This window comes from Dama dama, chromosome 15 (assembly GCF_033118175.1).
Source record: "Dama dama isolate Ldn47 chromosome 15, ASM3311817v1, whole genome shotgun sequence".
Lineage (NCBI taxonomy): Eukaryota > Metazoa > Chordata > Mammalia > Artiodactyla > Cervidae > Dama > Dama dama.
The window spans coordinates 82,732,287-82,840,720 of NC_083695.1; the positions used below are offsets into that span (position 1 = coordinate 82,732,287).

General features: G+C 48.4%; 2 protein-coding genes across 2 annotated transcripts; both read right to left on the reverse strand.

Annotated features, from left to right (window-relative positions):
• Positions 1–21,864: 21,864 nt before the first annotated feature.
• SPMIP5 (sperm microtubule inner protein 5) lies at positions 21,865–27,881 on the reverse strand. Its single transcript, XM_061163174.1, has 5 exons — positions 27,827–27,881; positions 24,574–24,792; positions 22,744–22,930; positions 22,129–22,229; positions 21,865–22,010 (listed from the first exon to the last, which is right to left on the reverse strand). Exons 1-5 carry the CDS (start codon positions 27,879–27,881, stop codon positions 21,865–21,867), a joined length of 708 nt encoding a protein of 235 aa, XP_061019157.1.
• A 3,152-nt stretch (positions 27,882–31,033) lies between these two features.
• HSPA12A (heat shock protein family A (Hsp70) member 12A) lies at positions 31,034–106,847 on the reverse strand. Its single transcript, XM_061162739.1, has 12 exons — positions 106,748–106,847; positions 65,118–65,203; positions 63,527–63,654; positions 60,237–60,423; positions 58,009–58,113; positions 50,469–50,585; positions 42,546–42,717; positions 38,889–38,975; positions 38,217–38,321; positions 37,261–37,519; positions 36,501–36,604; positions 31,034–35,269 (listed from the first exon to the last, which is right to left on the reverse strand). The coding sequence occupies exons 1-12, from the start codon at positions 106,788–106,790 to the stop codon at positions 34,632–34,634; spliced, it is 2,031 nt and encodes a 676-aa protein (XP_061018722.1). The 5' UTR covers positions 106,791–106,847; the 3' UTR covers positions 31,034–34,631.
• Between the last annotated feature and the right edge of the window lie 1,587 nt (positions 106,848–108,434).

Below are 108,434 nucleotides of genomic sequence, written 5' to 3' on the forward strand. Positions count from 1 at the left end.
CCAGAAGATGGTGAAGGACAGGGAAGCCTGGTGTGCTGCAGTTCAAGGGATCACTAAGAGTCAGACACGCTGGAGCAACTGAACAACAAGTGACCTACTAATTTTTTCAGAAAAATTAAATTATCTGAAAAAGTATAAGTTCTAAACATACAAGGTACTCATTCTTCTAGCTTTGATTTACTTCTTAGACGTTTTCATCTTTTTGGCCATCCAATGTTTTGTAAACTTCTTGGCATTTTGTTTTTCTTCTGGGATCCCCAAGCATTATTCAAAAACAAGGCTGCAGCCTTTTTTTTTTTTTTACCATTAACCTCTAGTTGCTAAGAGATGGGAACTTGTTTATAGTAGTTCTATTGGTTCCAGGATCATAGAAACAATTCTGTATGAAGGTTTTGCCTGCTTCTTGCCTTGAATCTCTCAAATCTTGGTCTTTTAGCCTTTTAGCCAAGTAGCTTTTATTCCGGACAACAGTCTGTAGTCTTTGTATTTGCTTTCTTAGTCATTTCCCTTTTCAAACAAATGGAAGCATACAATACACACTTTTCTCACCTTGCTTTTCTCACTAACAGTAAATTTGGATATTATTCTCTCATGGTCCAGAAAGAGTTTCTTCATTCTTTGTGTGGCCTCACAGAGTCTATCGAGGGATGTATGTGGTGTGGTTGTCCTTGCTGATGGACACACAAAATTTTCCTATTAGGAATATTCATGCAATGATCCTTTTATGATATTCTAACATGATATAAACTTGTCCAAGAAATGTTTAGGATGTTTATTTTGATCAGTGTTGCCAAATTGCATTCCAATTTACACGCTGACCAACAACATGATAGGCTAAACTGTATGAAATTGTTGCTCTTGGGAGCCAAAAAAGTCAAATATTGATAATTCCATATGGTTTGTTCTAACACGAGAGGGTTTTGCACCTTCACCAGCTTGGTAAATTGTCAAGCCTTTTGTCTATTAGGTGCCTGAAAGTGCTTTTCCCTATGTTGCAATTTGTGTTTTTTTGTGATAAATGAAAAGTGAATATTTTTTCAGTGTTTAGTGGCCTTCTTTGTTTTTCTGTGAATTGTCCAAATTGTGTGTTGATTTTAAGCTTTTTTAAACATAATATTTACTGTTAAGAGTTCTATAATACTAAGAAATTGGAGGACTTCGCTGGCCATCCGGTGTTAAGACTGCGCTTCCAATGCAGGGGTGAGAATTAATCCCCTGGTTGGGGAACTAAGATCCCAGATGCCATGGGGCAGGGCCAAAATAAAAGAAAATTGGAATGTTCTGTCGCAGGAAGATACTTCACCCAACTTATCCCTCTCCCTGGGAGAAAACCAGAAAGTCAGTGGGAGGGCCTAGAGCAGCCACTCACAGGGCCTGTGACTGCAGCCTGGCCGCAGGTCCTACAAAGTTTCTGCAGATGCTGTAACCCCGGGCTGCTCAGAGGACTCACCCACCCGACCTCACACCTGGTCAGGGTCAGGTTTCAGCTTTCCTTCCTGGCTGGCTAGGGCCTCGGCCTGCGTGGTCTTCATCCAAGGCCAGTGAGCGGATAGGGAGTCTGTGCCCAGAACTTAGGGGGCCCAGGACCACCACGGGCAGAGCTGCCAGGACCTCAGCAGAGTGTGGGCCTTCTGTCTTGGCCTCCTGACCACGCTCGGCCTCCCAAAGGCCCCCAGCTGACCTGATCACTCAGTGCTGGGGCCCCAGTGACTAAATAGGCTGGTGGGAGGAAGAGAGAGGCATTTTCAAGGCCTGAGGATGGCAGAGGAGGGCACACTTATTGGGCAGAGTGGGTGTAGTCACCACTCAGTTCTGAGAATGCAGAAATGGCTCCTTTAGCAATTTTGTGTCGCAGGGATTGGGGATTGAAGAGAACGGCTGGTGATTCAGCCCCTGAGATTCCAAGAATGAGGCCAGAAGGAGCCTGCCCCTCCCTTTATAAGAATGCCTCTCATTTGCAGCAGAACTAAAGGGTCTGAGTTCAGCACCTTGGGGGTTTTCTTTCATTCTCCTTTTTTCTTTGTATTTTCAAAAATGTTTTTTCTTGAAGCCCTATACAGCATGTATGCTCTCAGCCTGATGCTGTGAAATAGGTCCTTGTCTGAGATCTTCTAGACTTCCTAGATCTCAATAAAACTACAAATTAAAGAACACAGGTTCTCAGCCTTGGCTACGGAGCAGCATCTCTCAGAGAGATTTAAAAAAAAAAACAAAAAAAAAAACCTCACATTCAGGACACACCCTAGACTAAGTAGAATTTCTGAGTTGAGGCCCAGCATCGGCAGTTTGTAAAACTCCTGGGAGACGCACAGCTAAGCCTGAGAAATGCCATGTGTGTTTCCTTCTAAAAGTTTGTAAGGACCCTTTCCCATCTTTCCTCTTTTAAGTGATACAGGACTTAAATGCCCAGCTCTGAAGGAAGGGTGAGTTGGCCTTGGGTTCCCAGCTCTCTTTCTGCCTGTATCACCTGGGCTGGCTCCTTCCCTTCTCAACCTCAACACACCAGAGAATAACAGTACCCCCTCTCCCCCACACAGGGTGGCTGTGACGATTAAATAAGACAGTTCAGTGCCCAGCACATGACAAACAACCAATAAAGGAAGCAGTAAGGGCAGGCAGCCCTGAGCTATTCTGTAAGAGTAACAGAGATGCCAAAGATCAGGACTGAAGACAAGCATAGCCTCAGAGAAGGTATTTGAAGTGGACTCAACAAGGGATTAGTATTCAGAATACACGAAGAAAAGACCAGCCACATAGAAAAGTGGACAAAATGACATAAGCAGGCAACACATAAAGAGATACCTGACTCACAAATGTTTGAGATTCATCTCCACTAGTCATTAGGGGGATACAAACGAATATTTTTTTTTAAGTACATTTAAGTGAAGTCGCTCAGTCGTGTCCGACTCTTTGCGACCACAGACCGCAGCCTACCAGCCTCCTCTGTCCATGGGATCTTCCAGGCAACAGTACTGGAGTGGGTTGCCATTTCCTTCTCTAGGGAATCTTTCCGACCCAGGGATCGAACCTAGGTCTCCCGCATTGTAGGCAGATGCTTTACCATCTGAGCCACCAGAGAAGTAATTTGCACCCATCCAATTACCCAAAATACAACTTCAGCAACAACAGAGAAGGAACTGGGGTCCACATATATCACCATGAGTACATCTCCCAAATGTTCTGTTGAAGAGAAAAGCAAGCATCAGGAAGATAGCATCTAGATACAGAACTTACCATTTATACACATTTCTGTTCACAAAGCTACTCACTGCAGATGTGGTTATTAGTGTTATTTAGTCGCTAAGTCATGCCTGACTCTTTGTAACCCCATGGATTGTAGTACACACTCCAGGTTCCTCTGTCCACTGTCTCCTGGAGTTTGCACAAATTCATGCCCGCTGAGTTGCTGATGCTATCTAACCATCTCATTCTCTGCCACAGATGTGGTCCAAAATATCAAAACAAGGCCATTTAAAATCTTTCTTTATTGGTGGTGTCATATTTTTAATTAACAAAGGGATTTGAAACATTATGACAAAGGCCTATCTTGGCTAATTCCAGGTGGTAATTACAATGGTGTTGGTCAATGCTATTTTTGGTAGTTTTCACTTTTTATCCAAATTTAAGAGAAAAAAAGGAGAGGGGAGTTAAAATAATTTGGAGTTCGGGACCTGTGACTGGTAGGAGGGGTCGCAGATGAATGGTTTCTAAGACCTCAAGATGGTCCCCATCTGCATTTGGACTTGAATCCTGATTTATCTGTCACTGTTCCCAAGACACAGAGCAAGAGCCTTTCTCCTCTTACTCCTGGGGACCTGTGTCTGTTGCACCAAAACTCTGCATCATCAGCTTCAGACAGTCTTGTCCTCAGTGTTCTGCTGTCACCCCTTGCCAGTGGCACTACTGATGAGGACCACATCCAGCACCCAGGCAGCACCCTGCTGGAGCCAGCCAAGACCACGCTTAAGTAAACAGCTTTATTTCTTAGCATTTACCAGTGCAGGCACAAACCTCGTAATTCTACAAAGATCTCCCTGAACCAGGATGTTAACAGCAACAAAGATGCAGCACAAAGCCCTCCATTAAGAACCAGCATCTTCATCCTGTCTTCTAAGCTTCACGTAGGGGGAAAACATGTGAATACTTTACAAAGCTCTTTTGCAGAATGGTCTGTTAAATGAACAACAAATTACATTTTCTTTGACTAGCTTTTAATGCTAATAGTGCCATTTATTCCTGACCTCCAGAAATATGAGATATTTTAAATGACAATGTAAAAAGAGTTCTTGTTTGAAAATGCAAGCTACTTTAGACTGTGCATTATTACTTGTAAGTATAGCATATGCCAGCATCACTCATTTCAGCATCCCATTTATATCTAACTGGTATATATTTCAGTTGACATTTATTGTTCTCCTGCATACGTGTCAAATTCCTTAATGATGACTCTGACAAAGGCAGAGACCTCGGTATATATAAATAACATTTGCTACCATATAATCAGTGTTATCTATTAGAATGCTATTTGTGACAAATCATGTTCCAAATAAAAATTGAATTGATTTTTCTGTTATTTTAATATTGTGCCGCTCGCAGCGAGCCTTTGATTGAATCTTAAACACTTTAATGCTCTGTTTTTGTTTGAGGCAGATCAGAAATGGAGTTTGCATGATTCACAAAGCTAAAACGATTTGTAAAACAACAAAATCAAATTTCAAAAAGCATCTTTATTTTCAAGCCAAGGGAATAAATTTGGTAAAGCTAACGTTGGAGGGTACACAGCCTAACGACAAAAGCCTCGCATGCATGGTTAATTTCTATGCATCCATTTTCATCTAAATTAGATTTTAACTTTAATGCAGGGTATGAAAAACCTCTACAGGTTTTTATTTCTACCTTTTCTCTCAAGCAACTACAAGCCTTCTCCTGACTAATCTGAGAGTGACATCACCCCCGTCCTCTCCCTCTAGGAAGTGAGTTTGAATTACATTGTGTTTTCTGGAGCACAAGGGGATCAATCTGTGATCCTCCTGAGGGATCTCTCTCTCAGAAGGGCACTTGCTTGACCCATCCTGCTTACTGAAGAAAGCACTTACAACTTGATCCTGACTAGCATCAACCCTTTGGGTTAAGTTCTGGTTTAGAGCAGGGGTCAGTGACTTGGGGCCATGGGCCACCTGGTTTTGTACAGCCCGCTGGCTATGAATGATTTTCACATTTAAAAATTTTTTTAATTCAAAAGAGTAATCTTTCCTGATACATGAAAATGATATGGGATTAACATTTCAGTGTCTATAAATAAAGTTTTATTGGAATACAGCCACACATACATTTACATATTGTCTATCTCGACTTTCCTGTGCAAACAGCAGAACTGAATAGTTGCAGCAGAGAACATATGGCCTAAAATATTGACTATCTGGCCCTTTACAAAAAATGTATTCAGCCCCCAGGTTTAAAAGGAAGGGCTGCAGTGATTTTTGTTCATTGAAAGGATGAGTACCCTCAGAGCAGGAGGCTGAGGTAGCATCAGAGAAAACACTACATTCATGGCCATAAACCTCATAGGAAGGTTTTTCAGACACTGGTTAATAGTAGTATTAGTCAGTCAGTCGTGTCTGACTCTTTGTGACCTCATGGACTATAGCCCACCAGGCTCCTCTGTCTATGGGATTCTTCAGGCAAGAATACTGGAGTGGGTTGCCATTTCCTTCTCCAAGACACTGGTTAAGAGGTCTTCAAAATGTTCAAATGTAGGTAAAAGGAGGAAAAGGACAACCAAGGGAAACAAAATGTTACAAGGTTGCAGATATGACAAATGTGCACACAAATCATAAAATTAGTCTGAAATGCTCTTAAACTAATTTAAGAGCACCTGCCAAAATTGGATTGAGCTTAAGCAAATAGGAGTGATTTGAGGTCAACTGAAGCTGGAGTATGGGAGTGTGGAGGGCAGCAGAGTGTGTCCAACGCAGACAAGAGAGACCTGGGAAAAAGCTGCCTTTGGTGTGACCTTCAGGGAAACACAAATGAGAAATAAGGCCTGAAGACCCTGGGGCTGGGTAACCAACTCCTCTAGGTCATGGAGTGCCTGATGCCTGTTCCCTATGCTAGTCAGGAAAGGGGGGACAAGCACATGCTTCTCAGTCTTTGGAGAATCCAGACAAGCCCAGTTTGAATCCAAATACTGACATGCAACTTTTACTGGGGATGGATCAGCTGCCTTTGAATGGCCACCGGCATTTTTTTCTGGGAAAAATGGCCCTGAGTGAATTGTTTAACCTCTGTGCACCTCAGTTTCCTCATCTGTTAAATGAAAGTATATATACTAAGTAGTATTAATTAAGAGCTTCCCTGGTGGCTCAACAGTAAAGAACCCACCTGCCAATGCTGCCAGTGCAGGAGATGCGGTTCAATCCCTGGGTCAGGAAGATCCCCTGGAGGAGGAAATGGCAACCCACTTAAGTATTCTTGCCTGGGAAATCCCATGGACAAGGTAGCCTGGCAGGCTACAGTCCATTGGGATAACAAAGAGTCTGACTGAGCGACTAAACAACGACAACAATACTAATTAAATAAGCTATTCCAGGTAAAGGACCAGAATCTGATGTGAGCAAGCATATTAATGGGGTGGCTGCTGCTGTTTTATTTTTGGCCAATCACATCTGTTCTGCCTGCCTCGAAGGGTTAGAATGCCTGGAAGAAAAGTACAGCAGTGAAAAGAGCGCTTCATTAGGGGCCAGGAACCCTAGGTTCTGAACCCTCTTCCACTGAGAACCCAGTATGTGGACTCATCATTTGCCCACCCTCAACCCATGTCAGCTCTAGCAATGTACCCCAAGTTCTCTTACCCCAAAGGTAAGGGATAATATTTACTGAGCATAGGTGGGCCAGGTTTATATACCTAATCTCTTCAAACTCATGAAATTGGGTTGGCTCTTCTGTTATCTTCTGTTTCTATCAAAATAGAAATCTGGGCTTCCCTGGTGGCTCAGCCGTAAAGAATCTGCCAGCCGATGCAGGAGACACACGTTTGCTCCCTGGTCCGGGAAGATCTCACATGCCACAAGGCAACTAAGCCCGTGGGCCACGACTATTGAACCTGTGCTCGAGAGCCTAGGGTTGGTAACTACTGAGCCCTCATGTCACAAACACTGAAGCCCAAGTTCTCAGCAACAAGAGAAGCCACTGCAATGAGAAGCCAGCACATTGCAAGTAGAGAATAACCTCCACTCACTGAAACTAGAGAATATTCCACACATCAATGAAGACCCAGTATGGCCAAAAAATAAATAAAATCATTAGTGTTTTTAGGTAGAAATATGAAGCTCAGAGATTAAGGAAAATATCCAGAGTTACACACCCAGGAAAAAAAATAAAACCAGAGTTGAGATCTGAACTCAAAGAGCCTCTGACTCCTGGCCACATGCTTTTCAGCCATGCTGGAACAAGGTTAAAGCCATAGCTGAGATCCTATTTAGAGCCACCAGTCATGGGACGGGGACAGGAAACCCAGGCATCCCCTCCCAACATCCAGACTACAGAGAAACAGTCAATTCTCCCACAGAAAGAGAGAGACGGGACCCCAAAGGAGCACTGTAACTGCCACAGAATTCAAATGAGCCCCACAAAAGGCCCTGTTATCATAAGAAAACATATGAACCCATACCCTCCATTTCTTTAGCATTTCCAGATCCAAGGGATTTTGTCTCATCAGGTAATAGAATTGTTTTTTGGCGGCAAGAGTGAGCTCATTACGGATGCAGTTTGTGCTAATAATGATAATTTGCTATGCAGTAAAATCACCTCTCCCTCCCCTGACAGATGACGTTCCAGAAATTATAGGTTAGGGAGAAACAGAAAGGATAAAGATTAAGGGAAAGAATTGCAATGCGGAACTGTTTCAACAAAAGGAGTTTGATTTGCATATTGAACTTGGTGATCCTAATCATGAAGTTGTAGAAGAATTAGAAAAATACTATTAGACAATCTTTTAATTGCCTTTGTTCAATTTTGTTATTTCTGCCATTGGGTTGTTGGTTTTTGTTTTTGTTTTACTGCTCAAGTCATTTTTAAAGGTCAGTGCCAAATGAATTAGCTAGTGACTTCAATATTGACACGATTTGGTCCTGTGAGTGAAATTAAGATGAGGGCTGTTGCACAAAGTGGTTTCGGTCCTGAAAGTGTTAGCTGCTCAGTCGTGTCTGACTCTTTGTGACCCCATGGACTGTAGCCCACCAGGCTCCTCTGTCCATAGGATTCTTCAGGCAAGAATACTGGAGTGGGTTGCCATGCCCTCCTCCAGGGGATCTTCCCGACCAAGAGATTAAAACCAAGTCTCCTGCATTGCAGGCAAATTACTTACCATCTGAGCCACCAGGGAAGCCCCAGACACCAGGTATGCCCCAGATTTCGGTCCTGGTATTTCTTAATTTTTAACAAAACATGGTCCACTGGAGAAGGGAATGACAAACCACTTCAGTATTCTTGCCTTGAGAACTCTATGAACTGTATGAAAAGGCAAAAAGACATGACACTGAAATGAACTCCCTAGGTCAGTAGGTGCCCAATGTGTTACTGGAGAAGAGTGGAGAAATAATTCCAGAAAGAATGAAGAGATGGAGCCAGAGCGAAAACAACGCCCAGTTGTGGATATGACTGGTGATGGAAGTAAAGTCCAATGCTATAAAGAGCAATATTGCATAGGAACCTGGAATGTTAGGTCCATGAATCAAGACAAATTGGAAGTAGTCAAACAGGAGATGGCAAGAGTGAACATTGACATTTTAGGAATCAGTGAACTAAAATGGACTGGAATGGGCGGATTTAATTCAGATGACCATTATATCTACTACCATGGGCAAGAATCCCTTAGAGGAAATGGAGTAGCCATCATTCATAGTCAACAAGAGAGTCCAAAATGCAGTTCTTGTGTGCAATCTCAAAAACAACAGAATGATCTCTGTTCATTTCCAAGGCAAAACATTCAATATCACAGTAATCCAAGTCTATGCCCCGACCAGTAATGCTGAAGAATCTGAAGTTGAAAGGTTCCCTGAAGACCTACAAGACCTTCTAGAACTAACACCCAAAAAAGATGTCCTTTTCATTATAGGGGCCTGGAATGCAAAGGTAGGAAGTCAAGAGATACCTGGAGTAACACAGAAGAACTATACAAAGAAGATCTTCATGACCCAGATAACCACAATGGTGTGATCACTCATCTAGAGCCAGACATCCTGGAATGTGAAGTCAAGTGGGCCTTAGGAAGCATCAATATAAACAAAGCTAGTAGAGGTGATGGAATTCCAGTTGAGCTATTTCAAATCCTAAAAGATGATGCTGTGAAAGTGCTGCACTCAATATGCCAGCAAATTTGGAAAACTCAGCATTGGCCACAGGACTGGAAAAGGTCAGTTTTCATTCCAATCCCAAAGAAAGGCAATGCCATAGAATGTTCAAACTACTGCACAATTGTACTCATCTCACATGCCAGCAAAGTAATGTTCAAAATTCTCCAAGCCAGGCATCAACAGTAGATGAACCATCAACTTTCGGATGTTCAAGCTGGATTTAGAAAAGGCAGAGGAACCAGACATCAAATTGCCGACATCTGTTGAGTCATGGAAAAAGCAAGAGAGTTCCAGAAAAACATCTACTTCTGCTTTATTGACTATGCCAAAGCCTTTGACTGTGTGGATCCATTACTTCTGCTTTATTGACTATGCCAAAGCCTTTGACTGTGTGGATCACAACAAACTGTGGAAAATTCTTCAAGAGATGGAATACCAGACTACCTGACCTGCCTCCTGAGAAATCTGTGTGCAGGTCAAGAAGTAACAGTTAGATCTTGACATGGAACAACAGACTGGTTCCAAATTGGGAAAGGAGTACGTCAAGGCTGCATATTGTCACCCTGCTTATTTAACTTATATGCAGAGTACATCATGAGAAATGCTAGATTGGAAGAAGCACAAGCTGGAGTCAAGATTGCCAGGAGAAATATCAATAACCACAGATACACAGATGACACCACCCTTAAGGCAGAAAGTGAAGAGGAACTAAAATGCCTCTTGATGAAATTGAAAGAGGAGAGTGAAAAAGCTGGCTTAAAACTCAACACTCGGTGGCACTCCTAAAATGGTGGAGGAATAGGATGGTGAGACCACTTTCTCTCCCACAAATTCATCAAAAGATCATATAAATTCTGAGCAACTTCCACAAAACAACTTCTGAACGCTGGTGGAGGACAGCAGGCACCCAGAAAGACAGCCCATTCTCTTTGAAAGGAGGTAGGACAAAATATAAAAGATAAAGAGACAAAAGAGTTAGGAACAGAGACCCATTCCAGGGAGGGAGTCGTGAAGGAGGAGAAGTTTCCAAACACCAGGAAACCCTCTCACCAGCAGGTCTGTGGGGAGTTGTGGAATCTCAGAGGGCAACATAACCGGGAAGGAAAACAAAACAAAATCCACAGAATACATGCCTTAACCACAACTCCCAGCGGAAAAATAGCCCAAATGCTCTTGTCTGCCACCAGCCAGTGGGGGAGGCGCGGGTTGCATGCTTAGGGTAAGGATCAGGCCTGAATGCCCTGAGGACAATCTGAAGGAGCTAAAGTGAGATAGCAACTCAAACTGTGGGACAGCCAGAGAGTGAGAGAAAAAAAAAAAAAAAAAGAGAGAGAGAGAACTCTCCTGTGAAAAGCTCTCACCTAAGGCACAGCCTGGCTGGCTCACAGAACAAAGGATTGAGCAAATACTAAAGGAGAGCTAGCTGGCTGTGGACAGGCCCATCCCCCCGCCAGAGGCAGAGAGGCAGGCGGGCGACAGCAGAGCTGGAAGGCGAGAGGCAATCTCGGCTCCAGGGATGGCATCCACTATCTAACTGTGAGCAGGCTCCCAGTTGCTAACCAAGTATTCCTGGGATCCTGGATGGTTGACTTCCACCAGGAGGGTTGCAGCCTGAGATCAGCTCCCCAGAGGAGACACATGGCACACCTGAGATGGCGCTCTTGCGGCGCGCCCAGGAAACCGAGCGACTGGGACCAAGGAGGTAAGATGCACCGCACACCCGGGATAGTGCGCTCACCAAGCACATGGTTGCTTGAGCTCCTTGAGCCTGGGGAGGGCTCAAAACGCAAGCCCAACTGAGGCTGGGCCTTTGTGGAGTACCTGAGGATCTGAACCTGAGCAGCTAGACCTGGGAGGTACACGCAACCCAGGGCCCACTTCGGACAGTTCCCCTGCAGAGCAACCTGGAGCCTGAGCAGTGTAGACCAGGAAAGCACAGGCACTGTGAGCTGGGGCAAACCCAGTGTGGTCCATACACTGCGAGCACTCCCCACACACGCCAGTGATATTTGTTTCCAGTGTTCCTTCCTCCCACAGCACAACTGAACAAGTGAGCCTAAATAAGTGACTGCCTTCACCCCCTTGTGTCAGGGTGGAAATTAGATACTGAAGAGACTTGTAAACAGAGGAAGCCAAAATAAACAAAGAAGAGGGAGCCGCTCTGGGAATTACAGGTGCAACAGATTAAAACCCTGTAGTTAGCATTGACTAAGCATCAGAAAGGGCCTATAGACCTTGAGAAGAAGTATAAGCTGGAACAAAGAACTATCTGAAACCGAACTGACCCCACATTGCCCTCAACAGCTCCAGAGAAATTCCTAGATATATTTTTACTATTATCATTCTTTAATTTTTTAAAAGTTCGTTATTACTCCTTTAATTTTCATTTTTATAGCCTACTATTACCTTGCAAAAAAAAAGACCCTATTTTTAAAGCAAATTTCACATATATATTTTCTATAGTTTTTGTGATTGATTTTGTCTTGTATTTTAAATATTGTAATTTTGAGAGTCTAACCTCTACTCTAGATTTTTAATCTTTGCTTTTTTGTATTTGTTATCAATTTTATGCCTTTAAGAATCTAATCTTCAGTACCCATTTTTGCTTAGGGGTGTGGTTACTGGCTTGATTGCTGTCTCCCCTTTTGACACTCCCTTTCCTCCCCCAGGTTACCTCTATCTCCTCCCTCCCCCTTCTCTGCTTAACTCTGAATTTCTTTGGGTGTGGAGAACACTTAGGGAACTGATTACTGGCTAGACTGGTCTCTCCCCTTTTGACTGTGCCTCTTCTCCTCCTCGTAACCTCTATCTGCTTTCTCTCTCTTCTCTATGTAACTCAATGAATCTCTCTGAGTGTTCCAGACTATGGAGAGCACATAGGGAATTGATTACTGGCTAGATTGTTCTCTCCCCTTTTGATTCCCCCTCTTCTCCTCCTGGTCACCTCCATCTCCCTCCTCCCTCTTCTCTTCTCCATGTAACTCTGCGAACCTCTCTGGGCGTCCCTCACTGTGGAGAATCTTTTCACCATTAACCTAGATGTTTTATCAGTGCTGTATGGATGGAGAAGTCTTGAGACTACTATAAGACTGAAAGCCAGAGGCAGGAGGCTTAAATCCAAAACTTCAGAACTCCAGAAAACTCCTGGCTCCAGGGAACATTAATTGACAAGAGCTCATCCAAAAGCCTCCATACCTACACTGAAACCAAGCTCCACCAAAAGAGCCAAGAAGTTCCAGAGCAAGACATACCACACTAATTCTCCAGCAACGCAGGAACATAGTCCTGAGCATTAAAATACAGGGTGCCCAAAGTCACACCAAACCCATAGACACCTCAAAACACTATTGGATACTTCATTGCACTCCAGAGAGAAGAGATCCAGCGCCACCCACCAGAACATAGACACAAGCTTCCCTAACCAGGAAACCTTGACAAGCCACTCATCCAACCCCACCCACAGGGAGCAACCTCCACAATAAAGAGGAACCACAAACTTCCAGCATACAGAAAAGCCACCCCAAACAGAACAATCTAAACAAAATGAAAAGGCAGAGAAATATTCAGCAGGTAAAGGAACATGATAAATGCCCACCAAACCAAACAAAAGAGGGGAAGATAGGGAGTCTACCTGAAAAAGAATTCAGAATAATGATAGTAAAGATGATCGAAAATCTTGAAAACAAAATGGAGTTACAGATAAATAGACTAGAGATGAGGATTGAGAAGACGCAAGAAATGTTTAACAAGGACCTAGAAGAAATGAAAAAGAGTCAATCAATAATGAATAATACAATAACTGAGATCAAAGGCACTCTGGGAACCAACAGTAGAATAACTGAGGCATAAGATAGGATAAGTGAGGTGGAAGATAGAATGGTGTAAATAAATGAAGCAGAGAGGAAAAAAGAAAAAATAATTAAAAGAAATGAGGACAACCTCAGAGACCTCTGGGACAATATTAAACACCACAACATTCAAATCGTAAGAGTCCCAGAAGAAGACAAAAAGAAAGCCATGAGAAAATACTTGAGGAGACAAATAATTGAAAACTTCCCTAAAATGGGGAAGGAAATAGCCACCCAAGTCCAAGAAACCCAGAGGGTCCCAAACAGGATAAACCCAAGGCAAAACATCCCAAGACACATATTAATCAAATTAATGAAGATCAAACACAAAGAGCAAATATTAAAAGCAGCAAGGGAAAAGCAACAAATAACACACAAGGGGATTCCCATAAGGATAACAGCTGACCTTTCAATAGAAACTCTTCAGGCCATAAGGGAATGGCAGGACATACTTAAAGTTATGAAAGAGAATAACCTACAACCCAGATTACTGTACCCAGCAAGGATCGCATTCAAATATGAAGGAGAAATCAATAGCTTTACAGACAAGCAAAAGCTGAGAGAATTCAGCACCACCAAACCAGCTCTTCAACAAATGTTAAAGGATCTTCTCTAGACAGGAAACACAGAAAAGATTTATAAACTCGAACCCAAAACAACAAAGTAAATGGCAATGGGATCATACTTGTCAATAATTACACTAAATGTAAGTGGGTTGAATGCCCCAACCGAAAGACAAAGACTGGCTGAATGGATACAAAAACAAGACTCCTATATATGCTGTCTACAAGAGACCCACCTCAAAACAAGGGACACATACAGACTGAAAGTGAAGTGCTGGGAAAAGATATTTCACGCAAATGGAGACCAAAAGAAAGCAGGAGTCGCAATATTCATATCAGATAAAATAGAATTTGAAATAAAAGCCATTAAAAGAGACAAAGAATGACACTACATAATGATCAAAGGATCAATCCAAGAAGAAGATATAACAAATCAATCAGAAATATATATGCACCCAATATAGAAGCACTGCAATATGTAAGGCAAATGCTGACAAGTACAAAAGGGGAAATTAACAGTAACACAATAATGGTGGGAGACTTTAACACCATACTCACACCTATGGATAGATCAACTAAAAAGAAAATTAGCAAGGAAACACAAACGTTAAATAATACAATGGACCAGTTAAACCTAATTGATATCTATAGGACATTTCACCCCAAAACAATCAATTTCACCTTTTTTTTAAAGTGCACACGGAACCTTCTCCAGGATAGATCACATTCTGAACCATTAATCTAGCCTTGGTAACTTCAAAAGAATTGAAATAATTTCAAGCATCTTTTATGATCACAATGCGGTAAGATTAGATATCAATACAGGAAAAAAAAACTATTAAAAATACAAACATATGGAGGCTAACCAACATGCTTCTGAATAACCAAAAAATCACAGAAGAAATCAAAAAAGAAATCAAAATATTCACAGAAATGAATGAAAATGAAAACACGACAACCCAAAACCTATGGGATTCAGTAAAAGCAGTGCCAAGGGGAAGGTTCACAGCAATACAAGCTTACCTCAAGAAACAAGAGAAAAATCAAATAAATAACCTAACTTTATACCTAAAGCAACTAGAAAAAGAAGAAATGAAGAACTCCAGGGTTAGTAGAAGGAAAGAAATCATAAAAATTAGGGCAGAAATAAATGAAAAAGAAACAAAGGAGACTATAGCAAAACTCAACAAAACTAAAAGCTGGATCTTTGAGAAGATAAATAAAATAGACAAGCCATTAGCCAGACTAATCAAGAAAAAAAGGAAGAAGAAGCAAATCAACAAAATAAGAAATGAAAATGGGGAAATCGCAACAGACAACACAGAAATACAAAGGATCATAAGATACTACTATCAGCAACTATATGCCAATAAAATGGACAACTTGGAAGAAATGGACAAATTCTTAGAAAAGTATAACCTTCCAAAATCAAGCCAGGAAGAAATAGAAAATCCTAACAGACCCATCACAAGCACGGAAATCAAAACTGTAATCAAAAATCTTCCAACAAACAAAAGCCCAGGACCAGATGGCTTCACAGGTGAATTCTATCAAAAATTTAGAGAAGAGCTAACACCTATCCTACACAAACTCTTCCAGAAAATTGCAGAGGAAGGTAAACTGCCAAACTCATTCTATGAGGCCACCATCACCCTAATACCAAACCAGACAAAGATGCCACAAAAAAAAAGAAAACTACAGGCCAATGTCACTGATGAACATAGATGAAAAAATCCTTTACAAAATTCTAGTAAACAGAATCCAACAACGTATTAAAAAGATCATACATCATTATGACCAAGTGGGCTTTATCCCAGGGATACAAGGATTCTTCAATACTCACAAATCAATCAATGTGATATACCACATTAACAAATTGAAAGATAAAACCATATGATTATCTCAATAGATGCAGAAAAAGCCTTTGACAAAATTCAACATCCATTTATGATAAAAACCCTCCAGAAAGCAGGCATATAAGGACCATACTCAACATACTAAAAGCCATATATGATAAACCCACAGCAAACATTATCCTCAATGGTGAAAACTTGAAAGCATTTCCCCTAAAGTCAGGAACAAGACAAGGGTGCCCACTCTCACCACTACTATTCAACATAGTTTTGGAAGTTTTAGCCACAGAAATCAGAAAAGAAAAAGAAATAAAAGGAATCTAGATTGGAAAAGAAGAAGTAAAACTCTCTGTTTGCAGATGACATGATCCTCTATAGAGAAAACCCTAAAGACACCACCAGAAGATCACTAGAGCTAATCAATGAATATAGTAAAGTTGCAGGATACAAAATTAACTCACAGAAATCCCTTGCATTTCTGTACACTAACAATGAGAAAACAGAAAGAAAAATTAAGGAAACAATTCCATTCACCATTGCAATGAAAAGAATAAAATACGTAGGAATAAATCTACCTAAAGAAACAAAAGACCTATATATAGAAAACTATAAAACACTGATGAAAGAAATCAAAGATGACACAAATAGATGGAGAAATATACCATGTTCATGGATTGGAAGAATCTATATAGTGAAAATAACTATACTACCTACAGCAATGTATAGATTCAATGCAATCCCTATCAAGCTACCAACAGTATTTTTCAGAGACCCAGAACAAATAATTTCACAAATTGTATGGAAATACAAAAAACCTCGAATAGCCAAAGCAATCTTGAGAAAGAAGAATGAAACTGGAGGAATCAACCTACCTGACTTCAGACTACACTACAAAGCTACAGTCATCAAGACAGGATGGTAGTGGCACAAAGACATAAATATAGATCAATGGAACAGAATAGAAAGCCCAGAGATAAATCCACATATCTATGGACACCTTATCTTTGACAAAGGAGGCAAGAATATAAAATGGAAAAAGACAACTTCTTTAACAAGTGGTGCTTGGAAGACTGGTCAACCACTTGTAAAAGAATGAAACTAGAACACTTTCTAACACCATACACAAAAATAAACTCAAAATGGATTAAAGATCTAAATGTAAGACCAGAAACTATAAAACTCCTAGAGGAGAACATAGGCAAAACACTCTCCGACATAAATCACAGCAAGATCCTCTATGACCCACCTCCCAGAATATTGGAAATAAAAGCAAAAATAAACAAATGGGACCTAATTAAACTTAAAAGCTTTTGCACAACAAAGGAAACTATAAGCAAGGTGAAAAGACAGCCTTCAGAATGGGAGAAAATAATAGCAAATGAAGCAACAGACAAAGGATTAATCTCAAAAATATACAAGCAATTCCTGCAGCTCAATTCCAGAAAAATAAATGACCCAATCAAAAAATGGGCTAAAGATCTAAACAGACATTTCTCCAAAGAAGACATACAGATGGCTAACAAACACATGAAAAGATGCTCAACATCACTCATTATCAGAAAAATGCAAATCAAACCACAATGAGGTACCATTACATGCTAGTCAGAATGGCTGCTATCCAAAAGTCTATAAGCAATAAATGCTGGAGAGGGTGTGGAGAAAAGGGAACCCTCTTACACTGTTGGTGGGAATGCAAACTAGTACAGCCACTATGGAGAACAGTGTGGAGATTCCTTAAAAAACTGGAAATAGAACTGCCATATGACCCAGCAATCCCACTCCTGGGCATATACACCGAGGAAACCAGATCTGAAAGAGACATGTGTACCCCAGTGTTCATTGCAGCACTGTTTATAATAGCCAGGACATGGAAGCAAGCTAGATGTCCATCAGCAGACAAATGGATAAGAAAGCTATGTACATACACACAATGGAATATTACTCAGCCATTAAAAAGAATACCTTTGAATCAGTTCTAATGAGATGGATGAAACTGGAGCCCATTATACAGAGTGAAGTAAGCCAGAAAGATAAACACCAATACAGTATACTAACGCATATATATGGAACGTAGAAAGATGGTAACGATAACCCTATATGCAAGACAGAAAAATAGACACAGATGCATAGAACAGACTTTTGGACTCTGTGGGAGAAGGCAAGGGTGGGATGATCTGAGAGAATAGCATTGAAACATGTATATCATCAAGTATGAAACAGATCGCCAGTCCAGGTTGGATGCATGAGACAAGTGCTCAGGGCTGGTGCACTGGGATGACCCAGAGGGATGGGATGGGGAGGGAGGTGGGAGGGGGGGTTCAGGATAGGGAACACATGTAAGTCCGTGGCTGATTCATGTCAGTGTATGGCAAAAACCACTACAATATTGTAAAGTAATTAGCCTCCAATTAAATTAATTAAAAAAAACTCAACTTTCAAAAAACTAAGATCATGGCATGCAATCCCATCACTTCATGGCAAATAGATGGGGAAACAATGGAAATAGTGAGAGACTATATTTCTGGGCTCCAAATAACTGCAGATGGTGACTGCAGCCATGAAATTAAGACGCTTGCTCCTTGTAAGGAAAACCATGACCAGCCTAGACAGCATATTAAAAAGCAGAGACATTACTTTGCTGACAAAGGTCCATCTAGTCAAAGTTATGGTTTTTCCAGTAGTCAGGTATGGATGTGAGAATTGGATCATAAAGAAAGTTGAGCACTGAAGAAATGGTGCTTTTGAACTGTGGTGTTGGAGAAGACTCTTGAGAGTCCCTTGGACTGCAAAGAGATCAAACCAGTCAATCCTAAAGGAAATCAGTGCTGAATATTCATTGGAAGCTGAAGCTGAAATTCCAATACTTTGGCCACCTGATGTAAAGAACTGACTCATTGTTAAAGACCCTAATGCTGGGAAAGATTTAAGGCAGGAGGAGAAGGGGGCGACAGAGGATGAGGTAGTTGGATGGCATCACCAACTCTATGGACATGAGTTTGAGCAAGTTCCAGGAGTTGGTGATGGACAGGGAAGCTTGGCATGCTGCGGTCCATGGGGTCACAAAGAGTTGGACACTATTGAGTGACTGAACTGAACTGAGCCCTTAATTTCATGGGCAGAGACTTCAAAACTTTGGGTCCAGAACAGACATCTGCAAACTCTGTAGGTTAGGGAGAGTGGAACAGGTAGAATTGCCTCCTGTGTTCTTCATTTCTGAGGGGCCGGTACGCATGCAGCAGCCTGGACCACCAGCCTGAAGCAGATGAGGGATGGATCTCCTTCCCAGGACTGTGGGATCACTCTCCCAGGGTGTTAAAAAGAAAAAAAAAAAAAGCTGGAAAAGCTCCCAACTATTCACTGAACTTGGCCCTAGCCCTTGAAAGATCATGCAGCTACTTTTTATTGAGTTGTGGCCTTTTTCCTTTAACCATGGAATCTCTAAAAGATTATTTATTAATCGCTTCAAAAGAGGATTTTACCAATTCAAATAGGGAAAACATTTTTTTAATGTGAAAACAATACCTGTTGGCTGTAGAAAATTGGGACAAACACAAGAAGGTAAAAAACACCAATAACACCATCAGCCAAATAATCACTGTTAGTATTATGGTTTAGCTCCCTTTGCCCCTCCGACCTCATTTTTAAACAGAAAAACAGAATTGTTGTGTGTGCGTATGTGTGTACTCATGGGTTTGTTGTTTGCTGCTTTTTGCACATACTATTACCATAAATATTTTTCCACAATAGCATTCTTCTATCACATTATCTTTTTAAATTAATGATTTATTTTTGGCTGTGCTATAGATCTTTGTGGCTCTCTCTAATTTTGATAAACAGGGGCTACTCTTCATTGCGAGGCACAGGCTTCTCATTATGATGGCTTCTCGTGTTGTGGAGCACAGGCTCTAGGGCATGCGGGCCTCAGTATTTGAAGCATGCAGGCTCAGGAGTTGTGGTGCATGGGCTTAGTTGCCCACAGCATGTGGAATCTTCCTGGACCAGGGACTGAACCTGTGTCTCCTGCATTGGCAGGTGGAGTCTTACCTATTGTACTACCAGGGAAGTCCCACATTATTTTTCACTAACAGGATGCATCGTAATGTCACGTCCTATTGGGTTTGGGGTGTTGTTTTGTATGACACTCATCTTTTACACACGTCTTCAGTTGTTCCCCAGGTAGGGTTCCTTTCCATTTCTGTGCCCTGCACCCTCTGGCTGTCTGGTGAACCTTGGACCTCTTCTCAGAACAATGTTTTTTTAATATATAAAGTATAATACATGAGAAATATAATTAGCAAACTAATTATATTGAAATTCTATCAAGAAACCTAAAAGAAAAAATTTGTGATAAGTGTTTGCTTATATGTACACTGAAGAACAATGTTAGAGAATAGATACAGTATCAGTAACAACTATAATTACAAGTACTGATCAACATTATTTCAAGCTGTTTGCAACAAATGTCATATGATGTGAAAAGATCTGGGATTTATATTGGGCCAAGGTGACAGGTACAGCTGTGGTTTGTTGCCTACATTCATCAACAAAGGAAATATTATATTTCACTTGGAGGCTAGTGAAAACAAAGGTGTAACTTTTTTCTCATTCCAGTTGTTTATTTCCTATCAGAGTCAAAGACATTACTGATTTCTACCCATGGAAACTTGGGGATCCGGAGAGCCCAGGTGAAAATTCCCACCTTGGGGGAAAACTCCCAAGAGTGGCTCAGTTCATCTTTTGCCCCAGCAGTTTTTTTTTTTTTAAGTCTTTATTGAATTTGTTGCAATATTGTTTCTGTGTTCTTATGTTTTGGTTTTCTGGCAATGAGGCATACAGGATCTTAGCTCCCCAGGCAGGGATTGAACCCACACTCCCTGTGCTGGAAGGCAAAGTCTTAATCGGGGAAGTTCCTGGCCTGGCAGGCAGTTTTGAATCTTTTGATATTAATAACAATGGCCTCATGACCCCAGGAACTGCTTTTGATTTCTTCTTTGTGCCAACGGCTTCAGAGTAAAGTCAGTGAGAGTGCCTGTCAGTGATAAAAATTCAGCCAGTATTAAGGGTTGAATTGTGTCTCTCCCTGACCCCTGGCTCCCACTCTCCCTCAAAAGGATATATTGAGGCCCTAATCACAGTACTTCAGAATGTGACTTGTTTGGAAATACAATGGTTGCAGGTGTAATTGTAATCAAGAAGAGGGCATACTGGAGAAGGGTAGCCCTTAGGCAGTATGACTGGTGTCCTCACTAGAAACAGCCATGTGAAGACACAGGGACACAGGGAAGTCACACGATGACAGAGACTGGAATTATGCACCAAAGATCACCCAGGATTAACAGCCCACCCAGGAGGTGTGCTCCCCAGGTAGCTCAGAGGTAAAGAATCCACCTACCAATGCAGGAGACGCAAGAGACTCGGGTTTGATCCCTGGGTCAGGAAGATCCCCTGGAGAAGGAAATGGTAACCCACTCCAGTATTCTTGCCTGATGAATCCCACGGACAGAGGAGCACGGTAGGCTACAGTCCTTAGGATTGCAAAGAGTTGCATACTATTGAGCACACATATGCGCGTGTGCATACGCATGTGCATGCACACGCACACACACACACCACCAGGAGGTGAGGAAAAGCAAGGAGTGATTCTCTCCCAAGGTTTCAGAGGGTGCATGACCCTGCTAACACCTTGAAAGTGGACTTCTGGCTTCCAGAACTATGAGACAATAAATTTCTGCTGTCTTATCCCACCCGGTTTGTGGTACCCATGCAGCAGTCTTAGGGAACCAGCACAATGGCTTTCCTGGCCTGGGGTTCTGAAACACTAGGGTTTGGGGGGGCATGGTTCTGTGCCCATGTTCGGGACTGCCACACCATGACCCGAGGTGACTGATGGGGACCGAATCATTAGAGGACTGGGCTAGAGCTTCAGCCACAATGTTACCACGCATACAGTGTTACCCTGGGGTCAGGAAGAGACGGTCCCACCCATCAGGGTCAATGGAACCTGCAGAAAATCCACAGAAAGCTTCAGAAGGCAGAGTGGTGTTTCCTCCTTATACTCACACGTTGATAAAAGGCCTTTATCAAGAATGACATATTATTGCCCAACGGTCAGGATGCAGGTGGCAGTGAACAGGATTCTTAGGAACTTTCCCCTGTGCCTGTTGGGTGTGTGAAGCACTCTCGTGTGAGGACGGGAAGCTTCTGATCCCCCGGTAACATCCGCCTCTCCTTAGGAAGCTCTCCACTCCTACCCTTCCATGTCCTTTCCTGCAGACAACGGCTCTAGATAAATCTTCCCGCCGCACCAAACACTTGGCCTCTGAGTACAGTCACACGTCATCAGGGGCCTGGGGTCCTCCATCAAGGCTCGGCTGAGGGTAGGACACCTCGCACCTGGAAGAGAAACCAGCCCCACGCATTGAGGCAGGTGGTCCAGCGAAGCAGAGGGGCTACTGTAAACATCTGGTCCCACTTTAAAAACAGCAGGCCAGGAAAGAAAGTCCCTCCTTACCTGGAATAGAGAAATCCGGATATTTTGGCAGCAGCCCTTCATGCAACAAAACTTTTCGAGGAGGAGTAGGAGGAGGTGGTGTGGACTTAACTCCATATATTCTAAAGTAAGAACAAAAGTCTTAGTTATTCCTTTTACTAATGATAAAAATAAGTATAATCTATGCAGGTCCCATACGAGCATGGTGTATTCATTTCTGATCCTGACGATTTACCCTCAAGGATCATCATCTCCATCTTACAGAATAGAAAACTGAGGCCGCAAGTGCCCCACTCCCAGCAGTGTCCTACCATCTCCTTTCCTCAGCAACCTTGAGCCTCAGGTTGCTGCCAAGACAGGGGGGCCCTGTTGGTTTTTACTGCCAGCCTCTCCCTGCAAACCAGCAAAGACCAGAAGCAGGGTTCCTGGAGCTTGTTGGGTGCAAGTGGGGGGCTGGGGGGCAGGACGTGGCTGCCTACTTGGAAGGTCCTGCAATTACAAACATGGCCATCTTGCAAAAACAAATCAGACACACACAAAAATCAATCCTAGCTTTGGGCTGGGGGCATCTGGAAACCCTGATGGGCTCTTCCCCTGGTTCTCGCTCTCTGCAGTTACCACCCAAGCCAGACTTACTCCTCATATGGTTTCAGATGTGCTTGTTTGGCCCGCTCCATGAGGTCCAGGAAGTCCTTGTAGCAGTTTCTGGCCATGACGGTGTACCGCGTGGCGCAGCCTAATTCAGTGACCCTGGCTCTTGGCAGGTAGCCTGCCCAGCCGGGGATGGGGGGCTCATGGAGAGGTTTCTTTATGTTCTTGCATTCTATAAAAAAGATGCCATGCTTCCTTGAGGGCTTTGAGAAGCCATCCAGTGGGCAGCACTCCCAAGCCAGCCAGCAGCCCAACAATCAGCCCTGGGGATAGCCCCAGGCTCCGAGACGTGATGAGGACAGCTACCACTGGTTGGTTTCTTCTGTGTGTCTGCATTTGGTGGGGCTTTACATAGGCCCTCCACTCTCTCTCATCTCATTGTCTTACAAACCCTAAGAAGTCGGTGCTATTACCACCAACACTTTCGTGGAGCAGGACACTGAGGCCTCAGAGAGGTGAAGAGAATCTTGGCCGAGGTCACATAGCAAGGAAGTGACAGGGCCAGGATTTAGACCCGCGTTTCTCTGATTCCCAAGTTATTGCTCTTAAACAGATCCCATTCTTTTCTGACTAACAACAACACCACCAAAGCTTTAGGCATTTGCTGCTGACCTACAAGAGAAGCATGTAGGTCAGGAAAAGGCACATCACACCTAGCTCTGGCTGCCTGGAGGGTTGACCTTCGGCAATCTCACATTTGTGAGATAAAAGATAACTGCCTGCCTCTGTCTCCTCCAGTTGCTGTAAGAATTGAATTAGACCAGAGAGTCCCAGAACCTCAAAGTTGGAAGGCACCCTAGGGAGACTCTAGTCCATCGTTCCCTGCCTTAGATGAAGGAACTGTACCCGGAGAGGGGAAGCTACCTGCCCTACATCACACAGCAAAGAGTCACAGAGCTGGGCTAAAGCCCAAACTCTTAGGCTGGTGCTTCTTATAATGGCTGGGAAATTTCTAAGGCATGGCAAACATGTGAGTTAGCACGTATTGAAAAGTCCCCAGATACAGTAATAATAATAAAGGTAATCAGTTCATTACTTTTCCTGTTGGATGTTAGACCTTAAAAACCAGCTAGGATAAATCACTGTTTTGATGATTAACATTATACAGTCATATCATCAGTTGTTTTTTTCACTGTTATTATGGTTGTTATTCAGTGCAAAAGCCCTTCCTGCCCAGCTAGCACCTGGAGGAGCTGGGTTCAAACCCCAGGTCTGACCTCAGACAAGGGACACTATGCTCAAGTGGGAATAATAGTATCGACTTCATACGGCTGTCATGGGTGGTTAATGAAATAACGGTGCCAGGCACAGAGAAAGCAACTAAAAAGTCATAACTACTGAGGCCACAGGGGCTTCCCAGGTGGCGCTAGTGGTAGAGAACCCGCCTGCCAATACAGGAGACAAAAGAGATGTGGATTCAATCCCTGGGTCAGGAAGATCCCCTGGAGGAGGGTGTGGTGATGCACTCCAGTATTTTTTGCCTGGAGAATCCCATGGACAGAGGAGCCTGGTGGGCTCCAGTCCACAGGGTCTCAGAGTCGGACACGACTGAAGTGACTTAGCACACATGCACCCTGAGACCACAGCTGCTCTTGGAACCTCCGTGATGACCACCCAGGGAGCTGAGTACCAACACCCCAGCTGTCTCCCTCTCCCCCTGGAAATGTTTCTTTCTCCTTCTAAGCAACTGAGCCTCTCCACTTTGCATAGACGCCTGGGGATCTGGAACGGTACTCTCGGCGGCCGCTCAGCAAGCCAGCCAGGCCTTGCGATGGGGCCCAGCGTGAAGGGGGGCCAGTGTCCAGAAGCCAGTACCCAGACTCAAGGGATGGAACTGCCTGTAATACTGGTGCAGTGTCCGCAGGACCGTCCCTTCCGAGCGGACAGGTTTCAGGTTTGCGGCAGCGGCCACAGAGCAGTGGAATTCCTCCAGCCGGTCTTTATACCGCTGTGTGTTCTCCTGGAAGATTTTCAGACAGTGGGCCATGTTGTCCTCGCTGGAGGTGCCCTGGCAGCTCAGGTAGGGCACGAAGCCTGCAAGAGTCGAGGAGGGAATCACAACCTTCAGCAAGAGATTCAGATCCTGCCCAAACCCCCCGAATCTCCGCCCAGCCCTGGCCATTTCTTCCTTGGCCGACAACACTGCATTTCCCCAAAGGCCATGAATACAAGCCGTGCTATTGTTTCCACTGCTGCTGGGTCCTCCCAAGGCCACAAAAAATGACCTTGGAGTGGGGAGGGAAGGCCCGTTTCCACAAAGGCGATGACAGTAATGTTCTTTGATAGCAAAGCCCCCGATGTCAGCCCGAATGGCAAATGGGGAAAGCATTTAATGGGCCAAAATGATCGTCTGAGGAGTAATTGAAATTATTCATCTTTTTAGAGAGAAAGCTTATTTTCCTTGACACTTTCCAAATGCAATTTGGGATCTTTCTTGTCGGACCATCAGAAAATTGCGGGCTTATTAAAAGCTGAGACCTATTACACAAAAAGGTAAATTCATTATCTGTGAGACCCACCCTGAGCACAATTTTTCAGCATTTCCTACAAAATAACATATAATCATTACAATTAGTATGGGTAAAACACAACTATTTATTTAAACTGGATGCTGAATCCTAAGTACCATAATGCTGTCATAATAAGGCCATTTTTAAAAAGAACAAAGAATGGAAAAAAAAAAAAACTGGTTAAGGCTTAGCTTTAAATTGCAAATAAATAAATAAATATATAAGTCTCATTATTGAAGCTCAACATTTTTGCTCTTATCCCCAGGTAAGAAAAGCTGGCCTCAGAGTTGAAGGCAGTAACCCTCACCCTCTGCACTGGCAAGAAATGTGCTCTGGAAGACTCGAATTATTAGACTGTTCTTGACAGTGCTGGAAGCCTTCCATCCACTATCCAGGCTCCCAGTTGGACTTAGGAGATTAAAAGATATGCTGGACAATTAAAAGATACATTAACAACATGGAGGAGACCCTAGACACCCAGGGATCTTATCACAGTGGTTCTTCTTCATCAGGGTCCACTTTGATCTGCATAGATTTTACCTGATTGTATATATGTATGCACACGTGTACACACACATACACACACACACACACACAGAAATACAAACAACCTTTATTGAGTCTTGCTAAGGGCCAAGATATTTCAAATGTATGCCAGCTCCTTTAGAGACAGATTTTATTTTCTTGGGCTTTAAAATCACTGTGGATGGTGACTGCAGCCATCAAATTGACACCTGCTTTTTTATAAAGAAAGCTATGACAAACCTAGACAGCATATAAAAAGCAGAGACATCACTTTGCTGACAAAGGTCCATATAGTCAAAGCTATGGCTTTTCCAGTAGTCATGTATGGATGTGAGAGTTGGACTATAAAGAAAGCTGAGTGCCAAAGAAGTGATGCTTTTGAGCTAGGGTGCTGGAGAAAACTCTTGAGAGTCCCTTGGACTGCAAGGAGATCAAACCAGTCACTCTTAAAGGAAATCAACCCTGAATATTGGTTGGAAGGACTGATGCTGAAGCTCCAGTACTTTGACCACCTGATTCGAAGAGCCAACTCTTTAGAAAACATCCTGATGCTGGGAAAGAGTGAACGCAAAAGGAGAAGGGAGCGACGGAGGATGAGACGGTTGGATAGCATCACCTACTCAATGGACATGAATTTGAGCCAACTCCAGGAGATAGTGAAGGACAGGGAAGCCTAGTGTACTGCAGTCCATGGGGTTGCAAAGAGTCAGACACCACTTAGCAACTGAACAACAACAAAGTTCCTTTAATCTTCACCATAATCTTATGAGGAATCTATCCCTACCCTGTATAGTGGGTTGAATCGATAGATCTACCCAAGTCTCACCCCCTGAAACCTGTGAAGGTGAACCTATCAGGAAATAGAATCTTTGCAGATGTAATTAAGGATTCGGAAATGAGATCATCTTAGATTTAGGATGGGCTCCCAAATCTAATGCCTAGTTTCCTTCTAAAAGAAAGGAGAGGGAGGTCTGAGAAACAAAGACACAGAGACACTGAGCAGATGGCCAAAAGAAAAGTCATGGGAAGATGGGGGCAGAGACTGGAGAGATGATGCCACAAAACAAGGAAAACCAGGGGCCATCAAAGAGTGCGGTCCTGCCCATACCTCATTTCAGACTCCTGGCCTCCAGAACTGTGAAACAATAAATGTCTGCTGTTTTACACAACAGCCCTAGGAAACGAATACAACCATTTTATAGAAATTTCTCCTTACCATACAGAGGTAAGTAAACTGCTTACAATCACATAGATAATGGCCAGGAAGAGATTGGAATCCCAGTTTATTAAAACCCAAAGCTTATTCTCTTAACCAACCAGTAGGACCAGGGTGAGGATGGGCAACCTTGGAATATTCTCCATAAATCTCCCCTCCCGAGAATACCTGTATGTGAGGGCTTCTGGGGAGCACTAGGTTCATCACCCACCATGATGTGATTTCGTAAATTCTCAGTAGCCCAGAAGGCTGAGAAGGAGAAGCCTTAGGATAGAGTGACTAGTTCTCCTGACTTGCCAAGGGCTGAGGGGTTTCCTGGGATGCAGGACTTTCAGTGCTAAAACTGTTACCATTCCCAACAAACCAGAGTAATTGGCCACCCTCCCTCCAGGGGACACAGGAAGACATGGGACCGTAAGGAGAGCCCTAGTGCTTGAGAACAGCACAACTTGGAAAGAGGAACAGAGCCTCAGTTTACCCACCTGTGTCTACGCAGGTCCAAATGCATGTACAAGACATGAGATAAGTGCTTCCTGGATACCAGGCCATGTCCTGGGAGATTTGAAAGTGAAAGTGAAAGTTGCTCAGTTGTGTCCGACTCTTTTGCGACCCCATGGAACAGTCCATGGAATTCTCCCTAGATTATATTTCTCCACTTATCAGAACCCAGTGATCTGCCATCTTCAACAGTGGAGCACTGTCAACAAGTCTTGTAAACGCTAAAGTGCCTGTACTGGTCCATTAAACCAGTCAGACATGGACAATGGGGCAAGGAAGAGGCAGAGATGGTCCCCCTGCCAGCCCCATCACCACTTACCACTGTAGCCTGGTGTGATCGGCATCTGTCTCATGAAGGTCTTGGAAGACTCCATGATTTTGCTCTCTGTTAATGAAGGGAAGAGGGAATGAAATCATCTCATCAGAAGTCCCTTCCCAGAGAACTCACTGCACATGTGCCAGAGCCCTTGGGAGTAAGACTAACCTTGCCAGGGAATTGGGACAGAGAGAAAGCACCGGCATTAGCCAAGGATGCCACTAGACATTCAATGTGCAGGACATAATGAAGAATTAGAGTAAGCTGAGGCTGGAAAGGATCAGAAGTCTCTAAAGTTGGCATGGAGTCCAAGCTGGGGTTGCGGGGGTGGCGGGGTGGGGTACCACACAGCATCAGTTTACATGGATGTTGTCTCCAGAGCCAGACCCCTTCCTCCTTCTGGGATGGCCTGTGCTTGCCTTAATACAGGCCAGGTCCTGCATCTGGCATCTACCCTGCCCAGCCAGTTCATCTCAAAAGTGATGCCTTTGTGGCCAGGACAAATGGCCTCAGGGGTAGAGGAGAGGTTCTCCATCACGGTACAATCAGCAGTGATGGGAATTTTAACAGTTCAGACATGCACTTGCTACCACACGGCTGAAGACAGGCCTGCATTCCTGTAATTTCCTTCTCCAGGGGATCTTCCCCAACCAGGGATGGAACCCTGGTCTCCAGTACTGCAGGCAGATTCTTTACCATCTGAGCCACTAAGGGAAGCTCTGTTAAATCCTCACCGCTGCCCTAAGGGTTAATTTCTATTTCAATCCCCATTTTACAGATGGTAAAATAAGGCACAGAGAGGTTAAGCAATTTGTTTGAAGATTTCTGCGTGCAAGGAGGTCAGACCGTCTAAACTCTGGGCGCAGGATTGGTGGTGGTTTAGCTGCGTATGGACGATAGCCTGCCAGGCTCCTCTGTCCATAGAATTTCCCAGGCAAGAATATGGGAGTGGGTTGCCATTTCCTGCTTCAGGGGCTCTTCCCGACCCAGGGATCCAACCCACGTTTCCAGCGTGCTGGGCGGATTCTTCACCGCTGAGCCACCTGGGAAGCCCGATGGGGACAGGAGTGCGCCTGGTTGGGGAGAGGGCGGCGATCTGCGCGGGTGGATGGTGGGCTGCTCACCACGCCCTGAGGCCTGCCTGGAGGAGGCCTGCAGGGAAGAGGCTGGGGAAGAGCTATGCTGGGGTGGGGCCGGACACCCCGCCGCCCCACTCTTGCCCCACTCCAGGGTCCTCACCTGGGCCGGCCTGGATCACGGCCCCACAGCCCTCCTGCCCACACCTGGCCTCCACCGGACCACCTGGCCAGCCCTCCCCCCGCCCCCCGCGGCCTTTGTGCGCTCACCCCACCCGCGGGATGAAGGGAGGAGAAAGGGGGCGGAGTCGCACCCCCAGCCTGCCCCTCCCCCTTCCTCAGCTTTCTGCCTCTCGACTGGAAGCCCCCCCAGGAGTCAGAGGAGACTCGCTCAGCGTCTGCTCTTGGGGTGAAATCCAGGGATTTTCCCAGCAAGATTTTGCCTCCGAAGCTGTTCTCTGTTCAGGGTACATGGTCTCCCGTAGGTGAGGCCTTTCTGGGTGTGGAAATTGGGTGGGGGTGTGCACTAAGGAATCCGGCTCAAAGCCAGCTTTTCTTATGTGGACACCAGAGAGCCTGGGCTCGGGGGAGAGGATTGGTGGGAACAGGCCCTGGCAAGGTTGGGGGGGGAGCAGCCTGGGAGGGACAGGGAGGCTCTGTCCAGGCGGCTTCCCTTGGGCTTCTCACACCCCTGCACCTGCAGCCTGGTGTCCCTTACTAGGAGAATCTCCAGGTGGACCAGGACAGTAAGCGTGAGAAGGGGACCAAGCACCCAGTGAAGGATGCTGGGCAGGCAGTACCATACTCCTTCTGACCATCCTCATTTTATGGGAGCTGAACTTTCACATGGGTCTGAACGCAAGATGCCCACTGTGTGACCCGGATCAGGGATTGCATGGCCTGAACAGACTGCCAGTTCCAGCTGTCCCCTCTACAGATGAGGAAACTGCATCCCGACGGCCTGATGGCCCTACTTCCACAATACACATTTCACTCCACCTCCCAGACTTCCCCACCTCTCCTCAGGGGCATTGAACTTCAGATGAAACTTCAGTGGAGCTACCCCCTTAGGAAGAACCCATACCGTGGTGCTGGGAAAGACTGAAGGCAGGAGGAGAAGGGGACGACAGAGAATGAGATGATTGGATGGCATCACTGACTCAATGGACATGAGTTTGAGTAAGCTCCTGGAGATGGTGAAGGACAGGGAAGCCTGGCGTGCTGCAGTCCATGGGGTCACAAAGAGTCGGGCACAACTTAGTGACTGAACAACAACAGCAGTGTCCTAGGGCTCACCTCTGACTCTCCAGAAGTTTTTAGAGCCACCTCTGGATGGAGGTTGACCCAGACTTAGAGTCTGGAAGAAACACAAAACCCTAGATTCAGCAGCCAGCTAGGTGTGCCTGCTGGGACACCAGAGGACAAGCCAAGTCATCCATCCTTGGCCTCTTGCTTTTCTTTTTACATGACTTTCATTTAGGTGCAGTGGAGTTGTGAGTGGTCACTGTGGCTTTTCTGCCTTCTTTCTGGTGGGGCTGCTTTCTTTGGCCTCAAGAGAAAGGGGGCCAATGGATGTTGATGAAGGCTTGGTTCCCAGTAAACAGAGGAGCCAGTCTTATTGGTGTGTGTGCTTAGTCGCTCAGCTGTATCCAGCTCTGAGGGACCCCATGGACTGTAGCCCACCATCTATGGGATCCCTAACTTGTCTGTCATTCAACATTTATTAATGCCTGCTGTGTACAAAGGAAATCCTTTGACAGTTCTTCTCAAAAACTTGAACCTCAGATAACATGCCAGGGACAACTGACTAATGGGTCAAGACAACAGACCTCTGCCCATGGAATTTTCCAGGCAAGAATACTGGAGTGTGTTTCTGTTTCCTCCTCCAGAGGATCTTCCCGACCCAGGGATCGAATGCATGTCTCCTGTGTCTCCTGCTTTGCAGGCAGATTCTTTACTCACTGAGGCATCAGGAAAGCCTGCCTTATTGGAGTGAAAGTTAAAAAAGCTTGTAACACCTAAGAAAGGACCTGAAAATTAATTTCCACCAGAGATGGGGTAGAGGGGAAGGTCAGTAATGTATCTATAATTCCATTTACAAATTTAGTGGGAAAAAAAAAAAGTCCAGGACATATGAGATCCAGAGTTTTGCTTTATTAGACATCTGTGAAGAAGTTTGCAGATACAATCAAATTGTGAACTGCTGCAAAGTTCTGTGTTTTAATTTATCCTTTAGTGAACAGACCCCAATGGCTGATATTTTAGAATACAGTTCCATATTCCAAGCAGATGAGAGATGTGATGTTATGGCCAACAACTTTATACTAGTCATCCACTTAAGCCATTTCCCAGCATAAATATGCAGTTTAATCACAGCTATTTCATCTCTACCATGTGTGATTCGATCTTCGACTAATAATGCATTTTGACTCCTGTTTATATTGGTGCATGCGATTCTTTGCCACCCTGGCAATTAACCAGACCTGGACTCTAAAAGCTAAACTTGATCTAAATAACATTCTAGGGGTAGGGCAGGCTCTGTAATCTGGACTCATCTTAGCCATCCGTCTGCAAAAGCACTTGTATGTCTCCTTTTTCCTATCATGTCTGTCTGTAACTTGTCTGTCATTCAACATTTATTAATGCCTGCTGTGTACAAAGGAGATCCTTTGACAGGTCTTCTTCTAAGAAACCTGAACCTCAGATAATATGCCAGGGACAACTGAATAATGGGTCAAGACAACAGGCCTTTTAGAAACTTTCTAAGATTAGAAAACGTGCCCCGAGTGTACCTATCCGGTGCTTTTACTCTAGAATATTTCTGGGCGTGGGGGGAGGAGAGGGGAGGGATGGATTTGAGGATTCTAAGTGTGATTATTAGGACTGCATCTCTGGGGACAGAAGAAAATCCAGTAAAATCATCACCCCCTCTCCATTATCTTTTTGCCAACATTGCAAATTTCAACCATTTCCTTGAAGAGAAATAGTGGACAAGGAGACATCCTTAACAGAAGGCGGGAAAGGCCTTACATTAGCTACAAAAAGGACTTGACTCTATTACTCACACTTAATCCAGTAGGAAGGCTGAATTTGTGTACTACCCGATTCCTTCCTTTGATTCTGGTGTCCTGAAAACATCACCAGTTTGCCCTCGGAGTGATTGCGTTGACCCGAAAGGAGAGGTTGACAACCCTGCAGGGCACATTTTTTGGCGGTTTCTCTGCACAGTCATGTGGCTTACAGAGCCAGACGGTTCAGCTCTCAAAGACAGGACAGGAGAATCAATACATTATTATGCTTCTTTAAATATAAACTGTGAACCTTTGGGAAGGATGTGCATGTGTAGAAAGCTCTGATGAAGCTGTCGACCCATCTGGTCTATTTCTTAGAGGACTCTGACCCTAGGCATCTCTGTCTATTGTTGAGTCTACACACACAGTCCATAGCTTAGCATCAGTACAAATTAAGCACGGTCAAGAAATGAAGCCATGGAAAATTAAAGGCAGCAATGTCATCAACAAAATTCAATGAGCATTTTCCCCTTTTTTCTTTTTTAACAAGAAAAGCACATTGTAGAAATCAAGATTCTGTACAATTTTCTAATATTATATGTACATAAAATTATATTATAACTCAATTGAAAAGTCTTGTTTGTAGAGTATGGCTGGCAACACCAAAGAATGACCCAGAACATTAAGCTTTTGAAGCAGAGCAGGCAGCAAGAGGACCCTAGAGCGCACACCTTTGTGCCTGGATGCGAAACCTGGCTCCTAAGGATGTGACTAGCATTCTCCAGTCCTTTGCTGTGTTTGTGTTTCACATTCTAGTAGGGAATTCTGCAGCAAGCGATGTGAAAAAGGAGACGCATTAAAATGAAATTGGAAATGCTGTTTAAAATCTGCATATGATAATGGGCTGTGATAATGGGTTTGTGAATCCGGACTTGCGTTCAAAGTTAGTGGCTCAACCATCTTCCCCTCTTTTATTATGCATGGCTCAACCATCTTCCCCTCTTTTATTATGCATGCCTTTGGTGATTTAAAACTGACTGAACTCCAGCAGGTGGAAAAGACAGCTTTGAACAGATCAGAAGGGCTGTGAGTCAGGTTCTGGATTCTTTTCCTGCAGTTGGCTCCTGAAAGTGGAAGTCTGGCTTTGCAAGTGGGGAAGGATGGGGAGCAGGCACACACACCAGTTGGTTCATCTGCCCCATTCTTCGGCTGCCTTTCTTCCAATCTCTTTCCTCCCAGGCCCTGCCTCCCCAAGCCAGGTGGAGCTCCAGCCCCACTCCCCAGAGGGCAAGGGGTGGGCTCCTGGCCCTTCACTTGTAGATCCTCTCCCTCAAGGAACCTAACCAGAGGCTTCAGTCTGTGCCCCAGCTTTCGAAAAGCCTAGTTGGGAATTTTCAGATTCCAGTTCAGCCACAGTCCCCTCTGGCATTTACTAAACAATGCAGATTCGGATTCCCTCTCAAGTTTATAAAAGGGAGAGGATCCAAGAACCTGTTTTTAAGAAGCCCCCACACGGTTCTTGCATGGGAGATGCGCAGATCTGCTTTGGGAAAAAAAAACAAAAAAACAAAACAGCTTCATTCATTCAGTACGGATCTCTGAATGCCTGTAGGTAAAATCTTCAGTTCAAGTTTAGAAATGGAAGATTTTAACGAAACATTTCGTAGAACAGATTCTCTGCCTGTGTATCACTAATGTAGTCTTTCCAAAATGTGGAATTAAATGGCCAAAAACTCTTAGGGAGATGAAGGCGAGCTGGGAGGAGGGAATTAGTTGAAAATACGTGTGCTAGTTGAGGAAAGGGGCTGTTCCAAAGCCTGTTCCCGTGTTCACACCCAGGCTTGGTGATGTGAACAAGGCAACCTGCGACTTCATTTTCTCACACAGAATCCTACCAAGGTTAACTTGAATTACTTATGAATTCAGAAATCAGGATTTGGCCTTTGGGGAGTTCTTTCCCAGCATATAAATAACCTGGGGTATGTCAGTAGCTTGATATCCATTTCCCTCGAAGCAAATTTTCACCTGCTGAAAATCTGAGGTGTCAGCGCTCCCACTCACAAATCCTAGCGGATTAGCTGAAGCTGCAGTTATTCTCCACTGAACCCATTTGGAAGTTAAATTATGAGAACCTAAAATTGTGCCCAGTGTAGGCAGGCTTCTCCCACCAGCTAAAAAAACCCTCCAAGCTCCCACTGAGTCACCACTTCCAATCACATGATGATGAAAAGGAATTAACTGCAGATGGATGGCATTTTATATGGACTGCCATCCAAAATATGTAAAAAGAAAAGTCTCCGAGAGATGAAGAGTCTCCTCTTGGCTCAAAGATCATATTTCAAATCTGGAAAGGTTGCGATAGGGCATCCTAAGTTCTACGGAAGGGAGATCTCTTTCAACCCCAGCCCAATCACTGCTGCAGAAATGTACTGATTCCCTTGTCAGGCGGGCGTTCCACCACTTTCACCTGTGAACACTAGCTGCTCTTCTAGGATGCTCAAACTTCCAATTCCCCAACCTCCATCTTCACTGCCGACAGTTTTTCTGACTCCAGTGTGCCCTCAGAAACATCCCCTAATTATGTCTAGCCCTGGCTGTTCCCCGCTGGAATTCAGATGGGTAATGGCAAGGGTCAAGGGCAGGGAAAGAACAGTCAGGGTTGAGGTCAGCAGATGCGGGTGAGCCGAGTCCACGGCGGGGACAGGCGGCGGGGAGGGTCGGTTAGTAATTTAAGAAGTCGATCCCAACCTTGACACTCTTGGAAGTGGCTATATCAACGGCCGTGGCCTTGATCTCGGTGTCCCCAAACTGCATGAGGGTCTGGATCTCCCTGCGGGCGGGCACGTTGGCACTGCTGGCCCCGGTGAGATCCAGGCGCAGCGTGCCGCACTTCTTCACCCCGGGGTCGGTGATGAAGCTCACGTCGTCCAGCTCGGAGCTGTAGATGTTGATGACGATGACCAGCTGGGAGGGCTTGGCCGGGGTGTAGCTGCGCTTCACCAGCTCGCCCAGGGCCACGGACTGGTCGGCGGAGATGAACTTGTCGAAGACGTCGGTGCACCAGCGGGTGCCGTCCTTCACCAGCAGCTTCTCGGGCGGGTGCTTGCCCTCCACGTAGCGGTTCAGCACGCCCACCCCGTAGGTGAGCGGGGACCGGCGCACCTTGATGACCGCGGGGTCCAGCCCGAAGAGGACGGCGCCCTTGAGGATGGTGAGGCCCACGTCCTGGGGGATAATGACGCGGCACTTGTCGCCGAAGGCAGCCTGCACCGCCTGCTGCAGGAGGGGCGCCTCGGCGAAGCCACCCACCAGGAAGAGGAACTTGACCGTGGACACCTCCGGCTTCTGAAACAGGTCCCCTGAAAGGGAAGAGGAAGGGACAAGCGACCTGTCACCAAAAGCCAAGGGGGACTGGGTGGCCTGAGGATGTGGGGAATGGACCAAATGGAGGACACTTTTGGTCTGAACTCAGAATACTTTCATAGAGCTAGTCCTTTAAGGAAAGGAGGTTTGATGGGCTTCCCTGGTGGTCTAGTGGTTAAGAATCCGCCTCTCAATGCAGCGGACACCAGTTTGATCCCTGGTCCAGGAAGATTCCACCTGCCGCAGGGCAACTAAGCCCATGTGCCACAACTACTAAAGCCTGAACACTCTAGAGCTGCCCGCACACTCTAGAGCTTGTGCTTGGTAACAAGAGAAGCCACTGCCTGAGAAATCTGTATGCGCGCTGCAGCTGGAGAGTAGCCCCCACTCGCTGCAACCAGAGAAGGGCCTTCAGGCAGCAACAAGACCCAGCACACCCAAAAATAAATATATATTATTTTTAATATATATTAATAAGAAAGGAGGTCTGTACATCAGTATGCTCAGTAATAAAAACTCAAGCTACTGCTAAGTAGAAACCCATTTTCACAGCGAGATGGTGATCAGTTTAAGTAGGTCTTTGTTAGGTGTAAGTGAATACCCCATCGCCCTCTCCAAACCTGCGGTTCTCTGAAGTGAGTCAAGGCAGGCTGTTAGAAATATTATTCTTTGGTTTTCATCAAATTCCCACCCCACCCCTGGGGGTTCTGATTGGCTAGGTACGGAGTGGGAAGTGGAGGCCCTGGATACTGGAAGAGGCCCTGGTGAGTCTACTGTGTCCCCAGGTGAGGGCCCTGGTGTGTGTGTGGGGTGGGGGGGTGGTGCTGGGGGTGGATAGACCTTTCTTTGGTTTACACAACCGTTCCTCCTTCCCAGCAGAGGTTATGGTTTCTAATTTATTCTGATAAACCAAGAATCATACATTCACTAAGGCCTGTCACTCGATGAGAATATTGCTTTAGAGGTCCCAGCTCCCTGACTTTTGAAGCCAAACAGAAAGCCCAGGTGAGGAGGGGCTCTGGGCTGCTCTGCAGTACCTGTGGCCCAGCAGCTGCCCTCATACATGCCCAGGTCCTGCCCACTCCTGCTGGGGCCCTGACCCATGGCGCCAAACTCTGGACCCCCTGCCATCCTGATTTCACATATACTGGTGGGTGATGCTGGAAACGCTAGTCCCCATTCTTGGCTCTGCCCCACGGAGTGGCCAAGCCCTGGCTGATCACTTACGGAGATGCTCAATGATGCTGTCGATAGTCGGCTTAAAAAGGGCATTCATGGCGTCTGGACTCATCCTCAGCATCCCTTGTGAGGACCACTTGACAAAATCCACACTGTGGGGCGGGCAGAGAGAGAGTGAGAGTGTAGAAAGGACACCCAAGTCACGGGCCCTGGCAGAACAGCTGTCACATCTGAGGGGGCAAGGGGGTCTGAAAGTCCAAAGACCCCTTAGTAATACCCTAAACCACCAGGATCTAGACCCTTAGGAGCTTAAAAGCTAAGGCACAACCTCTTCCATTTCTCTTTACTTTGGGCTCTGGCCAACCCTCTCCTGATACAGTGAAAGCCAAAGTCTCATGCAAAAGACAGGGTGACAATTCATTCAACAAATATTTACTGAGCACCTACTACCTATGCCTCAGGTTCTGTTGTGGACACTGGAGACAAAGCAGGAGCCAAACTTCCCTGCTTTCGTAAAGCTTAACTTTTTAGTGCATAATCATAGCTAACACATGGATAGCACTTTCTAGGTCCCAGGCATTGTGCTAAGTGCATACGAATTCATTTCACCCTCACAGCAATCCTTTGAGCTAAGTGGAATTATCATGCCCATGTTCCAGATGAAAAAACTAAGGACCAGAAAAGTTGAGTCACTTGCCCAAGGTCACACAGCAAGTGTGTAGGATTGGAAATCAGAGTCCACACCCCCTTCCTCCCTCCCATCAACATGTTCTACCCCTGTCCTGAGCCAAACGTGAGCCTGACTCACTTGCTCTTCCTCAAGGCATGCTCCACGCTGTGGCCCCGGAACTTCTTGTAGTAGTCAATGAAGGAGAAGGGCAGGGTGATGTTCAGTGGGTTAGTTCGGTCCGGGGCAGCCGCTCTTTTTCGAGACTCAAATGCAATCATTAAGTCAACCCAGGCTGCAGGACGCTTGATTTTAAATTGCTCAATAAAATCCTCTCCGAATATTTTACACAGAAGCTTTTCGAATTCATAGTCTACTCCTAAAGATCCATAGGGTCCACCTGGGTCAAGAACAAAATGGGAGACCACTCTGTTAAAAACAGAAACAGAATCCGAAGTCTGAGAAGCAGCCTACCCTGGGTTTTGCCAAAGACAGTAGCTCAAACATGGGCCCACTTAGCCAGCAGACCACAGCTGTGTGTTTTTACTTATTCTTTAAAACCCTTAGGTTCTTCTTATTCCACATGGGAAAACTTTCCTATAGAAATCACTGGTCAGCAATCAGTTTAAAATTATTTACATTTTAAATAAAATCAGTGCATTTAGCTAATTAGAAGCATCATGGCATTCCTGCCCAAGAAATCTAAGGACAGCGTCTGGAAAGCCAGCAGACCTCACCGAGTCCCTGTGATCTACTAATTACTCATCCTTCCCATGCCCATTAAGAGGACGAGCACGTTCTTTGGTTTTGCTGGTCTCATCCTGGGACCTCCCTGGAAAGCTTAGCCACAGCACCAAATCACAGGTGATGATCATGGCCAGGATCTGAAACAGGCTCACTTTAGGCCCAGACCCAAGTTATGGTGGTTTGTGTTTAAAGGTCATTTAATGGCATTTTGGTCTCTGGTCTCACACATCCATACTGCTCATAATCCCACATGCTCATGGCATTGAATCAGATGCTGAGAGAAATCAGAAATGAGCAAAACAGCTCAGGTATGAGAAAATCAGCCATTTCCCTCATTTTCTCAGGCTCACCTGTTGCTTTGTACAGTTCTTTCAGATGTCCCTCTGGTAGCCGTATCTGATGGACTGTCAGGTCTACGGTGCCACCGCCACTGTCCACCACCACATACTTGTCACCTGGTACAAAACAGCCATCCTTTATACAGACCGCTTGTCCACTGTGTCCTGGAACAATCTGGCAGGTGATGACGGTGTACCCAGCTAAGCTCCATCAACACCCATTAATACAATGGTTTTGCTTATTAGCAGCACAGCGAGTGATTCATGACTAAAGAGAATGAGATAATGTCTGCCCAGAAGTGCCGGTTAGCATGGACTGTGAACACAGATGAATGAATCTTTAGGACTAAAGCATTCATGTCACACGACAGTGCATACCTGGCACGTACAAGTCGCCAACTTCCTGCCAAGGTAAGAGCACCATCGAATGACCTGATGTTTAACACAAGGCTTACTCTGGAGCTGGTGAGTTCCAGCTCCTACTTTTCTTCTGAAGAGCCTATATGGTTTTAGAACGTGCAAAATTACAGCTCCAAAAAGAGCTCTCCCTGGGCAAGCAGGTCTGTAAGACCAACTGATTTGGAACATTTTCCAAAAGTGTAAAAGGAACAAATAGGAATGCATTTTTGGCAACACACACACACACAAAATCCAGCAGGGGCAAACGACATTCAAGGACACTACCTTCCTCCAGCTCGGACCAGATTTCTCCTATGACATTCTCCACCAGAAAAGTCCGACTCTGCCGATTACGTCGTATGTGTTCCTTAGCTAGTGGCCAACACAAAGAAAATAACAACGGGTGAGAAAGCATGAAAGAGCCACAGTCCCTGAAGTCAGTGGAGGTGAAAGAGCATGGGAGGTTTGGGAACAGAACATTCGGTGATCTTGATCAGAGTGATTACATAAATACAACATGGGGGATGACAAAGCCAGCTCTTCCACAGCAAGGAGCTATTGCCACCAGCCTCCATCTATTCATCTGCCTGGAGATAGCCAGTGCCCTGCTGAAAAGCTCACCGTGGTGAGATTCCCTTCCTCCAGGAACAGTTTCAGGGGAATGGAAATAAAATAGGTCAGTTTCCTGGCTCTGCTGCCCCAGGGAGGAAGCTATCTGCCAAATGGCCTGCTGTGCGCTTGGTTAAATAATTTCACATCAAGGAACTTGGTCTGATACATGGAATGCGGGGTATGTTTTCCTAACTGGATCTGGGATAAACCGGCCAGGAGCTCTTTCCAGACCCCGTTGAAGTCGATATGCTCTTCCGCCACAAGGTGGCGCGGCTGAACCGAGCTAAGCCGGCGCCGCCTTTTCCCTGCACAATGCGGGACAGCCTAAGGGTGGCTGGGGTACTTCGTGGCTGTGATGCCTGGCATGGGTATTTCATCTCCCGCTGGCTCCCGACAGCCCCGTGAGACGGACAGGGCCCAAATCAGCGTCCTGTGTTCAGACGAGGAATCCAGGTCAGGGAGGTCGAGGGACTTGCCGTTCCCACGACTCTGTCTTGCAGCCTGAAATGAAGCCTCAGACCGCGGACCCCCTGCCTTTGAGACTTAACAGTTTAGAGTGAAGTCTGAAAAAGCAGAATACGAATGTTAAAAGGAGGGAAAGATGCCGTGAGAGGGAGTCTGGGAAGCACCAGAGCACTGGCACGATGGGAATTGGGGCAAATCACTTAACCTCTCTCGGCTTCAGTTTCCTCATCCATAAAATGGGATGATACTCCTTGACTCAAGTTCCACACAGGCTGAGCAGGGACTGGCCCTCGGATTTGTTGTCAGCACCCACTGTGACAACAGGCACACAGTAGGTGATGAGGAAAGCAAAGCACCTAGTATGAGACAGGGAACCCAACAAACGACCCCTACCATGAACAGCTTAGAGCAATCCTGGTTTTACAGACAAAGGCTCAAAGGCCCCCCACCACATTTTTAGTCCCTCAGCCCTACAAATCCATCTGCTGCTTGTTATCCAATAAAGGACCCTTGACCCTCCAGCCTCCTTCAGCAAGGAGCACGGTGTTCACAAAAGAACATCTCCTCTGGGGATTAGAATGGCAAAAATCAACATCGGGCCAGCCTTAAGTTCCTCAGGCCATCCCTGATTAAAGAGCTCCGGCAGGCCTGGGAGGGGTCCCCGAACTCAGGGTGTCTCCCCTATTCCCAGCTCCAGATGAACTTACATTGAACACTTTGCAGTGGGTACTGACTTTCTAAAACAGTCTAGGTGGCTAAGAAAATGGCATGTGTAAAAAACGGCCAAGTGAGGCTAATAAAATGTGTTCTGAGCGCTCAAAAAAATCCTGTTTTTCAGGCACATATGCCCAAGATTGTGAAAAATGGAGCCTTTACTGACGTCCTTAAGTCTTTTTGGAGTCAAATAATACCAACAGGAAACCCTGCAGTGCTGGGGACAGAGTGCCAGCTCTGGTCTCCTCAGTGGTGGCCACTGGGCGTCCATCAGGGAGGGGCATCAGAGGGCAGAGAATGGTCGGGGGGGGGCGGCTCAGGCTTGATGCCATCCTGGGTACCCCCTGATTAAGCACTCTGCCAGGCCTTCCCACACAGCACTCTGTCCTTCTGGAAGGGAGGTTCTCACCAAAAAGCAAGGTTAAGATGGAACCCCTGCCTCACCGACCCTCCGAGGGGTGGTGGCCAACAACATGAGGATTTCAAAAACCAAAGACACCCCTCTGAGCACAGAAAACAACAGCAAATTCCACAAGGCACAGGACACTGACATGGGGCAGCGTGGGCATGACAGGATACGTTAAAGGAAAGAGAAACAAAAACTCTTGAGCTCTTGGGAAAGGCAAGCATTCTAACAGTTCCCTCATATGTGAATGTTGTACTTAAGAAGTGTCAAGGAGAGCGGTGTTGAATCAGCTAATCGTGGCATGAGCTGCTATCTATGAACAACTGAGTAAGAATCAGTATATGAAATAGAGAGCCCAGTCAGATATTCCTCTTTTTTCCAATTAAAACAATGATCCTGAGTATTTAAAACGTGAATGCATTGGGTTTAGTTAGCAGTGAGGCTAGCCTTGTGAGAAAAAGGCAAGTCGAGTCCCGAGACTTGGAGGGAAGCCTGTTTCTGTTCATTCTGGGTGAATCAGATCCGGGCGGCAAACACATGGCCCTGGCAGGCTGAGGGGGCAGCAGCCTGGTGACAAGTGAACTTCTTGCCACTGTCTCATGGCTCAGGTTCCCAGACTCCTCCATCCTAGGTTAAAAATTCAGAGCAGTGGCCACTGGGCCAGAGTCACCTAGTAAAGAGGAAGAGAGCCCTGTCTGGGCAGGAATGTGCACCCGCCAAGGGTGAGCCTGGGGCCCAGCACCCCAGGCAGTGCAGAAACAGGCTTCAAGCTGGGCAACAAGGAAAGCTCGGGACCAACAGGTGACAGTCCTCACTCATGTCATCCCTCTCCTCCTCCAGGACCTGGGCCTTCCGGGGCAGGATGGAGGTGGGCTGGAGTGATGGGGAGTGGTGGGGAGGAGAGTGTTTGCTCTTGAAGTCCTCACTTGGGCAGAGAGCTCAGAGCTGGGGTGCACAGTGCCACCCCCCACAGCTCCTAAGCACCCGTGTTCACCCACGTGGCTCTGACTGACCCAAGGTATCTGCAGACTCCATGGCCCTGAACAGATCTACAGAGCCCTGCATTCCAGGGCAAAGCAGTTCTGAGGAGCAAGCTTGTGAGCAACTTGCATATCAAGTTTTTTCATAAATTGTCACAGACTTTTTGGCCAACCCAATATTGGAGAGAAAAAGGCCCTTAAAACGCCCATCCTGGATCTCCCTGGACGGTGAGCTCCAGGGAGCTCATTTTAGGAAGGGCTCCCTTCCTAAATGAGCATCAACCCCTCAGGGCAAGTCCGCCCTTTTCACCTCTAGTCTCAGGTTTATAGTTAAGATTCACAATGAGCGCATCAAAGCGGCCCCAATGAATGAGTCAGCGATAAATCAACAGTCTTAATGGAGGCATTAATAACAGGCCAGTGGAATTAGATTAAGAATCAGTTAATAGGAAAGCTTTAAAAGCCTAGCAAAATGCATGGCCAAGAGCCACTCTTGGACTGCTCTCACGTTCTTGGAGAGAAGGGTCCTCCCCTTAGGCACTTGGGTGGGTGATGAACTAGGGGAACCACTGCTGAGTTTACAGGTTCCTTGGAGGGGCCAGGTCGGGGGGAGGGTTGCTGAGCTCAGAGGTACTTAAGTCCAGCCTCCTCCAGAAGCATCTTGAGGTCTCCTGACGGCACTGAGTGCCTTTGCAAACTCCAAGGCAGAGACACATGCAGGGGGCCGGAGGGGGACGGCAGGGAGGGGAGAGAGAGAGCAGGTACCCTGTGCAAACCCAGCTCCTACTGTGTCACTGGAGCTGTACCCGTTGACCGCGGCCTTGCTGCTCAGATCAGTCATCTGGTGCAGCCGCAGCTTCCGGCAGTAGATGGAGGCTGCCTCGGGCTCCAGGGCAATGATGAGCTGCTCCGAGTTCTCCGGGGAGGCCAGGCCTGCCTGGAAGACAGAAGGCAAGGCTGGGACCCGGGTTCCCTGGACGGGGCCCCTCCGAGGACACCCCCGGAAGGGGTGCTCACGCTCTGCTTGTCAGGGAAACTCCCTCCACAGGCCCCTGCAGAGCCTAAAATCGGGGGTGACTGGGTGCTGAACCCTAAGCCAGATATCCAAACATAACAGAGTGGGCAAAGGAGAGAAAGAAAGTGAAAGTGAAGTCGCTCAGTCATGTCCAACTCTTTACGACCCCATGGACTGCAGCCTGCCAGGCTCCCAGTCCATGGGATTTTCCAGGCAAGAGTACTGGAGTGGGCTGCCAATGTACAAGTATTCTTGGCAAGTGCCAGGCTCTGTGAGCCTCAAGGCCGCCTGCATGTTTGGCCCGCTTGGCCCACAGCTGAGAAGCCCAAAGGGGCAAAGGACCCAAAACTTAGAAAACCAACCCAGGATGGAAGTCCGATGGTGGTCTGTTTCTGGTTCCAGAACTAAATGGTAGGACCGACGCCTAGCAAACCCCAATGGTCAGTGGCCTGGGAAACAGAAAGGCCATCGCTGGGCCTCAGCTGTGTGAGACTCAATCTGCTATGTGGGCATCTGACCTGTTATCTCCAGAGCACCGAGGGGGCTCCAGAAGAAAGCCCCTCACCCCCGCCCTGGAATCCACAGAGTCCCCAGGTCTTAGATGCTGGGGAAAGCCCACTGGCAGTTATCCTGTGCAAAGCCCCTCTCTTGTTCACAGAAGAATGTGCTTCTGCCCCGTGATGCCTGGGTTGCTCCAGCCACAACCCCTCCAGACCTCTTGAAGGGCAGCCAGGGGGCTTCGGGAACACCCCTCTGAGGGTGCGCAGAGACACAGACTGGCTTGGCCTTGACCTGGAGCACGAGGTGTGGCTTGCTTGTTGAAGCTGCCCATGTGCACGGATGTCCTTGGTTGCCAACACAACGGGAAACTAAAAGTAGCTAGTTCCGGCACCGCTGTGTTTGCTGTCTTTGCTGCCATTTCCGAGGGAACCCGGGATGCTCCCCGAGTGCAACATCCACTTTGGAGAAGGCCCCCAGTTCTCCCCAGGCCCCAGGAGATACAGACTCATCTTGTCAGCCAGGGACAAAGGTCTGCCTAACATCACACTCATAAATGACTCAGGGGGAAGAGTCAGCCTAGGGTCATGAGCAGAAGGGGCTTTGGAGGGTCAATTAGGTGTGACCAACTGTCCTGGGTTTCCTGGGACACTGATCTCTCAGTGCCCAAACTGGGACAGTCTTAGGCTCCAGGGTAGCCAACAGAAGTGACAGAGCCAGCCCAGGCCTGACAGACTAGCTCTTGAACTGGTTCCGAGCTCTCCTGCTCTTAGTAACTCCAGTTACTGAAGTGGGGCCCAGTCCTCCATGCTTTGACAGAACTCCTGGGTGCCCCTAACACTCCCCTCCTGAACTGGTTTGAAGGTGTGATCTCCATTCATTTAGTCTGGGACAGGACTGCCTACACCTGCTGCCATCTGTTCTCCTGAATAACCGTATTATCCCAAATGAACCAATCAGTTAGGTCTCAATGAGATACCATCAGCTGGCAGGTGACAAAGTCTCTACTTTGCCAAAACTAAATGTCTGCCAAGGGCAGAACCCTTCTGGAAGACTGTCCTTTACAAAACCAGATGGAAGCGCACATGCCTTCACCCTCCACCAGAAACCTGCCTCCTTCCTGCCTCGTACCCTGGGTTGAGCCCAACCACACAAGCAGGATCTGTTGCCCATCGGCGGGGTCCCCAGGTCGAAGAGGCCAGGTCTGCCCTGAGCTTACACAGGTCAGTGGGTGCCTGACGCAGGGGTGTGACAAGATTCCGGTCCAAGGGATTAAAGTGCCCCCTACCCCAGCCTCACTTTCTCGCAGGATCTCATCAGACATCCTCAGTAGAAAGGCAGCCGAGGGTTAAAATGCCTGATGAAAGATGCCACAGGTTACCCACGGCAAGTGCCGCCAGGAACAGGGGAACCTCTGAACTTTTCTCCCCAGGATCCCAGAAGAAAAACTCCAGAGTGCCAGCAGGAGGAGCCCTGTCTACGGCACAGTGCTCGTGGCCTGGTTCTTCCATCCTTGTGGGTTTGAACGTAAAGCCAAGACCCTTCTAGACCAGGAGCTCACAGGCCCGGCTCCCACCACGTGGACTGAGGAAGAAGGAAAGATGAACAACAACACAACAGCAGGCCCCGGATATACAGGCCTCTCCTGCAAAGCTCAGGATGGGAGGAGGCTGGGGAGGGCAGAGCAGAGTGGTGCCCAGGGCTCGGTGTGAAGGAGGAAAAGGCACATTCCTGCTGCCGCGTCCCGTCCGCCGGCCAGGCGGTGCCCACATGGCTGGTGAGAACAGCTGGTTCCAGGGCCTCTATGGGGCAATGGGGACTGCAGGAGACAAAGGAGCAGAGAAGATAGACACCTTCATTCCTCTCCAGGCCTTCCGGGAAATTCTGAACAGGCTGACTTACATGTGAAATATCTCCATGGAAAATCACATCAAGTTCAGAGGAGTGAGGAGTCTTGAGTAGAATGACACAGTTCAAGGGTGTCCGAGGGTCCCTGGTGTGTAACTGAGACCACCTCCCACCGGGATGCTCCCACATCCTGAAGATGTGAAAGACAAGCAGACTGATCCGAATCTGCCCCCAAAGAGCTGGGGCTGCAACACTTGGGGGACCATTCATCTGTCCCTCCCCAGCTGGGCTGGGCTCAGCTCCACAGCAAAAGCTTTGACCCATTTCCGTGAGGAGTTCCCCACGGTACCCGAGTGAGGATGCAGATGGAAGCAGAGTGAAGAGGACCCCAAACCGGAGGTGGGGGAAAGGCAAGGTCAGTGGGGGGTAGGGGGCCGGCAGTGTCTGGGAGGCCCAGGACCAAGTAACCACACTCCTCTGCTTGAACCAGCCCCTGTCCCCACTCCCCAGTGAGATCGAGGGGCCATGTCCCCACCAGCAAATGCTCAGGGAGGCCACAGGCGAAAAGAGAGGCCAGAGAAGACAGCTGTCTCTACACAGATTCCATCTCCCCAGGAGGCTTCTCAGAGCTGCCAGGGAGACTCCGAGAAAAGGAAGAAATGCAGACATCTCCACCAGCCTCTTACAAGCCCAGATGTCCTTCTGAGCAGAAGGATGCCGTGCCCTGAAATGTAAGCTTTGTTTCTCTATAAAACACTCCCCGTCCTTCTCAGCAGAAGCCCCCTGGCCTGGCGGCTACAAGAGACCCCAGGGGTCTTTGCCTGGGATCGGGTCAGGGTCAACCAGGGCGGAACAGCTCGCTCTCCGCTTCTGGTAACTCTACCCCTGGAGCTGGTATCCCAAGGCCATGTTTCTGTTCGATGTGAGCTCTCCCTCTGCTCGGCCCCCGGCCCAGCACGTGGCATGTTCTGCCTCTCACCGTCAATCCATGCGGACCTGTCTAACCTCTCCTGCAAGAAGGGGTGTTTTCTAAGGGCAGCCGTCGGGTCTTCTTGCCCCGAAGCACACAGTAGGTGCTGAGAGGGTAGCTGCCAAATGAATGAATCACCCATCCCTCCAGTCAACCTTTCTGCAATCTTCGGGCCACCTCTCAAGAGAGTTTTGCAGGCATGATCTGAGGATTCTACAATCAGAAAGCCTCTGAACCAAGAGCAGGCTACTCCATCTGACTCTCCACATCTGGGCCAGCAACAGTTCCATCGTAGTATTAGTTTTCAGAGCTTGGCTTCCTGGTCACAAGCTCCACTTGGGAGGGGCAGCGGGGTAAGAAAACCACACTCCAGGGAGGCCAAGGACACGGCGGTTACCACCCCAACTTCTCTGCTCCTTGGCCCTGCAGTCAGCCAGGAAAATCCGCCAAGGGGCTGTGTCCACAGCTGCATAAAAGGGCCAGACTAGTTGAGTGCTTGGCATTGAGCTGCAAAGAGCTACAGCTGCTGGGCTTCTGAGTGTCACGGGGTTGGGTTTCTTTCTTTATGTGATTATCTTTCACTGCAGCTTGTTCAGAAAGGGAGGCAAATGCAAGTTCCGTGTTAGATGAGATCATCATGGGTATGGCAATATAATTTATTTAACAGGTTTCTGGAACCTATGAGAGCTACACATTTTAAGCAAAATTCATCTAGAAAGACACTAGACTACTTCCTATGCATGATTCACGCAGGACAGAGTGGCACTATCTCCTATTCTAGCTCTTTTCTGAGGGCCTCAGAAGAGGCATCAGCTGTTCTTTCTGCTGCCATCTTTCCAGTGAATGCTCTTAAAGGGTCTAAAGCTGCCCCAAGAAGGTGGATCATAAAAGATGGAGCTTTAACCCACTTCTTCAGCAATCACTTGACACAAGAGGGGTTTGGGGGTTTTACAGATGAAGCTGCCCCCACGTCAAGTGCTGGGCAGCCCTCACTGGCTGTGAATCACAGACCTGCAAGCTCAGGCCCCAGGCCCACCCCCTGCCGGCCTGCTTCTCCCCAGGCCTGTTTCTGTCTCTCTTTTCATCCAGGCCTCTTCCGCCTCCACCAGGCGGAGGGGAGGTTGACGTTCAGCCACGTCAGTGCCATGAACTTGGACCCAGGAGCCTGGAAGGAGGGGCTCCGTTTGCCACATGCAAGCAGGGTGGGCTGACCAGTTTCCCAGCTGCCCTGATGGAAAACCATCCTGCTCGCCCTGCCTGCGCATCTGCGTGAAGCCAGGCCGATGGGCCGCACTTCTGGTGGAAGGGCTGCTGGGAAGGCTCAGGTCTCAGAAGCTAGGTGAGCCAGGAGCTGTCCTTTTTGCTCAGGTTCTGTATTTGTCAGATTTCTTCAGAGAAACAGAACCAGCAGAATGTTTATATAGGTAGAAAGGGGTTTATTATAAGGAGTTGGCTCACAGGATTGTGGAGACTGACAAATCCTAAGACTTCAGTCGGCAAACTGGAGGCCCCGGAGGGCAGACAGTACAATTCCCTTGCCAGCAGGCTCAAGACCAAGGAAGAGTCCAGTTAGAGTCCAAAATCAGGGGAAGCAATGCCCCTTTGAAGTTTGAAGGCAGGCAGGCAGGAGGATTTCCCTCTTATTCTATCCAGGAAGGTTCAGCCTTTTGTTCTAAATCAGGCCTTCAACTGACTGGATGAGACCCACCCATTTTAGGGAGGGCAATCTGCTCTATTTAGTCAATCCATGTAAATGTTAATCTCATCCAGAAACACCCTCATGGCAATACTTGGAATGATATTTGACCAAATATCTGGGTACCCCTAGGCCCAGTCAAGCTGACACATAAGATTAACAGTCACCATTCTCACTCTGTATAATAAATGGGAGGTGAGGAAGGAAGAGATGGAGAGATGCTAACTTGGGAGAGTAGCAAACCCCATTCATTTTGTCCTGAAGACTCTTCCAGAAGATAGGCTGACGAGGGTGCCCCTAACATGCTACAGACCCCTTCCCAGAAGTACAAATGGCTTCAATGAGCCACTTGGATGTGAGCGATTTGAGAGCAGGGCCCCTGTTGCATGACCTGAGCACCTATTGCATCCTGAAACAGAAGGCTGCTAGCGCAGGCTTGTTTAATGAATAAATGAAAGTGTGAACAAAGAATGAATGAACAAATGGTCCCTGCTGTCTTCAAATCCATCCAGTGACTGTAAACTGAACACGAGTATCAAAAAGAGCCCCAAATTAAGCTGCACTAACAGGGCCCTAGACAAACGTTACCTGGTAAGGAGAGGACAGATCCATTGGCAGGGCATCTCCTGGCCTCAGGAAGCAAATCCCCTGACCCCTTCCACCCATGCTGGCCACCTGGGCCCTGCCCAGGAGTTGCTGGCCCTCCCACTGCCCGAGGTGCCAAAGCCCAGAGGACCACCCCCCCCAGCCTGGCATTCCCCCTTGGCCTCCTCAGTGTAAGGGGTCTCTCCCTACACTCCCCCACGACCCACCCAGAGAGGCAGCCCTTAAAGAGCCGGCCCAGGACTCCACAGCCCTGATGCATCTACCAGTCTCTGCACCTCTTTCTTTTTCAGGCTAAAAATAAGAACTGTCCCGATTCCAGGTCACATGTTTGCTGCTGAAGTCTTCCTGAGGGCTGGAAAATGAAAAAAGTCCAAACCATGAATCCTGAGGATCCTTCCTGGGAAAACTCAGGCCCCTGGACAGTGTCTCAGCAGACACCCGGGTCCCTGGGTCCCGTCTCTGGATCCTTGGACACTGCCTGAGGGCTGACACCTAGGAAGAGCTCCCTGATGCCCAGGGCTCCTGTGGGCAGTGAAACTGCACTTGGATCTCTTCCTCTTTAAAGAAGTTGTCTGTTTCTGGAACTTCCACCCGCTTTCCTCATCCCTATAAAAACAAATCTATTTTTGGCAGATGCATAGACTGAACCAGATTCTCACGATGAACAGAGGAAGGGGAGAGCAGAGGAGACAGGCTGGGGCTGTGGAGGGAAGGAGGAGAATGGGGGTGGGGCAAGGAGGGGACACTGTTCCTCCCTGAACTGGAGTAAAGCCCCAGGCATGCAGGACAATTGAAGGTGCCCAGGGCCATCTGAGGAGAAGGCAATGGCAACTCACTCCAGTGTTCTTGCCTGGAAAATCCCATGGACACAGGAGCCTGGTGGGCTGCAGTCCACGGGGTGGTGAAGAGTCGGACATGACTGAGCAACTTCACTTTCACTTTTCACTTTCATGCATTGGAGAAGGCAATGGCAACCCACTCCAGTGTTCTTGCCTGGAGAATCCCAGGGGCGGGGGAGCCTGGCGGGCTGTGTCTATGGGGTCGCACAGAGTCAGACACGACTGAAGCGACTTAGCAGCAGCAGCAGCAGCAGGGCCATCTGACTGGTGCTCAGTGTGTGTGTTAGTTGCTCAGTCGTGTCCGACTCTTTGCGACCCCAAGGAGTGTTGCCCACCAGGCTCCATCCATGTGATTTTCCAGGCAAGAATACTGGAGTGGGTTGCCATTTCCTTCTCCAGGGTTGGTGCTCAGGGTGGATTCAGTTGAGGTTTTTGAAAGGAAAGGTCCATCCTTTCCTTTGAGTCTGTGGTCACAGATCCAGCATTAGGGGTGTGTCTCCGGGGAAGGGCAGCTCACTCTGGGAGGCATGGCAGAGGACATCTATGACCTGGGTGATGTTCCTCAGCCTGCTCAGGTGGAAGGTTCTGGAAGCTGACTCCCAGGCCCCAGGGTGAGCTCTCACTTATTAACCCAGGGGACTAAGCACTGTCCTGGGATCATAAGAGCAGGTCAGTATGGCCAGCCACTCCGGCCATGAAGTCAGACGCTCACGGGAGCCCCTTTGTGGCAAAAGTTGTCTGCAAGTGCGAGGGGTGGAGGCCTTGAGGGTTTGTGGCCCCAGTGATGCCCTCCAGCACCCATGAAGGATGGGCTGGCCGTCGCCGCTGCTGGTGCTCCTGCTGCCCAGAGGACACCGCCCCCCCGCCCCACAGCCTGGCCTCCCCCTTGGCCTCCTCAGTGTAAGGGGCCTCTCCCCCCACCCTGCTTCCTACTCAGAGAGGCAGCCCTTGACCTCAGAGAGACAGGCCTGGACAACAAGACCTGGAAATGGATAAAGCCTGAAAGAAAACCGAGTGAGCCCCTCCCCTCGTCCATCAGACCCCTTAGCCTCCCCCGGGAGGAAGCTGAGGAATGAGAAGGCTCCTGACCTCCTGGCTGTGGGCGACCTCTCACTGCCTCCCGAGGAGGCCTGTGAATGCTGGGGGACAGCTGAGGGGGTGACAGCCACCACCGTGTGCATTTTGGGCCCCCACCCCCCCTCAGCCTTGCACTCACCTGGTAGGCAGCTTGTCTCATGAACTGCTTGGCCGGCTGCTTCCAGATGGCGGGCACTGTGATGACCCATCTGACATCAGAGTTCTCGAACTCCGAACCCGCCTGGTCGCTCAGCTCCTGAAGCCAAAAAAAGTGCAGCAGGTCAAGGGAACAGAACTGGGCTTCTTGCAGCTTCCCTGAAAATCCAAGTTTCTTGGCCACAAACTTTTGGGGCCTCTCTTCCGCAGCCCCCTGAACTTTAACCAGTGTCAGGAACAAGAGTTTGTTGTCTGAATTTTCAGCAAACAGGGAGCTGCCAGCTCCTTCATTCACTGGATGTGGCTGTAGGTGGAGGCGGGCAGATCTGAGGCCTTTGGTCACTTCCTAGTCCTGTGACTTAGGGCAAGTGACCACCTCTCAGGCCTCAGCTTCCTTATCTGCACAATGGGAATATATCATTGTTGGGAATATATCATATCATATCATTGTCGGGAGGATTGATCACTTTCTGAGAGCTCTACTTCCTGACAGCTTCCTCTGCCATGTCAGTCTTGTTAAGCTCCTTCCATACCTCACCTCCATGAACCCATTTGAGAATCCTGTCTGGAAGAGGTAGGCATGGCCCCTTTTCTATAGATGGCAAACTAAGGCCTAGATGTATTCAGTATCTCTATGATGACTGACCAGCTAGAAAGGAGCAGAGCCAAACTCTGCACCCAGACCCAGGTCTATCTTGACACTAAAGGCCAAGGAAGGTCTTAAAGAAATTGTTACTTTTGGTCTTGTATCAGAACGGTGCCTGGCCTACAGGAATCTTTAGCAACTGGTGGCATTTATTATTAGAGTTGTCACTCACTCACCTTACTGCAAGCCCAGCACATCAGGGGGGGTTTCCTAGCAGGATGGGAAGGGTATGAACAACATGACCTAGCAAGAATGGTGCTGCCCTTGACTTTCAGTTAATATAAAACCTATCTACACATGGAAACAGGCTCACAGACACAGAGATCAGACTCGTGGTTGACAAGGAGAAGAGGGAGAGGATGAGGGATGGACTGGGAGTTTAAGGTTGGTAGATGCAAACTATTACATTTAGAATGGATAAACGACAAGGTCCCGCTGTGCAGCACATGGGACGATATCCAGTCTCCTGGGATAAACCATCATGGAAAAGAATATATTTTTTAAATGTATATGTGTGTATAACTCCTCTGTACAGCAGAGACTGGCATAACATTGCAAATCAACTAGACTTAAAAAAATCAGTGAGACCCACCTGGATAAACAGGATGGGTGGAAGCATGAGAGGTCTCAACCAGGCCCATGAAGATAAAATATGTCTCTAGAAAAGTTCTCTGACTCAGTATTCCAACCGGTAAAAGGAGAAGAGTAACCCTAACCCATAGCATTACTGGCAAGAATAAATGAGAGGACATGGGGAACATCCAGCCCAGAGAAGACCACACTGATCAACACTCACTACACCTGCCCCTGCCCTCCTGCTGCCACAATCACCAGGCAAATCTGAAAACAAACCCGGTGGTGGTGGTTTAGTCGCCAAGTCATGTCCGACTCTTGAGACCTCATGGACTATAACCCTCCAGGCTCCTCTCTCCTGGGATTTCTCAAGCAAGAATGCTGGAGTGGGTTGCCATTTCCTTCTCCAGGGGATCTTCCTGACCCAGGGATGGAACCCGTGTCTCCACCTTGGCTGGCGGATTCTTCACCACTGAGCTACCTCAGAAATATATACACACATATATATGTATGTATGTATGTAGAGAGAGATATATATATACTTCTTCAAATTCTTTTCCATTATAGGTTATTATAAGACACTGAATACAATTCCCTGTGTTATATATAGGTCCTTGTTTTTTTTTCCATTTTATACATAGTAGTGTCTGTTAAGGGCTTCTCTGGTGGCCCAGCTGGTAAAGAATCTGCCTGCAAGGCAGGATACCTCAGTTCGATTCCTGGGATGAGCAGATCCCCTGGAGAAGGATTAGGGTACCCATTCCAGTATTCTTGGGCTTCCCTGGTGGCTGAGACAGTCAAGAATCCCTCTGCAATGCAGAAGACCTGGGTTCGATCCCTGGGTTGGGAAGATCCCCTGGAGGAGGGCATGGCAACCCACTCTGGTATTCTTGCCTGGAGAATCCCCATGGACAGAGGAGCCTGACAGGCTATAGTCCATGGGGTTGCAGAGTCAGACATGACTGAGCGACTAAGCATAGCACAGCACAGTGTCTATTAATCCCAAACTCCCAACCCCTTTCCCTTTTGGTAACCATAAGTATGTTTTCTATGTCTATGGATCTACTTCTGTTTTATACAGAAGTTCATTTGTATCATTTTTTTAGATTCTATACATATGTGATATATGTGATATATGATATTTGTCTCTGACTTACTTCACTTACATGATAATCTCTAGGTTCATCCATGTTGCTGCAAATGACATTATTTCATTCTTTTTAATGGCTGAGTAATATTCCATTGTATATATATGTACCACATCTTCTTTACCCATTCATCTAGTCAATGGACATTTAGGTTACTTACATGTCTTTGTTATTGTATAATAAATAATGCTCCTATGAACCTTGGGGTGCATGTATCTTTTAAAATTTGCATGTATATTTTCATCTTTTCTGGATATATGTCGAGGAGTGGGATTGCTGGTAAAACAGTCATTTTCTGTTTGTGTCTATGTTTGTGTTTATTTTTTTGATCATGTTTTATTTCCTTGAGGGCTTCCCTAGTGGCTCAGCTGGTAACAAATTCGCCTGCAGTGTGGGAGACCTGGGTTTGATCCCTGGGTTGGGAAGATTCCCCTAGAGAAGGGAACAGCTGCCCACTCCAGTATTATGGCCTGGAGAATTCCCTGGACTGTATAGCCCAAGGGGTTCCAAAGACTCAGACATGATTAGTGACTTTGACTTTCTAACAGGAGGTCAAGATGGCAATCTTAGACGCAAGGAGATCAAACCAGTCAATCCTGAAGGAAATCAGGCCTGAATATTCATTGGAAGGACTGATGCTGAAGCTGAAACTCCAATACTTTGGCAACCTGATATGAATAACTGACTCCTTGGAAAAGACCCTGATGCTGGGAAAGATTGAAGGCAGGAGAAAGGGACAACAGAGGATGAGATGGTTGGATGGCATCACTGACTCGATGGACATGAGTTTGAACAAGCTCCGGGAGTTGGTGATGGACAGGGAAACCTGGCGTGCTGCATTCCATGGGGTCACAAAGAGTCGGACATGACGGCGGGATTGAACTGAACTTATTTCTTTTTAGGTCTGCATTGGGCTGTAAAAGTAGGTGAGACTGTGATGGGTTGGGAGGGATGCTAAGGGTGCCGCCTATATTAACCATCCAGCCTATTTTAAACTCTTTAAACAGGAAAAGTCTCAAAGATGAATGATGGGCTTTCCTAGCCATATGGAAAATTGTCTGGTTGGGCTGTTTGCTCACCAGAGGGTGGAGACCAGCTTGGAAGGGAAGGAAGCTGGCATTGACTGGGCATTTCCCGTCATGGCACTTTCACCGACTGTCCCTCGTGAACAGGAGACCGCTCCAGGGATGTGGTTTCTGAGATAATCTACTCAAGCTTACTCAGGTCCAACATGCAGCAGTCCCCTGCTCTGAATCCACCTGCCCCTTGAACATCAGCCAGCCTCTTGTGAAGGACCCAGTTCCTATATCTCCTCAGACAGCTTTTCTTCACAACGTGTTCCCTGCTGGAAGAAAGTTCCTGCAGGCTCTGCCTGAGCCGACAGGTACACAACCACCCTCCACCCACCCATATTGTGCCCGATGACCTCTGCCCCCTCCCCCTCCTGCCTCCCCTGAAAGATGGACTTGGACTGCTCAGGCCTGTCCTCACATCAGGGTCAACGTGAAACACACTCCAAAGTCACGGACTTTCTCAAGTCCTACATTTTCCCTGAGTTCCTGTGGCTTCTCGTCTTAATCTGGAGACACCCTGCCCCCACCGGCCTCCTCTCATGCCTGCATCTTCCTCTGGACACTCAGTCAGTCCCTTTGGGATTCCTCTCTTCAGGCCCACAGAGGGTCGCCTCCTCCCCTGCTTTGAGGCCTTCTTGGACCCACGGCGGTTCCCTTTCACTGCAGCCATGAAATTAAATGACGCTTGCACCTTGGAAGAAAAGTTATGACCAACCTAGACAGCATATTAAAAAGCAGAGATGTTACTTTGTCAACAAAGGTCCGTCTAGTCAAAGCTATGGTTTTTCCAGTAGTCATGTATGGATGTGGGAGTTGGACCATAAAGAAAGCTGAGTGCCGAAGAACTGATGCTTTGAACTGTGGTGTTGGAGAAGACTCTTGAGGGTCCCTTGAACTGCAAGGAGATCCAACCAATCCATCCTAAAGGAAATCGGTCCTGAATATTCATTGGAAGGACTGATGCTGAAGCTGAAACTCCAGTATTTTGGTCACCTGATGAGAAGAACTGACTCATTGGAAAAGACCCTGATGCTGGGCAAGATTGAAGACGGGAGGAGAAGGGGATGACAGAGGATGAGATGGTTGGATGGCATCACCGACTCAACGGACATGAGTTTGAGTAAACTCCAGGAGTTGGCGATTGACAAGGAGGCCTGGCGTGCTGCAGTCCATGGGGTCTCAAACAGTCGGACACGTCTGACTGACTGAACCGAACTGGACCCACAGCGGCTCCTTTCCATGGGTCCCCACTGGCCTCCCTGCTCCTGCCTCTGGCTGGTCACCACCTGCTTCCTGAAGTGAACCCACCTCTGTCTCCCTCCCACTTACTTCCCCAGATTCCTCTCCCCACCTCCTTTCATAGAAAGAACCACTCCCTCCCTCCATCACATCCTGTTTATCTCCTTGGTTTTCACGTTCCTCAGATGAACCCACAGGTAGAGCGTCAGCCTCGCCCTCAGCCCTCGGACCTGCTTCAGGGTCTGAGAGAGCTGCCAACAGGTCACTCTTCTCCCTGTGCAGGCCTTGAGGACCACAGCGGTCTCCCCTCCTCTAACACTATCCTCGTGGCCACTCACTGCCCTGAGCAAAGTCCTGTGAGGGCTCCCCCCGACCCAGGAAGAATTCCTTCTCCTGGCATTTGAGACTGCACAATCTCATCCCCCGCTCACGGTTCCCACTCTCTCTGCAGCCTCGCCCTTCGCCTGCTCCAAACCGCCTGCTTCCCCCAGCAGTTGGCTGTTTTCCTTTCCCTGAGCTGCTCCTGGGCCGTTCCACCAGGTGAAACACCTGCCCTGCCAGCTGCTGCGATGTCAGAAGCCCCCAGACCCTCTCCTCTGGGGGGATTCCTCGCTGCTGCTCTTGGGTAGAATCTCTGCCTTCACTGAATCCCAACACCCACCCAGGGACTGCATACTCCATTGCACTGTTTCCACCCAACCAAAACTCGCACAGGACAAGTACTCGCCCAGGTGAAGTACTCAAAACAAAAGGTACTTGAATGGATGAAAGCAGTGTTAGGTTCTCACTGCTTTGGCTCTTGCTAGCTCTATTTCTGGACTTCCCAAGTGGTGCTAGCGGTACATAACCTGCCAATGCAGGAGACTTAGGCAATGCAGGATTGATCCCTGGGTCAGGAAGATCCCCTGGAGAAGGGCATGGAAACCCACTCCAGCATTCTTGCCTGAGGAATCCCATGGACAGAGGAGCCTGGCTGGCGATGGTCCATAAGGTCGGGGACACAACTGAAGCGACTTAGCATGCATGTACGCAGTCCTATTTCTAGAATTCTATTCTATTTCCAGAATTCACTAAATTTCTTGTTTGTTGTTTTGCTATTTTAGTCACTAGGTTGTGTCTGACTCTTGTCATCCCATGGACTGTAGCTCCTCTGTCCATGGGATTCTTCATGAAAGAATACTGGAGTGGGTTGCCATGTCCTTCTCCAGTGGATCTTCCTGATCCAGGGATCGAACTCACGTCTCCTGCTTTGGCAGGCGGATTCTTTACCACTGAGCTGCCCAGAAATTTCTTCTAGTGATCCCATAAGACCAAATGGTTCTGAGGTTCCCAGTCCTTTTGAGACAGAGCTCAGTATAAGGCTGTTTAATCCCCGGATCTACACCCGCTCGTCACCATGCCCATGGGAGGGGACTCTGAGCAGACGGCTATATTCCACTGGGAAACTAGCCGTTTTCTTCATTCTGAGCCATCATTGAACAAACCTTTGTGAAGGGCCAACCAAGGGGGGCTGATTCACCAGGTCAGCTTCTTCCATGGGGTCTGGGCTGGGAGCCATGGAGAGAGACAGCAACAACTATTTGCCAAGTGTTTACTCAGTCCTGAACCCCATGGGAGGCATTTAACATTCAATCCTTCACTTGTTATCAAACGACCCCCAAGGCAGTTACCTGCCTCCCTCTTCACATTAGGTATGTGGGTATCAGAGAGGTTGAGCCCCTTGCCCAGGATCACACAGTTGCGACATGGGTCTCCTATCTTTCTTTCTTTTGTTTGTTTTACTGAGATATAATTCACACGCCACAAAACTCACCTTTAAAGTGTACAGTTCAGTGGGTGTTAGTATATCACAAGCTGGTGTGACATCCCCACTGTCTAACTTCATCATCCCCCCAGAGATTCCTATATCCCCTGGCAGTCACTCTTCACTCCTACACGCACTCCCCCCACACCCGGCTCTGGCAATCTCTCATCTACTTTCTGTCTCCATGGATTTGCCTCTTTGGGACATTTTCTACAAATGGAATCCTACACTAGGTGGCCTTTTGTATCTGGCTTCTTTCACTTAGCATCACGTGGTCAAGGTTCATCTGTGTCACGGCGTATGTCAGTACTTCATTCCTTTCTAAGGCTGAATAATATTCCAGTGTATGGGTGGATCCCATTTAGTTACCCATTCACCCATGGATGGACGTGTCAGTTGTTTCTGCCTTTTTGGTTATTATGAATGGTGCTGCTATGAACATTCATGCACAAGTTTTTATGTGAATGTATGTTTTCTTTTCTCTTGGTACACACCTAGGATTGGAACCTTCAGCTCACTCTGTGTTTAACCTTTTTTCTTTTAGTTAGTTAGTTATTTTTGGCTGTGCTGGGACTTTGTTGCTGCATAGTTTTCTTGCTCCTTGCAGTGAGCAGGGGCTACTCTCTTGTGGTATGTGGGCTTCTCACTGCGGTGGCCTCTCCCGTTGTGGATCATGGGCTCTAGGATGAGTGGGCTTCAGTAGTTTCAGCTCTCAGGCTCTAGAGTACAAGTTCAACAGTTGTGACACATGGGTTTTAGTGGCTCTACAGCATGTGGAATCTTCCTGGACCAGGGATCAAACCCCCGTCTCCTGCATTGGCAGGCAGATTCTTTACCACTGAGCCACCAGGGAAGCCCCTGTGTTTAACCTTTTGAGGAACTGCCAGGCTGTTCTCCACAACAGTTGCCCCACGTTCCCTTCCCACCAGCAGCGCACATGGGTGCATCGTGCTTTCTGGATATGAAGCCCACATTTTCTCCCCAGAAACTGTCTAGCAGGCAGGTGCCCCTCCACAGTACAGGCTCTGGTATGTACCAACCTTCAGTGCTTGTTCCTTAAAGTACTGCAGGGCGTAAGCAAAGATCTCAAGGGCTTTGACTTTCTTGCCGTTTGCTGCTGTCAGGTCTGTATCCATGGTGAGGTCCTGGAGGGGAGAATGAAGTGAGATAGGACAAGAAGAAAGCCTCCCTTCTGGCTTTAGGCACTGCCACGAGACCCAGGAATCCCAGTGAACCATGTTTGTGCTTCCCGCAGACTAGGGTGGCGTGCCCCCAGACAGGGCTGGCAGCATCGCCCCCTCACTGTGTAGGAGGCCCTGGCTCTGCCCCCCCAACCCCACCTCCACTGCTTCCCTCCCTCCCTCTTTTCTTCCCTCTTCTGGACCCTCTGGGAGCAGAGGTCTCGGGGCAGCAACAGAGCCCAGGAAGAAAGAAAAGGCAGCAGCCGCCACTCCCGGTGCAATTTACATACTATTTCCACATATGGACACACATGGTCACCCTTGGGAACCCTCCTAATCGAAGCCTAGATAATCATGCCAACTCGCTGATGTGCATGGCGCTAAACAGGCATGAAGCTTTCACTACCCGATGAGCTGCCAACCAAGTCACAAAAATAGAAGGGCTCCTATTTTAAGACTTGTGCTGTCTAATCCACTGGGAGCCTAGCATCACTGCCTTCTTCCCGTGCCAAAAGCCACAGCAGCTGCTGCTTGTGGTCCTCGGATGGAAGATGCTCCGTGAGATGCCAGATGGACTGAGGTCATTAAAAAATGATGAAAATAGTCCGCAGGGGGTGGGAATGGGCAGAGCAAACATCAGGAGGAAGCCCCTAAGTCTCCTGGAACCAGCAGGCTTATCACCACTGGGGGAAAAAAATCAGTGTGGCCTCTGGATTGATCCAGGTTGGGTAATTAGCCTTTGCCTTTGGAGCGTGAAGGAGTATCAAGTGCTAAACTGGCCTTGTGGGACCTGCCCGTCATTTCAACCCATCTGCACAAGCTCACTATTCCAACACCTGGGGTTAAGCAAAGACACCCCAGCTTAGGGGTAGTGGCTCCCAGGCAGCTTCCAGCCACCAGGAAGACATGGGCTTGGAACTAAAAAATTCAAACTGAAGAAATTCTGGGCTTCCACTTGCACGAGACTGCTATAAGGCACCGAATCCCATCAGGTGAAACAGGAAGGACACTTTTCGAGCAGACGTTGGTCTGCTTGAGAGAGAGACCACCATGTGGATGAGCACAGAGCCCTGGAAGGCCGGGTGCTGGCTGCAGGATCTCACCAGTAACATCTGTTTTGTCATCTGCAAACCCTTAACAGTAGACAGATAAAAGCAACGCTAATAGAAGGTAGCAGTTGACTTTAACTTGCTAAGGACTGGCATGGTTCTAAGTGCTTTGTGTATTTTGATTCCTTTAATCCTTACAACATCCCCATAAGAAAAGCATAAGTAGTGCCTCCATTTCAAAGATAAGGTAAAGCAAGGGAGGAGAGGCTCAGTGACTTGGATTAAGTATCTCAAAGGTGGCAGAGGTGGGATTTAAACCCAGACCATCTGGCTTCAGGGTCTGTGGTCCTAAACCCTATCACCATCCTGCATCTCTAACTGTGCACACTAAGGAAAATTTAAGGGATAAGATGCTTATACTGCAAAGATTCTATCCTATGGACCAACATTTCGATGAAGCTCAGGGGAGGGTCCTAATCGACTTGGCCATCTTACTGAAGCCTGGAAAGTAGGGAGCAAAATTGCTTCAGGCACTGAACCTCGAATTACTGCGCAGAGGCTTGATTTCCTGAGCCACCTCCTTCCCCACATAGAGGGTTAAATGAGCTAGGTGTTACAGGTTGTTGCTTCCAGACTGGTTCATTAATAGCCACTACCCTGAGCCCCCAAAAGGCCTCCCAGCCCCCAAGTCCTTCCTTCAGGACCCCTTGATCTTCCAACAATCCAGCAACTGAAGGGGGATCTCCCAGAACAGCAGGACCCCCCAACCCCCTATGCCTGTGCTCCATCCAGCCAGGCTGATTTCCAAAGCAAACAAGTTGCTAGATATTCTGAACATTTCCCTGTCCATGTGTGCATCAGAAAATGTACTGTGTGGTCCACAAAAGTGTGGCGTGCTCCAGGTTGTTTCTAAAATCCAGGTGAATGGACGTTCATTTCTGCTTGGGAGAAACCTGAGGGCCCCCAAGGGTCGAAAGGGCTGGAGGAAGCTTGGCTCTCCAATGCGGGGCACTCGGGGCCCCGGAGAGGTTGGCTCACCCCAGTCGTGTGCAGCTTCATCTTGAACTTCTCCAGGTACAGCCACTGCTTGGCCTCGTTGGGATCCAGGTCGTGGTAAAAGTCCCTGGCGGCATACCCGAAACTGTGGAACTTCCTCTCTGGAGTCAACAGGATGGTGGTCGGAGTCTTCTGGTTGGACACCCCAGGGTCGCCTCCCTCCCATCGCCTGCCACCAAGGAAAGGCAGAGGTTATGGGCCTTCTTGCATGACGTGAGCACCTACTGTGTGCATGGCTGGTACAGATGGTGGGTGCTTACAGTGGCTGCTACAGGTACAGGTTGTGGTATTGTGTTGAGTTTTGGTGGGTCCTTCTTAGGTTTAATAGTATTTTTTATTTATTTGGGGGGAATGATGGTAGTTTTTGGTTATACAATGGCTATGGCTACAGAGCAGTATCATTTTAGCTGGTTGAGTGGTGACCAGAGACACAATTTGAGTTAACAAGCAAAACGAAAGGGACAATGGCTCAGTAACAAAGTCTGTTTTATCCTTTCACTCAGAGTTTACTGAGCATCTACTCTGTGCCAGGTGCTGTTGAAACAGAGATAAAACATTTATATTTCTGCCTTCAAATTACTCGCAACATAGTAGGTAACTGTGTCTGTGTGTGTTTGGTTTGCAGTTTGGCTTTTTAATCTGCAAGCACTCAGGAGCAGATATATCCTCTTTGAAACAGGCAGGGGAGAAACACACACAGAAATACCTGCCTCATCAGATGGAAGTGAAGGGGAGATAGCCCAGAGAGGTCAGAGGAGGCAGAGGTACCAGAGATAGGAGCCTTGGAAAGAATGCAGGGTTCAGGAGAGACTTGAAGGATGGACAGACAGCTGGATGTTGAAAGAGGGATGAACACTGCAGGCTGCTCAGAGGTGGGCAAGCATGGGGCATGTATGGGGAATGCCAGATGACTGTGTGGGTTGGAGAAAGCATGTAAATGAGGAGAGTGATTGTGCTCGGGTGGGGAAAACGAGCCTGGAAAGGTGGTGAGGATCCTGAGGAGTGAGAGATTTAATCGGTGAGTAATAGGGAGCCACTAAAGGTTTTAGAGCAGGGGTAGGACAGAATCAGAGCTGTTATTGACCAGAGCAAACTGGACTAAAGGGAAGGAGATTGGAAGCTAGGAGGCTGAGAAGAGAGCTCAGGTCTCAAGGTGAAGGAGCTCGTACAAGGATAGAGAGCCCTGGGAAGACAGAGAGGGGATGATAGGGAGGAACCATCCAGAAGGAGAACCGAGCCAAACAGCCTCACTGATGAGCAGGTGCCAGGGTGCCCCACAGGTTTCAAACTGGGGAGTCTGGAGGAGAGAGTGCCCCTCACAGATGCCAGCAATCCCGGCCAAGAAGTAGGCAGGAGGAACCATGGAGGGCTTTATTTGAAAGTGCTGGCGTTGAACTCCCAGGAGGGGCTTGAAGGTGCAAGCCAGGAAGAGATTCAGGTAAGAAATAGACCCGGGCGCCCCCATCCTGGGGTGACAATCACAGTGGCAGATGGATGAGAGCGCTGACGGGAATGGCTCTCATCAAAACGGCTCTGGTGGAGGGAAGGGACCATACTCGGCGTGTCGGTGCGGTGAAGAGGAGCCAGAAGCCAGGAGGGGTGAGTACAGACAGACTGGAGGATGCGATGGGATTAGATCCTGGAACTGATGGGAAGTATGACAGAGCAAGCAGCGGGTAGGTTGAGCCCCAGAAAAGCTTCCTTCCTCCTCGCAGACAGAAAGAAGGAGAAAAGTAAAGAGAGTGGAGATGACAGGTGACTGGATGCTCCTCCCTTCCTTGGGGCCACAGCAGAGAAGCCCTGGCTGCCAGAAGGACAGGATGCTGTCTCCTCCACCAGGTCCTGGCTCAGCAGGTTGCTCCATCCCTGCCACGCGACCCCTACAAGCAGTCTCTGGGGGAGAGAGTGCACGAGGGGAAGAGTATCTTTCCCCCCAGCCTGCCCTCTGGGGGAGGTGGCCGCTCTCCTGGCTGGGCTCACACCGGCCGCTGCCATCACAGTCCGGATGGAGAGCCAACCTCCACCTAGACCTGCCGTGCAGATGGGGCCAGAGTCATCCCTGGCCGGTTTCCCGGTCAAGCCCCATCTACCCAGGGACCCAAGTCCCCATGGTGACCCCGCTGAGTTGCGGAGATGATCACCGTCCCAGGCAGACACTGGTGCCTGGACCAGGGATGCGTTCCACACACAACCTTTCAGAAATAGATTTTCCAGGACTATGAACACTGACATTTTCAGTAGGTAATGGACTTCCAGAGATTTTGCCCTTCAAATATTCAATTCTTCATTCCTATTTAAATATAAAAAACTTAACTTTCTCATTCATAATTCTGTCAGTCTGGATCAAGGTGATATTAATATGTTCTGACTGAAATAAAATTCAGGTAGAACCTTCCTCCAAAATCTCTACAATTACTAAGATAACACCCCTAGAGACCCTGAACTCTGTGAAGGCTTTGTAAGAATTCCTCCCCAGCAAGTTCAAAGTTATTTCTGCTCCTTTCTCTTTTGTCAATTTTCACTGCATGACTCTCTCTTTAGAAATAAATTTTTTAAAACAACAATATAGAAGCCGATAAATGTTGATTCAAGTTTATGGGGGCTTCCCTGGTGACTCAGATGGTAAAGAATCTGCCTGCAGCGCAGGTTTAATCCCTAGGTCGGGAAGATCCCCTGGAGAAGGGAATGACAACCCACTCCAGCATTCTTGTCTGGAGAATCCCATGGACAGAGGAGCCTACAGTCCATGGGATCACAGAGTTGGACATGACTTAGCAACTAAACAACAATAACAAAGCGCTTGACTGGAAGTCTCACTGCATTTGCACACACACTCTGAGGAGCAGGTACTGCATTATCCCCATTTCACAGATAAGGAAACTGAGCTTTAGGAGGTTCATCGATCGCCTGAGGTCACACAGTAAGAGACCTGGATCTCCTCCATCACAAACACCCTGTAAGTCTGCCTCTTGCCGAGGCGGCGTGCTAGAAGTTTCAGACTCACTCTCTAGGCCTTTCCCCAAACCAACTAAGTCAGAATTAAACCAATTCCTTTACAGACCAGGAACCTGGAGCTCAGAGATCAGAAGCAGCTTGCCCAAAGTGGCATGGTGAGATTAGGCCAAGCAGGGCCAGAATCCAGACAAGACCTGCCTACTGAGTACCATTCATCTGCTCACTGGACGATTCCCTCTCCCCTCCCCCAGAGCCCTCCCCCAAGTCTCCATAGTGACAAGTGACTGGCACTAGCCCCTGCCCCTCTGATGGCTCACCTCATCACGTGGATGCATTCTGGCTCCTTGGTGAAGCTGTAGGCATAGCCGCTGGACGTGGTCCCAAAGTCAATGGCCACCACCACGAGAAACGTCTGCTGCTCAGAGACGTTCGGGTCAGCATCGTTCTGCAGATACAAGTGGGGTACAGGGCATGGGTGGGGGCAGTCAAGCCCAGGTTTCAGGAAGGTTCCACCCTGCTCCACTGTGCACCCACTGCAGTCAGAAGGACATTGCACGTTTGGTTGAAGTCTGCCACGTGGTGAGCCCTGGGGAGAGGACAGGCCTGCCTCCAGCGCCCCATGAACTCAGAGAGAAATGGAGGGTCCTCCTGAGTGGAGGGCTGGGCCAGGTCATTGGGGAGGGCACCCGTCTACACATGCGCACCTCAGCCTTTATCAACCACACGTGAGTGTGGCAAATTACAGAAACACTTCCACTGGAACCAGAAGCCCAAGAGTCTTCCCCCCACTGGCCTCCCCAGGCCCTACACAGACCTCCAGACCCTGCTCAGCTGTGCCCTGCGCACCTCCAGGTGACCCCTCCATCTGCCTGGGTGTGTGGGGCGGGGGTGTAGGGCTCAGCAGACCAGGGACCCTGCCTGGTCCTGCCGTAGTCAGCCACGTGACCCTTGGGGCCCAGAGCCTTTCCTCATCTGTCAAGTGGGTAGGTCAAGTCATTCTAGATTTCCCCAAAAAATTTTAAAGCAGTATAGACTTCCTTTTTAACACTCACAGAACTTCAAATTATACCAATCAACTTGGGATCTGAAGAGTATTGACTGGTTAGAGCAGGGGGTGACAGCCCCACCTACCTGGCCTTTCGTCACACTGCGCGCCATCCCCTTAGGTGACCCTGAAGCTTTTCCAGGGAACCCTCAGGGTACAGAGTTTGAAAACCACAGGACCCGGCTCCTCGGTGCCCAAGCCTCTCAGTTTTCCCAAGCCTGAGGGAGTTCCAGAACGCAGGCCTTTCCATGGAAGCCAAGACAGTGCCGGGAAAACTGGGACAAGCTGGCATCCCTCCCTAGTGATGGCTCTGAAGTTCTCAGCAGTGTCTTCTTTGCGGGTCTGAGCAGCTCATATAAAACCACCCTTCCCTCCAGGTACTTCTCTCTGGTTGGCTATGTGTAAACGCCTTGAACAGCTGCCCCACAATATCTATCTGGGGCAGTGTGGAAACCAACGCCCAGCCTCCAGCCCCCGCCCCCGACACCCCTGACCCCCCCACACCGCCCAGGTCTCCTCTCCTGGGCAACTTGGTACAGAGCAGCTAGAGCCACAGCTTTTGGTCACAGCACTTAACTGCCCTGGAAAAACCACTGCTTTCCACTGACTCGCCCACTGGCCAGATGTGGCTGCGTCCTCCCAGGAGGGTGCCCCGCAGTCTCTGAGCCCTGAATCTTTAAAGAGCTGCTCCCCGCTGCCTGCTCATGTTAGCCACACCCAGATCAATGGCTGCAGAAGTACCAGCCACACCACCGAAAGCCTCTTCCTACCCAGAGCAGGGAAAGCCGACTCAGGAGGCAAAGGTAACCAGCACACACATCCCGCCCCTTCCCCCATCCCCCCCACGCATACACATTTCTTACCACAATGTGGGAAGGGGACAGAGGTGTTATTCCTGTGTCCCCCAGGCTCCGGGCCGGAGAGGAATATGCAGACGTGGGGGCCGTTTCTGAAAGGAAAGACAAGTGCATCCTTAGAGGTGGTGCGCGCTGAGCTGGAGAGCTGAAATGAGGACTGCATGGCTTTGCTCCTGCGGGGACTGTTCTAACCCTTGGAAAGCCAGATAATGTGGGGCCAGGCTGAACTGCATCCAGAACGGTAGGGTGTCTGATCTGGTTGCCCCATATTTGGTATTTAAAACTTGACCAAATGAGACGCTCCTCTTCTCCCAGTGACCACCAAGCCTCTCAGTAAGTGCAGTCAATCTCTCAGCATTTATCACAGAGGCTGCCCAGTCCCTAAACCTACCCTTCCCTCTAGGTACTTCTCTCTGGCTGGCTACGTGTAAATGCCTTGAACCAGAAGCCCAAGAATATCCCCACAATATCCATCTGGGGCAGCGTGGGAACCAAACCAGGTATCTGAGAAAGACCTGTCTGCTTCTAGGGAGGCACCAGGAGCGGCTCCATCTGCGTCTGCTGCCAAATCACTTTGGTTAATCCCACACGCTTACTGATTTATTTTCCTGCTCGGTGAGAACTCAAACAGCATCATTACAGTGGGTGCCAAACGAGTTGAGGAAATAAAAGGAATCATGAAAGAGGGATGCGAAGCCTCGAATCTGCACAGCCACCTCCCCACTCTGCAGGCATCTGTTCCCTCTCCTCCCGATGAGGCTCAGTTCCAACCTTTGGGAGAAAGGCGCAGAAGCAAGTTAAGTAAAAAGACCAAAAATCAATCTGTGGGGGAAAGGACTTAAACAGACATTTCTCCAGAGAAGATATGCTAATGGTCAATAAGCACGTGAAAGATGCTTAACTCATTAGTCATTAGACAAATGCACTCATTAGTCAATAGGGAAATCAAAACCACAATGAGATACTGCTTCACACTCACTAGAATGGCTATAATTTTTTTTTAAAGGAAATAACAAATGCTGGCAAAGATGTGGAAATATTGAAACCCCCTGTATATATCTTGTGGGAATGCAAAATGGTACAGCCACTGTGATAAACAGTTTGGTAGTTTCTTAAAAAGTGAGATGTAGTCTTAGCATAGACCCAATTCCTTTCCTAGGAATTCCACTCCTGAGTATCTATTCAAAAGAATTGAAAACAAGGATGCCTGTATGTGCACCTTCACTGCAGCATTATTTACAAAAACCAAAAAGTAAAAACAACCCAAGTATACATCAACAGATAAATGGATAAAAAAAATATGGTACATCCATTCAATGGATTATTATTCAGCTGTAAAAAGGAATGAAATTCTTATAGATGATACACCATGGATGAACTAGAAAAAATTATGCTAAGTGAAATAAGCTGGACACAAGAGGACAAACATTACCTCATATCCAGAACAGGCAAATGAAATATAGATAGTCAATACAAAAACCGAATAGGCAAATTCATAGAGACAGACAGTAGATTAGAGGAAGTCAGGGGCTGAGGGAGCATAGACGGATGGGGAATACAAAATTTCCATTTTGGATGATGAAAAAGCTTTTGAGTAGTAACGGATACACAACATTGTGAATGTATTGATGCCACTGATTTGCACACCTTCAAATGGTTAAAGTGGAACATTTTATGTTATACATACTTCACCGCCATAAAAAAAATTCTTAAAAAAAAATCAACTTGCTCATCTGAGAGAGGAAGCAGTTTCAGGTTCTACTAGCTCCCTGGCTCAACGCTCTTGAAAACAAAATGGAGACATAAGCCTGGCTCCTGGACCAGCCCACTAAACTTCAGCTTCTTTGCTCATCACCCAGCACAGGGTACCCTCCTTCCATAAAAGCAGGAGAAATTCAGCATCTCCACTAGTGAGACGTCTGCCCCCACCACCCCTTGGGCAGGTGGCATCAGAGAGAGGCTATCCTGTACCGGGAGCCACCCTCTCTCCACCTGCTACCTGGAAGGCCTGGGGCCATGTGTCCACATTTGCACAGAAGGTCTTGGAGGAAACCAAATGTCTAATTGCCCAGAAAATCTGGTGTTGGCAATTAGCAAACAAGCTATTATCAGCAGACAAACTATCCACCCCGCTGACTGCTTGGTTCTAATTATCCCATCACTCAGCCCTTCTCAGAGCATGGCCCACTGACTTGTAAAAGAGCATGTGTTGGGCTGCACCCAGAACACATGCCTTGGGCCCCAGGAGGACTCCAGGATATGTGAGGACAAGAATCAAGGATTTTTCTGGTTCTCCCTGTACCTCCTTCTATCTCCCTCCCACCCTCCCTCTGGTTCAGTGGAAATAAATCATTTGACATGATCGCTCAGCCAGGCCTAGAGGCAATTGAACATCACGGCTGTTCTCCATTAGAAATTAAAATACAGCTACATTGTGTGATGATTTAAAACTGATTTGCATGGAAGGTATGGAGGAGTAAGATCATTATAGGCATTTGCATATGAAGCACGCCCATATCTGTAGCTCTATAGATCCCAAATCAACGATAATTCACCAGTTTATGTGCATCAATCCGCCACAGGAATATACAGAGTCTGCAGTGACGACTTTGTTCTCCAGCTAATATTTCTTTATTTAACTATTTAAGATGTCAAAGAGGTGCTCAAAAATTCTTAGGGAAAAGAATATGGAAATGACTACTTTAGCCCCTGAGGGATGTGTTAAGTTTTCTGGTGTGCTAATAATCCCAACCAATCTTTTTTTTTTTTTAAATGTATTTCTTTTTAATTTGAGGATAATTGCTTTACAATGTTATGTGGATTTCTGCCATATATCAACATGAATCAGCCATAGGTATAAGTATGTCTCCTCCCTCTAGAACCTCCCTCTCACCTCCCACTGCACCCCACCTCTTTATGTTTACACAGAGCACTGGGTTTGAGCTCCCTGCAGCATACAGCAAATTTCCACTGGCTACCTATGCTTCAATGCCAACCAATCTTGAGAGCTTTCATTTAATAGGTGATTAAAAAGAAACACAACAGGGTCAATGGAATATTATCTGTTTTTCTGTGGATAATTGGTAGATCTAAGCTAATAGTAGGAGAGAGTTGATAACATGGAATGTCTAATGTGCAAGGTATGTGCTGTGTATTCTGGCTACCAATTAAACCTGGGCCATTATCTACAGTAAGAAACACCAACTGTCATTAATTGTGACCCTGTTTATGCTTCTCTGTAAAGCCTATATAATAACATCTGCTCTGAGACGACTCCCACCTACATAATATTCCAGTTTAGTACACACGGAGTGACTTGGGCATTTCAGGAGCAGAAGAGAAAGGCAATGCTAAAAGCCTGACAAGAATAGAGATTTTTAGAGCGCAGGCTTGGAAGAGAGAAAGGAAACTGATAAAAAGAAAACTGATGCCCATCTGCAGAGGTAGGGATAGGGGCTGGTAAATCAGATTAAAGAAAAAATGCTTTACCAGAAATGTGGTCCAGGGCAGAGCCGAGGCATCTGGGAGTTCTAAGAAATACCTACTCCGCTATTTCAACTAGATTAAACAGATCCTCAAAGCATCTTCCATTTCAAGCACTAAGTACCCTGAAATGCAGTAACATAGAGGGATTTGATGATTTCACATCATGGAATCAGAAGAACACAGAATATTTCAAGAATGCGAAGTATCAGCCACAGAATTAAGCAGAGGAGGAAGAGACCAGAAGCCTTCTACCACCAGGAAATAATCCTCAGGTCTTTTTTGACATTCGTCATAGATGATTTACCATTACTTAGGTCATTTACTTACTGTGCATCTTTTCTGGTTTAGTGAATATAAAAATAAATCTGAGTTTTCCTCTAGAGCTTGCTATGCAGAGTGAAGCAAGTCAGAAAGAGAAAAACAAGTATCATGTATTAATGTGTATATATGGAATCTAGACAGATGGTACTGATAAACCTATTTGCAGGGCAGGAATAGAGACTCAGACATAGAGAATGGACTTATGGACAGAGCAGGGGCAGGAGAGGGTGGGACGAATTGAGAGAGCAGCATTGAAATATTGATATATACATTACCATATATAAAATAGGTAGCTAATGGGAAGTTGCGTATAACACAGGGAGCTCAACCCGGTGCTCTGGGACAATCTGGAGGGGGTGAATGGGGTGGGAGGTGAGAAGGAGGTTCAGGAAGGAGGGGACATATGCATACCTACGGCTGATTCATGTTGATGTATGGCAGGAAACGACACAATATTGTAAAACAATTATCCTCCAATTAAAAATAATTTTTTTAAAAAAGAAAAATAATAAAAGAGTATCTGTAACATTTTAAATAAATAAATACAGGTGTTCCTAAGTTCACTCTTAACTTGTGACTTAGCCCCCAAAACATTCTTCAACCAAGTCATTTAAAAAATAATTTTTGCAGCAAAGAGGAATATATAAATAAGTGAAAATATTTATGCAGCCAAGTAGAGGATATCAATATGTAAAAATTGGACTCAACCAACAAGTCTCCTGCCACAGGATTTTTTAGACCCCAAAGCAGGTAATAGAGGCAGAACTAGTTGAACTTGTGAGGTTAATACTCATCACTTGCCTTAACGGTGTAATAATGAAAATACAGGCTTCATTAGAGTTCCTGCCATAAAACACGAGACACGTAGAAGCCAGACACCTTTTTATTTGCTCCTGGCTCTAATGGCTTTAATCAAAGCAGACGCTCCTAAAATAAAAAATAGTCGACAAAAGAACCTCAGGGACAGCCATAATTCATGAATGTGCTTCTTGTTGTTCTCTGCTGGAGACATTAGTCAGCAAATGGCCGTGAGCAGAACTGTGGACTTTCTGAGATACATTAAATCGATCCTGCTCCATAAATACATTTTAAAAGATGAAGACAGAACCATTGGGCTGACATTATTTTACAAGGCTCCAGGCTTATGCTAAATGACAGGTGGTCTCAAACAATGGTGACTCCCCAGATTTTTCAAACAGGCCTCCTTGCTAGCTTTCAGATTTATGTTCAATCACACAAATGCTGAATTTCCAAAGGAGTTTTAAGATCTAGTCCTTATGATTTCTAAAAATGCGATGTATATGCTCATTTCTTTCCTCCTGATAACAGTGAGACAACAGGTATTTGCTGACAATTGCCTAAAATCAGGCTCTTTGAAAAAAGCTCTCCCTTTCTCTCTCCCCTCCCTGTAGTATCGTCTTTGAAAACTGATCAGTTCAAGGTCATGTGTAGGTTACTGGCAAATACCTTTTAAGAAGGAAAATAAAAATTTTTTATTACCCTATAACAGACTGCATGGCTAGCTGAACTAATGCATTATTACCGTAAACTCAACTTCCATTTCAGTAAATAATTTATGGGTTTTTTTTAATCACCATAGTTGATGTTCAGAGTAAATGGATATTTTATTGGTGTGAACCAGGAGACCCTCCGAGCTTCAAAGAACACTGAGTGTAAAATAGCTTCTCTCTAAATGCTGAATAATAATTACAGAAATAAGCATTTACTGTGGCAGAAAAAAACAGCATCAGGCAGAGGGGGCCTGCATCCTAGCACTGAGCAGCATTTTCCAGTTATCCTCCCCCTCACTAAATGGTTTAGGAGATGAGATGCCCCAGTGAGAGAGAACTGGGCAGTGAGGTTTCCCTAGAGGCAGTGAGGTTTCCCCAGAGGCAGTGAGATCCCCAAGTTCCTGCAACCTCAGACCATGAGTGGGCACAGTTCATAATTTCTTCTTAACCACAGGTTCACAGGCACATGTGTGTCCAGGCAGCTGCTGTGGGGAGGTGAGGAAATGCCTTATAAACCAACAAGCTTTCCTATTAATTTTCACGAATTATATGCAGCAACCTCACAGCCCTTGCCCACTGGGACCCAGCATTTGGAGAGGCTCCACCAGATCACCCCATACACAGTATTAAGATACTTTTGTCCACTTGGCTTCTCTTTCACAGACTCTGGGCTCATCTGGGCAAAGCCATGCCTTCTTTATCTCTGATTCCTCAGCTCATGACTTGTCACAGGCACTCAGTATATGTTGGATGGATAAATGGTTGAATAGATGGACATATGGAAGAATGGATGGATGGATGGATGGATGGGTGGGTGGTTAGGGGGCAGATGAGTGGCTAGGTGGGTCGATGGGTGAGTAGATGGCTGAGTGGGTGGATGGATAGATGGATGATTAGGTCGGTAGATGGATGGATGGATAGATGGGTAGTTGTGTGGGTAGATGGATGGATGAATGGATGGATAGATGGTGCTTGAGTGGGTAGACAGAGGGGTGGATGGATGGGTGGGTGGATATTTCTATGTGTGCCCAAAAGTGGACTCAGTGACTATCCATAGACTTAGAGGGCCACCGAGGTCTTTTCCAATTGAGGCATCAAACATTCCCTCCCCCGGCTCAGGATATTAGTAATTAACATGCTGAGTTACCTCCAACAACGTAGGCATACATGTGTGCATGTGTGATGAAATCCATCTCTCCTCAGATGTCCCCTCTGGTCAATGCAACCACCATAGCTCCCAGAAGGGAGATCTCCTAGACTGGTCCTTTCCTTCTCACTGCACTCCCAAGCCCTGTCATTCCTACTTCTCAGCATCTCTCACATTCATCCTTCCTCTTCAACCTCACCATCACAACGTTGGTCCAGACCCTGCTGACCCTCATCCCGCACCACCTCTCTCAGTCTCCCCAGTCTGAGTCTCTCCATCCAAGTCAGGATTCCCTGCAGTCAGAGGCACCTGGTCAGAGCTGAGGTCTGCTCACATTATTTGACCAGGCTAGGGCCTTCTGTTCCCATCCCCCACAGGATAAATCTAGCACAACAGCTCACACCTGGGCCTTTAAAAGTCCACCCCACCACCCTCTGCAGCCTCACCTCCCTCCATCGCCCTCAGCCCTGACTCCACCTAGTCCTTTCACAGACTCTGAAACACGTGTGCTCTATCCAGTCTTCCGACCTTTGCACACACCGTTCCCCTGCCTGAAGTGCACCCCACTTCCACCCCATCCTCCTGGGAACTCCCCCTCCAAAAGACAGTCCCCTCTGTTTGTGGGAGAAGAGACTTCTCTGTTCTCTCCGAACAGAGGAGAGAGGAGCTTGCTCATCAGCACCTGGGAACTGACCGGCTAAGCCCAGACTCGTGGACACACTAAGGACAACAGCCAGTTTTCATCAGGAAATAAGTTAGAAGGAAAATACACAGGAAGGAAGGCGGGGAAACTATAGATCAGAGAGTCTCAAACTCTGAAGTGCATTAGAACCACCTGGAGCACTTATTAAAACATATGTACAGACCCCCCTCCCCTCAAAGTTTTTACTCCAATGGGTCTGGGGATGCTGAGTAAAGGTATTTCTAATGAGTCAGCAGGCCATCTGGATCAGCCAGAGAGATAGGCTGCCATAGCTTAAAAGAAAGACAAAGGAACTCCAGTCACTGCAATGCTTGGGGCTTTATTGGACCATGATTCGGATGAACAACAAAATTTAAAAGACAGCTGGAAATGTAAAGACTGACCAGACACTGATAACATGAAGAAATTACTGCTAATGGTGGAATTATGTAATCTTTAAGAGTAGTTATCCACTAGCGAACCATTCTGAAATATTTACAGATGAAACAACACGATATTTGGTATGCTCATCAAAACAATAAGGGAGGGGAGGGACAGAGATTAAACGACATTGGCCACAAACTGATAATGACTGAATCTAGTGCAGACTCATGGGGGATTGAATACATTATTTGCCCTCCTTTTGTATACTTTAAACTTTGACAAAAGAGTAGGTGTTTTCATACACCAGTTTCATGTCCATCTCCCTCCTGCTGAGAAGGTGAGATTGATGTTTTTCTTATGCTGTGTTATCAGGGAAAGCACCTGGCCCATATAGTGTGGGTGCTCCAGACATGTCAGGTGAATGAACAAGCAAGAATATATGTTCATTTAAACCTAAATATGTGGACTTTAAAGGCCTAGGAAGGTTTCAGACCCGGGTCACCAGTGAGTGAGGGATACAGGTCCAGATGGTTTCTCAGGAGCTGGGGCTGTGGGGACAGCCCTTGAAGGAGTCTGAATTTCAGCAGGTGCCACCAGAGGCCCTTGCAGGTAGCAAAACAGACATCCGGCCACCAGCTGAGTGGCTCCCACTCTGAAGTGGGCTGCAGCCCAGCTTCAGATACAAGGCCCTCCAAGACTAAAACAAGTTCTGCAAACTCAGGGTCTCGGAGGAGGCAGGGGGCTGCCCCCTGCGCACTTCCGGGTCCCTCCATGCTCAGAGACATCAAGAGCCACCCCCGTAGACAGGCAGGGTTTCTCCAAGCCCAGGACACAGCCTCTGAGCTGTGTTCAGACTCGCTGGGCTCCCAAGCCTCCGTGAAGGCCTTGGCATCTCCTCCCTCCGCCTGAGAAATGGCCAGCAGCAATGCCAATGTCAGATGTCACCCTGTGACCCTTTGTACTAAAAGAACAAATGCCAGAAAGGGAGGGGGTGTCCCGCGGGGATGGGCTGCAGGCAGAGTGTGCTCCATGTTCAGGCAGAGCAGTCAGCTTGGGCCACAGGCTCGAGGGCCGTGTCTCCCCAGAATCAGGGCAGGTTGAGAACAGGAGCAACGCTGAAATTGGCTCCTTGGCCGCCGTTCTCAGAGGAAAGTAAGGAAATAAAATGGCTCCCGGTGAGGATGCAGAACACAGTGCAGCAGGTGGAGAGCTTGGACGCCGGCCTGTGAGCCTGGAGAAGCTACCTCACCTCTCTCAGGCACATCTCCTCTCCGTGAAGTGGGAATTCAGACTCAGGGCCTCTGTCACTATTATTTCAATGAACAAAGGAGGTAAACTCTTGGAAATAGATAACAACCATCACTCACCATTAGCTGAATTCCTTCATGGAGTCAGATATTTATGTCTGTTTTTTTTTTAATTTAGGCTATTTTGCAAGTTTATTAAACTCAAATTATTAATTTGAAATTATTAGACTACAAACTCAGAAATCTATTAGGAAAGCTCTCACCGAATGTGAGCTTCATGCCATGCTAAGAGCAGTTTTTAAAGGTGGTTCAGATGGTAAAGAACCTGCCTGCAATGCAGGAGACCCTGGGTTTGATCCTTGGGTCAGGAAGATCCCCTGGAGAAGGGAATGGCTACCCACTCCAGTATCCTTGCCTGCAGAACTGCATGGACAGAAGAGCCCTGAGGGCTACAGTCCATGGGGTTGCAAAGAGTCGGACACGACTGTGACTAACGTTTTCACTATATGGGCTTCTCTGTAGCTCAGCTGGTAAAGAATCCGCCTGCAATGCAGGAGACCCCGGTTCGATTCCTGGGTGGGGAAGATCCCCTGGAGAAGGGATAGGCTACCCACTCCAGTATTCTTAGGCTTCCCTGGTGGCTCAGCTGGTAAAGAATCTGCCTGCAATGCAGGAGACCCCGGTTCGATTCCTGGGTGGGGAAGATCCCCTGGAGAAGGGATAGGCTACCCACTCCAGTATTCTTAGGCTTCCCTGGTGGCTCAGCTGGTAAAGAATCTGCCTGCAATGCAGGAGACCTGGGCTCGATCCCTGAGTTGGGAAGATCCCCTGGAGAAGGGAACAGCTACCCACTCCAGTATTCTGGCCTGGAGAATTCCATGGGCTGTATCGTCCACTAGGCTGCAAAGAGTCGGACACGACTGAGTGACTTTCTCTTAAGAGCTTTACAAGTGTGGCTGGAGGAAGCCTGGGCTTCCCAAGGGATTAAAAAAAAAAAAAACTTGCCTGCCAATGCAGGAGACACAAAAAATGCAGGTTCAATCCCTGGGTGGGACAGATCCCCTGGAGGAGGGCATGGCAACCCACTCTAGTATTCTTGCCTGGAGAATCCCATGGACAGAGGAGCCTGGTTAGCTACAGTCAGTGGGGTCCACAAAGAGTTGGACACAACTGAAGCAACTTAGCACACACGCATGGAGGAAGCCTGCTGTTAGTGGGCTGGAGGTACTGTCATCATTCCCACTCAGTGGATGAGAAGCTAAGTCAGGTCTAAAAGGTTAAGAAAGAAGCCCGCACTGTTCAGGTGTGGCCCAAAGGAATTCAGAGCTCACCACCTCCGAGCCTGCACCCCTGCACCATATCCAATACCAGGTCCCACACAGGTACTGTTTCTCTTGAAAGCTGAAACTACGAGAGAGGTGTTACCTTAAATCCCCATTTCACAGACAAGCAGGGGAAGTCAGGGGGTCACAATCACAGGGCACCTCCAAGGACCAGCAGCTGTCTCTGACTCCAGGCTCAGAAAACTGCATGGCTTGCCCTTCCTTGGGCTCCATAGCCACAGGGGGCTCTCCACTTCAAAAGTCATAATTCTTCAAACCCAAATACCAGGGTGGGAAGAGCTATGATAACACAGAGGTTCAGAGTCAGGAAAGCCTGGCCTCAAGTCCTAGTTTGGCTGCTTCCCAGAGACATGCCCTGAAATGAGCTACTGTGCCTCTTCAAACCTCAGTTTTCTCACCTGGAAAATGGAGAGGTGAGGGATCATGATGATGGTGATACATTTTGAGGATCATTGCCAAATAACACATGAATAAATGAAAAATGTCTACAAAACCTGGCGCATGGCATGCGCCCAAGTTATAAAAGTGAAAGTCACTCAGTCATGTCCGACTCTTTGTGACCCCATGGACTATGAAATTCTCCGGGTCAGAATACTGGAGTGGGTAGCATTTCCCTTCTTCAGGGGATCTTCCCAACCCAGGGGTCAAACTCAGGTCTCCCGCCTTGCAGGCAGATTCTTTACCAGCTGAGCCACCAGAGAAGCCCAAGAATACTGGAGTGGGTAGCCTGTCCCTTCTCTAGCAGACCCAGGAATCGAACCGGGGTATCCTGCATTGCAAGCAGATTCTTTACCAACTGAGCTATGAGGAAAGCCCTACCTAGATGGTATTTATTATCCTTTCCACCACCATCATCAAACAGGTCCAACAGCTGTTAAGAAAAAAATAGCCATGTGTTTATACCAGGGGACGGGCAGAGCCCTCACTTATGCACAAGGGCAGCAAATGCATTTCCTTTACCTCAGGCTTCTCTGGGCTTGTTAATCAAGGATAAAATGTCTCACCAGACAGAAACTTGGCAAACAGAACCTTCAGGAAAGCTCGTAATGATGGGAAACATGAGGGCTCTGCTGCCATGGGTGAGGGAGACTGTCTAGCCCTGACTTCCCGCTCAGGCCATCTGCTCATCTCAGGGGCACTTTCAGAATAACCAAGGAGAACTTTGGAGCCGCATGGTCCTTTCCACCGGGCAATTAAACTCAGGCCTTCTTGGCCTCTGTTGGGTTGGCCAAAAACTTCATTTGGACTTTTCATGACATCTCCCGGAGAAACCCAAACAAACTTTTTAACCAACCTAATACAACAAGCACATTTTTGAACCGACCAGGTTAAAAAAAGAATCACTCTTCCACCAAGGAAAAGATTCCATTTGCCTGGGCACCTGGAAGGCCAGGGTTTAGACTTCTCCAGTTTCCATTGTGAAGAGCCTTGGGACAGCTCAGCCCACAGAGGCCGCGGCACAGCCGGCACTGACTCTCTGAGACTAAAGCCAGGGGCAACGGCACTCCAGCCTGCTGGTCTCCCCTGGACGGGCATCATTCACCTCCCAGACACTCACCATCTGTCCCTGGGGAGGGGAGAAAAGGGAGAAGCAGAACAGGGAATAAGGGTTGAAGAGAGAGACAGCTGGTTCACGCCCTTCAGCTGAACCCTCTGATGTGGGACAGCTGTGCCACCTCCAGACAGGGAGAGTTGCCCTTAGCCCACTTGCTCCCCAAACCAGAACCCAAGCACTGCTGCACTCTGCCAGGGTCTGAGAGCTGAGATTTATGCACCTAACACACCCCTCTAAAGAGTGTCTTGAAAGAAGAAATGTCCCCAAACAGCAGTGCAGTTTGTGCCCTGCACAAAGGCACCCACCTTGGGGGACATCTCTCAAGCAGGACTACATCCACCCTGGGGCAGAGGTGCCATTTTCTTACCGCAAAGGCAGCCTCCCAAGCTCTGCACTGAAGAGCTATATTGCCCAGAATGAACACCTTATTCTAATTTTTGCACCCAGAGTAGATCTTTTTCTAATTCATGAAAGGCAGCCATGGCACTTTATTATCAAAAAAGGGAAGGAAATGCCTGGAAAGTTACTGAATTCTGCATCACTAGAGGAGTTCACGGAGAAGGCAATGGTACCCCACTCCAATACTCTTGCCTGGAAAATCCCATGGACGGAGGAGCCTGGTGGGCTGCAGTCCATGGGGTCACTAAGAGTCGGACACAACTGAGCGACTTCATTTTCACTTTTCACTTTCATGCATTGGAGAAGGAAATGGCAACCCACTCCAGTGTTCTTGCCTGGAGAATCCCAGGGACAGGGGAGCCTGGTGGGCTGCCGTCTATGGGGTCGCACAGAGTCGGACACGACTGAAGCGACTTAGCGGCAGCAGAGGAGTTCAAGTGGAAGCCAGGCAACCATTTCTCCATAGAAGAGCAACAGAGGGTCAGAAAAAAAAGGACGTGGGACTGGGGAGGAGCAGATACCAGGCTGTATGGATTAAGGTGTTCAACCAAGATTCCCTGAGCACAGGACTCATTACCCACCGGGAGCTACAGAAGCTCCGTGGCACTGTTGTGAAGCTCAGGAGTGTTGGACCTGCGGGGACTGGTTTAAATCCCAGCTCAGTTACTTGCTGACCTTGTGTGTACTGCCGCATCCACCTCCAATTCCATTTCTCCTTTCTTGCAAGCATGCTAAGTCGATTCAGTTGTGTCTGACTCTTTGCGACCTTAGGACTGTAGCTCACCAGGCTCCTCTGTCAATGGGATTCTCCGGGCAAGAATACTGGAGTGGGTTGCCAGGGGATCTTCCCTATCCAAGGATTGAACTCGTGTCTCCTGTGGCTCCTGCATTGCAGGCAGATTCTTTACTACTGAAGCACCAGAGAAGCCTCTCCCTTCTTAACTAAACACCAATTTTATATAACTTGGGGGAGGAGTGACTTCCCCAGATCCAGGGTAGATCCTGAGTAGTCTGAACCAACAATGGGGACCCCCTTCCCCTTCCAGTGATGGATGTGGGAATGGGTTTGTGACTCACCATTCTGGCTGATGGAGAATTAAGGGAAGTCTGCTTGAAGCATGAAGCTTGGAGCATGAAGGAGGCTCCTGGGAAAGAAATGCCCTGACCCTCAAGTGAGCCAAGAGGCCAGCACCTGTGGCCACCATCTTGCCACCAGCCCAAGATGCAGCCAACATAGAAAGAACCTCCATTTATCCTTCAGAGGGAGTCTATGAGCTGCTGAATACCTGCTTTGGAGCCCACTAGACTTCTGAATTTTACATTCATGGTGATAAATGATTTCCTCCTCTAGAAACAAAATAAAGTCAGGTTTTTCATGCTTTGCAGCTAAAAACCAATTCATAGTGTGCAAGCTTGAACAAATTACTAAACTTCTCTGTGGCTCAGTTTTCCTTCCATATTAAACAGAGATAATAATAACTCTTACTTCCTGGAATTAATGAGAATTCAATAAGAATAATGCAGGTCAAAGTCTTAACAAGTGCAGGTATTATTCCTTATGGTGTCTCATTTTATCTTTACAAACAACCCAGTGAGGTAAGAAATAGGTAGTCCCATTTACCAGCAGAGGAGACCAAGGCAGAGAGAGGGTAAGTATATCCCCCAGATCTCACAGCTAGTAAGTACCTGACTCCAATGCCCACGCTCCTTCTCTCCACCTCCTTCCAGTCCTGAGGGTCCACAACCCCAGGACTGGCCCAAACCTGTACCATCGGTAACTTGCATCAAGGAGCAGTGAAAACTCACGGCTCTGTGGGGAGTGGGAATTTGGAGGGATTGCTAATGGGTATGAGTTTCTTTTGGGCTTCCCAGATGGTACTAGTGGTAAAGAACCTGCGTGCCAGTGCAGGAGACCTAAGAGACAAGGGTTCGATTCCTGGACCAGGAGGATCCCTTGGAGAAGGAAATGGCAACCCACTCCACTCTTCTTGTCTGGAGAATCCCATGGACAGAGGAGCTTGCCTGGCTCCAGTCCACAGAGTTGCACATGACTGAAATGACTGAGCATGCACACATGAGTTTCTTTTGGGGGTGAAGAAAATGCTCTGAAATTTGATAGTGGGGATGGGTGCACAACCTCGTGAATATACTAAAACCACTGAATTGTTTTAAAGGCGGATTTTATAATGTGTGAATTATATCCCAGTTAAAAAAAAAAATCAGAGAGCTGCAGGAAACCACCTTGTAAGGACAACTGTCCCCTAGCCAGCCTGCCCTCAGGAGCACAACCCTCCTTCCTGGGGTGGCCAACCGCTGCTTCAGCCACCCTGACCACTGTTCCCATCCTGGACGGAGGCCAGCCTCTCTGACAAGGCAGGGTTCAGCAGTTCTCCCGGGATGCCTGCTGACTACAGCCAGGCCAGGGGCGACAGCTGACACTGGTGTGTCCCCGGACACCCCGCTCTTTAGCAACCTAAGAATGTGGGCACAGAGAGGGGTCAGCGCCCCAGGACACAGCTGTGTCTTCACTTTTCCCCTAGATGCTCTGAAGCCGGCTAGCCAGACTCCCAAGGGCCAGCATTCTGACAGAAAATTGCGGACAGAGGGCTTGCCGATGCTTCCCCTCAGATAAGCAGTTTCAAGGGATTCTAGAATAAACAGCAGGAGAGGTGCCCAATATCCTGCACCACACTAACCCTTGACAGGAGTCACAGCCTCATCTTGGCAAGAGGGCCAAGTGCACCAGTGTGAAAACAGTCTTCTGTTAACTATTCACAAGTGCCTGTGGCCTGGGCCTGGGTCTTGGGCTGAGTGGTACCCAGGGAACTGTCTGAGAAATTCCTGCTTCCAAAATATAAAGGAAAAGAGAAGAGAAAGACCAAAAAGGGCTCAAAAGAGCCCCTGGGTAGGTCCAGCATGGCCCATCCACTGCAGCCTGAAGCAGGGCTTTCAAGGAGGCAACCAAATGCCCTCCAGCACAGGCAGCCTGGCACCCACCCATCACAGACCACTCCTCACATGCTGGGCGAAGACTTCATGTCAGTTGGAGGGAGAGAAAGTCTTACCAGAGACTTTTTAAGACTAAGTGTAAACTCCCTAATTGTTATTTTATACAAAACCTTCACTGATGGACTGACATTCTCACAAAGATGGAATTAGTAAACTGGGACTTGGACTTTGCTACATTAAGTATACATGGCAGAATTTCAAGAGTAACTATGCTTGAAAAGAGTTAAAATAGAATATCTAACTTCCAGAGCAGTCATGGGAGATTAAAAAAGAAGAAGAAGAACGAAAAACTAGTGGACAATTCCCCCAGGACAGAATTTGCTCATAAGTGTGTGTTAGTTGCTCAGTCGTGTCTGACTCTTTGCGACTGCATGAACTGTCCCCCAACCAGGCCCCTCTGTCCATGGGATTCTCCAGGCAAGAATACTGGAGGAGGTTGCTATTCCCTTCTCCGGGGGATCTTCCCAACCCAGGGATCAAACCTAGGTCTCCTTCACTACAGGCAGATTCTTTACCATCTGAGTCACCAGGGAAGCCCCGAAGAATATAAAGACCAAAGAGTATAAATATTCTTCTCCCAAAGAATATAAAGACCATCTTTAGGTACTTTTACCAAGAACGAGGCTTACTTACTTCCTCAGGCTACTCCACAGAGCAGCAGGAAACCCTATGGGTCTGCTGAGCACCCAGAAACCCAGAGGGTCCCCCAGAACACCCCATGACCCACATAAGGCCGAGCAGCTATAATGACCTGGCAGAGCCTCCCCACCGAGACACCAGAGCCAGCTCCTGTCCCAGACTGAGCAGGTGCTGACCACGAACTTTGATCCATTTTCTCATCTGAACTTAAAGCAAGTCAAATTATAATGAAAACAAAACAATAAAACTCCTGGTGTGAATCGCTACAGCAGGGTAGGAGGAAACACATCACAAACTCCTGCTAATCTCCATTACCCCCCCCCCCATCCCCACCATGTTGAAATGCAAATGTGAGTCCTTCCAAACCCTCTCCTGAGCTGAGGAGGGGACAGCAAGCCTCGAAACCATGTGAATCCCAGGAAACAATACACATATTATGTTTAGGGGCCATGAGGAGGCCACAGAGAGGGCCCCGGATGCCAAAATACTCAGCTCCATCTCGGGTGCCCACACCTTGGTGCACGCATGGTATTCGGGCCACATGGCCTCCCAGAATCCCTCATTCTGGTCTCTAGTGCCTTGGCAGGCAAGAGCCAAGGGCTAAGGAATGGGACTTTGCACCCTGGCTGCTACCTATGGATGGCCAGTTGACCAACCTCAGGCTTAGGAAGCTGTCCCACCCTCCATAAGCCCAGAGAGGTGTTTCTTGGCTTTCCATTGCTGCTGCGCTGAGGGTCTGTCCCTCCCAGCAGGCACCCGGACCTGCTTGCTGCACTAGGTCTAACCATACTCCGTGACAGCTTCAGACTTCATCATTATCTTTAACAGCTCCGTCTGGAACTGAGTTAATCAGCGGCCGTCTCCTCTTCGGAGCAGAATGGTCCAGATGCAGAGTGACCAGCCTGCCTCCCACTCCCGGCACATCCCCGCCCACTGAGCTGGAATGTCTGAGCACAGGGCAGTGACCTCCGGGAGGTGCCCACAGGAATGCCTGGGGCGGGGAAAGTGGCAGCTGGTCACGGGGACATCCACACAGCCCGTGACCCCCCACCCCGCCATGTCTCCCTGCCCCTCTCTCTCCACAGACCTAATCCAGGAAGATCCCCAAGGTGTGGCCACAACTCTGGGGACAGTCTGAGCTAGTGAATGAGAAGACTTGCGGAAATTAAATGTGCAGCAGGGAAGCTGGCAGGGGCCCCAGGGCATCACTTCAGCATCCCGGCAAGTCCATCAGCAGAGCAGACAAGGGCCCCAGACCCCTGTGTCTGCCCACACCCTCCCCTGCCCCAGCCCCGCTGGGCTGCCACTCGTCTTATCCAGTGGTTACACATCACAGGAGTATTTGATGTGTAAGGATCCGACTATGAGTTCTCAGGCCACTACAGAGCAAGTGATTTCCTTTTAAAGGTTATAATTAAGAACACTGGAAACTTCTATCTTGCTCATAAACTCTTTATTAGACACCATGGTAAGTGCCATGGGGCCTGAGGTTGGAGGGGGCAGGACCAGTACAATGAGGTTTGACTGGCCTCTAGAAGGGCAAATTTGCTGAGTGAATGAGATGGGGGGAGGGAGCTCTAGGCAGAAGGAAGAGCACAAGCAATGACACAGCAGCAGAGAGCTTCCCAGAGGCCTTGGACCCTGCCTCCAGGCTGCCTCCCCCGGATTGCATCACAACCACCAATCTCATCAGGTTACTCCCAGCCTCAGGCACCTGCCATGGCTCTCCTCCGCCCTTCATATCAGACCTAACTCTTTAACCAATCAGACAGCTTCATCATCACTGCCTCCCCCACCATGACAGCCCCCAGACAACCCCTGCACCAGCTGGGCTGTGTTCTCTGCCATCTGGGAAGCCATCTGCCATTCCCCTCCCCCCGCTCTCTTATGTACCCATGTGCAGGGAGAAAAGTCCCCACTAACCTTCCTTTAGAAGAAGCTGACCCTCGTGGCTGCCCTCCAACCAGGCACAGCTTTGAGCTACTCTTCCAGGGGTGGGAGACGGGATCAAGCTCACAGAGTTAGCTGGGCTGAAAAAGAATACCCGGTTCCGCCCTCACCAGCTCTGCCACCGACGGGACTCTGGCCTGGGCCTCAGTTTCCACAGCTGCAACCTGGGCTAATGACCACCCCCATCACAGGGCTGTGTGGAGGCCACTAGGGAAGGCCTGTGAGAAAACGCCAGCCCCAAGCTGCGTGCGGAGCAGGTGTGCGTGTGTGCTAAGTCGCTTCAGTCCTATCTGACTCTTTGCGACCCCAAGGACTGTAGCCCGCCAGGCTCTTCTGTCCATGGGATTCTCCAGGCAAGAACACTGGAAGGGGTTGCCATGCCCTCCTCCAGGGGATCATTCTCAACTCAGGGATCGGACCCACGTCTTTTACGTCTCCTGCACTGGCAGACGGATTCTTTACCACTAGTGCCACCTGGGAAGCCCCAAGAAGCACAGGCACACCCATCATCCCCGGGGCCAGGGCACACACCTGCTGGCTGAGGTTTTCCACCTGCATCTCCACCTGAGAGCCACTAAGCTTCCTGCCCTGGACCAGAGGAGGCCCGCCCCCACCATGCGCACACCCCAGAAACCACTGCAGGCAAGCGAGGTGGCCATCAGCCCCCAGACCCCAAGGCCGGCTGGGCTGAGACGCGCTTGTGCTCCACAGCCCCAGCATCCCTGCTGGAGCTGACCATCCCCACCCTGCGACCCAGCAACTCCACCACCAGGACTCTACCCGAGAGAAATGAGTCTATGTACACATCCACCAAAAGATCTGTTCCAGAAGGTTCACAGCAGGTTTTTCACCATCACCAAAACCCGGAAACAATCCAAACATCCATTCACAGGAGAACAGATGAACAAAGTATGGCATGGCTGTGCAGTGAAATACTACTCAGCAATCAAAAGGGAGCAGAATCCAACACACCCAGCAACATGAACAAACCTCAGAAGCACTGTGTTGAATGGAAGACCTTGAATGTAAAAGAACAGATGCTCTAAGTTTCCAATCATATGAAGTTCAGGCACATGTAAGGTGAAAGGTGTCATCAGAACAATGGTTAACTCACAGCAGAGATAGACAGAGACTGGAATGGGACATAAGGGAACTTTCTAGAATGATGAAGATGTCCTCTGTCTTGCCTAGCATGGCAGTTATGCAGTGTATCTGGTTCCTATTGCTGCTGTAACAAATGATCACAAACTCAGTGACTTCAAACCAGACAGTGCTGGAGGTCAGAAATCTGACACAGGTCTCACTGGGCTAAAATCAGTGTCGCCAGGACTACATTCCTTCTGAAGGCTCCAGGGGAAAATCCATTTCGTTGCTTTCCCCGGCTTTTAGAGAACACCTGCCTCCATCTTCAAAGCCAGAAGCATAGTACCTCCCAATCTCTGACTCTGACCCTCCTGCTTCCTTTTTTATGTATAAGGACCCTTGGGGTTACACTGAGCCCACCCTGATAACCCAGGACAATCTCTCCTTCTCAAACCCCTTAATGGAATCACAACTGCAAAGTCCCTTTGGCCGTGCAAGGTACCGCATGTGAATGTCCCAGGGGAGTAGGACACGGACATCTTGAAGGGCCATCACTGGGCCCATCACAGGAGTATCAGTTCAGTTCAGTCATTCAGTCATGCCCGACTCTTTGCGACTGTAGCATGCCAGGCCTCCCTGTCCATCACCAACTCCCAGAGCTTGCTCAAACTCATGTCCATTGAGTCAGAGATGCCATCCAACCATCTCATCCTCTGTCGTCCCCTTCTCCTCCCGCCTTCAATCATTCCCAGCATCAGGGTCATTTCCAGTGAGTCAGTTCTTGGCAACAGGTGGCCAAAGTATTGGAGTTTCAGCTTCAGCATCAGTCCTTCCAATGACTATTCAGGACTGATTTCCTTTAGGATTGATGGGTTTGATCTTGCAGTCCAAGGGACTCTCAAGAGTCTTCTCCCACACCACAATTCAAAAGCATCAATTCTTCGGCACTCAGCTTTCTTTATAGTCCAACTCTCACATCCATACATGCCTACTACTTGTGTATACCATACAAGTATATGGTGTGTGTATATATACGTGTGTGTGTGTAAAAACCCATGAACTGCACACTTAACATGTGTAGGCTTACTGTATGTAAATTATACCAATAAAAAAATAAACAGCATACAAGAAGGACACCTGTAACCTGGGCTGTGGGTGTTTTGTCCTGGGCATGGCATTGCCAGCACCATCTCATTTAATCTTCATACCTGCCCTGCATTATCAACTGCTTTCCAGAAACCAAGGCATGAGGAGACAGAAAACTTTGCTTGCAGCTGGCAGGGGGCAAAGCCCACTTGAACGCAAGCTCTGCGTGCCCTCCAAGGTCACCAAAGACACCCAGGGATGCAGAGGGTGGAACTAAGGGGAGCAGTTGTCCTTTGATGACCCACTTACTTACATGTGGGTATGAGAACATTCCCCTAACTCTGCTCTAAGGAAAACGGTGAGTGGGGTGAGAAAAGAAAACTCAAGATAGGGACTGTAGAGGTGATGGGAGGCCCACACTGGGGACCCCAAGTGCGGTCCAGAGGGTCAGCCATGCTTTAACTGCACCCAACAGAAGAGTTAGAAACCCAGGTGGCTAGGTGAAATCTCTCATGCATTCTACAACATTTTATTTACTTATTTATTTTTGTTTGCTCCAGGTCTTTGTTGCTGCATGCAGGCTTTCTCTAGTTGCAGCGAGTGGGCTGACTCTCAAGTTGCAGTGCGCCAGCTTCTCACTGCAGTGGCTTCTCTTGTTGCGGAGCATGGGTTCCAGGGCCTGAGGGGCTTCAGGAGCTGCAATAAGTGAACTCAGCAGTTGCGGCTCATGGGCTCCATGGGCTCAATTGTTGTGGCACATGGGCTTAGCAGGTGGGATCTTCCCAGACCAGGGCTCAAACCTGTGTCCCCTGCATTGGCAGGTGGATTCTTAACCACTGTACCACCAGGGAAGTCCCTCTCTTCATTTTAATTACAGGCGATGAATTCAAACGAATGAGCAAACCTTTGTCCACAAACCTCCAGCCTGCCACCTGGCACACCCCACCGTACCCCTCCTACCTGCTCCTCAAGGCTCACCAGCAAGCTGCAGCCTCATCCCCTAGAACTCTCTATAGGGCGTGGGCACCTGCGGAGAAACTGCCAGACGGACACAAACCTGCTTCTGTGAGAAGGGACCTGACCGCTCCTAAAGGGAGCCCACGAGGCCTCCTGCACTGGGGACACACACTCCAGACGGGACAAGAGGTCCCACTCCCGAGGTCCCTGCTGTTTCTGCCACTAAGGCGCCCCAAGAAAGAAGGATTCTCAGGTGTGTTTGCCATTTTGCCAGATGCCCACCTGATAGCACCTTGCTATCTGGGCTCCGGGTCACCTGTGTCCAGGTTCAGACAGCTCCGCTGAGCCACCCACAGCCCGGGCCCTTCAGGCAGCACAGCCCTGAGCTCTAAGAACAGACAGTGCGGTCACTTTTCCAGAACCCTTGCCCCTCATGCCCATGCAGAGCCTGCACCAGGGCGTGCCCATCTCCTCCTGCTCCCTGGATGACTGGTGAAAGGGACCTGAGGGGTCTTGTGGAGAGGCTTTCTGGTGGCTGGAGGCAAAGCACGTCAGGGAGTGTTAGAGAAGTTATCCAGGACAAGGATTTTTGAAGAATACAAAAATCCAAGTTCAGAAACCATCAGGTGCACCACCCGCTCTCTCCCCACGGAGCCTTAACCAAGAGCCATATCCTTTCAAGCCTCTGTGTCCTCGTCTATAAAAAGAGGATAACACCCCTTCCCCACGGAGCTGGATTTTGTGAAAGCTCATCTATTGGCTCTGTCTCGCATGAACTGGCAACTCTGGAAGGCTTAGCACCAAGGGGTTAACAGGCACTGCCTGTGGGCGTGTGGTCCTGGCTGTTTCCACCTTTCATCCTTTGGATTCGATTTTCCATGATGAACATGTAACGCTTTTGTTAAGAGAACCAAAGTTATCCTAGTTTTTTTCCCAGTCCCTGCCCAAGATATCATGCTGCTGCTGCTGCTAAGTCACTTCAGTCGTGTCCGACTCTGTGTGACCCCATAGACGGCAGCCCACCAGGCTCCCCTGTCCCTGGGATTCTCCAGGCAAGAACACTGGAGTGGGTTGCCATTTCCTCCAATGCAGGAAAAGTGAAAAGTGAAAGTGAAGTCGCTCAATCATGTCTGACTCTTCCGACCTCATGGACTGCAGGCTACCAGGCTCCTCCGTCCATGGGATTTTCCAGGCAAGAGTACTGGAGCGGGTTGCCATTGCCTTCTCCGAAAGACATCATGAGGACAGAGGAGATGTTGGGGGTAGGGGTTGGGGTGGGGGGGGTAAGCAGGGTGCGAGGCTGGCTTCTGCCTACCCGGGGGGCCCTGCTGCTCAGCAAGGTACTCGGTACTCCTGCACGAATTCTCACCTACTCCTGTTTCCTGCATCAAGACCCCAGCCTCCATCAGCTCACAGTGATCACCCGGTTCCCAAACTCTGGGGGCCACTCTCTGTCTAGCAAATCTCCCCAGTGACCCCATGGGGTAAGCTTTATCTCCCAGCTCCACCCTAGAGATGAGGAGACAGAAGCGCAAGAAGGTTTCCAGGCCTGCCCAAGGAGTCTGCCACAGAGCTAGCCTAGGACTTGAGCTGGTCCCATGATTCCACACTGCCTCCTCTCACAGCTGAGGGCTCAGCGCAGGGACCCGCCTGGAATGAGCTCTTGAACTGCCTTGACTTCAGCCTCCTCCAGGCCCAGGACTTCAATAGGTATTGCTCTGGCACTAATAGTCAACCCCCTGTACATGGGTGTGTGCTAAGTCGCTTCAGTTGTGTCCAACTCTTTGCAACCCCATGGACTGAAGGCTCCTCTGTCCATGGGATTCTCCAGGCAAGGATGCTGGAGTGGGTTGCCATGCCCTCCTCCAGGGGAACTTCCCCATCCAGGGACGGAACCTGAGTCTCTGGTGGCTCCTGCATTGCAGGCAGATTCTTTACCGCTGAGTCACAGGGTAACCCCCAGTTAACCCCCAACATGTCCCCAAATAAATGTCCCCTATCTGAAGTGGGCCATCCTCGGTGCTGAGACAGACATCTTGCCACCCTGTAAGGGGGCAGGCATCCTGCTTGGGTTCCAGGCCCCACCCTGGGTTCCTAGGTCCTCTGGGCTCCAACTTTTCCCCCAGCACTGCCCTCAGCTTTAATCAGTCACATCTGGGTCAGGATCCTGCTGTTCAGCTGTCACATTTGGGGACAAGCCTGGAGGTGGCAGTGTGCGTGGGATGACCATACGGCTGCCCGTGGGCTCTGGGCCCTGAGGGTTAGGGGTCAGGGGGAGCAGGAGAGGGTCACCTTGAGTGGTAAGCATATTCACAGATGGAAACCAATCCACAAATTCTTCTGAGGGTGAACAGCAAAAGTAGGTGTGAGCACGGGCAGAGGTATGGACAGGGAGATACTTTGCTGGCAGAAGGAGGTGGGGGGGGGGGAGGGTGCTGCTATCTTGGGACACGAAACCCCTGACAACTCCTTCATGAGTCACAGGATGAGCTGGGCCACCCCTCCACCACAGTCATTATATTTTTGGCTTCTGTGTTTATGTTTTGCTGCTTATTTCAATCTCATTGCCAGTATTTTACTAGAAAATGGCCTCACTCTTCCCACTCCCATCCACTAAGATTTTTGAGGGGCAATGTTAGCACGACCCCCCTGCATTCTTCAGCATGCTATATTCTATCTTAAGGTCTTACTCTATAGGAATACATGCCTATTTCATAAGACAGATAAATATATATGCAATATACATATATAATTCAGTGAGGAAGTCTGCTTTTTCCATATAAATATTCATTCAATGCACAAGGCTTAGATCAAAAAATAAGTAGGAGAAAGTGAATTCTGACTTTCCTACTGCATCCTGGTACATCCCATCCTGTGGGCTCATCTTCCTTCCTGAGAACCTCGGGCTCTGACCCCAGCATGTAGCACTTTGGGATCTCACTGGTGAATGTTCGGGAAAGACCCAAGGAATGCAGTGGTGGGGCAAAATCAATGTCCACAACTAGCCAAGCCTTTGGCTAGTGGGTTCACGTTTAATGAACCATACGAACCCCAAGGGAAGATCTACCAGAAGCTTCCACAGTCTCTCTGTTCCTCTGTCTCTGTCACGCTCCTTCCCTCTCCTCCATCTCTGTTGTTCCCTCTTCCTCTCTTGCCATACCTGCATGCACACACATACTTATGTGTGACCACACACACACACACACACACACTCCCAGCAGCCTGTCCTGAGACAGGTCTGGAAGTACTCAGAAACAACTGAGCGACTAAGCACAGCACAGCACATCAGGTCTTTCCTGGGTCTCTGGCACCACTGTTCATCATTCCCCTTGGGACTAGACCATCCCTTCCCCCCAAGTCCCCCTCCAGGGCCCAAGCTGGGTGCTGCCAGCCCACTGTCTGTACCCTCAGCCTCCCGGTCCTCATATCTCAGCCCAGACAAGCAGAGCCTTCCCTTGCCTTGAGCGACATCATGATGCTATCCTCCCACTAGGTCACCGTCTGTTCCTCACGTGGCTGCCACTTTCAAGGAGTCTGTTTCTTTATCAGGAAAACTGAAGAGGTTAGCTCATAGATACTGAAAGCCCTATTGTACCCTCCAGCTTTAACCATTTCTCACTTTGATCATCAAAGTCACACTAACTAAGTGCTAATGGTTCCTGAGGACCCAGCAACTCCTCCCCCAGATCTCCACTAATTCTGGTTCCCTGACGGCTTAATTTACCAAGCAATAAAATCCTCCTATTTGGGCCTAATAAAGTATTGTTAAGTTTTTATTTTGCCAAGGACAGACATAAAAACTTTTTTTATTAAACCTATTATCTGCTATTATATTCAATCCATAAAAGAAAGGAAAAATAGGACTATACTAGTTATCTATTGCTATTAAGAAAAAATCTTTTTAACTCCAAAAATTTAGTGGCTCAAAATGACAATCACTTGTTTGTACAGAACTCTGCAATTTGGGCTTTTCCCACCTGGGGTCAACTCATGCATGAAAGTCATTTGAAGGCTTAACTGGGGCTAAATGATCCAAGACAGCCTCACTCACTGTGTCTGATATTCTCCTGGGCTGCTGGGTGGGGAGGCTCAGCTCCCCTCCATGTGGCCTCTCCAGCGGGACAGCCCAGGTCTCCTACACAGCAATGTAACAGGCGGGTGAGTCCCAACGCACAGATGCTCATCAAATCTCTGCTGGCTTCATGTTTGCTGACGTCTGTTTGGCCAAAACAAGTCACTTGGCCAAGCCCCCAGTCAAAGTAGGAGGAGACTGTGCAATGACATGGTTACCCTTAATGTAACGATCTATAATATCATAAGGGCATATCAGAAATTCTCTTATGCAGTAGATTTAGCCTCATGGAAACCTACGACACAGTCAACTGTGCAACTTCCTCACAGACCCATTAGGCTTCACACATCAGAGCCATTTCCAGCCCAAAGGCTGGTATTTGGAAAACACAGCATCTATCAATTACCATCTTCTTTCCAACTAGACAGAGGTGGCCTCAGAATGTCTCTCAACACAGCATTCCAGATTCCTCCCAACTGATCAGAGAGGGCACACAAAATTCAAGTCTACTTTCCATCGCTAACCTAAGGGTTTTCTCTTCAGAGAAGGTTTTGAAAGACGACACGGGAGAAGAAATGCTTAACCCAAAGGAAGATGGTGGCAACTCCAGGCACTGTGGCCAGGGTCAGGTGTGGAACCTTCCTCCAACCTCAAACCACAACCACTGGGACCAATCTTAATGATCTCACGTGCCAGCCAATGAGCCTCGCGGACCAACACACCCCTGCACAGATGGCCATTGGCAAGCAAGACCATAGGACCTTCACTTTGGGCCAAGCCATACCAGCCGTGGCACTTCACACAGATGTGGCCTTTGCCTCAGTTTGAGTAGGCATGTCAGCCTCTGCCTGGCAGCACTGCCCAGACCCGGGTCTGACCTCTGTACCCTGCAGGTTCCCCCTCCCTTCTCAAAACCAATGAGGAACCAGCAGGGAAAGACCGCTGAAGCCCCACTGCAGCCCTGGGCAGGTGACAGCCCCAAGGTACAGGCTTGGGTCCTGTCAGTGAGATGACCTTGGGGGTCCCTTCCTTAATGGGCAAGGTCTGGACATTGGGGTCCTCACCAACTAAGGTGGGCCCCCCAAACCAGAAGGATCCTGCCTGTGTGCACAATTTCTGGATGACAAAATCTCCCCCACTTGAAAATACTCTATGTGTTGATGTGGTTGTGCTGGTGCAGAGAGGAAAGGTCACGCCTCAGCCTTGTTGCACCAGTCTGCTCCAGTGTCCCCAGAGCTGGCCTTTGTGGATTTGGCCAGATACATCCTTTTTATTTTTAATTTTTTTTAGTGATACATCCTTGATGGGCCTTCCCACAGCTGAGTAATAGGCCTCCCCGGAGGGTCCTCACATCATTCCTTGTACCTAAGACAGACCAGATGCTGAAGCAAATGCATCAGTTGATGTATTTGGCATCATTGGACAAATGATGTGTCCCTTCTGCTACATTCTAACTCAGGAAACCACAGCTTGACTTGATGCCCACAGTCCCTTCAGAGGAGTTGAACCACGGCCCCGTGTGCACCAGGAGAACACCCCAGGAGTCTGCACTTCATTTCATGGGAAAGACCCAGTAGACAACTACTCTACTCATTATGAAATACTTACATGGGAGAAAGCAATTTCCTCCATGCAAGAAAAAGGAGTAAAATTTCTAGTAGGGCATATATTTATTCTCCACCTGTATGGATGTACAGCCCTTACCTAGAAACCATCTCCTGCAGATGACTTATTTGGTTACAAGCACCATAACTACCTGTATGAGGGTCATTCTCTGAACATATGTTCCCCAGCTCACCCCACAGAGAAGGAGGCCCTGTCCCCTGGCCAGGGGTAACAAGTAATCATGCCTGGACCTAGGGACCTCCTCTGGGAACCTGGATTTGGGAGAGAAAGACAGACTGGGGAGGGCATAAGTGGGCCTACAGGGAAGGGAGCATGGATGACGTGCAGAGCAAAGCAGAAGTAAGAGATGGGGGAGGGAGAGGGGAGAACTCCAGGCTCCCAGCGTTTTTGCTCCTATACCTGGCAGCAGTTCTAAGCTCCAGGAGCCATCCTAACATCCTTTCTATAAAATCTCCTTTTCGACTTCCTCTAGGGAGAAAAGGTTTGGTTACCTGCAACCAAAAGCCCTCCTCAACACACCTTTAAAGCAAACACTCTGCCAAGGACCAGGGCACAAAGGATGGGCAGCTACCAATGTCAGCTGAGAAAATATGCAAGAAAGTGGAAGAGAAAAGGCTGTGGGGGTGGCGACAAGTCAATAATTTATTAATGGCAAAGAGGTTTTAGATCGGCATGCCATCTCTGACTGATGGAGAGAGGCTGGATGGACTGCTGTGTTGAGGAGTGTCAACTGAAAAACATACACGCAACCTAAAAGTAGAGAGTCATGTTTTATTCAGCCGAAATGTTTCGGACTTCAAGCCCGGAGTGTGTATATTCTTCATTCAACAGGAGGGTCATGAGGCAACCTCTAGGTTCAGTCGGGAAGTGTGTAGATGGAGGGAGCAATCTGGATTCTTCTCCTGGCTTTGCCAAGTGTTTGGGGGCAGTCTCTTTAGCCCACCCTGACCTTTGCCCACCTATAAAATGAAGGGTGTAGGCCCAACCCAGTCATTTCACAACCCAGGTCTCAAAAGGCTGCAGAAGTCACCTAAAAACTCTGTTTTCTCAACAACATTCATCTCTGCTTTGGGAACAGGACTCCTGACATTTGTGCTGTAAACAGTTTCCTATTCCAACTGGCAGAGAGGGCTCCTCAAGAACAAAGAGAAAAGGAACAGAAAGGAAGGAAGTGACCAGAGGAATTCAGCCTTTGGGCCACGGAAACCTGGGGGAGAAACAGAAAGAGGCCAGCCTGAGGCCTCCACATCAGAAGGCTCCAGCCCACCACCCACATCTTCTGTGTCCCAAATGGGACCAAGGATCTGGGTTCGGAAATCTGTTCCCAGTCACTGAGAAACCAACAGGACCAGAGGGTCTGGCTTACCAAAAACAGCCTTGGTTTTCCTGATGGTCATATTGGAACACAGTAGGCAAAACTACCCAAAAGGTAGTCAAAACATTCAGGAAGTAAAACAGTCTCCATTGCATGCATGTGCAACTCCAACCCTTTCCAACCCCGTAGACTGTAGCCCACCAGGCTCCCCTGTCCATGGGATTTTCCCAAGCAAGAATACTGGAGTGGGTTGCCATTTCCTTCTCCAGGGGCTCTTCCCGGCCCGGGGATCGAACCCATGTTTCCTGCTTGGCCGGCGGATTCCTCACCACTGAGCCACCTGGGAAGACCTAATATGCTCAGCAATGAGGTGAAAATGAAAGCAGTGCCCGAGGCTCTCCCTGTTGGCTGACCCCTTTGAGCCCCTCTCCACCACAGGGCCAAGATTTTTAAATCGACACTCATTCCACAGCAGAAATGAACACAGACATTTCTGCTACACTGCCGTGTATTTTCTTTAAAATCTTCACATTTGACAAAAATGCACACTAAAAATAATAGGCTGCAGGGGGAAAACAGGGCTGGTGCATACCAGTTAACACCTACAGAACCTCGCACCTGAGCCCCTCCAAAACCAGTCAGGGTTCTAGGGACATCCTGGTCCAGCAGCCGCTGGGCCCTGAACCTGACACCACCCAGTGAATAAGTCATTGGCTCCTGTTCCTCCTTTGAGATGAAGGACCTCAGGGGCACTCACTTCTTACAGAGAGCGAGCTCATCAAAACGAAAAGCCCCATCCAGAAGGCCACCTGCACCACTGATTTCTTAAAGGGACAGTGCCTTCCAGCTCCTTCATCTGCTCTCTGAGCTTCCCCATGCAGCTTAAGGGGATGGAAAGATATGAAAATGGCCGCGACTTGCCCTAAAGGAAGGTGCCTCTATATGTTTTCAATTTTTTCTTAATTCTGATTGATCTTTAATCATGAGAAAGCCCACCCTGATCTACCAAAATATAAACACACTGGGAAAAATTGCCAACAAGCCAACACAACTTGCATCTATACCAACATCATCTCCCCAGTTGTCAACCATAGAAATACATGCTGTAACAATTTCCAGAGTAAGATAATTGGAAGTGGCTTTTAAGATCATTTGACTGTGAGTAACATCTGATTTATGGATGTGAGAGTTGGACTATAAAGAAAGCTGAGCACCGAAAAAATTGATGTTTTTGAACTGTGGTGTTGGAGAAGACTCCTGAGAGTCCCCTGGACTGCAAGGAGATAAAACCTGTCCATCCTAAAGGAAATCAGGCCTGAATATTCATTGGAAGGACTGATGCTGAAGCTGAAACTCCAATACTTTGTCCACCTGATGCGAAGAAATGACTCACTGGAAAAGACCCTGATGCTGGGAAAGATTGAAGGCAGGAGGAGAAGGGGACGACAGAGGATGAGATGGTTGGATGGCATCACCAACTCAATGGACATGAGTCTGAGCAGGCTCCAGGAGTCAGTGATGGACGGGGAAGCCTGGTGTGCTGCAGTCCACGGGGTTGCAAGGAATTGGACATGACTGAGCGACTGGACTGAACTGAACATCTGATTTACAAAGGGCTGATTTCTGGACAATTGGCATGAACATCTTAGAAAGTAAGAAAATCTAACCAACAAGTTACTTGAAAATGTACAAGTTTTTAAGGTTTGTACTTTTAACATTTGAGTCAAGCTGACTCTGTTAGATTAAAAACAGCCACAAATTTTTCACAGCACCTCCTACTAAGAGGTGGAGTCTATTTCTCCACTCCTTGCATCTATCTGGCTGGCCTGGTGACTTGCTTTCAGCACTAGGATGCAGCAGAATGATTTTATAGGACTCCTCAGGAAGCCACTTATTTTGCAGACATTTCATTAATTTGTTGTTAATTTAATAGTTTTCCCCATTTGGGCATAAGTCTTTCATTCAGGTATCAATGATTCTTTCTTTAGGCTCCTGAGAAGGATCTAATTGAGCCCCCAGAATAGCAGTGTCTCCAAAGACCCTACCAGGATTTGTTAGAAGCCAAGGGCTCGACTTCCCTGGTGGTCCAGTGGTTAAGAATCTGCCTGCCAATGCAGGGGACACAGGTTTGATCCCTGATCCAGGAAGATCCCACATGCTGCGGGACAACTAAGCCCTTGCACCACAGCTACTGAACCCATGCACCCTACAGCCCACACACTGCAACAAGAGGCCACGGCAGTGAGAGGCCTGCACACCGAAAGGAAGAGCAGCCTCCACTTGTGCAACTAGAGAAAGCCTGCACACAGCAGCGAAAACCAACACAGCCAAAAATAAAATTTTTAAAAAATGTTAAATTAAAAGAAAAGGCCAAGGGCTGACCAACAACCCAAACTCCAGGAGGGCATCGTTCTGCAGGTTCCAGAGGAACCCGACAGATATACAACCCAGAGGAGGAAAAGTTTGCAACATTTACGTTGCTCCTGGGCAACGCTGAAGGCTCTCTAACTAATGCACCTAAATCTTTCAGACTGCGGTAGACAGTCCCCCAAATATGCCTATGTTCTAACCCCTAGAGCCTGTGAATATAGGAAAAAAAGGACTTTTGTTGATGTGATGAAATTCAGGATCTTGGAAGAGGGGGAGTACCCTGGATTGTCCAGATGGGCCTAAATAAGAGATCCTTGTACAAGGGTCCTTAGAGGAAGAAGGTAGGAGGGGCCGAGTCAGGAAGAAGACATACAAGGGAAGCAGACTGGAGTGATGATGCACTTAAAGATGGACGAAGGGGCCACAAGCCAAAAATGCAGGTGACCTCTAGAGCTAAAAAACGCAAGGAAGCATATTCTCCCGTAGAGCCTCCACAGGAACACAGCTCCGCCAACACCTTGATTTTAGACCAATGAGACCCACTTTGGAATGACTTCCAGTCTCCAGACTATAAGATAATACATTTGTGTTGTTTTATGCCACTGTCTTTGTGATCATTTTTACTACGGCAATAGGAAACTAATACATTGGATAATTCTTCTGGGCTACAGGAATGTAACTTGGAACTATTTTTCATAATGACAATAACAGCTAATAATAATAGCTAATATTAACTTAATGTCTAGCTTGTGGTTGGCTTTAAGTACCTTTCTTGTATAAACTCATTTAATTCTTATAAAAAACCACATGAAGTTAATCTACAGTTCACAGATGAGAAAACTGAGCTTTTAAGAGGTACGTAACTTGCTGTGTGTGTTAGTCACTCAGTTGCATTGGACTCACTGTGACCCCATGAACTGTAACCTGCCAGCCTCCTCTATGCATGGGATTCTCCAGGCAAGAATACTGGAGTGGGTATCCATTCCCTTCTCCAGGGGATCTTCCTGACCCAGGGATCGAATCCAAGTCTCCTGTGTTGAAGGCAGATTCTTTACCATCTGAGCCACCAGGGAAGCCCCACTTGCTAGGGCCACACAACAGGTAAAGGGCACAGCCCAGAGATGAAACCAGGCAGTCAGGCTCCAGATCCCATGTTTAGCCATTACATCTCCAAAATCAAACCAACAATAATAATAATCAATTGTAGCCACTTCCTGAGCCCCCTCTAGGTACCAGGCTTATGCCCAGCCCTGGACATATCATCTCTCAATTGTCACAGCACCCCAATGGAGCAGAATTATTAATCATCCTTGTTTTCAGCAGAAGAAGCTGAGGCCCAACAATTTTACACCCAGATGTTAAACACATCTGAACCCACAAGTGTCAGAGGCCAAAGCACAGATTTAACCACACACCCTCCTGCGTTCCTCATCCCACTTGAGGCCCTGGTGGCTGAGAAAAGGACAAGGATAAGTGATACAACCATATAATTCATCTTCCAAACTGAGATACTCAGAAAGTGAATGGAGTCATTATTAATACTGTCACTGACAAGGGGCATAGAGAGGAACTGTCCTGGCAAACCTGGACCATGGTGACCCTAAAGACGTTGTTGTTATTGTTGGTTCAGTCGCCACGTCATGTCTGACTCTTTGCGACCCCATGAACCGCAGCACTCTGGGCTTCCCTGTTCATCACCAACTCTCGGAGTTTGCTCAAACTCATGTTCACTGAGTTGGTGATGCCATCTGACCATGTCATCCTCTGCTGTCCCCTTCTCCTGCCTTCAGTCTTTTCCAGCATCAGGGTCTTTTTCAAGAAGTCAGTTGTCCGTATCAGGTGGCCAAAGGATTGGAGCTTCAGCTTCAGCATTAGTCCTTCCAAAGAGTATTCAGGGTTGATTTCCTTTAAGATTGACTGGCTGGATCTCCTTGTAGTCCAGGGGACTCTAAAGAGTCTTCTTCAGCACCACAAATCGAAAGCATCAGTGGACTAAAAACAAGGTGAATACACTGTTGTTCCCCAGCACTGTTCCCCAGAAGGGGTGCTGTGGAGCAGCTGTTAACCCTTCCTGACATCACAGCTATCAAGACTAGGTCAAGGCTGGAAGAGGAGGGTGGTCCTGGCAGAGCCCAGAGCAGAATGTGCAAAGCTCCAGACTTGCGGCATCAGCACAGTGGGCCAAGTGTGTCCAGTGGTGGTCTGGGAGTGCATCTGAGGGTGGAGGCTGGGGAGCCCTGGCTAGAGTCCTGGATACAAAGAGACCTCATTCCTCACAGGTGCCCCAGTCAGAAACCCATGTGGAGCTCAGAGCCTTGGCAAAGGACTCAGTGGAAGCCAAGCAGGGCCAGCATCCTGAGACACCAATGTCATGGTGGAGACACCAAAGTCTCCTCCAAAGTCGTGGGCCTGCTGGACAAGAAGCCACACAGCCTGGGGCTCAGGCTGGGTCTGCTCCTTCCCAGCACTGAGATCTTGGCAGTACTGCTTCTCAGCCCTCCTTTTCCTCTGAGCCTCCTGGGTGAAACTCAGCCTCTGATAACTACCCGAGCTCCATCCACAGGATTCATAATAGTGAACAATAACAGTGGACAACAGCAAACACTCACCGTGAGTCAGGAAGTATACTCAGCACTTAGCAAGGGTTATAGGAGTAAATAAAACCCACTCTAGAATAGGCACAAAGGTTATTCCCATTTTATAGATGTGGAAACTGAGGTGGGAGGGGGAGTAAGGAACTTGCCCAGCATCCCACTACTGGTACACAGTGAAGCTAGGATTGGAATCCAAGGTGACTTCCCCTGTAAATTCCCACCGGAACATTCTCTTTTCCCCACCTGGCCAACCCAGAGCCATACACTCCAATGCAGAGACATCCCCCCCGCAACCCCAAGGGAGGGTCCCAATTTCCCTGGTGGCCAGGGACCTGGCAGTCACATTTCACACTAATTCTCACCCAATTATAAGACTCACTGATGGGCTGTGCAAACATATCCCCAGGCCCCATTTCCCTGGTGGGCCTAATTTCAGAAAATCCAGGAATGAGAATTCTAATGACCCCTCCCCAGGTGATTCCTAAGGCTTTTCTTATCCTGTTCAAGTTCCTCGTGAGCCTGATTCTATCAAACAGTCTAATGATTTCATGTTCTTGACTGCCTGTAAAACTCTCTAGTCTCCCTCTGCCCCCAGAGCACAGCCTCAGCAAAAAACCTTCTCCCAGCTGGAGGAAGCACAAACTGGAATCAAGATTGCCGGGAGAAATATCAATAACCTCAGTTATGCAGATGACACCACCCTTATGGCAGAAAGTGAAGAAGAACTAAAGAGACTCTCAATGAAAGTGAAAGAGGAGAGTGAAAAAGTTGGCTTAAAATTCAACATTCAGAAAACTAAGATCATGGCATCCAGTCCCATCACTTCATGGTGGATAGATGGGGAAACAGTGGAAACAGTGGCTGATTTTATTTTTCTGGGCTCCAAAATCACTGAAGATGGTGATTGCAACCATGAAATTAAAAGACGCTTACTCTTTGGAAGAAAAGTTATAGCCAACCTAGATAGCATATTAAAAAGCAGAGACATTACTTTGCCAACAAAGGTCTGTCTAGTCAAGGCTATGGTTTTTCCAGTAGTCATGTATGGATGTGAGAATTGGACCATAAAGAAAGCTGAGCACTGAAGAATTGATGCTTTTGAACTGTGGTGTTGGAGAAGGCTCTTGAGAGTCCCTTGGACTGCAAGTTGATCCAACCAGTACATCCTAAAGGAGATCAGTCCTGGGTGTTCATTGGAAGGACTGATGTTGAAGCTGAAACTCCAGTACTTTGGCCACCTGATGCGAAGAGCTGACTCATTGGAAAAGACCCTGAAGCTGGAAAAGATTGAGGGCAGGAGGAGAAGGGGACGACAGAGGATGAGATGGTTGGATGGCATCATCAACTCGATGGACATGGGTTTGGGTGGACTCCGGGAGTTGGTGATGCACAGGGAGGCCTGTGGCGTGCTGTGGTTCATGGGGTCACAAAGAGTCAGACATGACTGAGCGACTGAACTGAACTGAACTGAATGGCAAGTGATACAAGTTTTCTATTGTGGAAGTGATATAAATAAGACTCTTAAAATAAGTCTGTTAAAAAAACAGTAGGTCAATTTTTTAAATAATCATACAGTACATTACAGTTTGGGCGGTCGGTATAGATGGTGGAATAAAAAATGGGGAATCTCAAGTGGCCGATAGAGAAGAAAATGGCAACCCACTCCTGTATTCTTGCCTGGGAAATCCCATGGACAGAGGAGCCTGGCAGGCTACAGTCCATGGGGTCGCAAAGAGTTGGACACCAATGAATGCACACTCACAACAACACACACAAGTGGCTGAAGACTGAGAAACAGTTCCCTGAGGATAGGAGGTACTTGAGGAGGCTTTTCTGAGAGTCTGAGTTCTCTTCTAGTAACAACACCCCCACAAGCAAGGTCACGGGTGGGAGGGATGCACTTAATTCAGTTCAGCCTCAGTTTCCCCTTGTGTAAAATCACCCACTTAATGGAGTATTTATGAGGATTAAATGAGACGTAAAAGTGAAGTGTTTAACACAGGGCTGGTGCTGAAACCTACCTGCTGACTCAGACAGTCCAGCACTGGGGAGTGGACCGTGTCAGCTGCTCCCTGCCCTCCACCCACCGTGTGCTGAAGTCCCAAGTCCGAAATGCAGACATGTGAAAACTCAGTGATTCTCAAACTTGTCTGCTCCCCCAAAGAGGTCCGGATAGAATAGTTTCTGGGATGGGCATCAGGACCAGGGCAACAGGAATTTTAAAACACTCCCCAAGTACTTCTAATAGGCAGCCTGGATAGAGAACCACAGTGGTTCTAACACCAGGGAGTGTCCAGCGGCCGAAAACTGTGGCTCCCAGCATCACCCCTTCCAGATCAGCCCTGGAGGACAGTTGGCTTCATTCTTGTTCCCCAGCAGTGCAATCTGCAGTGTTGAGAAAGGTGTTGAAAGGCATTCAAAACAGCTTTCTGCCCACCCATGATCTCCACTATTTCCACAACAGAGCCAGCAGGCATCATTTGCCCCTTTCACTGACCAGGCAAGGAAAGCTGAGTAGAACCAACCCGGAGTCTTAGGGCTCCAAAGCTACTTTGCTCCTCCAGCCCTCTGCACCTCTAGGGTACATCTGACCAACAGTGGGGACCGGGACTTATTTGCAACAAAAGGAATGCAGGAGGATTTGCAGAGTCCAGTCCTTTGCGATGGGGTCAGGGTCGTTTCTGAGCAGGGCTTGCTCTTCCTGGCCATCTCGTTTGCCCACCCTGCTCTCCTGGCGAGGCCCAGACCTGGGTGGGAGGCGAGCGCTCCCAGCCACATGCTGCTCATTCACTAAAGCCCTGGTTCCTCCCTGCCATTCTAATTATGCGCCGCGATAATAAAGACGCTTTCTCCCTCACCAAAGAGGCCTATTTGTGTGAGGAGAGCATTTCGCCCCCACAAGATTGAGTCGTCACTCACAGCCTTGTTGGAATCAAAGTTGCATCTCTTCAGGGGTTGATGGAGCCCCACCCGCCTCCCTCTCCAGCTTCCGCCCACTGCTGAGCATCTGAGTTTCTAGAAGCGCCCACTGCCCTGTGGAGTGGGCAGGACTGAAGATGCCACTCCCTACTGCGGTGCTCCCTCACAGCTTGCTGACTGAGATGCACTCGACACACAGTAGGACATTTATTGAGCGCCTACTGTGTGCCCTTCCTCAATTCAGTTCAGTTCAGTCCAGTCGCTCAGTCACGTCCAACTCTTTGCAACCCCATGGACCACAGCACGCCAGGCCTCCCTGTCCACCACCAACTCCCAGAGTTTACTCAAATTCACATCTATTGAGTCGGTGATGCCATCCAACCATCTCATCCTCTGTCCCTCCCTTCTCCTCCTGCCCTCACTCTTTCCCAGTATTAGGGTCTTTTCAAATGAGTCAATTCTTTGTACCAGGTGGACAAAGGATTGGAGTTTCAGCTTCAACATCAGTCCTTCCAATGAATATCCAGGCCTGATTTCCTTTAAGATGGACTGGTTGGATCTCCTTGCAGTCCAAGGGACTCTCAAGAGTCTTCTCTGACACCACAGTTCAAAAAAGCATCAATTCTTTGGCGCTCAGCTTTCTTTATAGTCCAATCTCATATCCATATATGACTACTGGAAAAACCATAGCCTTGACTAGATGGACCTTTGTTGCCAAAGTAATGTCTCTGCTTTTTTATATGCTGACTAGGTTGGTCATAACTTTCCTTTCAAGCAGTCAGCATCTTTTAATTTTATGGCTGCAGTCACCATCTGCTGTGATTTTGGAGCCCCCCAAAATAAAATCAGCCACTGTTGTTTCCACTGTTTCCCCATCTATTTGCCATGAAGTGATGGGACTGGAACCCTTGCTAAGAGTATGGAAATGAAAGGCATAGTCCCTGCCCGTGTTGAGAGAAAAGGGATTGAAAGAAACAGCACAAGCTTTTAGGCTCGAGGACTGATCCCTACCCCAACTCTAGCATTCAAGATACCAAGTTCCTCAAAGGCCTCAACTGCCTCATCAACAAAATGGGTTAATAATAACACTCTCCAAACTCATAAGGCTGTTGGGCTTCCCTGGGTCAGGAAGATCCCCTGGAGGAGGGCATGGCAACCCACTCCAGTATTCTTGCCTGGAGAATTCCATGGACAGAGGAGTCTGGCAGGACACAATCTATAGTGTCGCAAAGAGTCGGACACGACTGAAGTGACTTAGCACGCACACATAGGGCTGTTGGGGGAGTCAGTGGGATATTCACATGTAAAACTGAACAGTAGCTGGGATCACCAATGGCTAGTACCAAAGGCTCTGGACCACACAGCTGGGATCTCATCCGGACGGAGGAGTCTAGGAAGGCTTCCTGAGAAGTGCTACCTGAACTGAGTTTTGAAGGACGAACAGGAGTTTGCTAGAGAAAGTGAGGATTTTCCAGACAGGAGGAACTGCATGAGGGCCAAAGCAGAGGACAGGGCTCTGGGAAACGCAGGGGATGATGTGGCAATCGTGCACAAGGGGTACGTCACAGTGACAGGGGACCCAGCTTCCAGGCAGGTACGGACATGGATGTGAATCCCATGACTACAGCCCTACCTAACGATACTCAGAGCATCACTTCAGCCTTTTCTCCGCTCCTCTGGGAGCCACAACCAGCACCTTCGACGTCCACCTGTAGTTTAGTGGCCACAGGAAAGCGGGGCGACTAGTCACGCTCTATTAGTCACATACTCACTCACCCAGACACTCAGTACAATTCCCTGAGGGCCCTGTATGTGCTGGCAGACTACCTCCTAACCCTCACTCAGCCCATTTCCAGCTGTGCCACGCTAACCTGGCAGCTTTCTCCTCAGCAAATTGGGCGTAAAAGGGCCCCCTCGAAGAGTCATCCATTCAATAACAAATGTGTGTGCATGCTCAATCCTTTAGTTATATCGGGACTCTTTTTTTTAATTCATTTTTAAATTGAAGTATAATTGCTTTATAGAATTTTGTTGTTTTCTGTCAAACCTCAACATGAATCAGTGATAGGTATACATATATCCCCTCCCTTTTGAACCTCCCTCCCATCTTCCTCCCTATCCTGCCCTTCTAGGTTGATACAGAGCCCCTGTTTGAGTTTCTTGAAACATACAGCAAATTCCCATTAGCTATCTATTTTCCAAATGGTAATGTAAGTTTCCATGTTACTGTCTCTATACAGTGTCCGACTCTTTACAACCTCATGGACTAGAATCCACCGGGCTCCTCTGTCCATGGAACTTCCCAGGCAAGAATACTGGAGTGGATAGTCATTCCCTTCTCCAGGGGATCTTCCCAACCCAAGGATCCAACCTGAGTCCCCTGCATCTGCTACACTGGCAGGCGGATTCTTTACCACTGCGCCACCAGGGAAGCAATAACAAACGTGATCAGGGCTAAATGAGATAATTCAGTACTCTCAGATTTTAGAATAAACTAAGTCCTCAGTAAATGTCATTATTTTAAATGGTTACTTTTATTATGATTACCTGTCAGGATGTGGGATTCCCTGGTGGCTCAGACTTAAAGAATCTGCCTGCAATACAGGAGACCAGGATTCCATCCCTGGGTCAGGAAGATATCCTGGAGAAGTGAACGGTAACCACTCCAGTGTTCTTGCCTGGGAAATCCCGTGGACAGAGGAGTCTGGTGGGTTACAGTCCATGGGGTTGCAAAGAGTCAGAATCCCATCTCCAAAGTCCAAAGCACCACCTCCAAAGTCACCCCCAATCCTGGCAAAACCCCTGCTGACTGTGCATTTTCTTACTCACCCTCCCACTGACCCTGGAGCAAACTACCTGGTTTCCACTGACCACATCTAGGTCTGACTCAGTCACCATAGGAGCTAGCCCACCCTCAGTCACCCCAACCCTGCTGCATCTCATCTCATCCTTCTAGGGCTCCAAGTGTCAACCAGCTCAGCTCTTGGCAGGAGCAAGATTGAAAGTCATCTCAGACTTTTCGGTCCAAAGCTCCAAGGGTTAAAGGGTGGCCCTTCTGATTTTACAAATTAACTAATTTAAATGTTCTATTAAGGAAATTTTCAAGCACATACAAAGCAAACGGAATAGTAATGAACGGTCATGTACCCACTATCCAGCTTCAATTACTACCAACCTGATATTCTTGTTTCATAGGCACCTCCCCAAGGCCATTCCCACTTGATTTATGGGTAAAAGCTTTATGGCCAGCCCTTCCAGCATACCCCATCACCCGGTGTTCCCACTGCTCACAGGTCCCAACCACTTTGATGCCTCTGGCACCAAGAGAAACCTTGAAATAATCCCCTGAAGGACAGTCATCTTTATGTCCCTAATAGAATGGTAATCACTGGCCCACAGGGGCTATACAGGATGGTGGTAAAGGGCTGGAGCCCTGGAATCAGATGGCCTGGGTCCAAATCAATACTTATTAGATGTGTGACCTTGGATAAGTCATTCTACCTAGGCTTAGATTTCCTACCCAGTAAAAGGACAATGCTGGTCACAGGTTTCTGGCGCAGCTTCAAAAAATAAAGTAATACATGTTCATGCCCAGCACAGAATATGCAGTGAGGAAGCCTTAGGAATAGATGTGTCAGGTGGTGGCTAAGCAGGCTTTGCTCTTATGAGATACTATTAATATCTCTCATTTTATAGATGAAGGGGTGGAGGCCAGAGAGAAGCAGGGAGCTACCAGGGACTCTTTCTGTACCCCAAGTCCATGTGCCTGGAATTGTCACAGTGCACTTTGAACCGCAGAGCCCTGAAAGTGAAGAGACACCCTAGAACAGGCAGGCAGCAGTGGCAGGTGGCCCAGCACACCCAGCATGTATCCACATCCTGGATGGGGAGGAGAGACAACTACACAGTGCCTCTGTGTGTGTGTGTGTGTGTGTGTGTCTGTGTGTGTCTGTGTGTGTGTGTGCATGTGTGCGTGCAGGGTGTGTGCTAAGTTGCTTCAATTGTGTCCCTACTCTCTGTGACCCCATGCATTGTAGCCCACCAGGCTCCTCCATCCGTAGAATTCTCCAGCCAAGAATACTGGAGTGGGTTGACATGCCCTCCTCCAGATCTTCCCAATGCGGGGATCGAACCCTGAGTCTCTTACTACTTCTGCATTGGCAAGTGGGTTCTTTACCTCTACCGCCACTTGGGAAGCCCACCTGCAGGGTAAGGGTGCTAAATTCCATTTTTACCAGAGTGGGGTTGGGGGAGGTTAGTGCACATTTCTGCTCACTCTCTGATTGACAAGCCCTACGGCCCACCTTGCATTGGGTACAGCCATTCACTCTTCTAGCAGGAAAAGCAAGAAGCCGGTTCCCTAACTTAAGCTTTAGCAATCCTTAGCCTTTCTGATGTCCCTCCTTTTCATCCTTTTTTTTTTTTCCCCCAATTTAAAGGAAAAGGGTGGGGAAAAGATAAATCAAACCAGTTGCTGAGTGATGTTCAGACAAAAGACATCCTCCAGCCACTGCGGGCGTTTGTCACCTCCTCCCCAGCAAGGGGAGGGGAGGGGGGCAGATTCAGGATGCTGCGTTTGGGCCCCGCCTGGACTCTCCACGTCCCTCCCGGGAGTGAACGGTGTCAGGATCTCCCTCCCCACAGCGCTCCCCCACCACTGCAGTGCCGAGTGGGGAGGCACCTCCCAGATCCGCAGGAACAATGGGCTGGGGAGGGGGCAGGTGCGGCTCCGAGCGCAGCAGAGGGCGGGGGACACCGCCACAGAACCCCAAGACTGGGAGGACACTTCTTGGGGCGGTTGTGCTGCCATCTGACTCAGTTTCCCCGGCTCTAGTGGGGTCCCCGCAAAGCCGGGCGCTCCTCCGCTGGATGAATTTTCTCTTATGCCTCCGGCATTTCAATTTCATCCGCGCTAGGAGGCTTGCCTAGTCGCTTCGGAAGCAGCCGCCGGGCTACGCTCCCCGTCCCGCAGCTGCTCCTGCCGAGGCTTTGCAGGTCAGGGACGCGCGGCAGCCTCCGTGCGCCCAACTTTCCCCACTTGGGACCCGCAATTCTGGCCAGCCCGTCTCCTCTACTGGCGAAGCCCTGATTTATAGCTCTAGGCTCCAAGAGCTGCCCTTCTGCTTTCCCCTGCTTCCAGGTCCCGTCTCACTCCTTACCCGCCCTCCGTCCCCCCACTTTCTGAGCACAAACCACGCTTCCCCCAAGAAAGCTGCCCTGGCACATTTGCGAAATGCGAGCGTCTGTCCTCTGCACCGGGCGCCGTCTCCTCCCCGCAATTCCGGGCGAGAGGTGGCAGCGGGCCCCCGCTGCTTCGCTTCTCCTCGGCCCTGAGAATCCCCGGGGGATGGGCGGCGATTGAGACTGGGATGCAGCAGGGCCCGGAACTACAGCCCGCACTCTCCGGGCGCGCCGCTCCCGGCCTCTGCGGGGTGAGAAAACAGTTCCAAATCTCTGACTCCCCCTGGTTCCCACCCCCGCCTCGCTGAGTCACGAAAATGAGCGGCCGGGGACACCGTATTACCCGTGGCCGGCCGTTTAAATGGCCAGCGCGGGTGTCCCCAGCAGAGCACTCAGCGGATGGCCAGGGGAGACGACGCTCTCCCAGACTCTCACTGGGCCCCGCAGGAGGCGACATCCCGCGGCGGGGGCAGCGCGGTGTCCGGGAGGGGGCTGCGGTCCTCGCCGCAGTGCCCGCACCCCAGCCGGGAGCGGAGCACGTGACCGGCGGGCCACCTTCTAGTCCCCCCCGCCCCCCGGATCCCCGGTCCCGCCGCGGTGCTGCCCTCGGCCCTAAGAGGGAAGGGGGCTAGGGAAGGCCGGGATGGGGCCGCCTACTTTCCCGCGGCCCGCGATGGGGCTGCGGAGCGCCCGGCCGAGCGCACCCCCTCCCTCCCCGGCCCGCCCCGCCGCACCGCAGGACCCCGCGCCGCGCGCTCACCTCGGGACCCCGGGTCGCCGCCGCCGGCCTCCTTGTCCGCCATGGTCGCGCAGCCCCCGCCCGCGAGAGGAGCCCCCGGCGCGGCGTCCGAGCCCGTGCAGGTCCGGGTCCGTGTTCTCGGCGGCGCTCGGGCCGGGTCTGAGCCGCCGGGCAGCGGGAGCACTGCTCTGACGAGGCCGCCGCCGCAGCTCGAGCTCCTCCCCGCGCTCCTCCCGGGCCCGCCCCGCGCCCCGCGCCCCGCGCCCCGCCCCGCCGGCCCGTTGGGGAAAGAAGGCGCGGCGTCCGGCCCAGCCCGAGAGCCCGGGGTCCTCCCGCCCGACCCGCCGCGCCTAGCCGGGCCCCTCCTTTCCGGGGCTCGCCCCTGAAGCGGCCGCGCCCGGGGTGATGGGCGCGCCCCAGGCCTGGTAGCTGGCCGGACGCAGGCGCGCGCTGGGCGCTCTGATGGGCGAGCGGCGGGGACTGGATGTCAGGCCCCTTGGCCCCGCGGCGCGTCCGGCCTTTGGAACGGAAGGGTGTGAAGTCCCGCACCAAGCACCGCACAAGCACCCCACTCTCCAGCGGACGCCCGCTCCCCCAGGGTCCCAGAGGAACCGTCAAGGATCCGCGTGAAGGCGGAACCCGGCGCCGCAGCGCTCAGGCCGCAGGCGGAGGACCAGCGCGCGGGCCGTGCTCTGGGCATCACCGCATCAGCCTCCAGGCCACCTGCCGGACTCCATGGCAACTCGGAACCTGGGAGGCGCCTGCCGCGGAGGCTGAACAGAATCTTCCATATATGGGCTCCGCCCGGGCCCTCCTTACAATCTGAGAATAACGACATTAATAATTCAGGGATTGGGAGTCAGTGATTCATTCTCCCTCTCCTCTGGCTCCACCACACACGCGCCACCCGCACCTGTTTGATCCTGGCCAGGTGGCTTTTGAGTCCGCTATGCGAAGAGGCAACTAGGCTATGATAAGATTCTAATGATCAGTTACTGGATCCTTCCCCTACTGCCTGACACTATGCTAAGCCCTTAAGAGCCTTATCTCATTTTCTCTGGAAAACTCTGAGAGGTCGGGACCAGAGATCCCCATTTTGCAGATAAGGAAACAGATTTGAAGGTGTTAAATGATGATTCCAAGAACACACACAGCAAGTAACTGCCCAGGCTGGAATCCCACCCAGGTCAACACCACCAGCTTCTCCACCCTGAGATGGGCCACAGCTCCCAAAGGGCACTTAGCCTTTAGTCATCCTGCACTCGATTGATGGAGGATGGGGTGGGCAGAGGGCTACAGGGAGAGCCTGGAGACTAGGGTCTGCTTAGAAAGTAATGGTAGTGTGATGAGTTAAAAGGATGAACTTGTTATCTATCTGCATACATTAAAAATCTCAGGCTTCCTTAGTGGTCCAGTGGGTGGGAATCCACCTGCCAATGCAAGGGATACAGGTTCAATCCCTGGTCCAGGAAGATCCCTCATGTCAGGAGGCAACTTAGCCTGTGTGCCACAACTACTGAGCCAGCAAGCCCTAGAACCTGTGCTCTGCAACGAGAAGCCGCGGCAATGGGAAGCTAGAGCACTGCAACTAGTTGCCTAGTCACCACGCAACAATGAAGACCCAATGCAACCAATAAATAAGTAAATAATTAATTTTTAAAAAACCCAAATGTATGGTCTCTGGCTGTGTATGAAACCACAGGAAAGT

Coding starts and splice junctions, on each gene's coding strand:
- SPMIP5 (XM_061163174.1), bottom strand. CDS start 27,881: ATGGAGTCTTCCAAGACCTTCATGAGACAGATGCCGATCACACCAGGC. Junction 22,931..24,573: donor GTTCCATCCCTTGAGTCTGG/GTACTGGCTTCT, acceptor TCTTTTTTATAG/AATGCAAGAACATAAAGAAA. Junction 22,011..22,128: donor TCCGGATTTCTCTATTCCAG/GTAAGGAGGGAC, acceptor TTTCTCTTCCAG/GTGCGAGGTGTCCTACCCTC.
- HSPA12A (XM_061162739.1), bottom strand. CDS start 106,790: ATGGCGGACAAGGAGGCCGGCGGCGGCGACCCGGGGTCCCGAG. Junction 42,718..50,468: donor TGAGACAAGCTGCCTACCAG/GTGAGTGCAAGG, acceptor TCTGTCTTCCAG/GCAGGCCTGGCCTCCCCGGA. Junction 38,322..38,888: donor CTGGTCCGAGCTGGAGGAAG/GTAGTGTCCTTG, acceptor GTTTTGTACCAG/GTGACAAGTATGTGGTGGTG.